The sequence below is a fragment of the Hippocampus zosterae genome, chromosome 2 (genome assembly GCF_025434085.1).
Source record: "Hippocampus zosterae strain Florida chromosome 2, ASM2543408v3, whole genome shotgun sequence".
Classification (NCBI taxonomy): domain Eukaryota; kingdom Metazoa; phylum Chordata; class Actinopteri; order Syngnathiformes; family Syngnathidae; genus Hippocampus; species Hippocampus zosterae.
Window position 1 is genome coordinate 5327077 of NC_067452.1, and position 144179 is coordinate 5471255.

Sequence of the window (144179 nt, forward strand, 5' to 3'; positions counted from 1 at the left end):
GCCTCGGTTTGTGATGACTTCGAGCATGTCCTCTCGTATCCCTGCTTCTCACATGGGAGTTTCGCGTCTGCTGCACAGGTGCCGTCCACGCCTCATTCCCTCGGCTTATCACTCTCTATTTCGTGTCGGGTGACTTTTGGCACGTGTTGGCCGTGCGCCGCGAGTGGGCCCCCTGCCTTTGGCTTTGTGCGTGCTCGCCCTCTGGGCCTTGTTCGCGATTGAGTGTTCCCCCCTTGAGTTGACTGTAGTTCCCTCATTGAGGCCGCGGATGACCAAGTTGACCACTGTTGAAGGTGCCGCAGGTCCGCCCGCGTTGAAGCTTGCCAGTGTGTTGATCTGGATGTTGTCTAAGATGTGCCTCAGGCACTGCAAGTTCTGGGGCAAGGGCTGTCGTTGCTTGTGAGGGTGATGGGCCTCTTACAATCCTGGGCAACAGAAATGCAGGAGTTCTCGTTCTGCTGTCCGCAGTCCCTCCAAAAGGAAGATCTCTGCGGCGCGCCAGCTTGCTTTGGAGGTGTATATCACTTCCATACTGAGTTGGTGGAAGTGCAGTCCCTCTTGCGGGAATATCTCCTTCCTGCCTCTACTGCAGTGTTGGGTGCATCCATCCCACCCGTGCTGGTGCATGCCTGGGTTGTTGAGACTGTTTCTCTGGCTGCCTCTGGGGATTTGTGGGTTGAGTTGATCTCCACACTCCCCCTTTTGCCATTGGGGGTGCGCTGTAATTCTACCAGGGGTGTTCCTATGTCTTAGGCTGCCGTGAAGGATGTACCCTTGGAGAACATTTGTGCTGCTGCCTACGAGGTGATGAATATTGTCCCTGCTCGGTATCGGCACCTATTCAAGGACACGACTCTCAGCCTCGATAAATGTACTATTACTCATAATGATTCAGCAAAAAAATCTCTGCACTATATTTAATTGAACGCTCTCTTTTCAAATGCACATTAAGAGTATAAGTAGAATTGCGTTCTTTTGAACCGATGCAATATCACTCAGACACGTCCCATTTGTTCTCCTGGTGACGCAGAAATCATAATTCATGCGTTTGTTCTGACTCATCTCGATTATTGCAACATATTGCTCTCTGTTCTTCCCACGTCCTATGTTAAAAGCTTGCAGCTTGTACAAAACACTGCAGCTTGACTCCGGATGAGGACAAGGAAGTTTAATCACACGACCCTGATACTCGCCAACTTGCTTTGGTTTCCGGTCCATTTGAGATGATTTCAAGGTTTTGCTACTTACTTATAAAGGACTTGTATTAGGAACTTGGTATCTTCTATGTTCCGCCCGAACTCTTCGTTCACATCATGCTGGTCTTTTAGGCATCCATTGAGCCAAAAGGAGTCCACAGGTTCACAAGCATTTTGTAGTGGGCTCCAGTGTTCTGGAATTGAATTACAGCTGCTTGAAATGTTTGAAACCCACCTTAAGACTCATTGTATACAGTAGTCTTGCATTTTGTTGAACTTGGTGTTGGCCTGTTTGATTGCCGCTTCCTCTGTTTGTCCTTGCCTCCACCCAATTGGATGTTGTTGTAACGGCTTCTGCTCCGATCGATATGGACATGATGCACACTGAGCTGGACAAGAACTTGGTCAACTACTCGGAGACGCTGCTTTGAAGACTTCTTCATTAACTAACTGGGGGCTTTTCTATCATTCTAACATTGTGTGGCAGCCATCTCGTTACCTCTGGGTCACGCGTCCTAGACGCATAATTTTCTCGCGGGACGCACAGTTCCAAATAATGTGCGTTTTTGGGAGCAAGGAAATTTCTCAGTCAAAACTACAACAACAACAAAAAACTACGGCAGGTCGGAGGATTTTACGGTAACGATCGTTACCGGTAGCGTGTCGTTTCCGTGGTGTCATTTTGACGGTACCGTTAAAATGTTTAACCATAAAAGTCACCGCACACGAGTTGACTGCACGCGATCAAGTCTCTGAGAGACTCTCCTATGTGATCAACGCGATTTCACTGTCTGTATGTGTGTTTGTGGTGTGTGAGTGTATTTCTTCTAATTTACTTTCGTTTCGTTTTGTTTTGAGTGTTGGGGGGACGGAACAGATAACGTTATGTGCGCATGCGGGTTTAGTCTTCAAACTGAGGAATCGCGCGGATGAAAGTTTGAGATGGCGGTAACCCCCCCCCCCAAAGGTCTACTAATTACGTCATTTAAGAAATGGGAATGCCAGTCTGATTTTTAGTATCAATTGTCCGAATGGCGTATCACTAAACGCACCTGTGACGTACTGTATGCTCAGAACACGAGAGCGAGATACGAGGAGAGGCACGATTACGAGGCAAGTTGGTCATTAGATTGATAGGCTAATCGCTATGAAAAATATTATCAAACAGTATTGGTTATTCTATAATTTACTCGTTGTAGCATGGTAACTTCAGGAATAAAACATTCGTCACAAGGTGTAGTAATGCTAATGTTAACTGTTGGTAGAACTAATGATGACGTGTGTTAGATTCTTTCCTCAAATTGATTGTCGATTACACATGCATTGTCTTGGGAAGAGGATCTCAAGCCACATCAATACTTACCTGTATTAATGATTACCAGTAAATTAATCTTTGCAGTGTGAGATTGGAAAAAAATACTTAGATTTTGTGGTATGCTGTATTAATGATGCCTTATGTGTAAAACCTATTTTGATCCCTTTATTGTCATGTTTCGGTTTGTGACCAACAGGTGGCACTGTGGGGCTTTTCCCTGCAGCTGCACACCTTTTGGTCATTAGGTAATTATTAGTTGTATAAAAGGACTCCCACCCAAACACTCAGTGTCATTGTTTGCTCTTGGCTACTGTTGTCACGTTCCGTATTTGACAGCAGGGGGCAGGCGTTCGTGCTTGCCGCCTGCACACCTGCCACCCATTTTTCGATGATTGCACCTGCTATATCTAGGCGCTCCGGCAGTCGACTCACTGCCGGAGTATTCCACGCCATGCCATTGCTATTGTCTATTCCTTCTCGGTTAAACGTTGCCTTAAAGACTATTGACTATTGTTGCGTTCCTCGATATTCTCTCGTGTCTTATTATAGTGTTTTGCCTAAACTTTCTCCTTGCCGTTTTTTCGCAAGCGATTTCTGTTGTCACGTTATAATTATTTCCTGGTTCTCTTTTTAACCAGCATTTTCTGTTGTCTGTTTAGACGAGGTTTTTTGTGTTGTGATAAAATTCATTCGTGACAAAGTTCCTTTTCGTGTCTGCTATTGTAGTGATCCCCTTATCTCCAGTTTGTTGCGCACGAAGCGATTACTCTGTCCCTATGGGCACAACGTGACAACTGTCATGTTCGTTTGTTTCTGTTCCTTTGCTGCTGTCATGTTTGTTCTGGTAGTGTTTTGGTTATTGATAGTTTTTGTTTGTTACTTTGGACTTTGTTTTGGATTTAGTTTTCTCTGTTTTAAATACAATTCGTCAAGTACACCCTGCTCCTCCTTCCTGCCTGCTTTTTGGGGTCCACCACCACCATGCAACGTGACATTTATTTTGTTGAATAAACCTGGCGTACACAGCTGCTGGGATGTTCATGGGTAGTTTTCAAACATTTACCCTTGAAACATTATACTTTTGAGTTTTAGAATTCTTGATTCTGAATATCAGTCAAAATATTCCCATTCCCATGACGAACGTTTACGGAACCCAAAACTAGTTACCGTGGTTTCCCATTGGGTAATCCGACGAAACCGAAAAACAGTTACCGTGAATTTCCGAAATACTTAGGCCTGCGACTGAATTATTTAAATTTTTGCAGCATTTGTTTGTAATTGTATGTATATGTTGTTGTTTGTGTTACTGTCATACGCAATTGAATAAGTAGACCATTTCAGAATTCAAAATTTGGGACTTTCTAAATGCATAATGGGACTCATACTTTTCTGATCAGCGAGTCCCTGGGACTCGCTGCGGGTAAACTGTAAAATTATCACTCGTATAGTACAATGTTGGATCAAATGTTGCCCAGTCAGCATCTATTTCAGCCTGGTCATCCTGGAAGGGGGATTCTCCCATCTGCGGCCCCTGCTCAAGGTTTATCATTTTTCCCCCGGATGTTTTTTTTTTTCTCCTTGATTAAGGGCTATATAAAAAAAGTGACTTGACTTGACTTGGTCGTCGCCAAGCAGTTTCTCCAGATTTTATAATGTGGTTTTTGACAGTTCTCTTCCTCTGGGCACTATTTTTGGCTCTTCAGAGGCTTCTCAGTGAGGCTTGTGTCTAGGATTCCTTGTGACTTTGCTGGTATTAGTCATACCGTGCTTTAAGCACCGCCCATGGTGGTTTGGAGGGATGTAACTACAGTTCTTTGAGTCCCGAATGACCGCCAGAGCATTATGTCACTCGGAGTCCTCGTGTTCACGCGAGAAGGTTCTGAGGGACTGTCTTCCGGGTGCCGTGGGCTTTTTTATATGCCCTGGGTTATCTGGGGGTCACTCATGACATTTTTTATTAAGCATTGTTGAGCAGCGCATGTGCGAAGGGATATTCCATGCTTTAAGCATGGCAATCCAGACTCATCGCTGTACCTGTGATTGAGTTTAGTCATGGTCTCATCAAGTGCATTTCCGAGGCGGGGCAAACCTCAGCACAAAGTCACCAAAATAAAACTGTCAGAAAAGAGTGGTCGCAACGTCGAAAACCCCCCAAGTCTTCTTTAGAAATAAATGCTTCCAGTGCTGTCAGCTGTTGAGGTTTTAATGACTCTCTTATTTTTGTCATTATTTGAAACTGATTTAATGCTGACTGATGTGAACAAACTAGCGGTATTGTCTTTTCTGCGTGCCATTTTGATGAGTTGTGGACTTCCAAGAGTGACGTTGTGCACAAAAGATACATCACAGCAAATCAACAAATTTGATTGGACACTTGTTTTGAATTGGGGCCCGGCCACGGGGGAAGGCAGGCTTTCCAGACCCACTCTCTTCGGTTGATGAGAGCAAAAATAGAATGCCTAGACAACATGTACATGAACAATGACTTGAGTAAAGCGAAATAATGCGACATCTTGACGTCGGGTCCACGAGGTCCTCAAATATTTCCAATAATTGTGATGCCAGAAAGGTGCGGAGCAGCAAAACCGGGAATGCCTCTGCCACCTGCTGGACACGGACAGAACATGATCATCATCATCATTTAATTTTTTTCACTTGGGGGAAAAAAATTAAATTGTTCTTTCACTCCTTGAAAAAATGAATTATTGTCTTTCGTTTTACATGGTCTTTTAATCCCCTGGCATTTAATGAAATACATAAATAAATCAATAAAATACTATCCATGATTAGATGTAGCTAGGGTGTTTCTCTTTCAGTGTCCATAGTGTCACACAGTAGCTCCATGGATATAAGCAGAACTGGAGTAAGTATCCCGTGGATGCGTTCGAGAATATTTTTTCGGCCAAGTCAGTCAGCCTCGCGGTTCCATCTCTTGTATACTGAGCTTGCGCTTTGCATACATTTTTTTAGATCGCTCTTTTGAAGCTCCTCAACTTTCTTCTGTAGAATAGTGATTTCTCACTTGTTTATTTTCTTGCGGCCGATGCATTTGCTTCAACAGGTTTATTCAAACTTTTCTACAGTTCAGTCTGGCCATCCACTTTTACCATCAGAGCGTTTTAATATCATCCAGTTTGCCCTTCATTTTTTCTTAAGCGCTGGGCTTTTAATGGGTTTATGACTCTTGATTTAATTTGCTCGCTTTGGAAGTGTTACCATCTACCTCAGGGGTGCCAAAGTCCGGACCTCGAAATCCCCGATCCAGTCTGTTTTAAATGTCTACCGCTTGCTGGTGAGCTAGCTGATCATTTGAAAAAGGTGTGTTGGAAGAGGGAGACATTGACAACAGGCTGGATGGATTAAGGTGACCCAACGTTCCTGAAACCGCAGGTATTTAAAAAATATGCTAAAAGGGGTCCAAGACAAAAGACTTGGGTTGTCAGAAAAGAAAATGAAAATTCAAGGACTAAAACAAAAATATTTTGGATCCCTTGGTTCCTGCCCCTTCAAACATTTTTCCCTTCTCTCCTTCCCCTCATCATGCCGATGGTGCGAATAAAGAAATGAGATTTGGCCCATATCTGCAAAGACAATCAATCACAAATTGTGAGTTTGTGTTTTTTGAACTGTGGGATGAAACTGCACACCGTTCGGGAAAGGAATACAAACCAGTGTGCTACAATGGTGCATAAAGAGTTTTTTTTTTATTTTGGTTGAAAATAAGTGTTGATGAGAGCCACTAAATGATGCAATTCAAGATACACTGTCACGATCATGTTCGGCATACGAGGCATTTGTATCGTCTGTAAGGTGTCAAGTGACTGCGCATTTCAACAATGATTGACTGACATTGTCTCTTTGGGGGAGACTGTACTCGAGATCAGCGTGAGAGTATGACTTCATGCGCACGTCATCCGTATACGTGACATTTGGGATTTTCCGAGTGAATCCCCTCAGAAGGTGCAGCTTTTGACTCCGAGACATTCATTCATCTCATCATTCATTCATAGTTAGGCGGGCCGACGAGTGTCCCGACCTCTGGTGTGACAGCGTCGTGGTGCTGCTTGACATCTGTGTAGAAAGCTGATGTTTGGTCTATGCACCCTCATTAGGAGTGCGAAAGGGAAACCGGAGAAACTGTGTCCATTTGCTGCTGTCTTTTCTTTTTGGCTTCCCAAATTGATTTAGGGCTCCGATCCTCTTTGTCGATGGCTTTTAAGGTGGCTTTGGCACGGCGCCGCCTTTGGGGAAAGCCCCTGAAATTGGCTGTTTAGCAGGAGGGGGGCGATGGATGTGCGAGTTCAAAGGGAAATCCACCCCGTGCTAGAGGGATTAGATTTCATCTCACTTGTCAGCCTCGCTGGGTGCTTTCCTACATTTCCCAGCATGCCTCTCAGCCAAAGTGCATTCCTTACATGGGAAAAAGGAATGGCAACAGCAAGATTCTTCCTTGAGTCCTCTCCAACTTCAATCGATCAACGTGATTTGAATTGCCTTTGTTCGCATCTTCGGATCCATCAGCCCGGAGGCCCCGGCGGCAGGCCGACGGGCTGCTACTGTACACTGCAGGCGGGGCAGCATGCCTCTCGGCGGTCGGGCAGTGGGCAAAAATCCATCTGCCGCACAATCTCAGTGAAAAGCTCGTCCACCATTGTCTTGCTCTTGGCGGAGGTCTCCATGAAGGGGCAGCCCCAGTCTTCCGCCAGTGCCTGGCCCTCGCTGGGCGACACCTCCCTTTCGTCCTCCAGGTCCACCTTGTTTCCCACCAGCACCACCGGCACCTGCTGGTACCTGAAAAGAGAAGACGGAGCCACTTGTCATACCTGCAGTGTACTCTGTTTTGGATTAACACGACGACAGGAACTTCCCGAGGAACACTTGGTGATGCAGTGAGTGTCGGCCTACATATTGTCAGTTGCTGAAACCGCAAGAAGGATGCACATTGGAGCAAGAGGAAAGCGACAAACGCGGCTCCTGCGGCTTCCCAGGAAGCTGCCAGCCCTCCGTGGGTGTCTAATATCTGTAGACGGTCCCATTAGTGAACTGTCACGACAAAAGAAGACTTCTTTGTAACAACGTCTTTGCTTGGCATGCAAGCGGCACATCGATTGCTCGTGTGCAAGACACGAGGAGGAGACCAGGCTGGAGCGAGTAATGGATAAAAGGTTATTGAAAAACGTGAAAACACCTCCTGCGACAGATGCAGTAATCACATCTCGGAATATGAATGAACATTGAAAACGACATGGATGCCAAAACATGTTTCCCAAAACTGAAACCAGTTCTCTGGTTTCTCGACAAAGGCCTCTGACACTTTTCTGTCAAAATGCATAACGAATGAAGAATTACAACACACTTACATCCACTTGAAATCGCTTTTGAGATATAAGGGGGAGGGGCCAGGGGTTCTGTGACTGGTCACCAGTCAATCGCAGGGAAGACAAAGAAGGCAAAGAAACATTCCAGCTAATTTTTCAAGCGTCCCGGATTGTGATGTGAACACACAATGCCTTGCACAGAAGTCACGCGGGTGTTTCACCACATCTCAGTGACTACTTGAAGAAATCAGCGATTACAAATTCTTTATTGCTTTTAGTGTCCACTGTGAGTGCGCTACAGATTGCTGACCTCCTGCCTCTGCTTTTGTGAGATGCCGGAGGGAAGGCGCATCCTTCAGAAAGAAAGGAAGAGTGGCATGGACAAGCTTGTCGTCTGACCTGTGTGTGCAGTCAGGGTGTGAACAAGGAGAGAGCCACGTGGGCAAATGCAAGCTGACAGTCTCTCAGGAGACTCTCTAAATATATCTCCAAAGGCGCAGGGAGTGCCGGCTTCTCCGTGGTCTGGCGGGTGGAGAGCTCGCTTCGTTGTTTGTTGCCATGCCGGGCTGCATGCTGGCACAGTTCTGCCTCGCAGGGGTTAGTTGCATGATTTCCGCAGCCAAGTGGCATTCCTTGGACTGCTTGTGTTGTCCGAGTAGAAATGCAGTGGCGGGTCAGGGATTCGTTGGCCAAATTGTGCCCACTTCCACAAATATACTGCAACAGTTGGTGCCACTTTCAGCTTCTTTTGTGTTTTCTGAGTGAGTGCGAGACATTCATTGAAGGCCATGCGCATCAGGATTCCTTTTCACCATTTACATTTGCATTTCATTGATTGTAAAACCCATAGAAATGCTGCCAAAGATCGGGAGTGTTACGTGGCCTCCCAACAGTTTTTAACACCCCCTAAAATTGCATACATGAGAACAACATGAACACTACTAACCCCGACCTGCAACGGCCAGCATTGTGCCAAAGGCCATCCAGACTGCTGAAAAATATGAAGAAGAAAAGGAAGAGCGGAAGAAGCTGGGCGAACTGTTTGCTTATCTGGTGGTTGCAAACTCTTACTCCTAAGTATTTTTTACTGTGGTGAAAGACTTTTTGAGACATATTACACAAACACTCAACACAACCAGTTTCTTCTCTATTTTGCAATGTTTTGCTTTGGGTCGTTTCCCAATTGTCGATCGTTTCATTTCACGGCATATAAGAATCACAGAGTCTCTCGCTTACTTGAACACAAAAGAAAGTGTGAAAATATAGAAGCTGTTTATTAATTAAAATTGTGTGCCGAACATCGCCGTTTTATTGAACAAGTCGGGAAGGAAACATTCCACTCTCAACACTGCCGACACTGAACGATAACAGATGTGCAAAACAAAAAAGGTGTTTCCTGAATTTGATTCCAAAGCATGTTTTACTGCTTTGAACGTGAATGCAATACCATGTAATTCTGGTAAGGTTGTGACTGTCTCATATTTTTCAAATCTAGTCTATTGATTTTTATAGCGATTAAACGAATAACCTGACATTTTATTTTGCAATAAATTGTATTAGAAAAGTATTTTTCTCCTGGTTAAGGTTTTTTAACCAAGTGATTAAAAAAAAACCCAACTAAAAATAAATTAGGCAATATCACACAAGAGGAAATTGTTATTGTTCTCAACAGCTTTTGGAAACTGTGTAACTGGTTTAGCCATTTTTTCCAAAGTAAAAGCAGATGTGACTGTATCTTACTCAGTACTTTATGTCGGCCGGTACGCAGCGGTACGAAATGCCAGCATTTGTCAATTTCAGCCTCAAGCCTACCGGAACTTTTAAAGGCATACCGGGACCTCACATGAGCGCACAGTACCCTCTCTTATTCCATTTCTCTTTAGCACGTTGTGACAGTGTTACGACTCCATCAGTTATTCGGGTAACTTATAAAAACAAAACAGTTTATTTGGTGAGTGTGTCCAGGAATGTATGTCAAGTAGACTGTAAGCATACTCATAACATAACAGGCTGCCAACGCAAAGTCTAACTTCAAAATAAAAGCTTACCAGAAAATACATTGACGGCAATGGAAAAACCATAATTAGCTTTTATTTTGCAGTTGGCCCGCTTGGGGCCATGACGGCTAGTTTCACTTGATTTTTGACATTACTAACAATTTTTTGTTCTTTTCCATCAACATGACGCCATCCCGAAATCAAATTCAATCACTAATTTGGGACGCTAAGAGACTTCGTTGTATGGTACAGCACAAGTCTTTCCCATTATTTATTTATTTGTTTATCCATTTTCTAGCGCGTTGCGAGCAAAATACGGCCCGCGGGCCGGATACGGCCCGTTGGTCTTTTTAATCCGGCCCGCCGAAGATTGGTGCACAATTAAGGTTTGATTGCATTCATTCCGTTTGGACTTGAATTGACAGGTATTTCAACACCAGGTGGCGCAGTTACTTCAAGTTGCAGAGTACAGGGAGGGTGGGGAAGCTGAAGAAAGAGGGAGAGAGTAATGACCATGGAAGGGAAAGTGATATGTATCTGATTAAACGAACAAAGTACGAAACATTCAGGAGATGCCTGGAGTCGGAAAGACTCAAATCTACAAGACTTTGAAAAACAAGGAAGCGATTCATAATCAGTACGTCCATCCATCCATCCATCCATCCATCCAATATCTACCGCTTATCCGGGGCCGGGTCATGGGGGCAACAGCTTTAGCAGGGAAGCCCAGACTTCCCTCTTCCTAGCTACTTCTTCCAGCTCTCCCCGGGGGATCCAGAGTCGTTCCCAGGCAAGCTGGGTGACATAGTCTCTCCAGCGTGTCCTGGGTCTTCCTCGGGGTCTCCTCCCGGTGGGGCATGACCGGAACACCTCACCGGGGAGGCGCTTAGGAGGCATCCGAATCAGATGCCCAAGTCACCTCAACTGGCTCCTCTCGATGTGGAGGAGAAGCGGCTCGACTCTGAGCCCCTCCCGGATGACCGAGCTTCTCAACTTATATCTAAGGGAGAGCCCGGACACCCTGCGGAGAAAACTCATTTCGGCCGCTTGTAACCGGGATCTCGTTCTTACAAACTAAGGAGAGTGCTATTAAATGTGTAAAGAATAAAGTATTCACATTTCCTTGATAGCGTCTGCTATGTTGGGTCTGTCTCAGTGACAGACTGAGGCTGCCTTTGTCTTCTTCTCTGATAAAAAAGACAGTGTGTCCCCTAGCGGATACTCCCCGAATTGCACCTTACTAAAATTATTAATTCCGTGTCATTTTTGCATTTTTTTTCACTTTTAAATTATCCTGTGGGCCTGATTGAACCTCCTTGCGGGGCGGTTCCGGCCCATGGGCCGTATGTTTGACACCCCTGCTATAAGCGATTACTGTATTATTACGATAATTGTCGCTTCATTTGATATTCTATTGATTATCAATTCATTGATTAGTTTTGACACCTCAAAATTCTGTCAGATAATCTCGCATTCGTGTCTGTTCGTATATATATATATATATATATTGTGTTAATGTACACTGCACCCCAATCATCTTATTAGTCTAATTTTCACCCCAAAAAATATTTTAAAATAAAATAGAGCAGGTAAATCTTGAATTTACGGTGGCGCGTGATTATGTCGCCGGAAGTTGTTAGCTCTCAGCAGTCTGCAATTGCAGCTTGTGATCATAACTGTTGCGCTCTATCTTTTATCGACATTATTCTCATTCAGTTTGCTTCGTGTACAAGCAAAGAATAGGAATCTAGGAGGGCCCAGGGAAGCACTTTAAAACGGTACGTGTGAGCTACGATAGTTAACAGGCTGCAGAAGTGCGTCACATGCCTCAGTTTCAGGCTGTTTCTCATCAGGGTGTGTGTGTGTGTGTGTGTGTGTGTGTGTGTGTGTGTGTGTGTGTGTGCGTGCGCGCGTGCGTGCCAGTAAGGGAAGATTCCAGGAGGTTAGTTGATCGAAAAGTAGATCTTCGATCCAAAAAGTTTGAGCACCCCTGCTTTAGAGTGTTCAATCAGCCTGCCATGCATGTTTTTTTGGGGAATGTGGGAGGAAACCGGAGTACCCAGAGAAAACCCAGGTCGGCCCGGGGAGAACACGCAAACTCCACACAGGGAGGCCGGAGCTGGAATCGAACCTGGTACCTCCACACTGTGAAGTCGACGTGTTAACCACCGGACTACCGGGCCCCCCAGTGTAATTTCAATTGTGCTAATATTTCAGATTTTCAGTGCGTTCAATTTACTGTACAACAAATTTCCACTTGAGATGCAGTTTTCTCTGTGGCTCACATTTGAGGGGGCAGATAGCCTCCCGATGTTCGTGTTTGCTGTTTATGAGGCTATAAGCCTGCAAACATGCTGCATTGTCATTAAAAGACGCATGAGTTAAACTCTAGTCGTATCTAATTACTGCTGAGGGCTGCCTTTCTGGGAACATACACAAAGGGAAACAGTGTTTAGAACTCGCCAAACCGCGCCTCCCCCAAAAAGTTGCTTGTATCCTCAGGGCCCATGTAACCTTATTAAAGCTACCTGCTGTGCGAAATAGCCATTTTACAAGCCCCGCAGCAGCAGCAAGCAAGCAAAAAAGAACGAATGCCTTCAATGCTGCAGTCTACATCTGTTACAAATTTGGACACGCACACACACTGCGACCAATGTGTGCAAAATACACAAACAAATCATACACCTTTCCAAGTTGTATTGTAGTACAACTCAACAGGTCTCCTCGAATTCTGTGCTTCTTGGCAATACTGCGATAAAAAAAGAGCGATTGGGCCAATTTCAATCACGTTCCCATTGTCCTGGACAAAATCGGAGGAGTCTTTTTTTTTATGTCTGAGCTACACAGATAATACAAGGACCATGTTTAGTGAGCCGCAAACACGCCTGGCTGCTTTAATGACTTGCTTTTTTGTTGATGGCCGCCGCTAAAAGCCTGAGATCTAAATGCTGCTTTGAGGCCACACCAGAGGGCCCCCTGAGATGCCTCGTTTTGGTCTCCACCCTGTTCCCGTTTCCATCCTGCTATTTGACACAGCATCAGTGCGGCGTGAAAAGGCGACTTTGAAGCAGCTTTCCCCCCACCGACTCAGCTCACGCACAGCGAGATGATCCGATTGTGTAAAAAAGTATGGAACTGGGCGTCGGCAGGCGGCGCATGCTAGCTCGCACTCTGGCATGGAACAGCATGCAGCCTCGTGTGAGAGCGAGGTCTGCAGCACACATTTTTTCCCACATAAGAGCCCCGCATTCCAGTTTACATGACTCCCTAATGGACGCCTGATGTCTTTTTGGCTTCCAACACAACTCAATTCCATTAGGTTCTGGTGAGCGGGTTCATGCAACTTCACCGCATGTTGTTGGCTGACTCAGCACAAATGTGGATCAGCAAGGAGGATCATCTCCTAAAGGTTCCATAACGTGTTGTCGACGGCCTGCGAGCACAACGTGCACACGGCGTCATAACTGTCAACGATGGGCCGTTTGAGGCCCTTTGTCAGCTGCAAAATTCATCTGGTGCTCGTCAGAACATCTGCGCCAATGGGAAAGCTTTGTTTTTCTGCAACAAAAACAGACTCAAGCTCTCACTCGCGAGTCATGATCATTATTATCATGAGACCTTGTGGGGTCCACGAGCAAGCAAGAAATCGTCAAGTTTGTTCTTACATGTGTTTGAGTTGGTGGTGTAATTCAGATGACAATCACAGCACACAATCATTGAGTCTCTTCCCACAATACAATACACAATACAGTACAGTGCACTCCGCTTAATAGAACACCATTGGGCCGAAGCGCTTCTGTTCTACTAAGCGGAGTTTCTATTAACCGGAGATGGTCATCAGACACGTCGACGACCTAGTTATGCACACAGAAAAACCCCTGCTGACGAGTTAGAAGAGATATTTCGACTGTGGACGTCCATATCTTTAATCAAACAACACTGCTTCAGTCAAACATCTCAAATCACGAGTAAAATTTCGTTACTTTTGTCTGGAAACAGGAGTCCGTAATTTTGCGGTTGACTTCCCTCTCAATGCGCTGGATAAGAGGGAAGTCCTGGAAACCGCGGGTGTACAATCCTTCTGAGAATCCGGCAATGCATCGTATCGTCTGAGTATGTCCTTCTTATCCGCAGGTGATAGCCCTCGTCTCTTGAATGAAGTTGAAACCATTGTGACGTGCGTGTGTCTATGTGTGGAGTGACGCGTGCTACCTGTTATACGGCTAGAACTACACATTGCGCAACATTGTATGGCGTAATCGTAGGCGCAACAGCATAGCAGTGGTATCGCGTTTTCTCGCGATAGTGGTATCGCGATTGCTACACTTCGAAAACCACTAGTTTACAATTTTCATTGCTTACGGCCTGTTCTATTAAGCGGAGATCTGTTCTACTGAGCGGAGTATCTTTATAGGAAATTGCATTAGGCAAATCCGTTCCAGATCCTTTTGCTCTATTAAGCGGGTTACTCTATTAACCAGAGTTCTATTAAGCGGAGTGCACTGTACCTCTTTTAGTACCGTGAAATGGGCCTCCAGCCTGCCCAAAACTAGACAACAATTCGACAAAGTAGTCATAAAAATGGAACTAGAAGAAGCTTGTCATGATTTGGTTTGGGACCAACAGGTGGCACTGTCGGACTTCCCTTGCAGTTGCACACCTTTTGGTCATTATGTAATTATTAGTTGTATAAAAGGACTCCTGCCCGAAGACTCAGTGTCACGTCATTGTTTGCTCTTTGCTACTGTCATGTTAGTTTGTTTGCTCTTCCTTTGCTGCTGTCAGGTTTGTTTCGGTCATGTTTTGATCACAATTCTGTTTTAGCTTCAGTTGCTATTTTTGTTTGCTACTTTGGACTATGATTGTTTTTGGATTTTGTTTTCTCTGTGTTTTAGCAATACACTTCTTCAAGTACACCCTGCTCCTCCCTCCTGCCTGCTTTTGGGGTTCATCACCACGCAACGTGACAAAGCTAGGCTAATTGCTAGTGGTTGCAACACTCTCCCTGTTATTTTTGCATCATGACGCATTCAACACAACCACTTGCTGGCCTATTGCATCTGGCAACAGTGTCAGGTCACTTCCTACTTTGCTCTAGTTCCGTTGCACATCACAATCATGGAGGCCATGTATTGGCTGACCCATGTGTTGACCACACACAAGGATTTGTCACATATATATTTTATATATTTTTTTTCAACATGCATAATTCGGGAGGGGGAAAAATACTCTTAACAGACCCCACATCACAGAATAATTGCTAAGGATAATCTTACAGGGTTCTGTTTTCGTAGCATGACGCAAGCGGAAATGCTAGCGTATCCAGATTTTCGTGCACGCGCAAGGCTTGCTATGCAATTGCGAATTTGTCAGACTGCTCTGCGCCATGCTGGCACATCTTAGGTGCATTTGAAAATTTGGTGGCAGAAAGCCCATCAAATCTTGCGCCTGCTGGGACCATGCCTGAACTGGGCGCAGGAGGCAGACCCCTGGTCTAGTGGGATTTTTGGTGAATTTGTTCGGGCACAGGCAGATCCTCGTGGACATGTGCGTGAATGTCATCATATTTAATTCATAAATATACTAACAGCATCAAGTTATCATAATCGAGTTATCATAATCACGCGGCGGAGACGTTTTACTACTTCTGGGTACCGATTATGTAATAATATGTATGTAATATATGTAATAAGGACTACCGTATTTTCCGCACGGAAAGACACACTGGATTATGAGGCGCACCTTCAAATAATGGCCTATATTTTAATTTTTCTCATATATTGCACGCACTGGACGATAGGGCGCAATCTACAATGCATCCAATAGATGGAGCTACAATCAAGCAAATGCAAACAACGATCATATGTCAACGAAACTTATTTAATAAAGCATTCACTTAACCAACAGCACGTTATAACAGTTAGTGCAACATTTTATCACGTAGTAAGAGCAGTCTGATACCGTGACGGTAAATCAAATGAAAGTGCAAGCACAATATCACTCGAAATGATATTGTTTTATTGTTTTTGTCTGATTGTAAAGTGTCCTTGGGTGTCTTGAAAGGCGCTTAGAAATAAAATGTATTATTATTATTATTATTATGTTCCATATTCGGCAGCAGGTGGCACGCGTTCACTTCTGCCGGCTACACACCTGCTGCCTATTTTCCAGTGATTGCACCTGCTACATCTAGGTGCTCCGGCGTTTGACCCATTGCCGGAGTATTATATGCCGTGCCACTGCTATTGCCCATATTCCAAGACTTATTGTGCGCTACCATTTCGCGGTTGGCTATGTTATCGTCCTCCCACAGGACTCAGTGTCTCAAATGTACACGTAGTATTACATACTTTCCTTGCCGTTGTTTTGCAAGCGTTTTCGTTTGTAGCATTTCCTTATTTCCTGGTGCTCGTTTTTACCAGCACTTTCTGTTGTCGCGTTCCTTATTTCCTGGTGCTTGTTTTGCCCAGCGTTTTCTGTTATTTATTAGGCGGGATTTTTGTTTATAATAAATATTATTGTTTTGACAGAGTCCTTGTTGGTGTCTGCTATTTTCGGGGATCCGCTTACTTTCGTTTTCTCTGTTACGTACGAAGCAGTTCCCTTTCCCTGCTTCGTGCGTAATGTGACAGAAATAGTGCAAAGCAATAACAAGAACTCAACATTGTTCAAATATCAATTTTCACATCACGCCCAGCCTTGTTCAGTTGTGAACACACAAAAGAAGCATGTAAAGCTAACTTTTTTAGTTCATTCATCATCAGGGAATCCCTCAAATCCTTCTGCCTCCGTGTCCAAATTGAACAGCTGAGCGAATTCGGCATCCAACATGGATGCCTCGACAAAGTCTCCATTATCAGAATCGGTGTCGCTCCTGATGTCTGGCAGTTCAGTGAGAATTCCTGCCTTCCTGAAAGCTCGGACCACGGTTGAGATTGGTATATCAGCCCAGGCATTTACAATTCACTGGCAGATAGTGGCGTATGTGGCTCGGCGCTGTCTTCCCGTCTTGGTAAAGGTGTGTTTGCCTTCGGTCATCCACTGCTCCCACGCAGCTCGCAGTCGAGCTTTAAAAGCCCTGTTGACACCAACATCTAGTGGCAGGAGATCTTTTGTCAATCCACCCGGAATTTCGGCCAGCACTGAATTAGTGTCCTTCACTTGTTTTTTGACGCCATCGGTGATATGGGAGAGCAAAGAGTCGCAGATCAATAGAGATGGAGCTACATGAAAAAAGCCGCCCGGCCTCTTGACGTAAATTTCTCTCAGCCACTCATTCGTTTTTTCTTCATTCATCCACCCCTTCGAGTTAGCTTTGATGGCGACGCCGGTTGGAAAGTTTCCTTTTGGCGCGGTCTTCCTCTTGAAAATAACCATGGGTGGAAGTTTCTGGCCATTAGCCTGGCAGGCGAGAACTCAGTGAAGGATGCTTTCTCATTACTTGTGTTGCGAACAATCACCGTGCGCGCTCCCATTTTATCCACAGTGCGGTGAACAGGATTATCAAAGGTGAGTGGAATCTCATCCATGTTGACGATGTGCTCTGGTCGGATAATTTTTTTCAGTGATGTTATTTTTGCAGTATGCACGGAAAGTGGCAAGCTTTTCTTTGTCGTCTTGAGGTAGTTGCTGCGAAACAGTCGTTCGTGTGCCAATAGAGAGATGACGTCTTTTCATGAATCGAAAGCACCAAGAAGGACCGCCACTGAATTCATTTCTTTTAAGTTCCCGTGCCAGCGCTTTTGCTTTTATTCCAATTGTGACTCTAGACAAAATAATACCTTGTGCTCTCTGCACAACAACCCATTGTTCGAGTTGGTTCTCCAACTGTGGCCATCGTGCTTTGTTTCCAAGGAAGCTCTTTTGAGTCTACTTTACCTGGCACAGGGCGTCTTGTTGCTTCCGCCACTTCCGCACCGTTGATTCGTTCACACTGAACTCTGTCGCTGCTTCTCTATTTCCCTTTTCAATAGCGTAACCGATCGCTGTAAGTTTAAAATCGGCATTGTATGCGTGTCTCTTGCAAGCAGCCATTTTGGGACGTCAAATAATCAAGCCGGAAATATTACCGTAATTACCATACAAAAGACGATCTTAAGGCGCCCCGTGAGCTTTGAAGAAAATGGAAGACTTTTCGATGCGACCTATAGTGCGGAAAATACGGTACCAGTTTGTACACTTCTGAAATAACAGATTTGCTCAAAACACCCTTAATTAAATGTTTCTAACTAGAATATTCATGTCACTGAAGACACTGATCACATCAATAATTTCTCACAATAACTACACCAATCAACAGCAAATTTCTATCAAAGATGGCTTTATATATACCTAAACATTGTTGATGGTGATTTCAAAATTAAAAAAAAAAAGTTTTTAAGCCATTTCTAGCACAGCACATTTTTGAGAAATTTTAATATGCACATTCACCGAACCCTTCATTACTGAAAAATAAACAATTTGTGTGTCTCGGTGCATGTCAGTAATATATTTTTTTGTGTTAATGCACACTGCACCCTAATCATCTCATCAGTCTCGCTTTCACAAAAACGAGAACAAAATAAAGCAGGTCATCTTTAATGTACGGTGGCACGTGATCTGCATCACCGGAGGTTGTTGGCGTTCAGCTGTTTGGAATTGCAGCTTGTCAACAGCGCTGTTGCGCTGTATCTTTTATTATAATTATTCTCATTCAGAGCTTATTTCATGGACAGTTCATCGATGGCACGGGCAAAGAATGGGATTCTGGAGGGCCGAGAGAAGCATTTAAAAACAAAACACGTGAGCTACGCCAGTTAAGGTTGTTGCTCATCATGGCATGCGTGTGGATGTGCGTGCATGTGCGGGGTAAAGGGGCACTCGTGGGAAGTTGGACGATCGCAAAGTAGATCTTCGGTCAAAGGTCAAAAATGTTTGGGCACCCCTGGTGTACTTTAATGACATTTTCATAATGGTGAAGGTTTGACCCGCGGCAATGGTAAATATATATATAAAAAAAATCCTCATCTCACCCCTCGGGTGGTGTCCGTCCCTCATTCAGCTCGGGTCCTCTACCAGAGGCCAGGAAGCTTGAGGGTTCTGCGCAGTATCCTTGCTGTTCCCAGCACTGCACATTTCTGGACTGAGATGTCCGACGTTGTTCCCGGGATCTGTTGCAACCACTCATCTAGTTTGGGGGTCACTGCCCCGAGTGCTCCGACCACCACAGCCACGACTGTCACCTTTACCTTCCAGGCTCTCTCCAGCTCCTCTCTGAGCCCTTGGTATTTCTCGAGTTTCTCATGTTCCTTCTTCCTGATGTTTCCATCACTTGGGACCGCTACATCCACTACAACGGCTTTCCTCTGCCCTTTATCTATGATCACGATATCTGGTTGGTTCGCCATTACCATCTTGTCAGTCTGGATCTGGAAGTCCAACAGGATCTTCGCTCTGTCATTCTCCACCACCTTCGGAGGTGTTTCCCATTTTGACCTTGGGGTTTCCAGTCCATACTCCGCACAGATGTTTCGGTAGACTATGCCAGCCACCTGGTTATGGCGTTCCATGTAGGCTTTCCCTGCCAGCATCTTACACCCTGCAGTTATGTGTTGGATAGTCTCAGGTGCCTCTTTGCACAACCTACACCTTGGGTCGTGTCTGGTGTGGTATATCTGGGCCTCGATGGCTCTGGTGCTCAAGGCCTGCTCCTGAGCAGCCAGGATGACTGCCTCTGTGCTGTCCTTCAGGCCAGCCCTCTCTAGCCACTGATAGGATTTCTTGAGATCAGCCACTTCAGTTATGGTCCGGTGGTACATCCCGTGTAGGGGCTTGTCCTCCCATGATGGTCCCTCTTCCAGCGCCTCATCTTCTGTTCCCCATTGTCTGAGACATTCTCTGAGTACGTCATCCGTTGGAGCCTTCTCCTTGATTCCCTATTCATGAAGCTTGGATGTTTCATCCTGGACAGTGGCTCTCACACTCACTAGTCCCCGGCCTCCTTCCTTTCGGCTTGCGTACAGTCTCAGGGTGCTGGATTTGGGATGGAACCCTCCGTGCATGGTTAGGAGCTTTCGGGTCTTAACGTCCGTGGTCTGAATCTCTTCCTTTGGCCACCTTATTATTCCTGCAGGGTATCTGATCACTGGCGGGGCATAGCTGTTTATTGCCCGGGTCTTATTCTTGCCATTGAGCTGGCTTCTTAGGACTTGCCTCACTCGCTGGAGGTATTTGGCCGTAGCCGCTTTCCTTGTTGCCAGTTCGAGGTTGCCATTGGTTTGTGGTATACCAAGGTACTTGTAGCTGTCCTCAATGTCTGCTATTGTTCCTTCAGGGAATGAGACCCCTTCAGTGCGGACTACCTTTCCTCTCTTAGTCACCATCCGACTACATTTCTCAAGCCTGAATGACATCCCGATGTCGCTGCTGTAGATCCTGGTTGTGTGGATCAGGGAATCTATGTCCCTTTCGCTCTTAGCATACAGCTAAAGCTCGGCATACAGCTAAAGACAGGCTATGGATATATAACCCTCCATTCTCACATTCCAAATGGACTTTTGCAGCATGCAGTGCACTTTGGAGGAAAAAAGTGAAGGGTAATCAAGTAATCAGATAGATGTTATGATTATATAAGGATGCGCCTCATACACTGTAAAAAGCCACTTGAGAAGTAGAGCTGTGTGAAATAGAACCATGAACTATTCATGGGCCACATGCACATTTGGTAGGCACACAGCACATGGAGGACAGTGTCCCAATATTCTTTTATTATATTGGGACACTGGGGGTGGGGTCGGGGGGTGGGGTGCACCTCCAAAAAAGATGACGAAATATGATTTTTGATGCATGGAGTACAAAACGATTCGAGGCGAGTTCGACTTGAAAGTGAAATGATTCAATTTGGATCAACTCTTTGGGATTACAATTCGTTTCGATATGGTATGACTCAATTCGAGAGGGTATGATGCAATGACTATTTTTTTTTTTACATACATTTAAATGAACTTGCCAGTGCCGTAAAGGTGTCATTTCATTCTAAAATACAGTATATCGCTCCAAAAAAAACACAAAGAAAACAGTTTGATAAACACCTTGGGGTATTTCAAAGTGGAACGATTCGGTTCAGTTTAATTCAAGGCACTCACATCTTTTAAATCAAAAATCGATTTTCTAGTTGAAATCGTTTTTTATTACACCCCTGAATGCTTTGTTTTGTAAAATATGCCGATCGTAAAGCAATTGTCATGGCACAGCCAGCGACGTGGCTAGAATATTTTCAGTGGGGTGGCCAAGGTGACACAACACCTCGGTGAGGATTGGCCGTGAATGTGTCTGTCATCCTTTATCATCCTAACCACAGTCAGGGTTTCATGAAATAAAATTCACACATCCGGAACAATGCCCATCACACTTGTAATCAAACTGGAATAACTATGTAAAAAAGGACATTTTACTGAGCTTAATTTACTATGTAGCAGAGATGTAACGATATTCATGATATTGTGATATTAATATTGCCACGAATACTGCCGTTGTCATGTTACGACATTAAAAGCACTACATCTTTGCCAAAAACATTATGTTCGCCCGATTCAGCCGAGCACAGCAACACATGACACTAAAATGACAGGGCTAGCCTATTCTTTGTCACTGCTATGATCAGGAAGATAAGATAAGATATCCTTTATTCGTCCCACACTGGGGAAATTTACAGCCTCCAACAGCAAGAATGTATGTAGAAAAAGTATCATGAGCTTTATAGTATTGTGACCTTTTTTACATTGCCGACCTCCTCACAATATTGTGAAAATCATTGTATTGTCAGGTCTGTATCGTGATACTATTGTGTTGTGATATTTGGACATTGTTACATCCCTACTACATAATGCCCTTTTCTTTGAAGTGGCTTTGGTTTTGTGTTCTCTCATCATGGACTGCTATCTCAAAGCACTCATTCGCTCACTGACAGCCAATTGGAGTCATCTCTTGTTACAAACGGCCAACACCATTTTGCATTCTGCAATCAATGGCTCATTCATTAAAATCATATTTAAAAAGCGAAATTACAGGAACGTTTCTTCTTTTTTCACAATTCTCAATGTTGCTTTTTACTTGTTTTTGTCCTCCCCCCCCCCCCCCCCCGTTTATATTACGAGTGTGTGCAAGCTTGGGATACGTGCACATTTTATTTTATGAAACCATGATTGTTGATGGTCTGACAAACAATTAATTCTCGGCCATGTTGTTTGCTTACTATGGTATGAAAGTAATGATTTTGACTGATGTTGACTGTAAGATTTGTATGTTCTTTAGTTAAAACAGAGTTTATTTTTTAAATATGAAGGTAATATTACAAAACATAACTGCGGCAGTGGGTCTGTCGCTCCGCCCCTGGCAGTCAGCCAAACTAGGGGTTGTCTACATATATAAAGGATTGCCATCATAAGTAGGTTGTTGGCTGGACTCTTTTCAGAGTGGGGAGGGGGAAAAAAATCACTCGTAAAACACATTACAACCCAGGACCATCACTTATGAGAATCTTTAAGAGACATCTGATAATCAGGCCTTTCATCTCTTCATCTCAGGGCACATACAGGCCACTGTTAAAAAACAACCGTGAACATGCACAGCCAAGACAAAAGTACCCATGGAAAAAAGTGCACATTCCTGGATCTTGTCCTCAAACTGATATCATGTGATGTCATTGTGCCTCCTCATCTCAAATGTGTAGATCACAGTGAGCTTAGAGCGTTTGAAGGCCTCATCGGTCTCGTCACATGATGTCAAAAAGGGATTTTTTACAGTCTTGTCATCTGATGAAAGCCATCCAAGATAAGGCCCAACTATGCTGTGGGGTGATCTCAGTGGATTTATTGAGTAATGGTCTGAACTAAGTGATCAGAAGCACATCCTGAGTTGGTCATATGTATGTGAGTGTATGGCCGCAAAGTTCATCGGCTGCTTTTCAACACAAAATGTAAAAATAGTGCACCATTCTTAATGAATTTATCTTCTTCCCAGCATTTTTTCCCATTCGGGTTTCCCTTCCAAGTACAGTACTGAGCAGGCCTGATCCTGCTTTGCTTCTGAGGTAGGTTTGTAATACGGTTCTATCTATCTATCTATCTATCTATCTATCTATCTATCTATCTATCTATCTATCTATCTATCTATCTATCTATCTATCTATCTATCTATCTATCTATCTATCTATCTATCTATCTATCTATCTATCTATCTATCTATCCATCCATCCATCCATCCATCCATCCATCCATCCATCCATCCATCCATAAGAACACACCTTTCAGAAGCCTTACCTCTTGACCCTGATAATCTGGTCTCTCATGGGCTTGATGTCCTGAAAGCTCTGCTGGTTGACCAGACTGTAGACCAGGATGAAGCCCTGGCCGTTCCTGATGTAAAGGTCCCGCATGGAGGCAAACTGCTCGGTGCCGGCCGTGTCGAGGATCTCCAGCACCGACGGGGACGAGTCCACCTCGATCTCCTTTCGGTAGAAGTCTTCGATGGTCGGGTCGTACTTCTCGATGAACGTTCCGGTGACGAACTGCACGGTCAGGGCCGACTTGCCCACCCCGCCGCTGCCTAGCACCACCACCTTGTACTCCCGCATCGCGCCCCGCTTTCACATCCGGCACATCCCGACCTCGCGTTGTGCGCTCACGCCGCGGCCACGACGCGACGAATGCGGTGCGGGCGGAGGAGATGTTGCATTCAGCCTCTACGGAGACGTTCCCACGCTATCTGGAAGGAACCCCCTTCCACGGGCATCCATAATGCAATAGGCAGAAATAAGACTGGCTATAATTAGAAGCGAGCCGGCTGCACATCTTGCTAATGTGCTAAAACGACATTTTTCCTGTCTCTGTGCTCAGCGATGATGAGTGGAAGGAAAAACAGATGTTTTTTTTTTTGCTCCCGACAAGACAAAAAAAGTGCAGGGAATCCACGCCTTTTGGATTGCCTGCATCATGCGGACGTTTCCGGCATGTCACGTAAGAAAGAAGGGGAGGTGACTCTCAACGGACACTTCATTAGGTACACCCAAGAGACGGAATAGGCTACTCAATTTTACTTGACACGTTCAGGCAAATACACGTGTTTATAAACGACGTTTTCTCTCCTATTTGGCGGTCAAAGTATTAGAAATATAGTATGATACAGTACAGGGCACAGAGGCCCTCGACGGTCCCGACATACGACCTTTAGTAGTAGTTTATTGATACCCGAGAACAATCTGCCGTTAACATCTTTTCATTTGGCCGTTGCATATTTATGGCCTTGAATTATTATTTTTTTACAATTGCGTTAGAGTAGGCTAGTTCTGATTTACGGATGCATTTTTTAGCGTCGTAAAACGAAGACCATCCCGATATTGTTCAATTACTCTTTGGCACAGTATCACGCTTATTATGAATAGTATTTTGCGTATTATTTCAACTGGCCCATCCGTGCCAAAATATATTCAAAGATCAGTGTATTGAGTGAGAGAAAATACACACACACACACGCACATACTTGTATATGTATGTATCTATATACACAGGTATATGTGCAGGTGTGTGTGAATCGATATTGATAAAAAAGAAACAAAGGAGACATTGATTTTCTTTATTTCTTTCTTTCAATAGATTTGACATTACCTCGTTGAAACCAACGCACATTTGACTATGAGGAACATAATATAAAGACCCCCCCCCCCCAAAAAAAAAAAAATAAAAAAAGGTTGACAGCAAAGTCATGAGACGTGTGTTTGTCCTGTTTGGTTGGGCGCACAGCAGCAAGGATGCCACCCAGTCTCCCGCTCGTCGCCCTCTGTTGGCCAAAACAGCCAATTGCCGCCTCGTCACGCAGGGTCAACAAGTTCCACGCATCCTTGACTCTTTACTCCGTTGTCGTCAGCCCTTTTGGCCTCCATTGAATAAACATGGCTTCATATAGCAGTCATTATTCCTTTATTTGAAATGAAATGAAAGTACGAGGGGGTCAATAAAAGAACGTCTCTTCTAATAGTTTTACCGAAACCCTCCTCACAGAAAACAATCTGCGCAATGGACTTGAGCTAAGGCAATGAGTTTGGATACGCGGAGCCTGTTCAGGGGACCAGCACTTCAGAAAGTTCTCCCGTTGGCCTTTTAACCATCCACCGTCCATGCTTAGGATACATGAGAAGGGCTTTGTGGGTAACAAAACAAGGACATCTCAAGTGCAGGTACTGCCTCCCCCCCTTAACTACATTCAGTTTAAAACACAACGTCTCCATGTAACATCATGATCGATTGTTGCAAGTAAATGTCTCGGGTAGTTGACAGGAAACAGTTTAATCAATGTGAAAAGTGCAATCCTGAACCCTTGCGTTACACTGAATACAACAAGTCAGTGTGGAGCCTGAATGTCCTCTGTCAGGCTAAGTCATCAACATTTCATTGACAGGTGTGTACATATTTCTATATTCATATGGTGATTCAGTCTAGTGAGAGTCACAGCGCTACAGCGGCTGTTGTCTTCTCGTGAAAATATTAGTTCACTGTTACAATCTCAGTGAAGAATAAGAAATGTTAATCTTTTTTTTTTTTTACAATCTACCGTGTGTACAGTGTCCTAGGGAAAAAGTCAACTAAACAAAGTCTTTTACAAAAATACCAAACTTTAGTAACTGCAACATTTGGTTGCCACAGCAACAACTTAATATTGTTATGAAATACTAGCATACCAGAGTGAAAAGTACATCTTTACATTGTTTTCCTTTTTTTGGGGGGGTAAAATCCCATCAACACAAAACACATAATTTTGTTCTCCAACAATACAAGCAAGTCTATTTCTACTTCCTCATTCCTGCAACACCATTCTTTTTTTCTTCTTCCCAACAAGAAGGTCATGTAGGTCCAGTAGCTTTCAGAAGTCAATGGATGCTTCCACTTCCACACCACCAACTATGCATGGCGTGGCACAGCTCAATAAGTTACATTCAATTCATAATGTGTTTACAACATAGTAACTAACAAGAAGTTGAACATAAGTTATACTACAGCAAAATATAACCTTGTAAGCCCCAGTCATAAATGAAACACACACACAAACAACGCAATGCATGAAGACATTCGAGGAGAATGAAACCCAAGGTTGTGGATTGTCGATGGTCATCAAGCACCATGAAATTACATTTGTTTTTGGCTAGAATGAATACAAATGAAATCATGTTTTTAAAAACATCGGACAACAGGATTTTGCCGATTGGTTAAAAAAAAACCACAGGAACATTTCATGATCTTTGACTTGCTTGGAGTGCAGGTGAACTGGGGTCCAAACATACTTTGATAATACACATAGCACTAACTCGAAATACTATTCTATATTCAGAATGTAAACTACGTATATACATTAGACGCAAGTTGTTTCCCCTCCTCACTCATATTTCTCTTGTAAATTACTGGCAAGAAAAGATGGTACGTTGTGAGAGATAGTTGGGACTTCCAGAAAGACACGTGTGATGTCAATGGGCAGTTGGTATTAAAAACAAAACAAAAGACAAATATGACACCAGCTTGTCTGCAACTGGTCATGATTCTGGTGAGCATGTTTAGGCACTTCTACAGTTTTCTAAAATGAAACAGAATTACGGGCGATGGCGCAGTTAGACGGGTGTAGCCCTCCGAGTTCAAGTCTTGAAATCGTTGCTAATTGCACCGTTGTGTTTAGTTCTTGAAAACCCCACCAAAACACGCTGCGGTCGCCAAGTCTGCCGTGTTCTGCCGGCAGACTATCCGTTCTCATGCGCACGCACATACACACAACATGGCTTAGGATGTCTGGGACGAAACCCCATCAAGCCCTTGGCACTGACCCGGAGCCCCGGGCCGACCAGCCCCACCCAGCCGAATGCTGTTTCAGGAGGCAGCACCGTGACAATTTCACATGTTGTCGGTGGTGTTCCGAACAGCTTTTGGAGGGTGAGGGGGCAACAAAAACATCTTCTCCAGGTTGGACTTTGGCAAAGTGCTTCCAGGGTTGATACGATGCAGGTCACACTTAAATAGGGCATCAAGGGCAGATGGATTCCTCCATGTTGATGAGAGCGACACTCGCGCCCCACCGGACTAAAACACTTTGGGCCGTCAACGTCTGTGTGGTTACTCACAAGGTTTCCGTGAGTGCACCATACATCATAGTGCAAATCAAGCATCTATATAGATATATTAATAATATATTTATATATAAATTATTGTTTTTTTACAAAACAAGGACATAATTTGCATGGAATTTTGTCAAATAAATATGAAAGAAAGGGTTTAAATGTGGTGTGCCTATGTTGTGAGTACGGTAATACAATAACAATATCTTTGACTCTTACGGTCACTCTTTCGAAAAATACATACACCCTACATCGTGTGTGCATGTGTGTGTGTGTGTTCAGCCAACACTGCATTAAGTGCAGTTAGTGTTACACTCTCAGCATGCAGGGTCGAGAGCTAAGGTGGTATTTACACATGGGCAGTTTGAGGTTTTCTCATGCAGCTCCTTGACACGCCCGTTTGTGGCGCTTACTTTAGGATGATCTGCAAGGGAGACACACAAAGACATGGAGGAACATTTCATGAGACATTCTACCCAGCACAGGAGCGCATTTTCTTGAGAATCATCCTGATCCATATTTGTATTTTTGCCGATCTCTGTATGGCCTTGGAGCCATATCCAATCACTCAAGGTCACCACAAGGGGGCGGGGAGTATCCCTTATGGAAGGCATTGAACAATTGGCATGCACCACGTATAGCGGAAATGACACTATTTCTCGAGCCACAGGCAGAGGGTGGCTCTTGGTCTCCTATTTGCAAAACGATAAATAAAGATGGTAAACTCTTTTTGAGGTCTTGGATGCCCATCAAGGTTCCTGACGTAAAATATACGCGGCGCACAAACTCAGTCTGCCATTTTACTGCTTGAGGTCATTTTGTCTATCGTCTTCACAAATGCAGAAAGGTTTTGATGTAAAAGAAAACAATATAACTGCCACAAATGAAGTCACCAAAAAAAGAGAAGATAATCTTTGATCGTAAGATAACCGATTCCATGCATGATCATTTATGGGTCATAGCTGAACTGGGGCCACTTGCTGCTGCACCCACCCAACCATCAAATCTCAAAATATTCCATGCATAAAATACAGACATATCCACTTCATGTGTAAAATAGAGTTGTCCCGAGAGAAACTGGAACCCCTCCTTCTTGATGACCAACTCGTTTATCAAAGCTAACAGGAGCAATGTGTTTGGAATCTGCTATTTTGTTCTCTCTTTGTTTCTTTCTTTCTTTAAAGTCAGATTACGTTCAAATCTTGCCAGCGGTTTTAAGACTGTAAATGCCCCGTATGACTGGAAGGGATTTAGTCATTAATATTTGTGAAAGATGTTTTTAGGTGCCTGATCATCTGCAGCAGTGTTGCGCTAGGCACATCAAAAATATTTCGTATGACAAATTAAATATCTCATTTAAAATGTAGGGTGGACGGGCGAGCTAGAGAAATCTAATGATAACATGATGCTCAAGATGATCTTTCAAATATGTTGGTACCTCCAATTCTCAAATAACCGTTCAGGTGCAATGGCGCAGACAAACAAAACAAAAAAGGACCATTGAGTGAAAATCCATCCAAATGGGGGCTGTTGTTGTGAGTGACAGAAGGGGGCGCTGTAGTATAATTTGTCAACTGACCTGTTGTAGTAAAAGTTACACGGTTACAGTAGATGTGGGCCAGCTCAGTCTAGCCTTGACAAGCATTGTTTGGATTCCAATTTCTGTCCAGCCCTTTTTTTCGAGTTAACTCGTTCTTTCTGCTTGTATGTTTTTTTTTCCTGGCTTCCTGTGACAACCCCGAAACATGTATGTTTAGTTTGCTGTGGACTGGTGGATCTGCATGCTACTGTTAAGTGTTGGCTGTCTTATGTGTTGACCGGTGATCAGCTCAGGGTGCACTCCACTCTCACCCTAAAGTGCAGTTTTTCACTCTTCACGTTAAGACTTACAGGTGATTACCGTGCATGCATAATGGTGCTTTTTAACTTGCAACAAGAAGACACATGAAAGGAGTGAAACCAGTATGTCCTGAATGGTACTGTACATATGTGAATGTGCTAACTGCGTGTGTTTGCATAGCGCACAAGCAATGCAGGGGACCCCCAACCCCAACTCCGCTCCCCCACTGCTGCAAGATGGAGGGACGTAAAGTATTTGACATGATGTGGGAACTTCAAAAAAAAAAAAAACCCAACAAACATGCACAACAGAACCAGGAAGTGGTGCAGCGTAACACAACTACTACATTGCAAATATGGGAGCTCTGAAGAAGTACTTGAGGAGAGCGCCTAGAGGGGCCGAGCATTTCTCAGGAAACACGATCGGCCACCCCAGAGGAGGCTCTGCTCCCCGGGAAAGCCCCACACGTTCCTGCGTTCACACCAAACAGGTGGATGAGACAGACGGGGAGGGGCCTCAGCCGCAGGTTACGTATTTGTAGTTGGAAGGAAAGACTTCTTCAGAGCTCCGGGGACTGATGAAAGAAAGCTTTGAAAAGAGCAAACCTGATTGGCTTGGGCTGTTGCTGCGTAGGGGACACTTGTGGCCGCAGTTGTTGCTGCAGAAACAGTAGCAGGCGTAGCACTGTACATCATTGGAACTTTGTTTTGAGGATGAGAAGAGGCAGAGGGAGAGGGAAGGATTTGGTGCAGTATGACAACCATGGAAACAGGCGTGTCACGTGCATGGTGATGCGTAGCGTTTGTTGATGTTGTTGCAGATGGTGGTGGTAAAGGCGACGGATGTGACAGCGAGCCAGCAAGCCATCGTTAGGGTGACACCAGATGATGAGCAACCATTCACAATGCAAAGCAACGAGGGAGGAAGAAAAGAAAAAAAAAAGAAGAGACAAGCAGATTACAAACACAAGTTAGGATCTTCTTTCTTTACACGGAAAATCAATTTGCTGCTTTTCCAAAGACTTCAACTACAACAAACCAGTGACCCTTCTGGCCGCAGAGATTTGAAATCATTTCTTCTATTTACACCCAAAGAAATACGCCCAAACTGCCCCTCTTCACGCTAATGCAGATTCACTGAGCCTTAACTCATATAATGTGATTTGTTAACTGTATAACTTTATATTTATTTGTCCCATCCTGCACCGAAAAAGTTATGCAGAATTGTCCCTGTGGCTAGCTGACTTAAAATTCCCTCTTCAACAAGCTGTGAGAGAAGTTGCGTCTGTGTTTTAAGAAAGAAAAATACATAATGACCATTTGACTTGTGTGGTTTACACTGAGCCTAAATCATCAAACAACGTGCGATGATCTTCTGCAGTTATTCCCCGTGGTGAATCTGTGTGTGTGTGTGTGTGTGTGTGTGTGTGAGAGAGCGGGAGAGAGAGGCACATAAGCGTTAGGGTCAGAACCTACCAAGACTGCTAGCAGGCGTCATGCACAGGACTGACCCTGGTGTGTTCATGCATAGAGAGAAGAGAGGGTGGGGGCAGGTTAATTGACAGGGAGTGGAGTGACAAAAGATTAGACAAGTTACTGTGTTGATGAAAGCGAGCAAAGGGGTTCCCGTTGACCAGTTACATTCGTGACAAAATGGGCAGGACTAACCTCACCATTTAGCAAAGGCACAGGTGTCAAACTCCCGTCCTCGAGGGCCACCATCCTTCACGTTTTAGATGTTTCCCTGCCCTCCTCCAACAAACCTTATTCAAATGATCAGGATCGTTATCAGGCTCCTGCAAAGCTGCCTGATGAGCAGGTCATTTTGACTCAGGCGTGTTGGGAGGACAAAACATGCAGGACAGGGACCCTCGAGGACTGGAGTTTGGCACCTCTCACCAGCGCTTTTTGAATTTATATCGCTGCTGGATTGTTTGACATTGTACTTTTTGTAAAGTCCAGCCATCTGCAGGCATGAGCACACGAACCTGATTGCAGATGGCAGACTAAAGACTAACGTACTAGCCGCAGTTCAGCTGGATCAACAAAGTGGAGGCTAAACAAAGACATTGTCATCTTTGAAGGCCAGAGCAGCCCCGATCGTGACGGAGTGAAGTTTCGCTACACACTTGGGGCTTTCTCGTGTAGTTCCTGCATTGGAGAAGCCCGAATTTATTTACCCAATGCCTCGCAGGGGAAAAAGAGCCAAAGTCTGGGATTGAAAAGACATATGGGGGACCCTCCGGTCCCCCATATGTCTCCATCGTAACTGGTCACGAGAGGATGCCTGTCCGTCTGCACTTACCTGTGGGAAAGAAAGCGGGCTGTTGTAGCTGGGCACTGGCCAGCGCCTGCTGGTAGTGCAAGACACTGGGGTTAAATAGCGAGCTGGCACCGTTGCTCTTCTCCAGTGCCGCTCTCTTTGGTAGTGGCTGAAGGACGCCGTGGGGAAAGGCCTGGCCGCCGGGGAAACACACGAGCACACGCACAAGAGAAGAGCGGTCCATTTACACGTCGAAAGAAATCAACGATGAAAGAGGCAACTCTACAGTTTGACTAGGCTCAGCGCATAAAAGGCAAGAATGCAGGAAAAACTACATCAAAAATATTCAGAACATTTGCACAGTCAGAAATATCTTATCATTAAACTGGATTTGTTTTTTCCTCATTTCATAAATGTATCATCTAAGCTGCACTTGCCACTGGCGTTCTTAAATACAGTACACTATGAAACTTCCAATTGCATTACAGCGTTTCACAACAAGCAAAAGAGGAAAATTCAACTTTGTGAGTGGCTACAAGTACAATTAAAGAAGCTACATGCAAAGCAAAAGGTGAAAGGTCAAAGTACCAGGTCTACAGTTGCCTCGAGGGGTCGCTTCATTGCTTTGGCAGTCGACTGAGTCTTTAATTAGCAGGCAGCGAGCACATGATGGCAGTGGGCCAATGGGATTCAAGCGTATTAACATACAGGTAACAGCAAGCAGAGGTGCATCATGGGGGGACAGCATTGCATTGTGGATAGGTGAGAAGGAAACAAAACAAAAACAAAAAGAATCTGAATGCAAGTATACCACATACAAAACCATAGACATGCGCGTACACCAAAAACCCATTGAGTCTACATTAAACATTTGCTACTTCTTGAATTGGAAATACCGTTGGACAAAACAAGACTATGTTTTATGTAATTTCTGCCGGGCAAAGAACTTAGGAACGAGACTTACTATATAACTTTTGTCAGAAACCAAAAGCATCCGGATAAACAAGATCAACCGAACTAGGAGCTCTTCTCCAAAGTGGATGATGTGAGGTAGTTGTTTGTTTCAAGCCATCCTGCAGCATGTACTCGATGGTGCCATTTGAGCCGAATTCGACAATTCAATGTGGAGCGCTGTTCATTCTCCAAGATGCTGCACATGTTCAGGTGGGAGCATCACAGCTCTATGAAGTAGCCAGACAAAAGTTGTCCATGCAATGATGACGCAGCTCAAAGAGATGGAACGCAAAGGTATGAAAGGGCTCCGCGCGGACGCCTTCCTTTGCGTGTTGTGTGCAAATCACATCACCGTACTGTACTGATGCGCTGTGACATGAATAAACAGCAAAGTTAGTTGAAGATGGAGGATGGCGCTGTGCCGTGAGTTGAGAAGCAAAGGCGGCGGGCAGCACGCCGCTGCGTATGAGACAGCAACAAAAAATGTGGCACACTGAAACAGCACCAGAAACAGAACATCGGCCCTTTCCTTTCCCCGTTTTAGTCTGCTAATGTGATTTATGGGCGGTGATATTTACAACAGCAAAGCGACAATGGTTTTATGGCTCTCTGCTTCGGCGAGGACTGTGGGCTCAAAAGAAAATTGGATGAAAGGTGCTGACGAAACGAAATCAACCAAGGTTAGGCTCCTCACTTCCAGCACCGCATGTAACCGCGGCTGGATAATATCGAATAAACAAAAGATAAGATGGGGCACCATGTTGTAATGTGAGGTGGGCTGAACAGAAATGTGTGTGTGTGTGTGTGTGTGTGTGTGGCAAATGTGGATGTTAATGATGTGAGGGACTGTGCAACGAGTAGAGGATTGCACCAAGGGGTCATCACTTTGCCCCAAGTGGCCTTATGTACTCTACGTTTGGGGTGAGTGGAGCAGCCGCTTGGCACGATCACACAGTTGCCTAGCCGATTATGGCGGACGGACACGGAGAACAAAGCAGCAATGACGCTTGCCAGTGAGCCGACGTGCCGGGCAGGGAAAAACAGACGGGCGTGGCGTGAGGTGTTAGACAAAGTGCAGCGGCTCACAGGAGCGTTAAGGGGAGCCTGGAGGATGGCGAGGCAACGCTAACACTCATAGCCAAGCATGTCCCCTTATTCTGCCAGCATTTCCACCTGTATGTTGGCCAGTTGAGGGATGTGATGTGACTTTCGCATCCATCCTTGATTTCATTAGCACTGATCTGCTGAGAGCTGAATTCATCAAGAGCAGGGAGTGGTGACGAGAAGGTCGGGGGTGTTCTAGTTGCTGACTGAACCAAGGGCGTTGTACAATGAACATGCTCGGGTAAGAACAGATTGTTCATGCGGTATTATTTTGAAAGGACCTCACTTTGGGAGGACCATTGTTAGTTAGCCGAGTGTACACTGGAACCTGCCGGAATGAGCTTGCGGAGGTGGGTGGGTGGGTGGGTGCTTGACAGAGTAATAATAAAACAGGGCTCCACATTTAATGGTACTGTGGGGGTGTCACTACGAGCCACGCGCGCGCACACACACACGCATGTGTGTGCGTGTGTTCAATTTAAAGGAGGTGGTGCCTCTGTTACACTGGGAATGTTATCACATAGAATACCGTGTAAAAGGCTACCAATGTTTAGTTTATTTTAGCAATGCTATAATAAGGCTATGTTAAAAAAATATCAATAAAAGGAACATAAAAGTATGTGTTGATTAGGGCAGCGTCATTATGATTCTTCAGTGGATGATTTCATAGGTCGTGACTTTCTAAAAGTGAACACGAAATCCTCTCACAGCACCTTCATCTAAATCCTCGCCAAAATGTAATGAATTTTTGATCTAGGTGTTTGTATTTTTTGCATGATCCAACTAATTGTATCCCTCCTTATATTTACCGTTTAATCATGTCAATATTGATTGCGATGAGCATTCAACCGTGATCAGCACTCAAACAAGATCGCTAGCCCACAACTTTTGCGCTGTATTCTAGGGTTGCACGAGATTGGGAAAACATGCAATGTGTAATATGGGTGTTGAATTTTGCAATAACAATGGTACTGTGATATTCAACATCTACCTAAAGAAATGAAATTAGTATTACCTCTCCAAAAAAAAAAAAATATTTAGCAAATAGCAAATAGCAGGCTCCATGTATTCTTAGCTAATTGTAATAACTTACAATTAAGCTTATCAAACTAATTCCAATGAAGTTGGGACGTTGTATCAAAAACAAATAAAAATGGAATACAATGATTTTCAAATCATTCAACCTATATTTAATTGAACATGCTACAAAGACAAGATGTTTAATGTTCAAAGTGCTAATTATTTTTTAGCAAATAAGCCTCAGCTTTGAATTTTATGGCTGCAACATGTTTCAAAAAATCTGGGACAGTTGGCAAAAAAGTCCATGCAATTTTTTGAGAAAGTTGAAGTATGCTCATCAAATACCCATTTGGAACATCCCACAGGTGAACACGCTCACTGGGAACAGGTGGGTGATACGATTGGCTAGAAAAGAAGCTTCCCTGAATTACTCAGTCATTCACAAGCAAAGATGGGGAGATGTTCACTTCTGTGTGAACGTACAATTGCAAAAGGAACCTAGGGATTTCATCATCTATAGTCCATAATATCATCTAAAGGTTCAGAGAATCCTTAGAAATCAATGCATATGTAAGTGGCAAGCCTGAAAACCAACATTCTATCCCTCAGGTGGTACTGAATCTAAAATCGACATCAATGTGTCAAAGATAATCACATGGGCTCAGGAACATTTCCAAAAACCAATGTTACTAAATACAGCTCTGTGCTTACATCCATAAGTACGAAATAAAACTCCACTATGCAAAGCAAAAGCCATTTATCAACAACACCCAATAGCCCAAGCTCATCGAAGCTGGACTGATGGAAGTGTTCTATGGTCTGACGAGTCCACATTTCAAATTGTTTTTTGGAGATTGTGCACGTCGTGTGCCCTGGGCCAAAGAGGACTTATGGACGCTATCTGTGATAGTATGGAGCTGTGTTCGTACCAATGGCTTGGGAAACTGACACATCCGGGAAAGCACCATTAATGCTACATACAGTTTTTGGAGAAAGATATTTTGCCATCCAAGCAACATCTTTTTCATGGACACCCCTGCCCGCTTATTATACCAAACCACATTTGGCATGTGTTCCAATGGCAAATGGCTTTGTCGTAAAAGACTGCGGGTATTCGACTGGCCTGTCTCCCATTGAAAATGTGCGGCACATTACGTAAAACAACGGAGACCCGACTGCTGAACAGCTGAAGCTGTACATCCAGCAAGAATGGGAAAGAATTCCACCTACAATGCTTCAACAATTAGTGTTCGCAGTTACTAAACTAAATTGAATTTTGTTAAAAGAAAAGCTGATGCAACGCAGTGACCCTGTCCCACCTTTTTTGGAACGTCTTGCAGCCATAAAGTTCTACGTGAGTGGTTATTCGAAAAAGTTGATCTGCTTGAAGATTAAGTATCTTGTCTCTGTAATCTACTCAATTGAATATATCGGTAGGTTGAACGTGATTTGCAAAACATTGTATTCTGTTTTTAATCGTGGTTAACACATGGTCTCAACTGTAATGGAATTGGGTTTGCAGCAATGCCCTCTGACACTGTTCTCCTATTGGATGGCGATGTGCATTTAAATTTGCATTTGATTGGTCAAAGTCAGATAAAATCATCACCAAAATTCTAGATGAAACTAATCGCACGTCTTTGCAATATGTATCATGAATGTCTCATTATCTCGCTGACGATATTTGGTCGATACACTGTGTAGCCGTACCGTACTCTACAGTAAGTATAGCTTAAAGCTCCCACATTCTATGATATGCTCTATTACAGTGGCCTAAATTTGTCCATCAAGACTGTGGCGCTATGCTCTCACCATGGCTGCTGTCGTAGCGACGGCTTGTGCGGCCACTGCAGACTGGTTGGCCTGGTGTTGGGTGGCCTTGATCTTGGCCTGCAGATGGGCCGGTGGATGGAAGTACTTGCACTTCTCACGGGAACAACGGCTCTTGATGTAGTCCATGCAGACGGTAACTGTGTTGTCACTGGTGTCGATCATGGGGCTGTCACACGGGTGGGCAAAGCGGCAGTCCGTCTCGCCGCGAGCACAGTTGCCCCGCTGGAACTCGCGACAAACCTGACCCCACACACGCACGTACGCACGTACGCGCGCGCGCGCGCACACACACACACACACACACACACACACACACACACACACACACACACACAAGACACAGGAAATGACAGTGAGAAAAACAGGGTTCATACATGCCAAGACTGCAACAATACATCACAGATCATTGATCTCCTCATGGATTTGCAGTTTTCTTTTAAATAGAAGTCCTTTTGAAAAGGAATGCATGCCACGCGGCCGAGGAACCACGAAAGCAACCAGCACTGAGGCCTGAATCACAGGGCGATCCGCTTTTCATTGGCATCTTGGGGGCCCGTGACACACCATGACATGGACACGCACACACGCGGATCATTTGCAAAGATCCATGCACATCATGTTCACAAACGGTCTGTGTGGGAGTGCATACATGTCTCTGAGGGATGCTGTTTCATTAGTGATCTTCATTTATAGTAGTTGCTAAGTGATAGCGCTCGCAAAGATAAACACATCGAGGCATACACCTCCGCATCACCTAGTCGATCTCATGCAGAGATGGCAATTGTTTATCTTTCCAAACGTCGAGGGGGGGGGGAGGGGGACACTTCGCTTCACAATTAATGAAGTTCTAATTCAGTATTGTCTGCCAGTGGGTTGATGTCATCTCATAGCGCACTGCCATTAACTTTATTCAAAACACATCAAGTCGTATGTAAAGAATGACAACATTTAAAAAGATAAGATGACAATCTGGTCTGTGCATGCTCTTTCTTGATTTAAATGTGTAGTGACGTTGTAGTTTACGCACCTGAAAATGGCATGGTCCGACCAGAGCTTGTCTGCCATGGGATAACTTGTTTGAAACTACTTGTAACTTGTCTTCATCTAGCTGTTGCTTTAACAATTATGATGACAATTAGCGGGGCACAGAACTATCAACTGAAATCAGTGTTTGCGCCAATTTCCTCAATTTTGGGGGATTGATGATCGGCCAAAAGGTAAAACCGATCTTCTTCACCAATCTCCTCCCCTTCTGCAGAGGTCTGACAAAGTCAACCGCTGTCCTCTTCTGCTGTTTTAATGATGGAGAATTGGTGATCGGCCACATAATTCTGATTGATGCACCCCGAAAGACAATCACGACTACTGTGCTAAATAGACGAATGAACTCCAGCCAGAAAAATCACGTGATGTTTACATCGCTCTGCATACGTCACACCACTGTAAAACAGCTGTTTTGAAAAAGGTAGCGGCACATGTAAAACGGCATATCGGAATACTGTACATCACGTCACGTGGAAACAGTTGACCAGAGATCTTCAGTCAGAATGATTGAAATTAGAATTCCCAAAAAGTCATGTAATACCGGCTACAGAGAGGAGGTTTTGGTCAAAGCTGAACAGCCGTTTCTAACACACACGCATTTTCGGTTTTCTCTTCTCAAAAAGCCTACCCAATGTGAACCATGCCTACAATAATAACATTTAGAACTGTTGACTCACGCGAAGCTGGAAAGGATCACAAAAGTATCTCAAGGATTTATAATAAAGCACAACAGAGGGCACCTCTACTGTCCCACCAAAAAGTGCTTCAAGTTAGATTTTTACAGAACAGCGCCTGCAGAGTCAACGTCGTGGCAGTCAGAATCCCGACCTCAACCTGATTGAGATGCTGCGACATAACTTCTGAAGAACGAATTACACCAGGCAGTAGACATCCCAGGAATATTGCTCAATATACAACATATACAGTATTGTCTAACAGGCAACAACAGGAAACGTTTGGTTGCGTTTGTTTCTGCTAGAAGGAGGCAGAATCAGATCATAAATTCAAAGGTTCACATACCGTACTACAAAGTGTTACTTTATTTACAAATTTTTACTGACGAGCAAAGCGGGGCTGTGAAAATGCTGCCCATTGCAGGCGCAAAACACAATCGCCCCGAAAGTCAAATGTGTGGTTGGAATGCACACGCGTGAGGGCGGGGCGGCCTGCCGGAAGACAGAAATGGGGAGGTTTGTATGCCAAGTGGTGCGCTGCATACAAACAGAGTTCCTCTGTTTTTTATTGGCCGAATCTCCCACCATCGCCAGTAAGGGATGACAGGACCGCACGTCCAGCTGGCCATGATATCCCATCCCAAGAGTTATAGAGAGTTTATGGGATGCCACTGTGTAGCTAGCTGCATTAGGCCTTGTTTGGAAGGGGAAACAGTGCCTCCTGATTTTTCAGGTTAATCATTTTGAAAGAAAATGATCTGCCGTCTGGTGGCCATGGTAGAATGTGGAGACCCGCAGCTATTAATACGAAGTGGGTAATGAATTTATTTTTATTGGTAAAGTTAGCCATTGCAGCTTTTAACTCATTCAGTACCAGCCAATTCTAGACCGAGTCTGAAAAGACGTTTAAAAACGTCTTTGGGAGTGAATGAGTTAATCAGGTGCATTTTCTAGTCCGGAAAATCCAGTACATTTTCCAACCTGCACTGTGATATTTACATGTTAAGCTCAGTAAAAACATGCAAACATCTACCGGTACTTGTTTGCCTATTGTTGTGACTTAAATGAAGATCATGTCAAATTTCATGATGCAGACATCTCCAAAGGTTTTTCTTTTTTGTCTTTGTTTTCCAAGAATACTGTATATAGGTTGACTCAGACGTGAGCCACTCGGACCCTTCAAGACAGAAGAAATGTCGAGATGGTTACCTCAAGCTTGTCTGTTCGCAACAGTTTTTGATTGGCGGATGAGGCAGTTGCCAACGATGCAGGTGGGCTGCCTGGGACGATCACAGGGGTGCTCGGCAAGATTTCTGTGGGTACCAGGCCCATGCTGTGTGACATGGGGGTCAGGTATGGCGTGTAGCTCAAACCCGCACTGGAGCCGAGACCCTGGCTGACTGGAAAGGTCTGCTGCAGCGGAAGGATAGTTTACAAACACACATTTCTTTAGACACAGCCATAAAGCAGAATTGAAAGAGCAGAGCAGGATGAAGTCAGGATGCGCCATTTCCTGGAAGCAGGACTGACCACAGGTTGCATGGTTGTGCCGGGAATCATAAACTGCATCTGATGGGCCAGCATAGCAGCCGCTGTCTTCTGCTGGATCAGATTATTGCGTCCGTTGATCTCCAGCTGGGTTTTCAGGTGGGCGGGCGGGTGTAGGTACTTGCAGTTCTCCCGCGTGCACCGGCCCTAGCGGAAGGACACCCAAACAAAGCCAGTCAGTTATATTCATTGTATTTATTTTATTTTTTATTTTTGGTGGAAACTTTGTGGGGAAACAACATTTGCTGTGAAGTGCAGCATCCTCTGTTTGCATCCTCTCATCGATCATATTATACGATATATTGGGGGACTTGCATTCATGATGATTTCTATTAATTGGTGCTGCTTACACACAAAAGGGCTGGGCGGTTTATACATGTCTATTTTTCATTTTCATTTCTTGACGCAATATTGCAATCATACATGATTGACATAACAATTGAAACATTCATGCCATTTTATCTGTAATATACCACTCATCATTGTGGGACTGGGTGCATGAGGTGACACAGCAAAAGCACTTTGAGGACCTTTCATGGTAAAAAAGCACCATTCAAGAGAAGCCCATTCAGCATCTTTCAGTTTCTCTAATGGCAAACAGTAACACAATGTGGGACTTTGATTTTGTGAGCAGAACCAAAGAAAGGTTATGAAGGAATGAATGGAGAGTGAAAGTGAGTAGAGGATGACAGAGAGACACAACAACGCTGAGAGAAACATGCCGGCCATGAGATCGCACATCTTGTGGAGGGTGGAGCCAAGTGAAGCGTGATGAGAATCACAAAGGACACAGAGGCCGTTCCTGCTGTGTTTCATGTCAATGCAGGAAGAGCAAGGAGAATCATGTCTTCCTGGCTCCTGAAAATAACTGATAATCATCTGTCACTTTCAGCCAGGTATTTATTCCAACAATATTCAATATTTGGAGTACTTGATTTAGATGTTCTATCGGAGTAAATTCTAATCTGATTCAAACTCATTTTCCAACGTCCATCTGTTTACACACATGCTGTCAGCCAAGCTGGGTACTCCGCTTTAATCAAGCTGGGCTCGAGTGAAAATAAACCAACAAGAGAAACCTAACCTGTGTCTATTGTAACTCAATAACACATCAATCGTTTGGCATTGCTGCAATATATTTATCCCACCCCAAAGTCATTCAAAATGAAAATAGAACGAGAGCTCGAAGGCTGCACAAAGCTGGTGGTGTGCAGAGAGAGCCGCAACGTTTCTGTAATGATGAGCAACTCAGGCTGACTGACCTCTACACCCCACAGTGAGCTGCTCAAACCTCCTTTTATATGAACCAACTCACACCTGCCCACACATATGCATATTAAATGCCTGGATCGCAACAAGCATCACCCACGCACACCAACACTGTCATGCTTGAGGACACACGCACAAACAAAGCGGCCATGTCCAGCCTGGATGAGTACAATGTTTGCACTGAACCTCAAAAGTACACACATGACAGGTACACAGGTACACGTACATAAGGAAGCTAACACATGCGCAGATCTGACTCTGCGGTTTTACGCAACTATAGATCGAGCAAAGAGTCTTGCACATTGATGTGATTGCATATTTAATTCGGCACTTGGATGACTGCTTAGCACCTCCGCCTCACAGTGCAGAGAGTGTGGGTCCGATTCCGATCCCTGGCCTTCCTACATGGCGTTTGCATGTTCTCAACCGTTCCTGCTTCCAGTTTCCTTCCGCATTCCAAAAATATGCATTGTAGGTTGAGTGAATGCTCCAAATTGTCCAAACTGAGTGTGATTGTGAGTGCAGATGGTTGTTTGTCTATGTATGCGCTGTAATTGGCTGGTGACCAGTTCAGGGTATCCCCTGCCTACTGCCTACTGCCCAAAGACGAACTATATGAGGTGACATCTGATGTACCTCAAGGGTCCGTGCTTGGCTCTAAGCTTTTCATATATTACATCAATGATATGGTTTCAGTATGGAAATGTGTTTGTGCTAAGCTTGTGTCAGATGTTGCGAAACATTATGGCAAATTTAGTCATTTTGATTCTGACACTGATTTAATTCAGTTAGACTTGCGATGCAGTTTATCGTTAATCTCTGAACACGCATTTGGAAAAGGCATTGGATTTGTAATTTTTTTTGTAGTGCATTACAGTTTTGCTCACAAGGGATTTTGATACAGGTGGCATTACAGTCGCTGGTAATGAGTGAGGCCTGTTACTTGGGGATAGGTTTTTCTGAAACTTAAAATTTTCCTACCAATGTTCAGCAACTGTGAAAAAAAGGTATTGAGTATGGTCTACATATGGTATGTCAAACATACGGCCCGCGGGCTGGAACCAGCTCCCAAGGAGGTTTGATCAGGCCGCAGGATAATTTAAAAGCGAAAAAATATTTGTAATAACGTGCACTTCATGGAGTATCTGCTAGGGGATCTGATCAGAGTAGAAGACAACATTGTTTTGAGCAGAGAAGAAGACAACAGCAGTCTCAGTCTGTCACTGCAACAGACCCAACACAGCACACGCTGTCAAGGACATGTAAATATTGTATTCTTTACATGTTTAATAGCACTCTCCTTAGTTTGTAAGGTGTCGGCAGGGGTTACATTTAGATTTTATATACACATGTGTAAATGGTTGAAAAAAAATCCTTTCTTTATAAATCTCGTTTAATCTTGAAGAGCATTACTGTATTTTTCAATACTAATTGCTTGTTAAAGTTTGTACAATCAGTGGGATCAGTTGCAATGCATATATGTGAATGATAAAAGTAAATTGCACATTTGTCTAAGGAAATCTAAGTTTTTTCTTGAAATGTTTTGGAAAAGATATGTTCATTACGTTTCAACATTTTCCTCATTCTTTAGACCAAAACAAAGGAAAAGACATATTATTTTGGTTATTTATAGCAGAGTATGGTATAATTATAATGGTCCGGTCCACTTGACATCTACGGAGGCCGTATGTGGCCCACAAAGTGAAATGAGTTTGACACCCCTGCTCTACAAGATCATTTAAGCTTTCGTTATCTTATTTTCACTTTGTTCCTCGAATATGAATTGTTGGATTGCATGAGAGGTCATAACTTCAAGGTTAAATGACACTGTAGCTGAAGATTTATTTATTTTATTTTTTTAAATCATTACATTTTGTACCATTTTGGAAAAAACATAGCACTGTGTAACTTGCCTCTCGCCCAAAGTCAGCTGCAGCATACGCATGACCTCACTAAGGATAAGCAGTACAGATAACGGATGGAGAGAAAAAATTCAGTCAAACCGTAACTATGCCTAGAATGTTTTGTCTAAATGTATGCAATGCTTTGTTTTTGTTTAAGACAAAACAAGTCTGCACCTTTATATCTTCTGTGAGCAGGAGAGTGTGTGGGAAGGTGCAGTAATGTATAACCGTGAGCATGCCGAGATCTGGACAGCATCCATCGCACAATCTGCCGGGGTAGCACGTTGTCAGCATTGTGACCTACAGAGGTCATCAAAACCACACATGCACTCTCGCACTACACCCACACTCCTCATTTTCTACATTGCGTGGAATATAAAGGGATGAGTTAAAACGTGGCCGAGCTCCTCCGGAGAAGATTCATAAGGTACGACTCAGACAAACTCAATGCAATGCCCTTGAACCTCTGCTGAGTTCATCGTGTCAAACTATGAGTGCCATTTTCACTTCCTCAATTAGGTTGATTTATGTGTCTCTATGGAGGGTGTCAATCCATTTTAATTCATATATCATAATGGACTATATATATAATACTATTATTTAATTCATATATCATAATGGATATTTCATTCTAAGATGAGTCAAAAAATGAGGTGGTATTTCTAATTGGTGTGATTCTGGCAGACAAAGAATGGTCATCAAATAACAATACTATGCACCCACTGTTGTAAAATGAGGCATTCATCCAAGTGAGCGAGGTGTAAAGCAGTGTGATGCATTTTAGAAAACACGGCTATTATCCACATCATGCCTATCTGCACAACATTTAAGAGTAAAAACATTGAACACAATTATTGCATCGTGACTGTGTGACATTTGGGTGCCTGGGATTAGCGAATACTAATGCTCATTTATCAGAGGTCTCTCGTATCAGGCAGCCACAGTAGAAGATAAGAGTGTGGTCCATCGGTGGTGTAGGTCCTTTAATAAATGCTTTCAACCAGGTTGGGCAAAAACATCCTTCACAGCAAACACCAGTCATCTCAAAGTTAGATTCCAACTTGGGCAACCTGACAGAAGCCAATGATACAGAGTCAGAAACATTCATTCATTCATCTTCCGAGCCGCTTGATCCTCACTAGGGTCGCGGGGGGTGCTGGAGCCTATCCCAGCTGTCTTCGGGCAGTAGGCGGGGGACACCCTGAATCAGTTGCCAGCCAATCACAGAGCACACAGAGACGAACAACCATCCACGCTCACAACTAGGGACAATTTAGAGTGTTCAATCAGCCTGCCACGCATGTTTTTGGAATGTGGGAGGAAACCGGAGCACCCGGAGAAAACCCACGCAGGCCCGGGGAGAACATGCAAGCTCCACACAGGGAGGTCGGAGCTGGAATCGAACCCGGTACCTCTGCACTATGAAGCCGACGTGCTAACCACTGGACTACCGGGCCGCCCGAGTCAGAAACAGATGACACCCATTTCTCATGTTGCAACCATTTCATATCTTGCAATTCTTGTAATTGCTGCCCATTTGTTGGATTCATATGCTCAAAAGCAGGGATCCTTAGCCGCGGGCGCCACCACGAGGGCTGTGAACATTTTTCAGATTTACACACCCTGAACTGGTTGCCAGCCAATCGCAGGGCACACATAGACGAATAACCATCTGCACTCACATTCACACCGAGGGACAATTTGGAATGCAAACTCCATACAGGTAGGCCGGAGCCGGAATCGAACCCTGCAGCTCTGTGAGGCCAACACGCTAACCAGTTTTTTTGTTAACCATCTTGACTAGACGTTGACATGAAATTTGTTCTTCTGGCAGCGGGCGCCATTAATTGTTCACCATCTTGTTGTAAGTGCAGGCTTGTACAGTGTACAGTACATATGAAAAATGATGTTATTCCTTCCTATCTATCAAACCATCTGTCAATGTGACTATCACATTGTAAAATGTCATCCATTTGACCAGGTTTTAGTTTGTGAGACCTTACTGTGGATTGTGGAGTGGTCACAGTTAGAGTCCCGGAATAGAAACGTCAACTTGCTGTTGGAGTCTGCTTCCTGACTATTGACGAGGTGCAAGAGACTTCCTCCGCTAGTTGCCGAACAGTTTACCCGCCCCTTTCACTCTGATGCACCTTGCATGTGTGACCTCGTTCTCTGCGTGGTGTGCAACGCAAATATACCTGGGCAAAACAATACAACTGTCCTCGTAACCGTTGCCATTGGAAGGAGGGATCACCACTGTTGTGGAGAAGATGTTAAGATGTGTGTCAAATGGAACTGTGTAGATCTGACATCCCCAGTCTGGACTTCACCATGACATCTTCATGAGTGGCACAAACTCTCCCCACCTCCTCCATCGGCCTGTATGAATGGTCGGTGTAATAAGTGCTGCATATCTGTGGGTGGCAGAGACACAAGAGGGCCAGTCTTGATAGCAGAATAGCGCTTCAGTTCGCCACTGTAACAATTTGCATTTTGCCTTCAAAGGTCGCTCTATCCCCTGCTTGATGTGAACACAGAATGCTTGCTTGCCTCCAGATAGCGTAAACCCTCCCTCGTAAATGCAATCGAGGTGAATGTTTTGTTGTGTTTGATTCACCTAAGTCTTCATTTTTGTCACCTTGGGATGTTTATACCATCACTTTCATTTTGAAATAAACCTTGAACAAAACCTAGAGTACTGTGTGGAGTTTAGATTTTTGTGACAAAGTTGTGGATGACGAGGAAATGATTGGCGCGCAGTGCTAAGCCTTCATTAATTACGAACCCAGAATAGTTGTAAAATAAATAATGTCATTTTAAGGAGTGTGCATAACAATGTTTAACATTTTAATTACCTAATTATAATAAAGTTGGGCAAATAGCAGCTCATTGAAATCAACCAATTTGTTGTTTACAATACAATACAATACAATACATGCTGATTTATATAGCGCTTTCACAACAGCGGCAGCTGTAACAAAGCGCTTTACAAAACAGTTAACATAAAGTAAAATATAAACACAACACATAACATAAAACACGGACAGTCGTGCAGTCCTAACCACTTTTCCGTCACACGCTTTGTTGTTTGAAGCAGTTTGAGATGAAAGAGGAGAGGATCAAAGTGTCCTTTAACCAGTGGATCAGAGACGTCATGCTCAAAATGTGCACACGTCAGCTACAAGCTAAGTTTCAAAGTCAACAAGAAGCTGTAGCATCCATTGCGGAAAAAGGGATTGTTTCACTTCCCCTGTCCCATGGAAATCCATTTCAATTCCAAGCGGCGACTCATGGTTCCAAATACGCATCGGCGCTCTTCGCCAACGCTCCTCTCTCCTCATCCTCAACTTCAGCGGCCATCCATCCAGCCGCACCAACGCCGACTGTCCAACAGCGCTGACATAGCCACTGACAAATCGGGGTTGTGAAAAATGCTGCCCATTACTGGCGCAAAAAACACAAGCGCCCCAGGTCTGTCCAGCACCGACAGTCAATGGCGCCGACATTCCTCCCAATCAAAATCTGTGCTGGTACAGGCGTGCTGCCGAGAAGGCGCAACCACCAAGCACAGATGCTTCTCCTTTGACGAATGTCGTGGCCCAAAAACGTTGAAAACAGTCCATATCAGGTACGCACGATGAAACAACAAACAACATGTGACAAAACAAAAGACAAAAACACCAAAAAAGAACAAAAAAGCAAGGCTCTTGAAGAGCACTTGCCGAAGGCTGCCTACTCAGGCGCCATCTTGGAAAAAAAAAAAAAAAAAAAAAAAAAAAATTATACTGTGTACTGTAAAAGCATTCAATTGAATGGGCTGGAGACCAGTTCAGGGTGCACCCCGCCCTTCGCCCAATGACTGCCGGGATTGTCTCCAGCACGCCTGAGACCCTGATGAGGAGAAGCGTTTCAGGAAATGGATGGACGGAAGCATTAAATGAAAATGGAACACTATTGAGGTTAGCATGTTAGTGCGGCCCTTGACAACTGCTCCCATTTCTCACATTTGGAAAATGAATTGCCCACCCCTGGCATAGGTTTTTCATACATTACAGAGATGACAAAAATCATTGGACACAACTCAATTGACGTATCAGTAAGGGATTGGGCAATTCGAAGCTTTTAAGGTTGTGGGAGCAGTTTGGAAAGGTGGACTGTGTGTAAAAGGATGAGTTCAATGTGGAAAAACTTGATTTTACCCCTGACCTCATACACATGCAGTATCGCAAATAAATTGATGGATAAATTTCAATCAATACTTTTGCTCACCTACAATGTCTCATCACAAATAAACTATCTTGTGTATCTGATCCAACATTGTTTTCCAAAGTGAAAGCAGGTGTTTGGAAGCACAAGCCTGTAATTCACTCTGCTCCCATTGAGGGCGACAATAATCTATGAATATTGACAGTAGAGTAGCTGATTTTACAAGGATTTGTACAATTTTAAACCTGCAGACACCCCCCCCCCCCAATAACAACAACAAAGAAAAAACATCAACATGCCAAGCCATGTGCATAACCTATTTTGCACCTTTGCTGTTAAAGAGGCTTGAACCACAGACAAAGACTGATTGAAATCACTATTTCCTTTGGAAATAACACAGTGATACTAGGGAAAGGTCATTGGCCGCCAGTTTTGAAGAGTTGGGCATCTCTAATCCAACTCAAGGATGGAGCCCTGCTTTAGTTAATCTGATCATCTGTGACCTGCTGAGACAGGGAACCCACCATCCGAGCTTCTCTAATCTGCACGCACACAATACGGTCCAGTACACAGACTCATTATCTAGGAATCCCCTTGATGGGCTTGATAAACCAGTCCCAGGTAAAGATCTGCAGACCTCGAGTGTGATGTTTGCTGCTAGAATAAATGTGGCATAATTCCTTTGTCATACAGGAACTGTAACAAGCTAAATCGGTGAGAATTCATCGAAATAGGTTACCAGTACTCACATTTTCCTTTGTCCTACTTTAAAAGGAACTGTGACACAATCCCAAGAGAGAACAGCGGGCCTTCTGCTAATTTTGCAACAGTTTCAGTCACTCCTGACATTCAAGGTAGTGAGTACTGGAGCGCTCTAAAAATAAAACCAAAACCTACTACAAATGCAGATGAGAATAAAAAGAAATAGACAAAGCTAGAACATTTGGATCTTGGTGCCTCATTCAAACGCATGTCAGGGCATGTTGAGAAGTTTTTTCAATCCATAGGACAGATGAAGAAAGATAATGAGATGGAAGGAAGAGCGCAGATCTGTGCATCAAAGCCTCTTTGGAACACACTCAGCAGATAGGGGCCCAGGCATGGATGCTTACTCCCCCACTTTAGAGATTAAAGCTTTGGTTGCTGACAAAAGAAAGTTTAAAGAGGTATCGGTTCATAATTCACAAGAGAGAGAAAGTAAGCAAGAATGCAGGTGAGTCAAACTCATTGCAGTTGTGAGGAGGCTACATACAGCCTCATTTTGAGGTCAAATAGTCTGGGACAAGTAAAATCATCGAGTACGCTCATCATTCACCGACAAATAAGGATATTACATTGGGGGACTATTTATGTTGAATCAACTATCACTTTAAAAGCAAGCTCCCATTTCCCAGAGCAAAAAAATGTGCAATCATCAGCACGTCTTTATTCAAACTATCACAGGCATTGCCTCTAAAGGCACAAAACGAGGTCACATTTAAATATAGTAGTGTGGTTCTTCAATCAACTATCAAAAATCTAGGAATGATTTCAACTGCATATCCTCCACATTACTTATAATTCTCAAAACCTAAATTGCTTTGTGAAAAGTACAAACTAAAGTGTGAACAATTTTAAATGTTTACAAAAAAATAAAATAAACTTGTAGTTCATGTAGCAGAGCACAGTTTTAGCAGACACTGCGACGGAAGAACAATGTCGACGATGGAGAATACAAACACCGGGTAAGTTAAATTACACACATTTATTTTTAGTAATCAATGTTCACTTGGGCGTCACAAACACACTTGTCGGGGGGAGATGCGGACTGGAGAATCAAAGAGGTGTTCAAAGACAATATCAAACACACTGACGATATGTCGAATTTGGCTTGCAGCAGTGAGCTCAGCAATGATCCCCACAACTGCTTCGTAACAAGAGTTTAGTCAAACGGTTCATAAGGAGCCCAAAAGGCATGCTGTACATTCCATCTTTTTTGCTCTTTCCGACAGGACAGACCTCAGACTTGGGGGGTCGGGTGTCACATGAAATGCATGGGGGGAACAAAATTATTGTTACTATTACCCTCCAGACAGACGACTTACTTCGCTTTGCTGCATATTTTTGAATATCCATAATGTATTCATTCAGGGGCTGTGGATGACCCCACTCTGCACGCCACTGGCCAGGAGTGCATGAAGGCGTGACAGAGAATGATAGGAAAGCGCAAGAGGCTGCAAGTGGATAACTTTGACTTGTAGTTTGAATTTTGCCATTCCGGCGAACAGTGATGCAGAACTCCTGGCAATTTGGTGACAAAAACAATCGACTAGATTTTTAGACACGCTGAGAGAAGGTCTAAGTGCGGATGCAGTTAGGGTAATGCAATTTCTGGTGGATTTGATCGAGGCGCAGGAAAACAGATTTGGCGCTTTGTGAATGTCATCCTACTTTATTCATGCATATGACAACTGCGTGGGAGAGTCACTCTGAATCACTGGAGAAATCGATTAAAAGACCAATTATGATCATTATCATCTTTAAAATGTTTTAATAGCAGCCCCCCGATCGCGCGACACCGCTATGGGTGGGTCACATGGAGTACGATCCGGGGTCCAGCCTCCAAATGTCAGGAGTGTGGCCGACGACATCATTTTCAAGAGAAGATCTTGCAGTTTCCCCGAAGAAGCGCACTTTACGTGCTTTTGCAATGTCGAGCACTGCATGCGCTTCAATCGGACTGATTTTAACGGGAGTTAGGGGAGTCGCTTGGACTGGCCGGCAAATAGCTACATTCCGTTTCACAATGCCGCATGATGGCACAAATGCCCTCTTTTACCTGTGCGGAGGAAAATACCAACAGAAAGAAAACTCCACCTATGCGCTTCGCTTGAGATACGAAAATAGTTCCACAAGTTTCATTTCAGGTTCTAACATTGTACCATTTTATGCTTGACACACACATTATTTTAATGAGTACACACAGATAATTCCCTGCGTACTACTGAGGTATACTGAGGTGGACGGGGGCAGTCTAGCTATTGATTTCTGTTGGACCTCAGAATTTTATGTTTCTCTCACTGAATCTCCCAGCCCCCCACCCCCCTTTTTTTTGCAACAAGCATGAAGAGTCTGCCGGGGACTCAAAAAATACAAATGTTCAGATGTTGTTGACTGCCATTCAACCTTTCATGCCCAAAGGGGAATAGAGCCTCGCCTTGATCAGGTTGTTGTTTGACGACTGTGATAGGTCCCCAAGGATGTTGCTCTTGTGGATTGAAGGCACCCCGAGGCGTACGTGCAGTTGAAGAAAACAAACTGCATCAAGTGCAGCTTCAGTAACAGTTGCACTAAAGTAGCTCTTTATCAGCCATATTTGATAACTCAAAATGGAAGGCACACTTAGAAGCAGTGTCGTGGGACTTCTCTTAGCTTCCGATTCGTGAAGACAAACAATGCTAAAAAATTTAAACTGCATGAGGTCAAATACTCCAAAGAATGAATGCTTGGTTGTTTGTGGGCGTTCTGTGACTGACTGACAACCCGAAGTCAGCTGGGATAGGCTATAGTTACCTCATGAGGACAAGCTGGAAAGAAAACTGATGAATGGATCAGTTCTTTTCATAGAAACAAGAAAAAGGGTCTTGCAGTACCGGAATAGGGTTAACACTTTTGCATATTTTGATAAGTCCTGCATTAGGATTGCCCTCAAGTGCCCTTTAGTGGAAGAGACACGATCAATACAGCAGGGTCCAGTGACTCAAACAGCCTTTGAGCTGCAGGCTGGGATTTATTTGAATACCACTGCACGCAAGTAAACATATTGATCCTACTTTTCAGCCATGGCATAACCTTTATGTTCCTGATTCCTCAAAGGAAAGGAAATTCTTAGAGCAACGTTTACATATTCGTATACACAGCATGTCCAGTATAAATGGCAGTGAAATTGACGGAAGCTACATGTTCTGGTAGTTGCATTCAGGTTGGGGCCCATCTTGAGTTTTTTGTGTTGGAGTTGTATGTACAGTATGCGAATCAAGACTTTAGTACACAGTGGAGTGAGTCTCCAATTGAAGGGAACGATCAAGTTACATAATATAATATAGAGTATAAATAGTATTCAAATGAAGTCATTTTAACCATCAGTGCAAACACTGTTGCACTGTCCCTTTAACTTGCAGGTCAAGTGGAGGTACAGGTCCAGTGTTCCTAAAAGTGCTGCATCTATCAAGTGAACCGTCATGTTGAGAGTAATGCATTCTCATCTTTGTGTTTATTTTCTCTACTCTGTAGCACGAGGAATAAAATAATTATTAATGTTACTTCTGACACATTTTCACATGAGACTGTGATGTCATGCTAGGCCGGGCGGGGTTCACTCCAGCCTGTAGGACTACTTAGACCAGAAATGGATTAGAATCTATTTTGGTAGCAGTACCCAAAAGATTGCTTTTGTTGCCTCATTACAAGGAGCCAATTAAGAAGAAATCTGTCTCATTATAAGTGACGGCCCCTGAGGACAGTTGCCTGTCTGTTGAATTGTTTGTAACTACGTAATACCGCGTGTCTGCATGCATGTGGGAATCTTGTGTCTCTGCAAATTTGTCCCTTTTTTACACTGAAAGGAGACACAAAACAAGTATTTGGGGAGCAGTCAACATATTTTCAGAGAAGACACTAATCAAGACGGTCCATGCAACAAAAGCCTTATGCCAGGGTGCATTGAGAGGAACCTACAAACTTGTGTTTGTACGCATCTCTGACCTCTGAAAGATGCGTGGCGAGATCTGCTGATTTTTCCATGCATGATGGTAGGAGTTGCCAGTACCAAATAGTAGAGAGAAAAGCAGACAAATAAACGCCAAACTGAGATGCAGAAATTTGATGAGGACCACCCAAGGTTGTCGACGAAAATGACAAAACTCAACATCAATTACGAATCCAAGGAGCACTTAAGTTGACACATACATTGAGGCTTCTGCCCAGCTCCCCACATACAGTATCTCTACGGCAGTGGCGGGACGTGCATTTCAACCTTAGGTCTTCAGTGACGTCACATACTCTACATTAACACAATATAGGCTCGTCAGGCAGCACTTAATTTCAGGAGCATTTAAAAATATCAAGTATGCATTCACAATTAAGAGCAGAAAACTCAATTTACAGATATTGTCAAAAATAAAAAGATTATTTAATTATGCTGTGTGATCTTAAACAAGTCTGTCCAATAAATTGTGCAATGTCGCAGTTTCATATAAGACACCAACCACACAATAACAAAACAAACTATTCATTGAAAATAAAATTGACAGATCATTAGCATTTTGAGAATAGGCTATACAACAGCAAATAACTGAAAATGTTGAGCAGCTGAGATTGAACTAATTTTAGTGCACGAAGCTGACTACAATGCGCCATTATAAATTGCAGGTGAGCTGGTTTATTTGATACATTTTTGTATCTTTGTCATTTTATTTCATTACCATTAATACTAACGAAATAAAATAACAAGAAGAAATGTAAAATAAAATTCATTTACTCACCAATGTAGTGCCTGTTCACTGAGCTGCAGATCTACGCGAATGTCCCCAAACGTTTTTAAACGCACCGTAGCTTGTAAGTACCCGGCCGTGCTCTGATGTTTCCTTGCTGCCTTGGTAAAACAACTTAAATTGGTCAATCCAGTGGAAGGTCCGTCTTGAAAATCGTGTGGAAAGTAGTCCTGCAACCACATTACCGTCTTCTCCTTCGGCCATTTTGGGTCAAAATGCAGCAACACCTCCCTCTAGCAGGCGCTAATCCAATCACCAAACGCGCATGTCCAGTGTCGACGTAAGCCCTTCTAGCTGGCCCTGGTACGCAGACTCGTGATCTGATTGGCGATTGCAAGCTGACTGTGTCCGTTCATTTACAGCGCACAGGGGCCTGCTCTGTTTCATCTGAAGGCCACGAGCAAGTTTAGTTTACCTGGCATCACAAGCTATCTGAAATATGATTGGTTAAAAACTCTACCATAATAAATAAGTTATTTATCGAGTGGCTTTCAATGTTATTTTAAATAATATTGAAAACCACTTGACTAAGTGGAAATAATATGGCGTAAAGAATACAGAGAATACTTTTGTTTACATATTTATGACAATAAAATAACATCAATTAAATTTATGTTATTGTAAAAAAAAAGTAAATTTATTAAATTTACTTTTCTGAGAATGTTTAGGCCAGCAGAGAAGGCCTTGTTGGCCCTGATGGAACGCCACTGTTCTACGGTGGATGCAGCAGAGACAATACAGCAGTCGAAAGAGTTTCTGTACGGCTGCCTTCAACTCAGCAAGTGTGAGGATAGTCTGCAGTCTGGACAGCGGATTGAAACTAATCATGTTTTGCATCCCCCCAAAAAAAAGAGTTCTTTGTCAGTACCGTGGGTTGCAGAGTGATGGTAAAAGAGGATGACTCAGAGCTAGTGGGTGGACTGAAACCAGGTGAGATACTGGTACAGCAGATGGGAAGATTTCTGTGCTGATTCTCCCCCAACACATTAAACAGCTAAGGAGGCGACCTACACTATATTCCTTCTCATCAAGCCGGCAATGGACACATAGAGGGAGACGATTGGGAGTACAAGAGACTGACAAAGGACTTTGTGGACTGGTGCCAGCAGAATCACCTCCAGATCAACCCTAGGAAAACTAAGGAGTTGTCTGTGGATTTCTTTAGGAAACTGTCCTCACCTGCACTGATGAACATCCAGGGTACGGACAAAGAGAGGGTGACCTCCTACAAGTACCTGGGTGTTCTTCTAAACAATAAACTGGACTGGTCTACTAACACGGACGCCCTGATTAGGAAAGGACAGAGCCGACTCTTCCTACTCAGGAAACGGAGGTCTTTTGGGGTTCAGGGGTCACTCCTTAATACTTTCTATAACTTGGTGGTGGCTTCGGCCATCCATTCTGGCATTTTCTGCTGGTCAGGCAGCATCTCGCCCCGGGACAGGAAGAGACTGGATCAACTGGTCAGGAGGGCCAGTTCTGTCCTGGGCTGCTCTCTAGACACTGTGGAGGAGGTGGGCAACAGGAGGATACTAGCTAAGCTAAAAGCTATGATGGACACAATCTCTCCCACGCCCTCCAGCCCGCCCTGACAGCACTAGGTAGCGCCTTCAGCCAGAGACTGTTACACTCACGCTGCAAGAAGGAGAGATACTGCCGCTCGTTCCTACCGACTGCTGTCAGGCTGCTAAATAAAAAATGAAATGATGTGACAAACATTGAGCACAGCCACCTTATCTTTATCTTTGAATGCAAAAAAAAACGTTTTTTCTTATTTCATCTTCTACCCACAATCTTGCTGCTGTAGACTGTAAATTTCCCCATTGTGGGACAAATAAAAGGATATCTTATATCATTTCTATGTTTGGCCTTAGATTTTTGGCCAGGGAGGCAAGTCATATCACAGGCTGGAATGGTACCAATACTTCACCAAAATCTTGAGATGGCAAAAATGACTGCACCTTCATTTTTAAGGACTGGCAAAATGAATAAATAAATAAAAATGGGGAGGCTTAACTCCTTTCCAAATGGGGCAACGGTGGTCAGCGTTATCAGTGTCGCATCAATTCAGAGACAAAGGCAAACATGGCTGCAAACTGTTTTATGCAGCAACTGATTGATTGATTGACTGATTCATTGATTGAGAGATTGATCTCAACTCTATGGCACCTGTTTATCAGTTGCTGAAATAAAATGTGAATGCAGCAAGACCCACAAACACAAGCGGCAAGTGTAGGTGGCTGCAGTGAACGCCTGGTAAAGCATCTCCAGGGAGGGAACGTCATTTTCAAGCAGTTACAGACTGTGGAGTTATTTTCATCTGAGTAAGAGCAACTTCCAATATCATTATTTAGCTTTGGAAAAAAATGCAGTACTGTTTAGGTCTTGGATAAGGAGGAACTGTAAATTACACGTTTAAAGTTGGACACTTGCCCATGTATGTCTATGCATTTCCATAAATAGTTAACTGTGCGATTGGCTGGCAACCAGTTAAGGGAGGACCCCGCTTACTGCCCGAACACAGCTGGGAGAGGCTCCAGCACGCCCGCAACACTCATGAGGATGTTCAACTTGGTTTTGAAATTGATGGCGTTATGATTTGATGAATCTTTGCCCTATATCTTTAATGCCCACTCTAACAGGGTTACTTGCAGGTGATTTTGCACTGTGGATTAGTCAGTGAAATTGATTTTACTATTTGTTTTTGGATGGGGTCGGAGTTTGCAATTGGTACCAACCTAACTAACTTGGAGTGCTGAGGTGAAAGACTTCTGAAAAAGATGACGATGGCAAGCAACCAATTAGGTTATGGTGTGCTTGATTAATCATTGAAAGTTTCGTGGCTGGTGGTCGAACAAATGTGTTAAACCGTGTATGTTGTCACTTCTAAAGTCTGTTGTAGACTTTAGAAGTGACAACATACAGGGTTATCGCTGAGCACTCACAAGCTTCATCTCATCAGAAAAGAAGAGTGACTAGTAAATAGCTAAGATAGCCACATATTGTAGTGCATCTTAACAATCCTGAGGCGGGAAAGCAGACCAATCGTGTTTTTAAGCAAATAACTGGACAACCCTTGCGATTGGCTGCCAACCGGTTCAGGGTGTCCCCTGCCTACTGCCCAAAGACGGCTGGGATAGGCTCCAGCACCCCCCGCGACCCTAGTGAGGATTAAGCGGTTCAGAAAATTGATGGATGGATGGACAACCCCCCTTTAGTATACATATTTAACTTAACATTTTTTTAATTGTTTAAATAAACAAACATCTTAAAATAATTTTTTTATTGAGTTTATTAAATTTGTGTTGAATTTACCTTTTTTTAAAATCCAGAAAGGTCGATGCATAGTCTACTTTTAAAAAATGTATCTCTGGATCCAGCTAATTTTAATTTGTGTAACCACTTGGCGACATTGTGTAAATTCAAACCACCATGTTTTTTTTCTGTGCATGCTGTGTATTGGATCAGCGTTGAGCCCTGAATGGATCCTTGGAACTCAAATAGTTAAAACATGATCGAGAAAAACAAAGATGGGGAAAAGTTGGGGATTTAGCTTGCCGAAAGGTCAGAAGCTTGCACTTGGGAGTGATGAAGGACTGCAGAGGTCATAGTGGTCAACTTCCTTCTACTCCGCCCATATCTCAGATGTCTCGAAATTTGTTGAAATGAGCCAACGGGGGCTTTTGTCTGCAAATGAGGAGGACCATTCGTGCAATGGACGAGGTAGAATCTCACTCAGCCTTCTGAGTACCGTATTTTCACGACTATAAGGCGCCATTAAAAGTCTTAAATTTTCTCCAAAATGGACAGTACGCCTTATGGTGCGGAGCGTCCTTTATATGCGCTGAGTTCCAAAATCTGACTGACAGCCGACACGCTGTTTATATAGAGAAAAGGCGGAAGTGACTGTGGCCAGGCATGCGGCCAATCAGGGAAGGGTGGGCGTGTATATATACATATATGGAGAGGGAGAGAGAGAAAGCGAGGGAGAGAGAGGACAGGCAAGCTAGTCCGCCAATGGTGAAGGGTGGGCGTGTAAGTGGCGCGGTACGCCTCAAGCCAGTACCAACACTTGTATAGAGTGTGGCAATGTGCATTGTTGCAAAACAACTCCGGTTTTGGTTTCTAAGAACCCCTGAAAATAAATTCGACAAAAAGACACGCCTACGAAGCTCAGTTCAAACTTAAAGCCACCGGTTATGCTTTTGGCATGCGTGACCATCTCACAGCAGCGGTGAAAAAAAAAAGTCAAGCAAATGAACTCTGAGCTTGCCGTTATTCCCGGGGGCTTGACTAAAGAACTCCAACCGCTGGACATTGGCATCAACCGGGCGTTCAAAGTAAAGTTGCAAACGGCATGGGAACAATGGATGATCGGTGGCAAACACAACTTTACAAAGAGTGAGAGGCAGCGCTTGGCGAGTTACGCCACAATACGCAACAACGAGAGGGAACGCGGCGTTTTTGATGGATTACGGTACTTGCACAATTGTTCAATTCTTTCTACACACACACGCGCTGCCACCATGTTTCGCTCTGTTCTTTACTTTCAAATGTGGGAAAGCTTCACACGAGAGAAATGTTGACTTTGCTGTTGCTACTCCTTCTTTCCGCTCGGCAATGCGTAGCAACTCACACTAGCATGTGATGCATTCAATGACAACTGAGATGTGCAGTCCTCTGCTTCTGCTACAGAGGATGAGGACGTTGATGGATTTCTGGGTGATGATTGATCGAAAAACGTGAGAACATTGTACGATGGCTAAATAAAATACACCCGAACTCAGTTCTGCTTTCGTTGCCTTTTTAAAAACGTGTTTTTATCTTATCTGTATGTCTTGGCATGCTACCGAATGCTTCAAGCTAACGTGTTACAGTGCGCGCATGCATGCCGTATGTTTAAGCTGGCATATGTTTTACCACTGTAAAACTGCGGCCATTAGTACGATGCGTCCTGTGTATGTGTAAAATACAGAAATGTCACCCATTAATGAGACTGCGGCCATTAGTACGATGCGTCGAATAGTCGTGAAAATACGGTACCTCATTGTGTCTGTGCAAAAGACCTCAGGGGTCCACTGGCTCATACCGGACTGCACATACACACGTTCCCCACCATGTTTTCTTACGAAGGGTGTGGTCTATTGCAAGAGGATTACATAAAGGAATGCAGCCAAACCCATCTTTTTAAATGTGGAACAGGGGTCTAAGAGCAGAAGCAATAAGTTCATGTACACTAAATGGCCCTTTGGGTAAAATCACGGAAGTAGAATGGCACTAATGAGAGGTGGGAGAAATTATCATTCGTTCTTTCCATTTTCAATTGGCCATCAAAAACCAAAAAACTAAACAGTAACTTCCAGCCTGGAGCCTATCCCAGCTGTGTTCGGGCAGTAGGCGGGGGACACCCTGAACCGGTTGCCAGCCAATTGCAGGGCACACACAGACGAACAAACATCCACGCTCAATTTTGAAATGAATCAGAAAATTGCAATATGAAAATTCAAAATTCTATTTAAATAAATTTAAAAAACAAATACCGTATTTTCACGACTATTCGACGCATCGTACTAATGGCCGCAGTCTCATTAATGCGTGACATTTCTGTATTTTACACATACACAGGACGCATCGTACGAATAGCCGCAGTTTTACAGTGGTAAAACATACGCCAGCTTAAACATACGGCATGCATGCGCGCACTCTAACACGTTAGCTTGAAGCATACGGTAGCATGCCAAAACATACAAATAAGATAAAAACACGTTTTTAAAAAGGCAACGAAAGCAGAACTGAGTTCGGGTGTATTTTATTTAGCCATCGTACAATGTTCTCACGTTTTTCGATCAATCATCACCTAGAAATCCATCAAAGTCCTCATCCTCTGTATCAGAAGCAGAGGACTGCACATCTCAGTTGTCATTGAATGCATCACATGCTAGTGTGAGTTGCTACGCATTGCCGAGCGGAAAGAAGGAGTAGCAACAGCAAAGTCAACATTTCTCTCGTGTGAAGCTTTCCCACATTTGAAAGTAAAGAACAGAGCGAAACATGGTGGCAGCGCGTGTGTGTGTAGAAAGAATTGAACAATTGTGCAAGTACCGTAATCCATCAAAAACGCCGCGTTCCCTCTCGTTGTTGCGTATTGTGGCGTAACTCGCCAAGCGCTGCCTCTCACTCTTTGTAAAGTTGTTTTTGCCACCGATCATCCATTGTTCCCATGCCGTTTGCAACTTTACTTTGAACGCCCGGTTGATGCCAATGTCCAGCGGTTGGAGTTCTTTAGTCAAGCCTCCGGGAATAACGGCAAGCTCAGAGTTCATTTGCTTGACTTTTTTTTTTTTCACCGCTGCTGTGTGATGGGCACGCATGCCAAAAGCATAACCGGTGGCTTTAAGTTTGAACTGAGCTTCGTCGGCGTGCGTGTCTTTTTGTCGAATTTATTTTCAGGGGTTCTTAGAAACCAAAACCGGAGTTGTTTTGCAACAAAGCACATTGCCACACTCTATACAAGTGTTGGTACTGGCTTGAGGCGTCCACTTACACGCCCACCCTTCACCATTGGCGGACTAGCTTGTCTGTCCTCTCTCTCCCTCTCTCTCTCTCTCTCCCTCTCCATATATGTATGTATACACGCCCACCCTTCCCTGATTGGCCGACTTCTTTCACAGTCACTTCCGCCTTTTCTCTATATAAACAGCGTGTCGGCAGTCAGTCAGATTTTGGAACTCAGCGCATATAAAGGACGCTCCGCACCATAAGGCGTACTGTCCATTTTGGAGAAAATTTAAGACTTTTAATGGCGCCTTATAGTCGTGAAAATACGGTATATATATATATATATATATATATATATATATATATATATATATATATATATATATATATATATAGATAGATAGATTTTTTACATTTATAAACAAATGCAAAGAAATGGGGTGGCCCGATGGTCCAGTGGTTAGCGCGTCAACCTCACAGTGTAGAGGTACCGGGCCGTAAAATTCCATCTCCGGCCTCCTTGTGTGGAGTTTGCATGTTCTCCCTAGGCCTGCGTGGCTTTTCTCCGGGTACTCCGATTTCCTTCCACATTCCAAAAACATGCATGGCAGTCTCATTGAACACTCCAAATTGTCCCTAGGTGTGAGGGTGAGCGCAAATGGTTCTTCGTCTGTGTACGCCCTGTGATTGGCTGGCAACTGGTTCACGGTGTCCCCCCCCCCCACTGCCCGAAGATGGCTGGAATAGGCTCCAGCACCCCCCGCGACCCTTGTGAGCATAAGCGGATCGGAGGATGGATGGATGGATGGATGGATGCAAAAAAATGTCCTTGCTTTATTGTTTTCAAATAAAACATTAAGGACGAACAGTTCTACAATCAATAAAAACAAATATCGTGAACCTGGCAGGCAGAATGAAAATACATCCAAAGGCTGTCATCATTCTATAGAATTTGATTTAGCCAATCAAACATTTGTTCTGTCCCTTGCTGAATGTACACGTTTGAAACACTCCACAACCATAAAAAACATAACTGAAAGTGTCCAAGTTAGATTAAGATGTTAGGACAGAGTGAAAGAAATAAGGCACCTCGCCCTCTGTGGAGCGGTAAATAGCCTTCCTTTCAAATAAAACCAGGAGGCGTACAGTTTTTTGTGCTTTCTCTCACTTCAACAATAATGAATATATTTTTGTGACCACCTCAAACACCGTTCAGAACACCCCAATGTACGCCGTGCGTGTCACAACCTCTCTTAATGCCTTTCTTTGAAATACTCATGGTGACAACCATCTGAGGATGTACTTACTCTGCAACGACAACCATTCAAAAACTTAAACAGAGAAACAACACTGGATTTAAATAGTGTCGTACTTCTGGGGGAAGATTTATGAAACAGTATTCATAGTCAGAGCGGCCCGGTAGTCCAGTAGTTAGCACGTCGGCTTCACAGTGCAGAGGTACCGGGTTCGATTCCAGCTCCGGCCTCCCTGTGTGGAGTTTGCATGTTCTCCCCGGGCCTGCGTGGGTTTTCTCCAGGTGCTCCGGTTTCCTCCCACATTCCAAAAACATGCGTGATAGGCTGATTGAACACTCTAAATTGTCCCTAGTTGTGAGCGTGAGCGTGGATGGTTGTTCGTCTGTGTGTGCCCTGCGATTGGCTGGCAACCGATTCAGGGTGTCCCCCGCCTAGTGCCCGAAGACAGCTGGGATAGGCTCCAGCACCCCCCGCGACCCTAGTGAGGATCAAGCGGCTCCGAAGATGAATGAATGAATGAATATTCATAGTCAAGGGTTAGCATCAGAGACTGGGAAAGCAGAGAAATAAATGGATTCTATCAGAAGTGAAGTCAATGTGACATCATCATATGACTTTTGTGATTGCATTTACTCCTTAATAAGTATGCAGCCTAATCCAGCAAACTCCTTGTCCTTCTGCAGTGCATGAAATCATGCCATTCATTCATTTATTTATATTCATTTATCGCGACATATAGCGACATTGCGACATTGCGTTTTTTCTTTTTTTAACTGTATTTTTTTTTAAATGCCGGAATAGCTCTGAGGTTTTGTACATGCCTGTACTATACGATGGAACGGCACTCATTCAAGGTTCATGATTGGTTCCTGGGGCAACGTCGACCCATGACAGCACGAATAGATTTATCCCGTGATCTGATTGGTTGCGCATCTTTGCAGCCCCACCCAACACCTTCCCTTGTGTCTCATCAGGCTGTTGACTATCTGGCATGCTGTCTCTTAGTGTTAGGGTTGCTATGTGCACGCAGAGAGAGAACAAAAGAGAAAGGGGTGGGGGGGTGAATGGGGTCGTCCCACAGCAGCAGCACTTTGCCCTTTCACCTCCTCCTCCGCAATACCGATTAATTGTCTTATAAACTCATCGGCTGCGCGAGGATAGCAGCCCAGGAGCTAGCTGGAGGCTCACGGCAACGACAACGTCAGAGCGTCAAATGAGAGCCGCCTTCTACGCCACCAACACAAGCCTCTTCACCTCTCTCAGGAGGCAATGCTGATGAATATTAATTACTGTATAAGGTTTTATAATTAAAGCTTTAAGTAAATACATGTACTGCTATCGTCTCTGTCGCAAATATGTAAAATATAAATACTGTTTTCATATTTCAAACATGCTGGTATCCACAAAAACTTTCACAAAAATTCCTAGGGGAGTGGCAAACCCTACTTCGTGGTTTATGACTTATCGCGGCCGGTTTCAGTCCCAATTAACCGCAATACGTAAGGGATCACTGTACAGTTACACAATGTATAACATGCCTCCATGCATCTTAACAACAACAACAAAAAACACATCAGTTCAACATCATGTAAAAAGGTACATTATTTTATATCAACATGAACTTAGAATTATGCCAGTTACAGTCAGCTTTTTTGTTACTATTCTCTCCTATAGAATGAAACGAAAGATCAAAACCAGTTCTTGTTGCGAATGGAAATTCGGCAAGCTGTACAGAGATGAGCCATGGAGACTGAAACTGAAGCAGCGAAGCCATGAAGGCTTTTGTGATATCACAAAAACCTGACATTTGTACAGGGGTGTGTACACTTTTGATATCCAGTGTATCTAACAGTCAACCACAGTATAACCGCTCCAATTCTTGGGGTTCTGTCCCAGTTTCTTTGGCTATTTGTCACTGTCAGCCCCCGATCGCCCAGCCCCCTTATATATCTTGATATGAATGGGCTTTTTCCTGATTGTTATCATATTAGCAAAATATTGCAGTACAAAATGGGTAGGTATAGGTCAGTTTGTGTTCATGTGTTTACAAGGAAGCAGGAATAAAAGTGCACCCACATACAGATGATGGACAGGTGTGGCAACATGAGAAGAACTTAGCATATAAAACTTCACATGCATACCTGTAGTGACAGTGAACATGACAACAGACCTCTCTGACCTTCAGCTTCATAGGTCAGGATGATCGGCTAACTGAGGCACGGCATTGAGCTAATTTGAGCATATGACAGCATACACGAGTTGACCATTAGGAGCTTCAACGCTGTAAATTTTAGTTGGATTCAAATTGTTCTTTTTACCCTGCTTACTTTACGATGTTCGGATGTCCTATGAGGTTGTGTGATACAGCTAACTACATTATTGTAAGAGAATATGCTTACCTTTAAAGAGTCAAAACATGCAATCACTCTCCCATTTTCCACCTGGCAGCTTTTTGATGGGTGGGCAAATTTGCACTCTTCGTCACTGCGTGAGCAAGTGCCTCTCTGAAACTGCCGACACACTTCCAGGGTCAGCCATTTTGTGTCGCGTATAGAGGCAATATTGAGAGCCATGTCTGTGTCGCTGGCTGAGTTGGAGCTGCTCAGTACAAGGAGGAGGCTCGTCCTCTAGGAAGCGGTTACAATGTATTCCAGGAAAAACAGTTAAAAAAAACAGTGATGGAAGTTGCAGCTTAAACGTCACCACTTTCACTCAGATAGTATAGGACTGGTCTCTCTGTTGGACAGGAAAGGGAAGGTAAGGGACTGGGTAGTCTTGTGCATTAACAGGGCATGGGATCGCACTGCTGCCGTGGTATTTGCCAGTTAAACTGTGGATCATTCGGCAAGACTCAAGCGCAACCGCAGGCAAAGTGGACGAAGCATGCTCCGAGATGACTTCAGTCTGTTGTCCTAGTGTCGCCAAGATGTCCAAAAACGGATGATGTCTCAGTGTTGGGGAAGAAGTCGACAGGGTTACATCTGAATGTCCTATTGCAACTCCAGGTGGGCTCAGGAACTCTTCGAAACTAGTCAGGGATCACCAAGTAGGGATGTCTCACATGGAACTTTCTATCAGCAATCTAGAGTGGAGAGAGAAAGATACACAGAATGAGAACATTGGTGGGATCTGAGATGTTTTTATCTCTTGCGGCTACTCAAAATAGACAGCAGTCAGTCGGTAATGCAACGCTTACTCAACAGACAAAGCAGGGAATGGCAAGACCTTCAGTGATGTGAGGCGAGGGACAAGACGAGAACCTCTGGATTTGACTCGCCCCAGTATAGCCATGCTGGCTTGATGGTGGAATCAAACAAGAAAAAACACCCAGCACAGAATTAGTCTGGGCAGTTGTCCAGTAGCAAGAGAGTGACTGAGGCAGATGGGGACGCCAGTGTTAGACATGATCACGACACAGGCTTTTGTGCTGCAACGTTCACTGGTTCCCCGCTGTCAAAGCTTGAGATCGGCTCACTGACACGTCCATTTACGTGCAAGAGGCAAGTGTGCACCATTCTACGGGGACCTTGCCCCTTGTGTGCAGTTGTGGGATCACAAAGTGTTTGACAAATTACATGTTGATGCTTTCACAAATTCCACTCAAAGCAACAGATGACTTTCAATGCACAATACATTTGAGTACACGATGTGCGTATTAACGGTTCACATATTTGGTGTTGTGATTCACCATTGTATCATTATTAACAATAATATCATTCCCACCTTGCATGAATTGTACAACTATTTCTGTTGCATAATTCGACTTAGTGTTGAGTACTTGTTTGGCTTGTTGTCTATCAACTTCTCAAACGACAAACAACATCATTGTTTATCTGGGTGATACAGGTACAGATCTTGAAGGAAGTTTTTCCTGAAATAGTCCACCAACAATAAGCTGCTCCAACCCTCTTGAATCCAGGCCATTGCCTAACCGAACCTGTCCCACTTGTCTTATCACGGCTGACGAAACGAGAAGGCAAATGGTTCTGAAGACCAGTTTCCCTCTCCAAGGCATGATTTAATTTCACAACGTCTCCCCGCGGAGGGAGGCAATCGCCGTCGAAGAGACAGTCAGGTGAAAATCACGCCAGAGTTGACCTTTAACAATTAAACCTCAATTATTTTTAGAACTCATAAAAAGTCTGGAGTGAAGCTACCCTACTTTGTCAGAATGAATGTAAGGGAAATGGTGCCATTTCCACCCCTTTTCCTAATTGCGATCATTTGCTCTTCCTCAAATGATTGCTCTGTGGCCTGGGAACACATCCATCACATAGTTTTAGGTTTTGGGAGGCACATTTGAGGGTCACAAAAACTGTCATTCAAGAGGTAAAACTTGAGATTGCGTCAGCCCACTCCAGCAGACAACTTTGGTTTTCTGTTGTTCAGATTCAGGTCTTAAGACATCATAAACTTCTTTTGGCTTAGCCGAGTTTAGCTCTTGCTCGTGTCTGTCTTTGTTTACACAGAGCTGAACCAGTGGTCTTCAGACACCATGCAGCAATCCAGGAAGGGCCAGATGGTCCCACACCCAATGTTTTGATCTCAGAGATTAACACACTCACAATAGGAAATTCAAATCTGTCATTCTTATAGATGACTATTCAATTATATTACAGATTAATATTCATTCAAATTCACTGAATGATGCAAATAATGCTGGACATTGGACAGTGATGACCTGTTTCAAGGCTAAAGACAGTGTTTAGAGTTTGTGTGCGTCGAAAGACGGCATGCCCTGTGAAGCAGGACAGACATACTATATACGAATGCACCACGGTAGTGCACCTTATGGATTACTGATGCTTACTAAGGCCAGCTGGCAAGGGCATTATCTTACTAGTCTGCTTAATTGTATGAGAGTCAGCGCTACTGGGCTCTCTCGTGTGAAAGTCATAGGTGTGACCTCTGAATCCCTCATACAGTATGTAACCTATTAGGCTAGTAGATGGGCACTCTATGACAGTGTGTTGCAATTTATCTAAGATACCTTTGCTCACTGTAAGCTCTGTGACCAAGTTACTATGGCAGCGGTCCTGTGTGGACGTCAGAAAACAAACATCAATTCCAGTGAAGTTGGGATGTTGTTTAAAATATAAATACAAAGAGAATACAATGGTTTGCGGGCGGCGTGGATCAGTGGTAGGGTGGTCGGTCGATTCCCAAACGTGAGGTTAGGGATTTGATCCCCGGACTATATGACCAAGTGTCCTTGAGCAAGATACTGAACCCCCAGTTTCTCCTGATGCTGTCATCTGTAGGTGAATGAGTAAACAGTATGAAGAGCTTTGTGTACCGAAGGAACTGCAAATCCTTTTCAACTTTGATTCAACTGAAAACTAAGTCCATTAAAGAAAATATATTTAATGTTCAAACCGACAACTTTTTTTTTTGCACAAAAAAAATATACTGGGACAGGGGCATATTTTACTTTTAAAAACATTTCAACAAACACTAGAGAACTGAAGACACTAATTGTTGAAGCTTTGAATGGGAATTCCTTCCTTCGTCATATTCTACACTTCATAAGGCGACACACATATTCAATGGGAATGGACTGGTCTGGACTGCTGGCAGGACATTCGAGTACCCTCACACTTTTACTGCAAAGCCACACTGTTGTGTGCAGAATGTGGTTTGGCATTGTCTTGCTGAAATCAGCAGGGGCATCCGTGAAAAAGGCAGCACACGTTTCTCCAAAACCTTAATGAACATTTCGGGAATAATGGCACCTTCAAAGTGCAAGTTGCCCTTGCCATGGGCATCAAAGGCCTGTTGAACTTTGCCCTGTTAGCACAACAAGCATGATTTCCAAAAACTATTTTAAAATGTGGACTCTTCAGACTACATTTTGGTTATAAATACAGAAGGTAAATATTTCTACTTAAAAATGAACGACCAGGTTTTAACATTTAGATAATCAACATGACTTAAATTTAATGTGTGCATAGCAGCACACTATTTCCCTCTCTAAAAAACATTTGTGAGATTTCACACAAATCTCCTCCCATATTTTGATCTTTGCGACAAAGTGACATCACAACTCCAGGAGCGATTTTGTGAAAACAACACACTTTTGAGTTAGCCTGGCTTGTTAAAAAGTGATCAACAGGGACGGTGACTATGTCAGGCTGTCAGCATTAAGCGTTATTTACGTCTATTAAAACTGCCTTTGATCTGACAGCTCTCGCTGTCTTGCTTGCTGAGTGGCTATCTGGCTAGCTGCTAATGCTGGCGCCAGTGATAAATGCTAGCAAAAGGCGCATCCAATCCAGTTTCAGCATAATTAACTCTTTTTTGAGCACCCTATATTAGCGATTGAACATCATTTCAGGATGACATTGTGATGTTGACATCATTACAGTAGGAGATGAGTCATGTCAGCGATTACGCTGCCGGGAACAACTTCTAAATAAAAGTGAACCTTGGCATTGATGTCCAATATTATTTGGTCAAGGAAGATCTACTTGGAAGTTGGCCGGTGCGTTGCTGTCATGCAAAGCATGAACAATTGTTGCTGTGGTTAGCTTGGTTTCTTCTTTCTAACAGTGTTCACGTAAATAAACGGTACTTGAGGCAAAAAGGTACCTCAAAACATTTGTGTGAGAGTGTGTCTATGGGTGGGGGGTTGCGGGCATCCTATTCAAAATGAGGGAATATTAAAAATAAGTAAATAAATAACATTGATCAGATTGAACATTAATACCTTGTTTTTGTATGATATTCAGCTGAATATAGGTTGAAAATGATGTGCAAATCATTGTATTCTGTGGTCATTTACATTTTACGCAATGGTAGGACTTCACTGGAATTGGGATTTACATACGTAGGTACTGGAAACAAATTACTGTGACAACGTTGCTCATAGCCATGCAATCGTGTGGCTGCATTTCCACTTACTGCTATTTTATTGTGGAAAACCACTACTGTGGAGTCATTTGCATGGCCAAGAGGTAAAAAAAGGTCAATGTTTTTCAATGCTGTGACGACTGGACCACATTTTCAAGACGAACTGGTAAAATGTTCCATTTCTGTGTGCAATGGAAAAATGAAGGCGCTTTGACGGCCGCATTTTCTCTGAAAATGACGATATGTTTCTGAAAGCCTTGCCTAACTTTCAAGGTGACGTCAGTGGCTTGTTTGCTTGTAAACTGTTCCTTTACACCTTTCCTCCACGCAGAGAGAAAAAGCGATGGTCCATGTGGCTTTAATACAGTGCTAAATTGCATTTGGCATAAGCCTGGGCTCCTGGAGTTGACTCCCAAGTCCCATAAGGACGAGTGAGTGCGACTTCACAAGGACTAAGCTAACGTTCAGACGCAACGCAAGAAGCATTTTACAGAGTCAGCAGATTGGCATACTGCGCATCATAATAGCCTTAACTCGTGACCCAAATGATATGGGCAGAGCCTCTGTCCTTGTTCGATGAGATGACCTACCATTTTCCATCACGCTTTCATCTTAAAACCCGAAATGGGCTGCATCTGGGGCATGTACCTGTTATTAGGGTGTAGTTACATATACTATTTTCAGGCCTTTGTGGTTGATGAACATGACAATATTAACTTCAAAGCAACACTTCCAGTAAAACATGCAGTGCCTTCATCAATTCATTCACAGACATTTGGCACAGACATTTTGTGATATTTAGCGACTTTTTGTAGGCTTCTAATGACTAGTCCAACACACACACACACACACACACACACACACACACACACACACACACACACACACACACACACAAAGGGACTAGCTCCCAGTAGCATTTTTTGGACAGTTTGTCCTATTCGTTACTTTGCTGATTCAGTCATTTCGACTTTGTCAATGCTCTCTGCTTAGGGGACGGACCAGTTGCAAATCGCCACACAACTCCTGGTTAAGGATGAAATGGCTTGTGGTTTTATTTTATTTTGTTTATTTATTTATCCAGGTAATTCAGTTAAGAAATATTCCATTTTGCAATGCTGATCATGCTGCAGGCAGTGGTGTAAAACAAGGCAAAATGAAACAAATTCAAGACATTCAACAAATTGCACAATGGGATGTAGACAAAGAAAACATATACCGTATTTTCCGCACTAAAAGGCGCACTGGATTATGAGGCGCACCTTCAATGAATGGTCTATTTTGTAATTTCTTTCCACATTATAAGACGCAATCTACAATGCATCCACTAGATGGAGATGTGCTCAAGGAAATACCAACAGAACACTACACTACACTACACCCTGATTTACATAGCGATGATCAGATGACAGTAAAACTTATTGAATAAAGCAGCGACACAGTTCACTTAACCAACAGCAAGTTATAACATTGACTCGTTAATGTTGAACTCTCTTGCCGCTGCTCTATTTCCGCGTTCAACTGCGAAACCGATCACCTTAAGTTTGAACTCTGCGTTGTAAGCATGTCTCTAGCAAGGAGCCATTTTGGGGTTGACATATTACCGTAATGACCGTACACAAGGCACTTCGGTTTTGAAGGTACACTGTGAGCTTTTAAGAAAATGGAAGGCTTTTCGGTGCGCCTTTTAGTGCGGAAAATACAGTACACACACACACAAATAAAAACAATACAATAATAATAACCACACATGATCTTCCTCTCTATTCAAAACATACCGTAGTTCTAATTCTCCCTTTCATTTTTTTGCTGCTGTAAATTGGGAATTTCTCCATTGTGAGACAAATAATCCATCCATCCATCCATCATCTACCGCTTATCCGGGGCCGGGTCGCGGGGGTAACAGCTTTAGCAGGGAAGCCCAGACTTCCCTCTCCGTAGCTACTTCATCCGGCTCTCCCCGAGGGATCCCGAGTCGTTCCCAGGCAAGCTGGGTGACAGTCTCTCCAGCGTGTCCTGGGTCTTCCTCGGGGTCTCCTCCCAGTGGGGCATGACCGGAACACCTCACCAGGGAGGCGTCCAGGAGGCATCCTAATTAGATGCCCCGAGCCACCTCATCTGGCTCCTCTCGATGTGGAGGAGAAGCGGCTCGACTCTGAGCTCCTCCCGGATGACCGAGCTTCTCACCTTATCTCTAAGGGAGAGCCCGGACACCCTGCGGAGAAAACTCATTTCGGCCGCTTGTAACCGGGATCTCGTTCTTTCGGTCACGACCCATAGCTCGTGACCATAGATGAGGGTTGAAACGTAGATCGACCGGTAAATTGAGAGCTTCGCCCTTTGGCTCAGCTCCTTCTTCACCACGACAGACCGATACGACGTCCGATGTGAGACAAATAAAGTTTTCTTAGTTCTCTTCCCCCCCTTCCTTAGCTGTTACTACATGAGAGAGATGAAAGTCCGCAAACGGTCCGCGAGAAGCTGCGAAAGTCAGCAAAACAACAGCGAGTCACATAGAGCAACATATACAGTACTGTACTACATGTAATTGATTTTTTTTTAAGTCCGCAAACGGTCCGCGAGGAGCTGCGAAAGTCAGCAAAACAGCAGCGAGTGACATAGAGCAACATATACAGTACGGTACTACATGTATATGACTTTTTTTTTACGAATATGTTTGAAAAATCCGCAATGCACTGAAGCCGCGATAAACGAACCACGAAATAGCGAGTGATCACTGTACTGATGGCACGACCGTTTCGGTCATTATAATCGTGATTAAAACGTTGTTTCATCGCTCGGTATGTGTGGCAGACATACGATATCACCCTGGCCTTTTAGCATCCACCAAGATGCCCAGATTCTGCGCAGAGTTGACATGTGAATGATGGCCCCTTCTCACTCCAAAGACAAATTACAAAATACAATACAATACAATACAGGCTGATTTTCACAAGACTGCGCATACTAAAAACGGTGAGGATAACTAGCAATGATTTGCCCCCCCCCTACCTCCCACAAAAACACACACGTGAAAAAATATGTAACCCCTGTGGCAAACAAAAAACAACTCCTGACATTTGCACTGTTGGCAGAGTGAATCCACCGCTGTGATAATGCCACGCTCTCGCTCAGGCAGGTGTTGGTTCAGAAAGCCCATTACAACCCCGTGAAACTACAGTAATGGTCCTAACTTGGAGGTTCTCATTTTCAGCCTGACACTCTCACACAGTTACAACACCGCCTCTCACCACTTGAACTGCCACACAGCACACTGCAGCAAACTCTTGAAAAATGCTTTCCCCCACCTCGTTTCAGCAGGTCCCCGAGCTTGGCCTTCTGCTGTCCCCAACACAGGAGGCACCTTGTGTGGCACCGGGCTTCAGTGCGGCTGGCTGGCTGGCTGGCTCAGCAACTGGAGTTAATGACCATGTGAACTGTTGTCATTCCTCGCACGCTGCCCAGTGCTGCAGCCAGAGGTCCATGCCGACATGGGTTCCCTTCTCAGTATCCGTCTCACGCTCAGCCACGCAGCAAGCAAGCGAGCGAGCGAGCGAGGCAGGCAGGCAGGCAAGCGGGCAGGCAGTCGGACATGCAAGCATAAAGCACAAGAGTGCCGACTTCAACTATTCGGCTGGAACATATCCAGCTATCCCACCCACCGCCCCTAACACACACTCACACGCACACACACGCACACACACACACACACACACACACACACACACACACACACACACACGCACACACGCACACACACACACACACACACACACACACACACGCACACACACTCTTCCTAAAGCCTGCCCCTTCCTGCCCACCAGCATGAGACACAGCACCGCCCTTTAAGAGCTCCAGCCAATGGGAGAAGAGCAGCTATGAATCAATGCTGTCTTTGCCTCTTTATTGGAAGACAGTAGGCGAACACTGCGCTTACAGTAACATCCTCTGAATGCTAACTTGTCTAGGTATTTCCCCAATTTCATGCCCCGCCGAGCGAGCCGTTATGTCATTCCTCTCTGTCCAAGCTGTCACATTGAACAACTATGTCGAGGAACTCTGCAAGCACCTCTCAATGCGCCACCCCTTCAGTTCATAAGGATGATCCTCTCTGTCCTTGTCTGTGTTCTATTGATATGTCACACCATCCCCCCCTCCCAGGAAACAAGAGTGCCGCACCTCCTCCCCTCATCATCCAGACAGATACTCCAATTACTCGCATCTCTGTTCATCTGGACCTCTAAGAAGTCTTTCACATAGAATTTTTAATCGTAAATCCAAGTTTACTGGACTGGATAATTGCGGCCCATTGAATGTTGCTGTCGCTGGCGGCGGGTAGGTCCACCCAGTTCACCCCCCGCGCCCCTCCATCCACTTGATGACATACCGGTTGGCATCATGTGAGCGGTGAAGCCGGGGCATCGCAGAACTGCTGAGTCAGAAAACCAGATTCAATCGAACAGCTGTCCCGTCAGTCTGAGTCTCATACAAAGTCTAAAACAAAGGCTGTGAATGACACAGCAGCCTGGGTGATTCGTTGATATTGGTGTGCTGAAAATGCTTTACAATCCTCTGATGTGCAAACCCAATTAACAGTCTGCCAGGAATGTTTCCACTGGAGAGAGATTCATTCAGTTGTTTACTAGAGTAAAGTATCAGGAAGATTGAAAGGACTTATGAAAAGACGCTGCTCATTGCTGTCAGCATTCTGTGAGAAACAGACTGTCACACTCTGCTATGATGTGACATGTGGGTAGGTCCGGTTTTACATATGCTTTCACCTTCTTAGACCTCCAGTATTAGTGCTGTCTTACCTTTCAAGATCATAGTACCACAAAGGATCTTTACATTCTCAGAGACCATCGCATCAATGCTATACCCTCGCTTCTTCCGAGGACCTAATTTACCAAAATCTCGTAACCCACAGAGGACCCAACGTTTGGGTGTATCGGCGAAGGTAGCGAACGTGCGTTCACGTCAACGACCTTGAACGAACCTTCGCGGGCCCTGATGAGACCGCAACATTTGCTAGCATCACAAACGTTTGCCCCTCAGTGGGGTACGGGCCAAAGGTTTGCAAATGCACAACTGGGCGCTAACTTGAATGCACATGTAAACAGATGAGGAAGCTCATCTACTGATGTGTATTCCCAGGTTTGAATTTTGCCAGATGCACCAAAATACTAATAGGATGCTGGTGCTGCTGGACTGTCTGCGATGGGACGGCTGCAAGAACCGCGTGGACCTTTGCGTGGAGCCGTGTCCATCCCAGAGGAGCTGTGACTGAGAGTCAACACTAAAAAGTAGAGTGAAGCGAGAGAGACGACTCGATGGGACCGGAAAATTTTGGTAGCGTGTTTTGCTCGCCAACAGACAAACTATGGTTTGTTGAAGGCCTGAGGTCACTTGTTTACTTTCAAGCGTAGCTTGGTGGTGAGTGACGTCATGTGTGCTGTGATCACATCTATGATGCCAGGGCCTACACTGGTCAAGGGAGACTCTCTCATCTCTTGGATCTACTAAGAGTTAAAGAGAGGTTGGGTAATAAAAGCTCAAGTCAACTTTGATAATATCAAGATTTTGTCTGATTTAAATTTGCACTGTTATTATTATTGTGTGTGTGTGTTCGTGTTTTCTTCTTATATTTTGTGTACAGGTTGTGTACATGGTAAATGGGCCTTCACTTATGTCATGCTTTTCTACCTTTTCGTACTCCAAACCCCTCATTTACCTACTGATGATGCAGCATGAGGAGAAACGGAGGGTTCTTGCTCATGGATACTTCGCCACGGTCACAATGGTCGGCGATTGAACCATCAATCTCTGGTTTCGTAGACAACCACTGATCTATACCACGCCCTACATCACATTGCACAGCATGTTGATTGTGTTTATTTGTATTTACTTTTGCCTCATTTTACTCAAATGTCTACAGTGAGAGATTTGTCTCTAAATTATTCACACAAGTACATCTGCAATTTTCACATGTTTTTCAGATCCCTAAATATGATTTTTTTCACCTGCATTTATTTTATGTTGTGAGTACGGTACTTATCATCTGTAAATATTTTATCATGCGTGTGAAATGTCAAATGGGCACTTGTAGATCAGTGGACATTTATTTTTGGACACAAACACCGTTCCAAAATATTCAGACACACACGGGTCTCAGGTAGAGACAGGTGTGGAAAGGCCATCCCTACCCCGTCCACTGGAAGCCAGTCTCTGCTGCATGGGAACTAGCCATCTCCTGTTTCTAATTTAAAAATTGGAAATGGAAAAAAGGCCAACGAGCCTTTATGTGATCTTTGATTGCGATGTGTTTATTTAACATAAGTCAGGAAACTTTCCATTGAGTTTATTTTTCCTTCAGACAGCAAATTTTCTTCTAATTCTCTTTGTTTGCTGCTGCAATGACAGAAGAAGAAGCGGCAGCAGCAGAAGCTCTCCTTAGCTGTATAACTTTTTTTGTAAACTTGCACTTCTGAGGAGTATTTTTATTTCCCTGTTTTTCAAGTTCCAAATTTTAAACGAGAAATGGGAGATGGCTCATTGCTGTTCAATGGAGACAGCAAACACTGTGACGTTTGTGTGAAAATAAATAAATAAAAAATAAAAACATTTGTGTGAGTCCGCTGATCCACAAATGCAAATTCAACAATTCACACTGAGAAATTGAATATTTACGAATGAAGGATTCGTGTAAATCACACATACATTTGTGACTGAAAAACATGTAAAAATTATGCATATATTTGTGGATCTCAAAAATCACATGTGAACATCATGAATATATTTGTGTGAATCATTTTGAGACAAATCTGTACCCAGGCTGTCTGCAGCCAGGTTGACATTGAAAAGAGAGGTTGTTCACAATCGCCTTACATTGATATACAGTGTGTGTGCGTATATAGTGTGCATTGTGGGTGGAGTACTTATTATATTATATAATAATTATATTATATAATTATATATGTATATATTATTGTCAAATGTGCTGATGAAATTTCCTCCCTCTTAAACAGACAACAAGAGGAACCACTGTGGGTGCCCGCGCCGCCATCAATAGAAAAGTTAACATAAAATGGCAAAATATTACAACACAACACATTAGACAGAAACAATCGTGCAATCTTAACCACTTCCCTGCATACACTTTGTTGTCTGAAGCAGTTATAGACGAAAGAGGAGCGATTCAAAGTGTCCTTTTCACCAGTGGATCAAAGATGTCATGCTGAAATGTGCATACGTCTGCTACAAGCTCAGCTAAGCTAAGCTTGAAAGCAACAAGAAGCTGTAGCATCCATTAACGAAAACGAGATTGGCTCTCATCTCCTCTCTCATGTAAATCCGCTTCAATTCCAAGCAAGCCGCGACTCCCAGTTCCACAGACGCATCGGCGCTCTGCGCTGACGCTCCTTTCTTCTCATCGTCGGCTGTGATGACTCATCCAAGATGGCCGCTTGTGCGCCAGTGTGTTCGGCGACGCTCCTGCCATTTCGGGTTTTTTTACTTTTCGCAATGCTTGTTACCTCCCTAACAGCGTCTCGGTTGGTTTATGATCGCCGATCGTTGTTATTGATTCAACAACACGTCGGAGATTCGGCCGCGTTTTGGCAAGACGGTGGTGGAAAGACGCTACCTCCGTTCTTGGCTAACTGCCGGCTGATCTCTTCCGCGTTCGCTCGCTCCCTTCACGAAAGCGCCGCCGCCGCCGCGGCAAACGCAGTGGTCAGCTCGTGAAATTGAAACGGGATCTGAGACACACTTCGATCGCTCCGGCGTGGTGTGCCCTCGACCCCGTCGCCTCGTGCTTGCTAACAGTCGTTGGCTCTCCCATCGTGCCACGGCATTTCTACCCTGCGCGCCTTTCTCGGGGAGGAATTCAGCGAAACCTTTTGAGGGAATTCCCCCGGGCTCGGCGATTGACAGAGGGAAGCCCTCCCATTGCTACTTCCACAAGGATCGCGTTGTTAAACGCCCGGTCGCTGACGAACAAGACCCATATTCTGAGGGAGTATTTTCTTTCCAATGACTTGGATTTTTTGTGTCTGACGGAGACTTGGGCAGGTACCGGTGACTACAAAGCTTTGATTGAATTGTTACCACCTGACTGTGATTTCCTCGATACCCCGAGGACATCAGGACGTGGTGGAGGTACGGTAAGCATTTTTAAGAACAATTTCAAATGTAAACGGTGCACATTCACCACATCTGCCAACAGCTTTGAAGCAACCTTCTTTGAAGTTGGTCGTGTTTTCCCGGTGCTTTGTGCTGTCATTTACCGTCCTCCTAAATACAACAAAGACTTTTTAAGCGACTTCTCAAGCTTTCTTGCGGAAATCAGGCTGAGATATGATCGTATTCTCCTAATGGGGGGTTTTAATATCCATGTATGTTGTCCGGAAAAAACGCTAGCAAAAGACTTCTTAAGACTTATCGACTCTTTTAATTTTGTGCAGTATGTGACCAGCCCGACACACGAACAAGGACATATTTTAGACCTTGTCCTTGCTCATGGTATAACGGTGTCAAATCTGGAAGTCCTTGAAAATGGAATTTCTGATCACATGGCAGTTTTATTTGACGTAGTATTATCGCATGCTGCTGTGAAATCTGGCGCTCCTAGTTGTAAACGCCGAATTTTTAACCCTCGCACTGCTAGTCGTTTCTCTGATGCCTTTAATAACCTTTGCGTACCCTCGTCTAACACAGAGGAACTCACCTCTTGGTTCGACTCGTCATGCCGGGCCATCCTGGATTTGGTGGCTCCTTCAAAAATTGTGCTGCCAAAGCCTAAACCCGAGCCATGGTTTAACGACATTACCCGCGCAGCTAGGCAGGAGTGTCGCAAAGCTGAACGCAAGTGGAAAAGAGACAAATTGCATGTCTCTTCTCAAATTTGGAAAGACAGCTGGCGTATCTACCAGCTCACAGTAAAAGAGGCCAAAAGAAAATATCTGTCGGACCTTATTCTAGCCAACCGTCACAACCCTCGTGCACTATTTAAAACGATAGATTCTGTACTCAAACCCCCTCTGCCTACTTGCGCGGATTCTTCAGCCGAGATGTGCAACAGATTCCTTCAGTTCTTTATTGATAAGGTCTCTACAGCTAGGATTCCGGTCCCAAATACCGCATCTGACCCCTCTGTCCATGTTCCATGTTCAGCTGTCCTAAATTCTTTTGATACTGTGTCCTTGGCGCTTTTGGAGGATGTAGTTCGCCAGACGAAGCCATCTGGCTCCCCTTGCGACTCTCTTCCCCCACGCTTCTTTCAGGAGGTTCTCCCGAGTGTTGGTGCATCGGTCTTGGATATCATCAACAGCAGCCTTTCTTCTGGTGTAGTTCCCCAACAGTTTAAACATGCTGTGGTCCAACCCTTGATCAAGAAACCTGGTCTTGATCCAGATGAGCTGTCAAGTTACAGACCCATTTCCAAACTGCCTTTCATTTCCAAAATTCTGGAAAAAGTGGTGCACATGCAGTTGAAACTTTTCTTGGATGAACATAACATCTTGGAGGTCTTCCAGTCAGGTTTCAAGACGATGCATAGCACGGAGTCAGCCCTGTTACGCGTTTCTAATGACATCCTCCTGGCAAATGACTCTGGAGACCACGTGTGTCTGGTTTTATTGGACTTAACTGCAGCATTTGATACAGTGGATCACAGTATTCTGCTGACTCGTTTGCAGCACTTGGTGGGCATTGGCGGGAGTGTTCTTGATTGGTTTAGGTCCTATCTAGCTGACAGGACCTTTTGTGTCAGCCTTGGCTGCTCTGAATCACGCACTGCTCCCCTGTCATGTGGTGTTCCACAGGGCTCAATTCTGGGGCCTCTGCTGTTCTCGCTGTATCTGCTCCCATTGGGTTCCATCTTAAGGAAACATGGTATTCCTTTCCACTGCTATGCAGATGACTGCCAGATCTATGTCCCACTGAGCAAGAAAGACACCTTCTCATTAAGGCCACTCCTATCCTGTCTGGAAGAAATCAAAACCTGGATGGCACAAAATTTCTTGAAGTTCAACGAAAAGAAGACAGAGGTGATATTGTTTGGCCCCAGTGGACCTTGTACATTCCATCCTGTAGACTTGGGCCCCCTATCTCCTTATCTGAAATCAACGGTCTCAAACTTGGGACTTAAACTGGACAGTGATTTCAAACTCGATCGGCAAATTGGTGCCGTTGTTAAATCCAGCTTCTTTCACCTTAGACAGCTGGCCAAAATAAAACCTTTCCTCTCACATGAACACTTTGAGACAGTAATTCATGCCTTTGTCACATCCCGGCTCGATTACTGCAACGCCCTGTACTTTGGAGTCAGCCAGTCCTCCATCAAGCGCCTTCAGCTGGTACAGAATGCCGCTGCTCGCCTCTTGACTGGTACTCGTAAGAGGGAGCATATAACTCCTACTTTGGCATCCCTTCACTGGCTCCCCATTCATTTTAGAATTATTTTTAAGATCCTCCTCTTTGTTTTCAAATCTCTGAATAATCTCGCGCCACCTTACCTCTCTGAGCTCATACGCCCCTACACCCCTGCCCGGCGCCTCAGGTCTGTGGACCAGTCTTTGCTAGACGTACCAAGAACTAAACTGAGGCTCAGAGGGGATCGAGCCTTTTCTGTTGCTGGTCCATCTCTCTGGAATGACCTCCCACTGAACATTCGGCAAGCCTCCTCGCTGCCCATCTTTAAATCCCTCCTCAAAACTCACTTGTATTCTTTGGCGTTTGACTCAGCATGACTTAGATTTGCTATTGGTTTTACTGCTTGGTGCTTTCTACCGCCTTATTACTTATTACTTATTACTGATTCGTCTTACTGTTTATTGTATATGTTAAATCGCTCCATGTACAGCACTTTGTATGCAGCGATGGCTGTTTGAAAGTGCTCTATAAATACTGTTGACTTGACTTGACTTGTGAAAATGCTGCCTATTTCAGGTGCAAGACACAAGCGCCACGGAGCTGTCCAGCAACTCCAGTCAAATGGCGCCGAAATGCCTTCCAATCAAAATCAGTGCTGGCACACGCGTGCCCCCGAGAAGGTGCAACCACCAAGCACAGATTCTTCTTCTTTGACGAATATCATGGCCAAAAATGCTGAAAACAGTCCACATCAGGTCCACACGACGTAACAACAACACCATGTGACCAAACAAAAGACAAATACAACAAAAACAACAAAAAACGCAAGGCTCTTGAAGAGCACTTGCCGCCGGCTGCCTACTCGGGCGCCATACTGTGTGTAACATTGACGAGGAGGCGCCTCAGACGGAGAGATCAGACATTTCCCACCCGTGATAACATTTTTGAAATGCCAGGCACAAAAATTATCATGACTTCTCGTCTACTCAGCAATGCTATTTTGGAGCCTCTGAATGATCTCAAGGCTGGATTTGAGCCAGTCACAAGAAGGAGTCATGCCAGATCGCCTATGACAAACTTTTCAACTTCCTTTCATCTGTGTCACTTCAGTGAACTGTGAAAATTAGTGCTGGCCTCTGCAAAGGCAGTTTTTTTTTTTGGGCGCTGCTGTCACAAGTTTTAAATGCAAATTTTCATGAAGCATGGACAGATACAATCCTTCCAATGGCCACATACTCAGGGTGAATTAAATCAAATAAAAAACTGGTTTCATGCAGCTGCTGTCTCTTCCGAAATTATCAGAGTGAGAGATTTCTTCCTTGGTGTTTCTACTATTATTTCCAATTCCATTACTTCATACCTGACTTTGTGCTTGCAATGTTCTTCCAAATGTTAATCAGCAGAGCTATAAAGCTCAAAACCTTATTCCAAACATGACTATCTCCATCAATTTTACACCTTTGTCCAACAGCGTGAACCATCATTGATAGTGAGTGAACCTGTAATCTGGCGGATGCTATTTGGGAGCATCGTAAACGTTTGTAATCTTAGTAGTCAGTATTTCTTCATCTGATTCCTAAATAATGGCATAGAACAATTTCAGCTCATGTCCAATTTCCCCCAGATAACTAACTACAGGCCGCCTACCTCCTAAATAGATTTTCCCAGCAGGAAAACAAACCACACGAAACAAAAGACTTGTGGACAAACATGCTGAGCCACTTCCTTCCCTTGTGGCAACCCCTCCCCTCTTATCATCACAGTCCTCTGTGACCCCAGCTGGCCTGGCTCACTCGAAAGTAATTTCATTTAGAAATTCTGGGAACTGAAGCAGCTTTTTACCAAAATGGAAAAAAGGCAATTCTGAAAGCAATGGCTAATACGACCAGATGAACATGCGTGAGAATGTCGGTCAAAATGTATAGAAACAAACAATTGGTTGGCTAATCATGACAAAGGAAACCAAGCTCCAAATAGGCCGCTAACGCAGATCAATGAAAAGGCAGCTGCCTTTTTCTATTATTAGCTGTAATCGAATATCAAGCAGTTGTGTTTCCTTCTGCTTGAAACCTATTCTGTCACGCACTCAACCCACACTGACTGGTTTATTGTATTTCAATCTGAAGTCAATTTAATTCCGGCATGGGCTGTTTACTGTATTAGTTTCCACTTTTGGTAAACAATCCTACTTTCCCAAAAACGGCAGGGTGCTTTGCACGTTACTGTCAGTGTTGGTGAGAGGAACATCAACAATCTTCTGGTCAATTCCAACTAGAACTGGTGCTTGTTTCACTGTGCCTCATCTCTCACAAGTACAAAGTACAGTCATGCCATTTTCAAGAGGATTTATTGCGCCTAAAAGTAAAACTTATTCACACGATCAATCGTGGTCTGCGTGCCTACACCAGAGTGCCTTCATTTTATTGTGAGTAACTATTAGATATGATAACATGCACTAATGATCATATTCCGTGAGGCGTTGCATCTGCAGTCGTACGTCAGAATAGCCAACAACATGTTGATTACTGTCAACTTAATGCACCAAAGCACCTGCTAGATATGGATGATGGCTTTATATGCTGTCGAAACCAAAGTGAATGAGAGTGCAGAAGGTCCACTGTCCACATGTCTGCTTTCACTTGTTCCGTTCCCTTTTATCAACGCCCGGTGGACGTTGCACTAACGAAGATATTTAGAGCGATGGCAAAACCAGCTAACGGCTAAGCTAACTTGCTTTCCCCCTACCTGATGGCGAAACTGTCACATCCAGCTGCGCGTGGCGGCGCGACTCTGGCGGTCGGAGGTGCGGGAGCCGCGGCCCGACAAACGACAATGATCAAGCAAACGTGACCATCCTCACACCTCCCGCTGCTATGCAACAGGTAACTTTCTGGAAGCGTTCCAAGTATGCTTTACTAGGGTGGCTGGCGGGAAGATCGCTAGCTCGCTCACTACTTTTAAGGCTCAGGAGGAAGCAACAAGCGATTTTGACAGTTCATGGACGCGAGTAAATGCGTTTCGCAAGGGGGTTGCTCCGCGCGTCAAAACAGTACTAACACATTAATAATCAGTACATAAGCACATATTACGATAAATTGTGATTAGTACTGAACAACAGTGTATTTATTTTACATTCTTAGTTCATTTGGGGGGCAATAAAGAAACTTTGAACCAGTAAGAAGAATACTGACACCCTACTGTAAGCATGGATCAGTCCTTGCAGAATCAAGGGTAAAGGGGGGGGGGGTGCCTGTTGCCTAGGAAACAACAGTGAATCTCTGACGGAAAAGATGTGGCCACTGATTTCTGACAGAACAAGTCACTGTCTGTCTGTCAAATAGTATGACGGGGACACTAAACTCAATGAATGTATTCAGCTTTAACGCCCAAAAGGCACATTTACGTCATTCCCTTGGATGATGATAATAACTATAATAATTCAACCAATTATTTATTATTAAAATCATTGTTCACAACTAAATCCACGCAGCACACGACACAATCACATTTTCATCTCACAATAATTATCTCATAATTTTCAGAGATATCTTAATTTAACAACATGTTTGCTGTTAAAATCGGTTCTAGTCTGCAAAGGTGTATAACTACCAAGCAGATGTTTGGAATATTTAGATAATTTGATATCTATATTGTACATGGTCAACTGGTAAACACATCTGCCTCACAGTGCAGAGGTCATGGGTTCGATTCCAGGTCCCGGCCTTCCTGTGTGTTGTTTCCATGTTCTCCCCGTTCCCGCGTGGGTTTTCTCCAGGAACTCCAGTTTCCTCCTACTTTCCAAAAACATGAAGGGTAGGTTAAGTGATCAGTGTAAAGTGTCCTCAGGTGTGATTGTGGCTGTTGTTTGTCTCTGTGTGCCCTACGATTGTCTGGTAACCAGTTCAGGGTGTACCTCCTCCTACTGCCTGAAGTGAGCTGGGGTCGGCTCCAGCACGCTCGCGACCCTCGAGAGGATTAATCAGTTCAGATGATGGATGGATGAATGAATGTAATGTAATGTTGATGATGATTACGTGGTGATGATTGATAATTGTAGTTGTCTTGTATCCAATCCGTACTGATCGGTATGACTGCAACATACTGTGAGACTAAATTACAAAGTTTATATATTTGACTTGTAACACCTTTCCCCTTAGCAAATACCACGTGACATTTTGCAGTGTGTTAAAATATTTCTGGAATGAACACAGACGCAAATTTAGATGCGCTGACTGCTATCCTTGTTGTGCGCTTTCCAACGAGTGCATGAACAATGCACAGTACTAATGCATGCTGCTCTGTCGGGGTCAAAGCGGAATGCCGTTCGAAGGAAACGTCACAGGTTGTCTGGACAGACATTAGGAGATGGATGCCCTGAAGACATTACTGCTTGACATTGTTTGTGCGGATTTGACAAACAAGAATTCAGGTTTAATTTATCAGTGATTTTTGAAATGTAGATGTGGAGAAACATTAAGTACGATTCATACAAACCAAACCACTGTATAGAAAAACAAGGAAGAATTATGGGTAACGGCACACATACTGTAGATTGAGCTCCCTTCCCAAGGCCAACTGTATTGATCTTAATACAGGGAAAGAATGTGTTGGGGCGGGGGCACTATTCCTGGCATACTTCTCAATTTTTTTTGTATACACCCACACACTTGTAAACAACCACAGAAGCAAACCTCAAGGCTTGAGGCACTGTACTTTTCTTGTGCACAGCTTGTAGACATTTTCCTTATTTACTTCAATGTAGAGCAAAAGCCAGTTGCCAAGTTGATATACAGAAGCAAACATTTGTGTCATCCCTTTTGACTTTTCCCTTCCAACTCCGATTTCAGATTGCATATTTAACAACATTATTTTCATCAACGACTGGTTAGCATGTCCGTCTCACAGTGCAGAGGCGCAGGGTTTGATTCCAGGCTCTGGCCTTCCTGTGTGGAGTTTGCATATTCTCCCTGTGCCTGTGTGGGTTTTCTTCGGGTACTCCGGTTTCCTCCCACATTCCAAAAAAATGCATGACAGGCTAATGGAACACTCCAAATTGTCCCTAGGTGTGAGTGTGAGTGCTGATGGTTGTTCGCCGATGTGTGCCCTGCGATTGGCCGTAGACAGCTGGGATAGGCTTCACCACACTGCAACCCTCGTGAGGATAAAGCGGTTCAGACAATAGATGGATGGATGGATGGATGGATATTTTGATTAACTGCACGTAGGGTCTGTTTTTGGCATTACTGTCTGTATATGGAGGAAAATATCATTGTTGGTGCACCTTTGAGGCCAGCGTAACGACGAGTCTTGAACGCAAACAACAAGACAATGGCTTCTTTGTATTTTCCGTTTATTAAAAAATGAGGTGTACAAAAAAGGGTTCTCTTTAGTTTGTCTAATTCGTTTGTTTGATTATTTCGTTTGTTTGTTTAATCAAAAAACTGTATCGCTTCTTGGCTTGACCTAGCCTCATCTGTTTCTGTCTTGCTCACTTCTTCTCCACACTGTCCTTATTTGCCAGTCACGTGACGTCACAACAAATAGTTCAGTCAAAGAAATATTATAACATGCATAATATAACCCCCTCCAGCCCGCCCTGACAGCACTTGGTAGCTCCTTCAGCCAGATTGTTGTTTTTTTCTCTTTCTTCTTTCTTCTTTCTACATACATTCTGGCTGCTGGAGTCTGTAAATTTCCCCAGTGTGGGACGAATAAAGGATATCTTATCTTATCTTATCTTATCTTATCTTATCTTATAATAATGACAATTATTTCTACTAAGTTATGAAATATGCCAATTGAACATATCAATACTACACACAAAATCTGACCAATATCAATTTGGCACCTACAATAATTACAAAGGAAACATCCCCAAACAAGTGGTTACATGTCCGACATTGGAAACAAGAAATAGAGCACTTTCATTTTGTTGTCAGTAGCATGAGCAAGAGAATGACTTAAATCAAATGTGAACATAAAATGGTTAATTTTACCATGGATTTGCTCCTCATCTGTGACTGGAGCATTGTGCTGATTTGACCTTGTGGTCAACGAGCAAGAAAATATTCACCACAATTAGTTTGTGATCCCAATTCGACATCATTTGCCCCAGCAGGCAAGAAACAGACACTCACACAAGCAGATATATATTAACATACTCACACAAAAAGAGCCCATACTACAGCTGCACACTCATATTGTGGGCAAAGCTTTTCCATCAAGGATAATATTGATCGTGGACATCACCAATTGAGAGCGTATACCTGATTATGAAAGCTTTTAACCCAAATGCTTATTGCAGCAAATGTTTAATGGGAAGAGCTTACCGCAGACTCAAAGCTCAATCGACTGTGTGTGTGTGTGTGTGTGTGTGTGTGTGTGTGAGAGAGAGAGAGAGAGAGAGAGAGAGAGAGAAATGGTGTGCTTATTCTCACAGTCAATTTGATGGATTGTCAGGCGATCACCTGAGCCAGGCGATCACAGTTTGCCGACTGTGCCTTTGATGTGCAGACTGTATAACGGAAAGAAGTTCCGGATTGAAAAGCACGCTGTGGCAGGGCCAGTGTATTCAGAACACCTCACAGCAATTTTGAGGCAGACTCCACTTCATCATAAATCAACTGTGGCAGCTTTACTTGTTTAACCACACCCAGGGACCTTCCTCACTTGGCCTGCTGATTTTTAAAAATAGGACTCTTTCAAACGTGTCATCGGCACTTGTAAGATTACATATGGCTGGATTCTTTGCCACGCGTATTAGCTGAAATAATTTCGGGAACGTAAGATCATCATTGACTTTCATCATTTGTAAACAAAATTGTGATTACTTTCTGTCATTCTTTGATCTTCAGACAGTAAAGGCAAAGGCAAGAGAAAGCATGCATTATCACCATGACAACGTCATACGTAGCTTCTGGCACATCAAGGTTGCTGAGGGGTGTTCAATTGCAGTAAGAACCAAACAGTGATGATTGCTCTCAGCTGGGAATCTTGGCTATAAATATCCCATTTTGTTTTGTGACTGAACTTCAGTTGACTTCTTCCCTGAAATTGCTTGACAGAAGAAAAAAAATCAATGTGCCTTCATAAGCTCTCCCACCACAGTGCAAAGTGCTTCCAAATACAGTCTAGAAATGTGTATTATGCATGAGCTTCATGCTGATGCAAGGCCAACGGCTCAGCCTCGACTACTTGATGTCTGAACTGGCCGTCATCACCATCGAAAACTTCCCTGTGGTCCCAACTTGGCAGTCACTTAGCTCAAAGGATTGATACTTCTCTGTAATGTTCAATAATGCACTCAGGATCAGAAGTCAACTTTGTCACACTCACGTGCATGCAAACACTCATAAAGACATCACGTTGGTGGTAGTAATTAAGAATTTCATATTTTGCCAAGTTGTTGGTGCTTTGAGGGATGGGAAGACTGCATTTGATCGGTGAGGCTGTGATTATACACACAGTGCTCTCATACATTTCTGTCAGTACAGAAACAATAATAAGCTGTCGCTCGGCCACCCGTTAGCTTGAAATATTGATGCCTCTGCCGCAAGGCCGCTTGGTGCTGCCGCAAGTTGGAAGGACAATATAGTGAGTTCTTCTCAGACCCCAAGTCTGACCAAAGTGCTGCCTGCCTCTTTCAGAATTATGATGATGACACTGCACTTGCACTTGCAGATCTCGAAAGAATTTTTCCAAGCTTCAAACTAGAATGACACATCACTAAATCAGACCCTACTCGATGTTCCCTGTCAGCAAAAGGTATTTGATGTAATACTGCCCACAGAGGGAAATCTCAATGATCGTACTGAATGTGATTTCTGATTGATGCACAAAAACTTCATGGTTTGAACCACTGCCGCGCTAAACATGAGACCTCAACAAATCTCACCAGACCCCAGTCAAAAGCATGAAGCATTACTCTTGATGTCTTTTGACATTTACTCCAAAAGGAGAAAAACAAAACAAAACATGAAGCCTGATAAAGCATTGTTCAGTGAGGAGTGTGAGAAGAAAAACATACAGTACTGCAAGTTAGTTGTCATTTTATTTAACGTTTTAAAGAAAATTGTAATGATGGTTGTGTTGTTGGGGATTTATTTGATTGCATCTCAACAACAGTAATTAACTTTTTTTTTAGTTTTGTTTTAACTGCAAAACTTAATTGTATAGTTCTTTTTTTCCCTCCTGTTCTTTCCAGGCTTTGAAATATAAACACATTAGGTTAATAGCACAGTATAGTGCAGTGATCCCAACCACTGTACCACAGCACATTAATGTGCACCATGAGATTTATCAGGGGTGCCGTGATAAATGATCAAACTTCACTTAATTAGTTTGAAAACGTAGTTTGTCTACAGTCGCCCGAAGCACCACATGGCACAGTGTCCATTGCCATTTATACAACCGAGCTTTGTGAGCAACGAAACAGGGCCAGGTTTCACACTAAACAGTACATTTGCAAGTACATGAAACCAATTTATTTCACAAGATTGATTTTTTAAGATATTTTTGTTTGATGAAGTGCAATGAGATTTTTCGAACGTCAGATATGTGTCATGCCACAATAGGTTGGGAAACACCGGGTAGCGATCCGTGTTCCTCGCATGCCTGGTTACTCTCCTTTGTCAGGTTTTCCATCTGTTTGAAAATGAATTGCGCATTGCACACGTTCACCGTCATCATCGATTTCTAAGTGGCCACTCTAGCATGTCACTCAGTGCCCCCCTCCAAGAGCTGTGATTATTATATTACAGTAACCATGGTGATTTATATGATGCATGATTTCCAGTGGAAATGTATTTATGGAGGAGAGTGTGGGTGGAAGCTCACTGAGTGTGTGTGCCTTTGTACAGGAAAGAGTAGTGGATATTAAATTTATTATATTTAGCACAAGTGTACCGCAAATAATCACACATTAGCTAGCTGTAGAAAAGTCAGTGAATTATGTTTAGAATCTCTCTCTCTCTCTCTCTTAAACACACACACACACACACACACACGCACACACACACACACACACACACACACACACACGTTTGCTTGAGTTTTGAGTCTAATTTCTTCGTTCATAAACTGTACAAACGTCATGTAGTGTTGCGCGTCAAGGCCCCTAATATCAATGATGAGTTTATGTCTCCATCTAGTGGTCAGATATTTAAATTGAACATGTTTAAAAAAACGTTCTTCCGAAGTACAGTAATCTTTACGTTTTCTATTTTTGTAGCCTACAATACTGCGAATGTTTTACACAAGTAGAAAAAATAAATAAGGTATCTATATTTACTGTAGTGTCCAGACGAACTGATCAAATAATGGTATTTATGTAAACTGAAATAAAAAACAAAATAACTTCGGTTGAATGTCTTTATTATTATATTATACGTTTGACTTTAAATGTGTAAGATTTACGAAAGGGAAGGTAGGAAAGTAGTGGCTTCAATGGGCGGTAATGATCATTGATCATTCTCTAAAATGCATTTATTCGTTTTAGCTGCAGGGGGCAACATTGCCCTGCCGGAATGAACAGTTTTTTCTTTTTGTCTGTTTTCTTTTGTTTTTAAAGCTCGTGGGGCCAGTCTGTCAAATAGAGACTTTATGAAGAGACCAAATAAATCTCATTAAAGTTATGAATTGGTATTTTTTTATTTGCAGAGAGTCGCTATTTGTGTCAATCTGACCAAATGTAATACATCTTAAATTTCCAAGCTTTTTTTCATCAATGTGAATGTAGTTCATATTCTCCATTTAGTCACATTTTAAAATCCCTTAAGCAGTCAATCAACGTAGTGACTGAGTGGTTCGTACTGAACAGGGGTGTGGTGGCCAGGGGCATTGCTAGGCATAAAGCTCTATTAGGGCACAACCCTCCCTCCTGCAGTGGTCCTTAAGCACAGTGTCCACAGCCCAGTACCGATTTGCAGACCACACAGATTTTGAAACCATAAATAAAATCTTGGAACAATGCCTTGCTATATCTTCTTCATCCCACACACACGCCTAGACACACTGCCAAAGGCTCACTGTTGCACTTATGAAAACTATTACTTGAGATGTTAATGAATGTACCAATATCTTTATCCTTCTAAAATTATTTATTTAGTTTAAACCTCAAAGTGCATTGTGTGCTCAGTGTTCTGCACCCCCAGGATGCTCTGACAGTGCGAGCATGGATGGCCCCATGTATGTGTACAAACTTCAGAAAGTCCAACTTTGATTTGAAGAGGGATTCTGCTGTTGTTCCAAAATATTTCGAGCATCTTGAAGAAAAGAGAAAAGAATGTGCTTGCTACATTTGGGCAGTTGCTTTAATACCGTATTGGCCCAAATATAAGACGGTGTTTTTTGCTTTGAAATAAGACTGAAAAAGTGGGGTTCGTCTTATATTCGGGGTCCAGACATTATACCCATTCACGACGCTAGATGGCGCCAGATATTATTGAAGCGAATGCTGAACTTGACTCCCCAGGCCAAAGTGAACTCCTGCCACGAAGAATAACAATAAAAATAGCGGTAACACAAAGAAGAAAAAGAAAAAATAGCGGTAAGAAAGAAAAGAGAAGAAAATAGTAGAAGAGATAACAGAAAATGGAGAAACGTAGCGACAATCTGGAGAAAAGTGGGTCGAAGATCGGCCAGGTTAACCGGCAGCTGAGGAGAAGTTAAGATGTAAACCTCAAGATGATGGTGATAAATGAGGCAGAATTTTCAAACAATTGCAAAGCGGTTGTGAAAAATTGTGTCGCAGAGTGTAATGTACGGAGATGGAGGGCTCAAAAAGATCACCGAAAAAATGCTCACAGTCAGAGAAATGCTTTCCGTGGTCCTCTGTGCGGCCGCTTCCAAGAACTTGACAGGAGGGTGTGCGCATACGTGGACGAGAAACGAAAGTACGGGAAGCCCATCAGCAGAGCTGTACTTCAGCTCAAGGCCGTGGATATAGCCAAAGAACTAAACATAATGTGATTGAACTTTAGTTTACCTGTAGATATTTAAATGTTCAGATTTTAAAATTTGAATGAGGCAAAATAATATGCTTTTTCTCTCAAATATTTTGTTGTAATCGTTTGTTTCAGATGTACTGTAATTATTTTCTGTATAAAAATTAATTTGGTGTTCAAAAAGTATTTTTGAGTCTTGAAAAAGAGGGTCTCTTCTTATAATCAGGGCCGTCTCATATTCGGGCCAATACACTATTTCCATAAAAATGAACAACTGTGTTTGCCAATGAAAACACTGAGCTGTGTATGAAATAAGTGACGAACAGCCATTTGCAGGGACAATTCCAATGCTTTACGTGAACACTTACTTTAATGTAAAATTTAGCGATCAAGCAGAAAATTCAAGAGGATATATTATATCTTTTTATGATCATTTTTCCTTTTCTTAAGACAATACGGTTTGTTCACCTTTACGAGCTTCGACAATCACCGCTGCCTTCTTCAGACGTTGTCAGCTGAGTGCTGTGACTTGTTTTTTATCAGCTGATGTTCCCGGACTGAAGAAAGCAGTGGTGAACGTTGAAAGTAGTAGAGGTAAATACAAACCTTATTTTCTGAAGACTAGACGTATACAAGAAAGCAAGATGAATGTCGTTAATCAACATATTTCTATCTCAAGCTCAAATGACCTGTTGTGACAGTCAGAGCAGACAGAAAAATGAAGATTGGTATCAATTTTAGCATTTGACAGCAAATACATTGTTTGGCTAATCGAAAGGATCATTGTCAGAACAGGACTAATGTCTTGCAGCATGGCTAATAATGGAACATAATTGTTCTGTGTAAACAAATTCAAACAGAAACTGTATCGATTTGGCTCCTCTGCAGTCCACTTAGTGATGTTTGGTGAGGCCGGGATGAACCAGCAGCCCTATTTTTCTCAAGTTACAAATAGAAAGGATTTCCACCTCATCTTTGTTTTTGTTTGACTGGCCCGGTAGTCCAGTGGTTAGCACGTCGGCTTCACAGTGCAGCTCTGGCCTCCCTGTGTGGAGTTTGCATGTTCTCCCCGGGCCTGCGTGGGTTTTCCTCGGGTGCTACGGTTTCCTCCCACATTCCAAAGACATGCGTTGCAGGCTGATTGAACGCTCTAAATTGTCCCTTGGTGTTAGTGTGAGCGTGGATGGTTGTTTGTCTCTGTGTGCCCTGTGATTGGCTGGCAACCGATTCAGGGTGTCCCCCGCCTACTGCCCGGAGACAGCTGGGATAGGCTCCAGCAAACCCCGCGACCCTAGTGAGGATCAAGCGGTTCGGAAGATGAATGAATGAATGATATTTAGAACAGAACAGACACATTTAAAAATAAGGGTATTCAAACGGAGTAAAGTTCGCCTACCCATCATTCACTAAACTAAGGGCAATGTTGTGTAGCATATACACCAACAGTAGTTTACGGGAATAATAACATAATCAATCTTTACATCTTTTTCAGAGATTTCATCAATGAAAACTGAAAAGCAGGTTGCTACATGCATCTTTCATTTATGGTTCTACATATAACATTAAAATGAAACACAATTTAACTCGGATGCAAGTTGCCACTTTTTTCATTCATGGTCGTACAGTTAATATTAATAATAAAGTGACTCCAACCGAGAAACAGATTGCTCCACGCTTGTCCGTTTATGGTCAAAGAAATAACATTAAAACAAAATAAAACTGTCAAGCAGGTAGCATCATGCTTATTTTGTTTGTGGTTGTACAAATAATAATATGAATATTAAGACAAAAAGCGGAAAGTAGGTTGCTTCATGCTGCTGTGTTGAGCAAGAGCATTGTTTCTTACCTTGAGTTTTTTTTCATTTCTTCCGTTGCATATGTATGCAGAGAGTGATGTTCATGAAACTTTTTGAATTTAGTGGTTTTGATTTCTCCATCAAGACTGTTCCCGTTTTCATCTTTTTCTTTTTCTACGTGTCATGATCAACAAGTTAGCTTCATTTTTATGTGCTATCGGCTCCCCGATGCCCAACATGTCATTGCAATGACCTTTTAGAGTGATATATCAGCCTTACGTCGAAGATGGAGCCCACCTGCCAGCTCTGTTTGACGCACAACAAGCAGAGGAGGGGAAAGGAGGAAGGAGGGGAAGGTAGCATCCGTGGCATTCATAAATGTAGGGAAACAATGCAGGAGTCTGTGACTTATTAGCAATTGCGTAGCATTGTTTTTTTCTCGTATGCAAGTATCAGTCCAATGACACCTGATATTGGTGCACAGCTCATTAATACTGGGATGATGCCTCTGGTGGTGGCGAATTTCGGGAAAATCCCAGATGGCCGATTCATTTTCAGTTATTTTTGTTTTTTTTTCGACCGCTTGCTATTTTCATAGTTGTTCTCTTTTTTCATAGACTCTTGTTTTTTGTTATCCTGGTATTGCTCTTTGTTTTTTTGTGTTCTTGGACTTTTGACTATTTTGTGTGAGTATTCGCGGTGTTCTTTTCAAGCTTGCCTTTTGCAAGCGCTTTTGGTTTCGTGCGTTGTTTTTTTCTGGCACTTTGTGGTCAGCGATTTCAGTTCATACTTTGTCGGTGCAATTTTCTTTAATCTTTTTGGAGTCACACTTTGTCTGAGCCTCCATATTTGGAATCCTGTAACATTATTTGGCTTGGTCAGAACCGAACAATATGTTTTATTAATACACACAGCCATTTATGAACAAAAACGAATGTATAGCCTACTATTCAACAAATACAGGCAAATACCAGTGCATACACTAAAGGTCAATGTCAATAATATCAACAAAGCCACAAGCGCAATTGCCGCGCACATAGCACTTGCGTGTCCACATGGCTGGCACAGGCGAGTGACTCATCTGAGTTCAGCGTCTGACACAAGCATGACGTGTTTATGCTTCGTAGGAGCGTTGTGATTGCTTGGCAAATAGTTTAAGGGAAGCAGCAGACAACAAACCGTGAGTGCGTCACATCTGAGCCCCTACCTCCAATTTTGGGGTCGTGCTCACTTTTGATTTACACTGGTTTTTCTGCCAAAAATAAAAAATAAAATATCATAGATCAGCATGGGGCGGCCCGGTAGTCCAGTGGTTAGCACATCGACTTCACAGTGCAGAGGTACCGGGTTCAATTCCAGCTCCGGCCTCCCTCATGCGTATTAAGAATGTCTTCAGTAATAAGTTATGGTTGTTATTAGTCTTAGAAGCAACATCAGTGGTGAAGTCATGAGCAGAGGGGTTATTGGCAGTGCCGGTGAGGAGGTCGTGCTGGTCTTGAAGTCTTATTAGAGGGAATGAAACAAGAATTAGACGGGCAAAGATGTGTATCAGGACGCGGCGCTGTTGACAATGGTATTTAATTGGATTGGATTAACTTTATTGTCAAATGTAAAACATACAGCACAGATGAAATTTCTTCCCTCTCACCACAAAACAAGATGCTTTGTATCATACAAAATGGATGAGACGTAATAAAATGACAATTTGCATTTTGTGATTAAGTTACATAAATTAGGGCTAGGTTTTTATGCCAGAAATGTGTCCAGATGACACGTGAAAATAAAATGAAAAGTGTTATGAAGTGTATAGTATGTCCCGGGGTAGTCCCTCTGGGACTCTCGCCGACTTCCCTCTCATGAAAGTATTTGATGAGCATTTTTTTCACAGACTTCACAGAAAAAAATGATTGCTGTATGCAATTTGCACACGGTCATGGTTTGATTTTCTTTTTTACTTATTTTTCTTTTTTCCAAACAGACATGAATGCTTGATATCCAGTTGGCCCAAGTACAAATCTGTTAGACCGGTGGTCGACTAGTTAGTGCGTCCATCTGCCAATGCAGAGGTGCAGAGTTCGATTCCGGCACCTGTGTCACTTACTCCCAACTTTGGAAAATAGCCGTTGACAGATGCACAAGTCTTAAAAAGAGATTAAGTGACGAATTGCAATAATTGCCTGCTAAAATGTGCAATCTGATATTATGTTCAGGGAATCATCCTTTCTGTCCATGCCAGGTTTCATTACTGTGTGTGTGTGTGTTTTGAATAATTCCATTGGCCCAACATCAAAGCATTGCCTGATTTTCATCAGTAAATTTTCCGTACATTTTTTTTTCCTTGTGAGTTATTCGAAATTATTCTTTTTTTTCTTCGCATTTCAGCAACTCAATGATGAAGAGGTTAAGTGGTTCATAAAATGGGTGGCTGGCTGCCTCGTCTCGATATCAGTATACAGTAATACAAGTTCTTTAAAAGAAGGGTTTAACAAGAGATGATTGTTCAAAACCTTATTTTCCTTCTTCCTAACCGGCCCATTTGTGCAAAATGTCATAGCAGGTAAGTGTGACAGGAGGGAAGGTCGTGTATACAGGATGATGCTGTGGCTGGACACAAAATATGGGTCTCACACACATGGAGGGAAGGACTCGTAAGGGACTGAAAGCAAGAGGATGGATTGTTGAGAAAAAAACAGGATTTTGTCTCTGTATGAGGCAAATGCAAACCAAAATAGATGCGGTGACAGCTTCCTTTATCAAGATCCAGTGGGAGGGCTTATTCAGTTTTGTGCCGTGAGATAAGGGGGAGATTTATTTATTCAATGCTGATAGTGCTGACACACTTTGAATGATAAAGGGGTATATTTGTGTCGGGCATGCGCATCCACTTTCAAAATGCCAGTCAAGATTGAAGGTCACGACCTGGAGGTTAAAAATGTGGGATCCATATAGGAGAATTCTCTGAAGTTGTGTCTGTGAACTTCTTCCTCTTTCAAGCAGACTCGTGCACCTGGGTGTTAAGATCAAACGTTATTTCGCACGTTCCCATTCTAGCATGTGGAAAAACAAAATCTGGATCAAACGGAAAGATCCGATTATTTTCATCCATTGTTTGCAGAAAAAAAACATCTAAGGCAGAAATAAACGGAAGAGGTGCCTTTTGTTGTGGTTTATCTTCCTGGTGGTTTAAAGGAAGGTGGTGGGTTCATTTTGGGAGGGAGTGATTCAGAGTGTGTGTTATTTCTGGCCAACAAGACATCTGTTCTGTAGTATATCACATCCGTGTAAACTGGCTGGTTCAGATCCTCCCCAGTTTGTTGATTTGTTTGTTATTTTGTTATTATTGTCTGTAATTATTGTCTGGCATGTTTGGTGTTTGGGTCAGTGAGGCACCGCACAGTGCTGTTGGCATAGCTGTGCTGACGCCAAGGGGAGTGAAGGCCTCCAAAGAAGCACTTTATTACCTATTATGGAGCACAAGTCGAAAACTCAACAATCAGTGGACATACTGGCCGCGTGCCGTCCTATTGAAACGTCTCCATTGGTTGTTACTACCGCCCCAGCATGAAAACCAAGTCCAACAATAGAGTCAAGTAGAAAACTTTGAAGATCAGAGGGGGCGTGGTGGTCCACAACAGGGATGTGTGAAAAGGCGGTAAGGGGTGGGGGTTCCTGAGGTGCAGCAGCCCTGTAGGTCCAGCCACCGCTTTCCTCTTCCCTCTTCTGGGAGGGACCGCAGTGTCAGTTGCAACAGGAAAAGACTGAAGGTCAAAGCACAGGCCTTTTGTTTTCCTGCATGTGACGGACGCCTGTCTACTTTAACTTCCTCTGTGTGAGGAAAACACACACCTGAGCACAGAGTAACACAGTGCGACTGCGCTGGAGTCATTTTATCACCTCAGCCCATAAAGCCCATTGCAGTTCAGCGTCCTCCCAGGCAGAGACACATGGGCACCATGATAACAGAGCTGCTGCCTTAAAAACAAGGCAAAGTCTTCTAGCATCTTCAGCCAAACTATTTCAACATCGTTTACAGCAGATAAAACGAGAAAGCTCAGAAACCCTGGAGACTGTCGAATGCATATAATCAGCATAATATTGATAGTCTTAATGAGAAAAGGCTCTGAGTCACTGCAGCCATTAGCCACAGTAAGAGAGGCTTAATTGTTTTGTGTGCACGTGTTGGTGCGGCTGGGATGTTGTGCAGCGTGCACGGCTGCCGGTGTGAGGACTGGGCTAATTAAATCCACTCCCTTCGTTAGCAAAATTCCCCTCTCTTAATTAAGAGGGTTAATTATGATCAGAGTAGAGGTCATGTGCGTGTCTGCGTGCACATGCATGCTCCACACTTGAGTAGAACACGATAGCTTCTAAAAAGCCTTGAATTACACGGTTTTAATTTGACACCTTTCGATATTTGTCAGTGCAGTTCAAGAAAGGGGGCGGCATACTGGAAGTCTAGTTGTGTGTGAAACATGTGAATGTGTGTTCAGTGGAGCAATGCGGACAGCACCACACCCACGTAATCTCTCCACGAGTGGCCCACTCCGATCAGGAAGTTGTCAGGCTCTCTAACTTGCTGTCCATTTCACATCACGATTACATTCAGTGGCCCGGCTGAACTCTGTGTTGGCTGCCCACTTAAAGATTTGTATTCATTAATGTTGAACAGGTTCACCTTTTACGATTGACAACCTGGACCTTTTGATGGCATCTGAGGTTTCTTTTTTGTTAGACAATGGTTGGTCTTTTTTTTTTTTTTGTGAGGGAAGAAACTTACCTCAGTGGCAGTTTCGGCTGTCACTTTAGCCCTCATCCGAGCTGTCACTACTTCCTTGTGACGTGTCTGAAAAACAGCTAATCGGATTGGGGAACTTTCAAAGTAAGGCTCCCCGACCCGGTAGAGGCTGCGAACCAACCCCCCCCCCCCCCCCCCCCACCCACCCCGCACTGCCGTTGTTGAAGCAATATGTCCCTGTTGACGGTGCTATCTCCAGGGATGCCATGCTTCGACGACGGCAAGGGGTTGGCGCGCACCTTAGCTAAATTTTAAAAAGTTCTCGCTAAAACTTTCACATGCTTAGCTCATTCCTTAGTCCACATGTGAAAAAATAGACACAGGAAACATTTTGGGAAATTTCTTTTTTGGAGGTGAGGAAGTAGTTTTTTTGGAGAGAGCTCAAATTATCTTGGTGATTACACAGCCTTCTTTATCATTGGACTCAATGAACGTACATCATGTTGATTGTGTGTCTGTTAAGCAATATTACGTTGAGATTGTTTTTCTTAATGTTTTATCAGTTAGATGTTAGCCAAGCTCGCTCATTGTAATGCACTCAGGGACAATTGCAGTTAAGTTGTAACATTTATACAATTATACAATATTATACAAAGTTGACTTGAATGCATCAGTACAAATGTGTTTTTAATGGATAAACAAACAATGCAGCCAGAGTTGAAAAACATCAGTCTGAATCTTCACAATTAAATGATTATTCAGATACCAACTCGACCAACGAAGCAAGCTTGCGCTTCAAGCCTCTCCCCCAAGTTTCGAGCAAGCTTCGACTCTGACTACCTACCGAACTGCTGCTACAGCTATGAACCAAGTCACTCAAAAAAGCCGCAATCTACACTGAAGAAACACTGACTTGGTCTTCCTTTAGCGCAAAAGTTTTTCGGCAATCAACAGAAAGTCCCTTCAGAAAAAAGGAATTGTGAACAGAGGCATTCTATGGTAGCTAAGTCTTCCTTGGCAACAGCAAGCTTGTTTGTGTCAAGGCGCAGAGCATGAGCATAGACCGCCTGCCCTGCAGTGGTGATGTGGTGCTTCACGCCGTGCTTCGACACAGCTGCCGAGAACGTGGGTGTGTTTAGGTCAGGCAACTTCGAGAGCAGGCCATACGGATCGCTGGTAGCGAGCTTGTTTGGCAAGCATAGCGCCCTGTGCAGGGGTATGTAGCAAAAGAGACAGGCCAAGAGTTTGTATCATCCACACACAGCCTAAAGGCACAAAGCAAATCCATGCCCATTAGTGGCGTAGAAACAGCAGCCATAACAAAGGGAGTTGAGCAGAAGAGGTGAAATGGATAATAGGCTTTTCCAAAAAAACTTTGCTGTAGCTAGTGCAAAGTGTCACTTTTTGTACAATGTTATCCTCCTGTTAGTATATTATACAATAAGTCCTATACGCTGCAAACCCGCAGCTATTTTAAGTGTTTTGAACAGAAAGAGTTCAATAGGTCATTATCATGGTATTACATTGCACACTGAAGTCAGAATCAGAATCAGAATCATCTTTATTGGCCAAGTATGTAGAACACACAAGGAATTTGTCTCCGGTATGACACGCTGCATTAGTATCATCATAAACAAGGACATGACAAATAGGTATGGAAGGACATTTCGTAATGTAAGTGAACCGTAGTGCGGTGGTTCCACCCAGTGACAACTGTGAGACAATGTGCAAATGTTACAGCTGGAGTCAATAATGTCGGCACTTCACTTCCGGGTTTGGATTTGGGGATTTGGAGTCCTTTTGCTCGATTCCAGTTATGTTTGCTGAATGCTTTCTCATGTTTGGAATAATGAATATTGATAATACATAGTTTAAAATCATGGTTGATTTAATTAATTATTATTATTATTATTATTATGGCGGCCCGGTAGTCCAGTGGTTAGCACGGCGGCTTCACAGTGCAGAGGTACCGGGTTCGATTCCAGCTCCGGCCTCCCTGTGTGGAGTTTGCATGTTCTCCCCGGGCCTGCGTGGGTTTTCTCCGGGTGCTCCGGTTTCCTCCCACATCCCAAAAATATGCATGGCAGGCTGATTGAACACTCTATAATTGTCCCCAGGTGTGAGTGTGAGCGTGGATGGTTGTTCGTCTATGTGTGCCCTGCGATTGGCTGGCAACCGATTCAGGGTGTCCCCCGCCTACTGCCCGGAGACGGCTGGGATGGGCTCCAGCACCCCTCGCGACCCTAGTGAGGATCAAGCGGTACGGAAGATGAATGAATGAATGAATATTATTATTATTATTATTGTGAAGTATTAATTAACGTAGTATTAGTGGTAGTAGTAATAATAGTAGTACTCTGAGAATGGTTCGAGATTCAGCCATCTCATTACCTCTGCGTCCCGCGTCCTAGACGCATAATTTTCCCACGGGACGCACAGTTCCAAACAATGTGGTTTTGGGACGCAAGGAAATTTCTTCCGAACCGCTTGATCCTCACTAGGGTCGCGGGGGGTGCTGGAGCCTATCCCAGCTGTCTCCGGGCAGTAGGCGGGGGACACCCTGAATCGGTTGCCAGCCAATCGCAGGGCACACAGAGACGAACAGCCATCCACGCTCACACTCACACCTAGGGACAATTTAGAGTGCTCAATCAGCCTGCCATGCATGTTTTTGGAATGTGGGAGGAAACCGGAGTACCCGGAGAAAACCCACGCAGACCCGGGGAGAACATGCAAACTCCACACAGGGAGGCCGGAGCTGGAATCGAACCCGGCACCTCCGCACTGTGAAGCCGACGTGCTAACCACTGGACTACCGGGCAGGAAATTTCTTAGTCTTACAAAAAAACAAACAAACAAAAAAGCTACGGCAAGCCTGAGAATTTCACAGTAACAATCGTTACCGGTAGCGTGTCGTTTCCGTGGCGTCATTTTCACGGTACCGAAAAATAGTTTAATTATAAAAGTCACCACACTTGAATTGACTGTGTGATCCACGCAATTTCACTGCGCCTGTATGTGTGTTTGTGATGTGGTGTGGTGTGTGAGTGTGTTTCTTCTAATTTACTTTCGTTTTGTTTTCAGTTTGGGGGGGGGCGCAACAGATGACGTTATGTGCGCATGCGGGTTGTTATTTTAATCCGCAAACTGAGGAATCGCGCGGATGAAAGTTTGAGATGCCGGCGAAAAAAAACTCACCAAGGTCTACTAATTATGATATTTAAGAAATGGGAATGCTTGTCTGATTTTTCGTATGAATCGTCCAAAGGGCGTATCACGAAACTCACTTGTGACGTATGCACAGAACGCGAGAGCGAGATACGATGCGAGGCACGATTACGAGGCAAGTCGGTCATTAGATCTACAGGCTAATCGCTGTGAAAAATATTATGAAACAGTATTGGTTATTGTATCATTTACTGGTTGTAGCATGGTAACTTTATAAATAAAACATTCGTCACAAGGTGTAGTAATGCTAATGTTAACTGTTGGTAGAACCCATGATGACGTGTGTTAAATTCTTTCGTCAAATTGATCGTAGATTAAAACATGCATCGTCTTGGGAAGAGGATGTCAAGCCACATCAACACTTACCTGTATTAATGATTACGAGTCAATTAATATTTGCAGTGTGAGATTGGAAAAAATACTCTGATGATGCCACATGAGTACACCAGTTTTTGATCCATTTATTTTTTGGAATAAACCTGGAGTACACAGCTGCTGATGTAATTGTTCAATTCATTTTTAATGCATAGTTTTCAAACATTGACCCTTGAAACATTATACTTTTGAGTTTCGGAATTCTTGATGATCAATATCAGTCAAAATAGAAAAATGGGTTCCCATGATGAACGTTTACGGAACCCAACATTTGTTATTGTGGTTTCCCATTGGGTAATCCGACGGAACCGAAAAACGGTTACCATGAATTTCCGAAATCCTCAGGCCTGCTGCTGAATTATTTAAATTTTTGCATCATTTGTCTATCATTGTATGTATATGTTGTTGTTTGTGTTATTATCATATGCAATTGAATAAGTAGACCCTTTCAGAATTCGAAATTTGGGACTCTCTCAATCCATAATGGCACTCATACTTTTCTGATCAGCGAGTGCCTAGGTCTCGCTGCCGGTAAACTAAAATTATCACTGAGAGATTACCGCTTTTTCTGCAGTCAGTCAGTCAGTGATTGACTTCTATGCAAAGTCATTTCTCAACTTGTGTTCCGTGCCATGTCATGCCTGTTGAGTGTTGATTTTCTTCATATTAAGAAACTACTGCACTAAAACATTACGTAATTCATAAATGTATACCATATGATTGTATTTTTTTTCTCAGTATAAATAACACATACCCTGACTGTTCTACTCTTTAAATAAAACCACTTCATTCAAGCATTAGGGAGTGCAAAGGGTTATGATGGAGGGGTGTTGCAAATCATGAAGACCTGCCAAGTGGTATGATAGCATTGTTTAATACATGTCTTCGGCTCGGCCTCAGTTTCAAAATCAGTCCTTGGTCCTTGGCTTTGGCCTCGGAGGCAAGTCCTTGGTCCTTGGCCTTGGCCTCGGGTTGCCGGTCCTTGGACACAACACTGATTCCTGCATACGCCTTGTTTGAAGTGGCTATTGTTTAAGGTTCCCTGTTTCTTTCTTTTCCCCAAGATGGCGCCAAGTGCAGCAAGTGCTCTTCAAGAGCTTTGCTTTTTTTGTTGTTTTTGTGTTTTATTTTGGTGTTTGTTGTTACATCATATGGACCGGATGTGGATTGTTTTCAGCATTTTTTGGCCATGGCATTCATCAAAGGAGAAGAATCGGTGCTAATTGGTTGCGCCTTCTCGACAGCACGCGATTACCAGCACTGATTTTGATTGGGAGGAATGTCGGCACCATTTAACTGTCAGTGCTGGACAGCCCCGGGGCGCTTGTGTTTTTTGCGCCTGTAATGTGCAGGATTTTTCACAGCCTCGTTTTGTTCAGCGGAAATGTCGGTGCTTGTGGACAGTCTGCGGCTGGATGGATGGCTTATGGAGCCGACGATGAGAAGAACGGAGCGTCGGCGGAGAGCGCAGATGCGCATGTGAAACTGGGAGTCGCAGCTTGGAATTGAAGTGGATTTACATGGGACAGGAGATGTGAGCCAATCTCGTTTTCGTTTATGGACGCTACAGCTTCTTGTTGCTTTCAAACTTAGCTGTAGCAGACGTGTGCACATTTTTAGCATGACGTCTTTGATCCACTAGTGAATAGAACACTTTGATTCGCTTTCATCTATAATGGCTTCGGACAACAAAGTGTCTGCAGAAAAGTGGTGAAAAGTGTATGACTGTCTGTGTGTTGTGTTGTATTAGTTTGTCATTTTACGTTAACTGTTCTGTTGGTGGCGGTGCGGGTACCCGCAGCGGCTCCTCTCCCTCTCCTGTGGTTGAAAGGAAAGAAATTTCATCTGTGCTGTATGTTGCACATAGAGCACATTTGACAATAAGGTTGACTTGAGGTCATGATCAGAGCATGCATGACGTCACACACATCTGCTATAAGGTAAGTTTAAAGTAAACAAGAAGCTCTCTAGTCCATTAATTAATACAGATTTTGGTTCAGTTCTCCTGTCCCACCGAGATTTGCTGACCACCAATACAAAATTCTCCATCGGGCTCACACTCACCATGACTGGTGATAGCGTGCGCAAAAGCGTACAAATGCATGAACAAGCATCACGTATGTTAGGGCCTTTCAGTATCCTATCAGTGGGTAGAGCAAAGGGGGCAGGAGTTCAGTAACCTCTGCCACTTTATCAACTTGGGTCCTGACACTGTTCACACGCATCTCCAGCACGAAAAATAAGACACCAGTTTATGCTTGGCTGATTCCTCTGAAAACTGTTCCTCTGAAAACTGCCATAACCAAATACATAGTGCGATGGAGGAAAAATTGAACATTACAGGAGGCCCATTTCGTGAACATTGTGCGAAGATTACAGCTAAAGTATTTTCTTATATTGCCTCATTAACGAGACATCACATATTAAAAAATAAATAAAGTCCACCTCATTGATTCTTTTCAGGGAAAGGCCTACGGGTTTTCTTCCCTGTGTCTTGGAGTCTGTCATGCCTCCTTGCCGGTGCATCATTAGATATTGCTTTTTACGAGCCTCTGGTGTGTAGGCAATGGGTGGGCGGGTCAGTGTTACCCGGGCAGTAAAGCAACGCATCCGTCGGCTGTGCACATAGGAGCAAACACCCCATTAAATCAGGCCTCCACATATTACTGTAATAAAAGCCTCCGCTTCGCTTTTATGGTCTTTTTAATTATGTCGATTCATCTTCCCGGGCTCATGAGGAACAGCTCATGATGAGCCCCATTTTGTGAGGACTCATCCACTGGCAGAATGCTAGAGGGAGCTGCTGGGCCAGTGGAAGGGGGGGGGGGGGGGGAATTACAGGGAGAAGCTAAAATATGACCGTTGTTACAGGCATAACATTGAGTTGCTGTTTTTTTTTCTCTTTCTTTCTTCGCAGCGTGGAACTAGTGGTGCTACATTTCCATTTTGCCCATGGGGTTGTTTTCCTGGTTGAGGTCTGAAGTGAACACACGGTGCACACTTGATCTCTTATCTTTCATTAGTCTGGAACTTTAAGTCCTACGTTTATCCATATGCAGCGCCGACCCGCTGCAGATAGATGAAGCAATAACCTTCCTTGGGAAAGGCTGCACAGATTTTTATAGCCAAGCCATTTTCCGCAAGGTTGGACAAAACCCCTTTTAAACCCAATCTGCTCATAACACTGCAAAAGGAACCGAGCATTCACCTTTGTACTCCATATGTTGAGTAGATTTATTATTTACAATTGCAGACTTCAGTTGCAGGATTAAAAAGAAGCTGAGGCTTTGGCACAATCCTTTATTTTCCTCAGATACAAACCTTTACAGTGGGTTTGTGCATTCCGCTGCAGATGGCAGCGCCAATGACAGCAAGCAGCAGCCCGGCCAGCACTGTACATATAGTGGCTAAAGATCGGGAGGAAGCTGAGGAGGGAGGATGAAGAGCAACATGGCTAAGAATGAAGTCAATGTAAATAATGTCTTTGCTGTGGCTTTCTACCAGCTCGTGCGACTTCTGGTATCTGACGAGAAGAACAAGTTTCTGGCTGCGTCACATTCTCCGCCTCCACTTGGATAAGGCCAAGATGCGCTGTCCCCTCCCACTGCACATGGGGAAGTAGACCTGCCGCTCCAAAACAGAAGGGTAACAAGCACATCAGCGCATTCAACCATAAGTGGAAATTCCTCATGCTGCGTTTCCGTCAACATACCAGCATCCTCTCCAAGGTCCCTTCTCCGTCTCTGCTCACTGCAGCTGCTTTCACAGCAGCTACACACCTTGTTGTCCCCACCTGAGGCCACCCACCTGGCCCCAGGTGAATATTTATAAAACATTAAAAAAAAAATCTCACAACATAAGCTTGCTCAAGACATTGCCTTTGTTCCCACTCACCTTTTGGCTTCGGCTAAAAATGAACAGGCTTTGTGCTGCGAGTTGACTGGAGCAGATACTGTCGTTGCTTTCAGCAGACATGTGATGTAAAGCTACAAGGGAGCGGAATAAACGTGAGATGTTGCACATGACGGATGCTTTATGAATACTGCAGAGAAAGTGTATTCCTTTTGTAATACACTCATGACATAAAGTTTGGGATATTTGGGTGGAATTTTAAGAGGAGCCTAAAAATGCACTGTATAAACTGAACTGCATCTGCCCTGAGCTATTTCAATGCTCATCCTGACCGTTTCCGTTACCCCACCACCCACCTGCCTTGTGGTTCTCCAACAAGAAAAACAACAGAATTCACAACAGATGTTTGGTCCATGAATAACTCCTAGGGCATCCACTCCTATGCCTTTGTGCGATTCCTGCCTCCGACAAGCTGCCGTTGCCGCTCTGGGACCACTTCCCTCTGCAAATCTCCTTTTTGTGTTGTCACAGTGGTGCGGCAGGGTTTATCAACTGACAGGTGTCATCTTGCTCTCATGGTGCCAAAATGTGAACAGTATGGGAAAGTGGTAACGCGGTAGCCGTATTCCTACTTTGTCTCTTCAAACTTAGACACCACATAACTGCTACGTCTTGTGTGACAGGCTACATTTAAGTTAAATGTGTGGCAAGACTGTTGGGGTGGGGTGGGGGGGTGGGGGGGGGAAAGCAGCTGGATGTTAGTAACGAATAGTCGTTACTCGACAATGTGCCATTTGTGTTAAAAATGCTCAGGAAGGTTGTTTTGGACCAATATTTGATTAAAAATAAAACACCTTTTAGAATTGCAAGATGTAATTTCATTATCAAGTAGCGGAACTCTAATAAAAGTACTTCTGAGGGGGAAAAAAAGCATTGGTGGAGCCCAATCCACCCCCCATAAATATTTTTAAATGAATCCTGTACCTCCACGTCAGTGTCAATCAAAATTTAACAGTTTTGAAAAGATTTGATAGCGCCCTGTATTGTAACTCAATGTACTGGCAGACAATGGCTGCATTTATTTATTCCAATTCTCACTCTACATAGTATTTCAAGCAAAGTAATCCCCCTCAGGGTATTGAGGGCTCCAGCCAAAACATTGTGCGCCTCATGAAAGCCAAAAAGATAATAGGCCGCTTCCAAAATATCAAGTTTCTCTCATCACCTGAAGGGAAAATGGGCTTAAATATCTGGTTTGGGTTGTCTCTGGTTTCAAACAACAAAGCTCACGCAACCAGCACTCACCGAATTCTTGTCATCTTGGTGGAAAGTGAAGGCTTTCAGCTGGAAAGCAAGTTTATTCTCACTGCTTCTCTGCATGAAGTATGACTTGTCGCCCGTCAGCTTCGCATCCATTAGACACCTTAGAAGGCAACGAGCAGTTGCGGGATCCATAAAAACAGACGGTCACACTTCAGTTATTCACTGGCAATCGACTAAATGCTGGACGCTTTTAGAGACAAACCAACGTTGGCACTTCTCACCCATGATTGTCGACAAAGACATACGATGGCTGAGAATTTGGGGAGGCGCTCATCGTGGCCACGCAGCTGTCAACATAGACCCTCAGCGGAACATGATGGCCCTGGGGGGCTGAGGCTTCAATTTGCATCATCTCGCCCACGACGTAGACACCGGTGGTCCTCTGCAACTGCCACTCCTCTAATCAGTCAATCCGAATACAGAAGAGATGTCATCTTGAGGGCACTTGCACAATCTAATAAGATCAAGATGCATCAGATACACCCGTGATCAGACATTCACAATCAGCCACCATCAACAATTATGACACCGTGTATACATGGCACAAAATTCATCACCACTGTGCGTGGAAATGAATGAATCCAAATGACGAATGATTGAAAAACATGCTTACATAGCGGCATTTGTTTAGAAATCAATGTGGGTGTAGTTTGTACTGCATCATACAAACAGCTGTGACTGATATTTTCTAAATACATGACAGGAATATTCATACATAGTCCAGTTGCAGAAGTTTAATAAGAGTTGATACTCAATGAATTTGAACTGGGTTTGCTGCTGCCACAACGAATGATCACAAATGAAAAGAAACATGTAAAGTTTGATGCTTAATGATTAACGTACACCTTTTTTTCCCCAACCAAGTATGGCGTTCATAGCAATGAAAATGCGTTCCATGAGTTGGAATGTTGGAGGAACACAGTCAACAGTGTACTGTTTGCATTGACAAAAATATGGAGTACACTAAATATACACCAAAGGGAAAGTAGATTGGGACACTGAACAGAGAGGAAGGTAGAAAAGAAAAGGCACACCATGTCACAGGTTGATGATGTGCATATTGAACATTGGTAAAGCTTTGTTGAATCAGTTTAAAACTTTTGTTTAAATAAATTGTTGACATTTGAGCAGCCTGGTGGACCCAGTGGTTAGCGCGTCGACCTCACAGTGCAGAGGTTCAATTCCAGTCCGGCCTCCCTGCGTGGATTTTGCATGTTCTCCCCGGGCTCCAAGTGTGTTTTCTCCGGGTACTCCGGTTTCCTCCCACATTCCAAAAACAAAACAAAAAAAAACCATGCATGGCAGGCTGATTAAACACTCGAATTAGGTGCGAGTGTGAGCGCGGATGGTTGTTCGTCTCTGTGTGCCCTGTGATTGGCTGGCTACAAGTTCAGGGTGTCCCCCGCCTACTGCCCGAAGACAGCTGGGATAGGCTCCAGCACCCCCCGCGGCCCTTGTGAGCATAAGCGGATTGGAAAATGGATGGATATTGACATTTTAATAAACAGTTTATTTTTCAACATAAAAGCATATCTAATTTTGTTTGCCTAGGACAGGTAGTTACCCAGAAAATACAAATTTCTATTTTATTTATTTATTTCATACACCCTGTGCAGTATGCAGTATGATGCTTTGCAGCCGTACACCAATGCAAACTAGAACCACAATGAGCAACATTGTTAAAGTGTCAATCAAAACTGAAACTGATGATAGCTTTAAAAAGGTTCTTAACATCAATATTTGGTCTGGACTGGGCCTCGAGTGGCAGCCCACCCTATTGAATAGCTAGCTAGCCACCTGACTGCAATTTAAAACCATTTTCCTTTTCAGGGTTTGTTTTTTCACTCACCTGTCATGAGCCTCAGGGAGAAGTGGAGCTGTTGCTCTGTTAACAGGCTGGATGCAAACTCCTGCCAATGAGGCGCAATGGAATCGCTGCTGACCTGGTGCCTCCTTTGACAGTAAGGGCAAAGCGTGAGCTCATGCAGGCAGCATGTTGGGTTTGTTCTTTGAATGTTTGTATGATGAGAAGGGATGGTGCCAAATAAAAAGCTTCACCTTGGATAGTGGCATTCAATTAGCACCTCTGAAGGGTTCGTCTTAAAAATTGAGGTGCTGCCAACTGGTGTTGGAACGTAGGTGAGCAAAAAGGTGTAGATGAGGGCTTCTTCTGTCATCTAATGAAGAAGAGGTACAGGAGCTTTGAACAGACAGGAAATAAAGCGTCCCCCAAAAAACTAAAAAACTGCCTTCTTTGTGCTGCCACAGCTGTGAAGCTCTGTCTGGAAGCGTAGCATGTCATCGGCTACGTCTAGCAGGCTGCAGCCTCCTAAGGTCAGATCACTCGGATGAATCAGCTGACCGTTTCCTTGAAGGAAATAAAAAAGAATAACAAGGTTCAAGTCAGGCACCATTTACCTGAGTCTATTTCTTGTCCTGCTCCAGTCAATAACACTCAAAGCAAGCGCAGCTTTCTTCATGGGTGGCTATAAAGACAGGTCCATTTCTCAGAGTAAAGGGGGAAAAAAAGGACAACCTATTGATCGCCAGGCTTGATGTCTGGGCCATTTGCCACAATCGGTACAGAATCTTGTCATCACTGTCTCTTCAATGTTGCAATTCGAGCCCGCTCAGGGGAGATTATGCGGCGAGGTTGCCTCCTCTACTCATATTCAAGCATAATTGTCGTTAATTTGAGCTGGATCACCCCTTCCAATTAAAAATCAGCAAGATAGCCTTTTGAAATTCCCCTGTCGTGCAGGGGCGTTACAAGTGACAATTTCTCCCAGTTGTGTTTATAAAATACTCAAACCCAAGAAAAATTGTCACATAAACCTAAATTAATATTTCTAATCCAAGTGCAACAATCTGTGCAGTTAGTACAGGTCGATTGATCCACATCCTCTTCGATTTTGACTTGAAATGGAACATGAGCCCAGGAGGAAGCTTGCCAAATTTCACATTGTTGCCAGACACAAATAGAAGAGCAAAAGCCATCTCAACATTCACTGTCAAAACAAGAGTTTCCCGCCACCTTCTCACAGATATGTTAACAGTTGGCCTAACTTTTTGTTCTTCTACTAATCCAGTGGTTCTTAACCTGGGTTCGATTGAACCCCAGGGTTTTGGCTAAGCGGTCTCAGGGGTTCGACAGAGCCTTTGCCACTGAGGGTAAGACACGTGACCCAACACGTCTGTTATAACACGCCCACTTGACCATCGCTGGCTGCAGATGATCACATGACATTGCTTGTCCAATCAGTGCTGTGGGAAATGTAGTTCGCTTAGTAGTGAACGTGTGACTGTCGTGAGAGTACGTCGTACAACAACAACAAAAAAGTATACTTGCCTATTAAAATTTTATTTTTTTTAACGTTCGGAATAAATGTGTTTTTTTTAATATATTGAATTTGTAATATGCATTATATATATTTTCACTAATGAAGGGTTTGGTGAATGTGCATATTAATTCGTTGGGTTCGGTACCTCTAAGAAGGTTAAGAACCACTGTACTAATCTTTGTATTTTTCAGCATTCTGGATGCCCTGTGGCACCACATTGCCTCTCACAGGTCAAGTCTTGCTACTATGGCATAAATCTGGCTTGGAGGGGGAGAGTTGTTAATGCAATGTGGAGCGGCCGTGTTGTGTTTTTTTGTCCCCCCCCACAATAAAAAAAAAAAAAAAATGTTCCAAACCAAAATTATGTGTGTACCCAGATTAAATAAGCAGTTACCTAAGAAGTTCCGCTTGACCTCGATGATGACCTCTCCCTCACCACATTGCACCGCCAGGCTGTCGGCTGGCACAGGAATCCACTCCCTTAAGTCAACCACCATCTAAAACACAATTCAAAGACCTTCAAACTGCACTTTGACAAGCTATTGTGCATGGAAAAAATACCTTGGGATCCACCTCAGTGGGCGGCTCAAGATCCGGGCCTTGAATTAGGGTCTTTACAACGTGATCCTGGAAAGAGGGCTGCGGCTCACTGGCTTGCTGTATTTGCAGAATCTTTGCACGCTCTTCAACGGCGGGCCTCTTCAACTGATGGATCCAGAGCCGCCGGCTGGCAGGGAATGGATCTTGTTTGCTGGGCTCCGTCCTGTTTGACTGATGATCTGTTGACATTGGCTGCGTTGGCAGTGGTGTCCATGTCCACACTCTTGCATTTGGGGTGCTAGTGGTGTTGAAGTTTTTTAAAGCAGTACAAAGACTTGCACCTGACAAAAAAAACCCAAACAAAACCCCCCATAAGCCCATTACAGCGACCAAACCAAAATAGGGTTCGGAGGTGCTTGAATGGAGCAGCGCTGCTTTTCTTTTTTTTTCTTTTTTTTTGGACCAAATAAAAGATATGACAGCTTGGCTCAGACTCCACCCACACCTGATGACTTGATTGTATTCCAGCCTGCAGGACTCATCCTTGGAGGCATCCAGCATTCCTTTTAAAAAAAATAGATTTGTAAATCAGATGGTTGGCTGTGCACTTGAAAGGTCACATGAATAGACAGTCTTGATAATTTCTTGCTTTCTGTTTGGGGAACCTGCATAAAAGAAGCATATTCAATGATGTAAATTGAATAAATGGAGACCACTCAAAACAGAAATCATGCCCAGCCAATAAGCTTGTTCACAAATCAGTGAGGATCTTTGGCTTCGGCCCCAAAGAAAAAAAGAATATAGAATACAGTATGTCACAATCAATGATTTTACCTTGGCTGACAGAAAGCAACGGGTGGGCCTTGAACCTATGTCACAATCACACACTTAGGAAGGGGAAAAGAATCCCCGTTATCAATTATGCATTGCTGGGGGGTAAGGTGTGACAATACTGAAATATTTTTCCTTTAGTTATTTGTAAAATGTCACATGATGAGGTCAATTTTCCTCTTGTTTAATGCCCGCAGGAATGACAAACCTGATGTCATAAACACATCCCCCAAAAATAAAACAATATTGGGTTGAACCTTTTATTAAGGCATTCATGAGTACCGAAAACAATAAAACATACCATCAAAGATAGACTATGCAAATTCCATACGAGAAGGACTGAGCTGAGATTTGAACGTTTTAATTGGAAGCGAGCGGTACATTGGAGTGCCTGCCCATCCATCAAGTGTGAAATTAAACAACTAATTACATCTTTTGCTGTTTTAACATTTTTGAAAACGTATGTAAGCAGGCCCCTCTGAATTTTGCCGAATTGTGACATCATGGGAAAAGTCCCTGTGAAAAACAAATAAAAGTAAGAAAGTGAAAAAAAAAACCTTTGACACACCACAGAGAAGAATATTGTCCACGAACATGCCAAAATTTGATTAAATAAAAAATTGCCACGTCCCGGTGGTCGACTGGTCAGCACTTCGGCCACACAGTGCCAAGGTGCAGGGTTCGATTCCGGCTCCGGCCTTCCTGTGTGGAATTTGCATGTTCTCCTCGTGCCTGTATGGGTTTTCTCCGGGTACTCCGGTTCCCTCCCACATTCTAAAAACATGCGTGGCAGGTTAATGGAACACTCTAAATTGTCCCTATGTTTGATAGTGAGTGTTAATGGTTGTTGTTCGTCTATGTGTGACCTGCAATTGGCTGGCAAATGGTTCAGGTTGTCCCCTGCCAACTGCCCAAAGACTGCTGGCATAGGTTCCAGCACGCCCCGCAACCTTCGTTAGAAAATGGATGGATGGATAGATGGAAAAAATGGCCAGATCTGTAAAATGAGGCTTCTTACTTGTGAAAAACTGCTTCTCTTAGCTTTCGCATGTTGGGGGCATGTTCACCAAATGGGCTGCCTGATCAACTTTCAAAAATCAATCAAATTTGTCTGTCCGTGTAGCATGTGCCCACACCCATCCTATGCGAATGAGTTACAAAAGTATTTGCGCTTAAAGACTCCGATAGCGTGGAATATATCCCACTGAGTCATCACAAGGCATTTCTACGCCACAATGAGTGGCGCTCTCCACAACAGCTTGGGTGCTAACAGGCTAGTGGAAACTCGTTAAATGTCACCTCGCTTGGTGCTGCATTGGTTGTGTCAAACAAAAGAGACACTTTTGGGAAATGTATCTATTTATTAAACACAGTTATTCAGTCTGCGGCTCACATGACAGGCATTTCCCTTGTGCAAGGAATATATATTGCTCTCAATATGAACTGATGATATATTGTACGTGGAATCATATAGTGTTAAAAGTATGTTTTCATATATTATATCAACATATCATATAATATGTAGGCGGCACGGTAGGCTCGCGGGGCAGAGGTTTGATTCTGACTCCGGCCTTATTATGTGGAGTTTGCCTGTTCTCTACGTGCCTGAGTGGGTTTTCTTCGGGTACTCTGGTTTCCTTCCACATTCTCAAAACATGCATGGCAGGCTAATGGAAGAGTCTACATTGTCCCTCGGTGTGAGTGTGAGCGTGGATGTTTTTTTTTTCCTCTGTGTGTCCTGCAATTGGCCGGCAACCGGTTTACGGTGTCCCCCACCTACTGCCCGAAGACAGCTGGGATAGACTCCAGCACTTCCCAAGACCCTTGTGAGGATAAAGTGTTTAAGAAAATGGATGGATGGACATAACACATGTTTTGTTAACTCATGACACCAAGCTGTTGTGTAAATTGCGGCATCCTGGGAAGACGTATATGCTAGTGCATGGAAAGAGCTAGCTAGCTAACTGCATCCTGTAATTGTAGAAATGGGCAAAATAATTCTAATTAATTTACTCGCAATTGGGCCAAATAGCTGCTGATACAAAGTTACCCAGTACTTATATCCTCCTACCAGGAAAAAAAAAATGTTGTCCAATTACATTTATTTTGAAATTCCCCAATCTATGTGAAGTAATTGGACTACTCCAAAAGAAATTTTTGAAATCCCACTACATTTTTTAAACATGCTCAAATACACTTAAAACAACTCAAACAACACTTTAGCGTGTTCATCAGAGTCTTATAATTAAAATGCCAACAGGGAAGCCATTTTCTTACTTTTTCCAACCCCTCCAAATTTGGTATCATTGGAAAGCACTGAATGTCCTCTTTAGAGTAACAAGGGGAGTTAATGTGATTGGAGGCACTGGGTGGGAGATATTTAGGTTCACAAATTAACTACTGGTCGTCAGGAGGATATAATGGGGAGGAATGACTGAACTGAACTTTCTATGATTGGACGATCATGCTGCTTACTTGCCGTAAGGAGAAGTGAAGCCACTGGTGGCCAATCTTAAGTTGGCACTCGCGAAGTCCACCGAACATGAATTGATTTCTCAACACCGCCCTTTACCTTATTTTCTGTCTCTCCGGTGGAAAAAAAATTGCCACAGTGTATTGTATACGGTTCTCCCAATAAGTCTGTGAGAAGCTCAAAATGCACATTTACTCAGTGAGAATGTGATTTTCAATTTTCTCTTCTAAGGTACAGTATGTGCGTGAGTGCTCCTCAAAGATTCGTCAACAACATGTCGTCAGAGTCATCAACAATGAAATGAAAGCAAATCCCATCAGGAGCCAAAATCACTGAAATGTAAACCTAATCTCTTGGTGTCACCAGAGTGAGATAGATATAATATACTGTGAATTGTCGATGCAAACAGTAGAATTCATTCTTTGAGAGTCTCACATTACGCCATCCACGGATCCTTGCGTAAAACACGCACTGATAACAGTGTTTTGAGGTGAATAAGGTAACAGAGGGTAGTAGTAACAGTGGCAACGTAAGATGACTAGGCTCTGGCTTCCCCTGTGACGGGGCTTTTTATAATCCATTTTAGCCATGTGCTCTGCCCAAAAAAATAAAATAAAAAAATCAGGAAACTGAAATGTCAAAAACCGTTGCACTAATGCACAAACTCTGCAACTGCGTACAACTCACTTCTCAGGCCTTGCGCATGTTTTCAGTAATTATCTTCAACATGTAATATGTATTTAGAATGACATTTCTGATTTCACTTTACAGGGTCTTGAGCCAGTTATTGCATTCATTTGCAGTACTGGAATGTTCGCAGAGGGGTACACATCCCCAGTTTAGGTCAATCAATCAATTAAACTTTATTTATGTAGTACTTTTCATACATAAAAATGCAACCCAAAGTGCTGTATAATGCTTTAAAACATTTCATACTTACAAAAAAAACCCCAAAATGTGGGAGTCTCAGAGTCTCAAGAAATGTGCCTTAATACCACTAGCAAAAAAAAGGTGTTAATTTTTATTTGATCTGATCTGACCAACATAAATACAAGATCTTTCACTGTCAATTGCCATAACAGAGGCTGCTGCTTTTGGAGAGTAGCTTTTATCCAATACCGATCATTGGCAAGACAAAGAAAGGAGGTGTGTCAATGCGGATGCGTTTGTGTGTGTGTGCGTGTGTGTGTGTGTGTGTGTGTGTGTGTGTGTGTGTGTGTGTGTGTGCGTGTGTGTGCATGTGCCAGGCCTCTCCTGCACATCTCGAACTCGTTTCAGCTACCACTAATTTATTCCCTGGAGGAGGAGCCACCAATTCCATACACACAAAGTAACATCCCACCATCCTCTGCTTCCGGTAATCTTAACACATGTACAGGATAGAATGACCAGAATAAAGCAGCACAATCATGTGGACTCCTGTTATGGAACCACATTAATAACATGTTGTGGGTGAAGGATTATTTATGTCCGTTTGTCAGCTCGGGTGGGGCATTGCGCGGGCACCATTTTAGTAATGTCTGGGTATTTTAGCAAATCGCCTGCCTTCGGTCAAAGATAGACTATGTGCACTGAACAAAAACAGTGTGAGGGTGTGAAAAGAAAGTGAAAAGGCCTGAAACAAGAACAAAAATGATGGGGGGATGGAGTGTAGGGAGGAAAATGTGAAAACAAAGGAGGGGAAGAAGAAAAATATGACTGAGGTCAGTGAACCTCAGGGTTAGGCATAACAGACGGGAGCTCGGTCCTGCGGGAGCGGTGTTGAATAACAGCGTCCACGACTCTGATTCACGGCCCATCGGCAGCCATTTCCACACAAGGTCGCAAAAGTTGTTTCCGCACATTCGCAAAGACATGGACACACACGCCTACCCACAAACATGTGCTCACGCAGGCGCTGTCCATTACACATGGACGCACAGGCTAATTTACTGTTATTAAAGACATGCATCACACTACGTCGCCCACGACTACACAGAGACGAGCAGCACATAGCCTCCAGACACACACTCATGGAATTTCTGTGCACAGCTATATCGTTGAGCAAAGAGTCCTCGGTGACAGCAAGGCTATCACACTTCATATCCGGCTGTGGCTGCAGCCCCCAAAACTTTCCAGACAGTTTTATCACATCATCCATGACATTTCTCTTGAAAGGATAGTTGGGGAAAAGCGTTATTTCACACCGTGGCCTTTGTCACCATGCAAAGGTCTCTAGCGACGGATGATTGACAGGTGACACCGCTATATACGATGGAACACGTGGAGACTATGCGGCAGAGGAATAAATCTTTCACCTTCGCTGAGCATCACGGCCTTCGAACTTTCTCTCAAGAGAACGGTTCTGCTGTTGATTCAAATTTTCATTATTTAGCACCTATGGAAGACAGAGGGCGGCCCGGTGCTCGAGTGGTTAGCACGTTGACTTCACAGAGCAGAGGTACCGGTCTACTTCGGTTCCATTGGAGTTTGCATGTTCTCCCTGTGCCTGCGTGGGTTTTCTCTGGGTACTCGGATTTCCTCCCACATTCCAAAAACATGCATGACAGGCTGATTGAACACTCCAAATTGTGGCTTGGTGTCCCCCGCCTATTGCCCGAGGACAGCCGGGATAGGCTCCAGCACGCCCCTTACAAACCTTGTGAGGATAAGCGGATCAGAAAGTGGATGGATGGAAGACAGAGTACCATTAGATTTATTGAGCATTGATGCCTTTTTGTTTTTCATTCGGTGCTAGACCATTTCAAATAATTTTGGTACTAATAATGGGGCCTAATAAATGCAATAAATGAAAACTGCTCCCCCCAGTTTCCTCAGCAGTTTATTTATTTCAGTTTTCCAGTGGACATGCAGAACAAGTAGACACACAGCCAAATTAAGTTATTTGGGGTTTTTTTTTCAACACATACACACCTGCACAATCACAGCATGGTGAAGTAAAAACCATGTGGGAAAATATCTATGCGGTCTGTGGGACTAAAAGCTACACAACACAGTGAGCTTCCTCCACCGAATGGAACCGAGACAAAAAAGCAGCAGGCTTGTAGGATTGGGAGCAAGGACGTTTGATTATTTTGTGAGTGGGCTGAATTGTTTACAACTCTTGAACTGTATACCAAGACAGCATTTTGCAGCCAACACAACCATCAGACACCAGACTGACAAGCGATGAGCACATTTCAATTTTTTTCTGTTGGGGTAGGAGGGGCCCTCCTTTTGTCAGCTCAAAGCAACCCTGGTGTAGTCACCCCTGCGAACAATCAAAGTCGAGCGCCGCGTCGCAATATTTTACGTAAGGTCAGAAAATCATCAGTGCAGATCATATTCATGGTTGATTTGTTGATTGGACTAGTGGGATACTGTATCTTGTCCAATCAGCCCTGAGTAAGATCCCACACGACGACCCATGTTGCTGTTGTGTTTTGCTATGTAGTTTTTTGTTCAGTTTAGTAGTTTTTGTGTGTGGGTGATTTTTTTATTTGCTATCGTCTTTAGTTTTTTGTTGTATTGTTGAGCTATTAAGTTTTGTGTTTTTTCATTTGCTATGTTTAGATATTTATTTTAGTCGTATGATTTTTTTGCTGTTGTCTTCATGGTTTCATTTATCTTCTGTTCTTGTGTTTGTTTGTTTTTTAATATGTTCTCGTGTTTAGTTTTGTTGTTGTTGTGTTTTGTACCTGAGGACTACCATAATAATCAGTCCAATTAGTGTGCACATTTTGAATTCGTCTCAGTTTCAAGGCTTTTGTCTGATAAACAATTTGTCAGTGATGCATTGAACGGCAGATTTAATTTGATTGTCTGCGAAATGTATCTCAGTTAGTGTGCGAGCTGTGCTGCCTTCTCTTACTACTGCAGGTGGGTGCATATGTGCATCTGGTCGTGTCGGCAGTGATGAGTGGAATCCTGTCGGCTTAGCAATTATAACCAAATGGCACAATCGGCCATGATGGATGACTGTTGCCTTTCGTCGATTGTCTAGACAAGGTTACAACAGAGTGGGAGGTGATGAAATATTTATGTTCTACCCTCTGCTCCAACCTGGTGCCACAGCAAGATCTCAAACTCATGTTTGGTCTGGTTGTGGCTGTGGGTACACTTCCAATAGTTGATGTTATTGGACTTGCACTTTTGCAATTTCGATATAATCGTATATACAAAGTAAATAAAAAGATTTGTCAGGCTACTACAGGCTTCAATAAAAATGGCAAATTTCAAGTTTTTACAACGGCAGCGACGTTAAGACGTTGCCCTCCATGACAAACAGGGTGTGGAAAGCGTTTAAAATGTTGATTTTATTTCATCAATAGGTGGCACTGTGGGACCAAAAGTTTCTTTCTTCTGGCTTGCGACTGTGGGGCGGAAGCAAATCGTTTTTCCAGTCCACAATATTGCAATATTGTAAAAATGATATGTGCTGTCTGCTATTGTTATTACTCAGACTAGCTTATTTCTTTATTTATTTCTTTATTTCTTCTTGTTTGTTTTTTACTTGTCCAATTCAGAGGACACCAGCTAGAAAGGCCCTGCTCTTAGAATGAGTCCATAATTGATCACTTTGGTCAAATGTCAAATTAATGGAACAAGGAGCATGATTGCATGAAATCACATTGAAGCAGCTGCCATTAAAAAAGTTCAGTTTTACTTTGTCATTACCCAGAAGCCTGAGTGCTTGCCAAAAAGTGAGAGTCTTCACAGGGGTAAACCTCCGGTGAATGCGAGGTGAATGTCAGATGTGCAAAACAGACATCTTTGCCTGAAGAGGTAACAAAGAATGAGGTCAGTCAGGAGCCGTCAGTACTTTCATCACTGGTAAAAAGAAGTTGCAGCCGCAACAAAAGCGAGTAGAGAGGTATTTTGCAATGCAGCACTCATGCTCCCTGGCATCCCGTCAGAGGAGTCTTTGAATGTCCATGTTCTTCCTGATTCGTGACATCACCAAACTCCATTTTCCCATGAGAGCCTCGTTACCCACGATCCCAGAGGTTGACAACATTGTTGTCATCACTCGAAACATTTCTTCTTTTGCTGCTCTTTCTGCTTTGCCAGTCACTGCAGGCGGGGCTGTCAGTCGGCAGCATCAGACAGATGTTCGGCGACAGAAAAAAGCAACACAAAAATAGACGTGATCCCGGAGACAACACGCAATTCACGTCAAATGAGGTCTTCAGCATCGCTTCTAACACGGCCGGCTGTGAATGCTCACTGCTGCACGTGGACCATATTAATCATACTCTTTTGATCACACTCATATTTTCACAGACACAGCTCACATGCGCTTGATTTGGCAGGCGTGGAGATGAGAAAATCTCACGAGCGGCAGCATGTCAAGAGGGACTGTGCGTCCTCGTCTCATTGTTGACTCGTTTCTGCTATCCAAGGAAATCTCCTCGGGCATTGTGCAAAGCGACCTCCATAATACATTTCTTAAGTCCTTGCCCCTGCGTATGCGCCAGTTCGTCTCTTAGATTTTTCCCCTCAGAGATCCATTTAGCATCATAACAAGCCAGTAGCACTCCAGTATGTTCACATCGAAATATGCATTCGTTTTAGTATGGTGCTTGTTCTCTTTGTGCAAAAAGTAGTCATTTGCATAGGAACAATTAAGTCTGAATTAGTGGGGAAATGACAACGTTTGGTGAAATTTATGTGCCTGCAGCGAAAAAGAACTTTTCAATGTAAGTGCGATGAAATATTTTGTCATTTGTATATGTGTACTTCAATTGATGTTTTAAAAATGAACTCCAGTAATCCCTCACTTATCACGGTGAATAGGGACCAGGACCCGATATCAGACATTAGTGTAGTTCACTGGTTTGGTCTGTGTCAGCACTAGGTGGATATTCAGCCACACCAGTTATGCACTTTCCCGTACCAGCTGCACAGAAACGCTCACTAGTCACTCATTTTCGGCAACTGATGTCATTTGTGTCCAACTAGTGCTGACAGAAGTCTAACTAGTGACACCTGGAAGCATACTAGCAGTGGCAAATTCCCAGCGAGCCAGCTTTTTGATGGCCACCATGCCACTCTATCAAACAAGTGAGGTTCGAGGTCTTACCAGTTAACTAGTACGATTTAAAAAGCGTGAACATGTTATCTAGTGAAACAGGGATTTTTCTAACACGTTAACTAGTGGCCTATGATTTCCTGCACTAGTTAACTAGTGGGATCTGAGATACTCACTAGTCAACTACTGTAGTGGCAGATAAAACAGTGACTAGTTAACTCGTTTCAGCCCCTTAAAGCCTTGAAAAAGACCGAACTAGTGTAACACACTAATGTCTGATATCAGGGATGTGGAACAATGGGTGATATGGCTTGCCATTACAACACATTTTCTCCAGAAGTGACATAAACTTTGCAGTGAGACCCGCTATGAAGAGGAAAACATTTTAAAATCCCTAATAGTTGGGCAATCATTATAGTATTTAGAGAGGTTGATTTGAGCATAAGTGAAGTTATCTGTATAAATTCTGGTGACCAGTGATCTCAATTTTGGCACATTAGGCGACGTTTAGGTTCCTACATTACGGGTTTAGACTGTCATGTTGCGTCACTGTACAGCAACTGAGGAAGGACATAATACATTGGCTACGAAAGCGGCTTTTGAACTGTTTAAAACAACATTCTAACCATCCATCCATTTTCCAATCCGCTTATCCTCACAAGGGTCGCAGGGGGTGCTGGAGCCTATCCCAGCCGTCTTGAGGAAGTAGGCGGGGGACACCCTGAACCTGTAGCCAGCCCATCACAGGGCGTACACAGACGAAGAACCATTTGCGCTCACCCTCACACCTAGGGACAATTTGGAGTGTTCAATGAGACTGCCATGCATGTTTTTGGAATGTGGAAGGAAATCGGAGTACCCGGAGAAAAGCCACGCAGGCCTAGGGAGAACATGCAAACTCCACACAAGGAGGCCGGAGATGGAATTTTACGGCCCGGTACCTCTACACTGTGAGGTCGACGCGCTAACCACTGGACCATCGGGCCACCCCATTTCTTTGCATTTGTTTATAAATGTAAAAAATCTATCTCTCTCTCTCTCTCTCTCTCTCTCTATATATATATATATATATATATATACAGTATATATATATATATATATATATATATATATATATATATATATATATTTGTTTTTTTAATTTATTTAAATAGAATTTTGAATTTTCATATTGCAATTTTCTGATTCATTTCAAAATTGAGCGTGGAAGTTTGTTCGTCTGTGTGTGCCCTGCAATTGGCTGGCAACCGGTTCAGGGTGTCCCCCGCCTACTGCCCGAACACAGCTGGGATAGGCTCCAGGCTGGAAGTTACTGTTTAGTTTTTTGGTTTTTGATGGCCAATTGAAAATGGAAAGAACGAATGATAATTTCTCCCACCTCTCATTAGTGCCATTCTACTTCCGTGATTTTACCCAAAGGGCCATTTAGTGTACATGAACTTATTGCTTCTGCTCTTAGACCCCTGTTCCACATTTAAAAAGATGGGTTTGGCTGCAATCCTTTATGTAATCCTCTTGCAATAGACCACACCCTTCGTAAGAAAACATGGTGGGGAACGTGTGTATGTGCAGTCCGGTATGAGCCAGTGGACCCCTGAGGTCTTTTGCACAGACACAATGAGGTACTCAGAAGGCTGAGTGAGATTCTACCTCGTCCATTGCACGAATGGTCCTCCTCATTTGCAGACAAAAGCCCCCGTTGGCTCATTTCAACAAATTTCGAGACATCTGAGATATGGGCGGAGTAGAAGGAAGTTGACCACTATGACCTCTGCAGTCCTTCATCACTCCCAAGTGCAAGCTTCTGACCTTTCGGCAAGCTAAATCCCCAACTTTTCCCCATCTTTGTTTTTCTCGATCATGTTTTAACTATTTGAGTTCCAAGGATCCATTCAGGGCTCAACGCTGATCCAATACACAGCATGCACAGAAAAAAAACATGGTGGTTTGAATTTACACAATGTCGCCAAGTGGTTACACAAATTAAAATTAGCTGGATCCAGAGATACATTTTTATACCCGGTACCTCTGCAATATGAGGTTGATGCGCTAACCACTGGGGTGGGGCCGCACAAAATTCCATAGGAGCCATACATTTTTGGAAATGTAAAATGAGACAGGAGTGGATAATTGAACCAGGTCGAAGCAGCCCCTCTGCCGTACTGTACGTGGCTTTAATGTTAGCCATAAATTTGGCAAATAACGTGGTAAAACTGAGCTAGGATAACATACAATCAAAGGAATAATTCCATATTAATCCAGTGTGTTCCTATTTGATGATACATCTCAAAGGAGGAAGCATCTTCACCATTTGCTTCACTTTGACACATCCAACATGGCGGCGACGCCGACGTACACAAGAAGGTCTTTGTATATTTAATTTAAATGTTGCCTCTGATAACGCTTGCTTGCGGTTGTCGCAATTCACGATGGGATCGGTCGGCAGTGCGTCGCGAATATATGGAGCAAAGGAAGCGCTGTCTCGTCTGTAGGGTATTAATTGTGCCCCTCCCCTCATGCATTTCATCTACCCCGCTTCAGGCTGGGCTCTGATGACCGCTCTGCCTCTGCCATTAGCCTTTCTCCTACATCGTTATGCAGGGAGGCTTTTTTTAAATGTGTTTATGTGTGTGTGGTGGGTGACGGGGGGGGGGGGGGGGGTCTGGAGACGGACGCGGACAGAGGACGATTATTCTATGAAAAAGCTCTGTGGGATGATGACGGAAGGGTACCCAGGTCGCGGATGCAGGATGGACCGACAAAATAGGGTAAAGCGCCCATTGCTGCTGACCACTTCATCCCACATGCTGCAGTGTTCCCATCGCGACAATCATTGGACACATAGCAGAGACAAATGACGTGGTGAAATCGCCATAGGCAGAGAAATAATTTTGGCCCAAATGTCAGTCGCGCTCTGACAGTGAATAACAGAGCAATGAAGTAAAATGGTTTCACCCTGCTTGTCTTCTGCCATGACATTCAGGGAGATATTTACCTTGTAAAGATCTTGACATTTAACTGTGCGCTCTAATAATGTCCTGAAATATGAATGAGGAGTGGAGTGAGTGGAAAGGAGCCCCTCGGAGCTTTTGTTCATAGTTATTGATTGATACCGTGGCAGGAGGGCAAGCTGCAGGCTACCGGAGGGACTCAGGGAGCGACTCTTTACTGATCATCTGTTAACCCTGTCAAGATGTTTTGGTGGTGTCGCGGTTCGCATGGTCTGCCCTACAGTTGAGCCACCCTGGGGTTTGATTCTCGGCTCCAGCCCTCTTGTGTGGAGTTAGTCCATGTGCTTGTGGGATTTTTCTCTCACTTTCCTCCCACATTCTAAAAACACGAATGCCTGGCGCCCAAAGTAAACTCAGATGGTCTCCAAACACCTGTGAGCCGAATGAGGACAAAGACTTCAGAAAATGGATTGTGCAGTACACATTTTTCCATTTTGAAGTAATCCCCTGGAGTCTTTTAAGTTGTAAATGTCGGTCTGTGTTTCAGTGAGTGTTTGTGCTTAAAATGAACTTTTTCACATATTTTCTTTCCACTTTTTAATGACAGTAATTCATTTTCTTCTTTTGTTTGAACCTCATCTATGAACAACCTAGTCCATTTGTCCCGTTCATCAACGTGACCCTTGAACACTGAGGTTTGAAAAAGTTGCATTTGATGGTGCCAGTTCATCCATCCATCCATCCATCCATCCATCCATCCATCCATCCATTTTCTGATCCGCTTCATGCTCACAAGGATCGCAGGGGGTGCTGGAGCCTATCCCAGCCGTCTTCGGGCAGTAGACTCCAGGGTGTCTCCCGCTCACACTCACACCTAAAGGCAAATTACAATGATCCATTCATGTTTTTGGAATGTGGGAGGAAACCGGAGTACCCGGAGAAAACCCACGCGGGCACGAGGAGAACATGCAAACCCCACACAGGAAGCCGGGATCGAACACTATGAGGTTGACGTGCTAATCACTAGACCACCGGGCCACGATGTACGTAGCATACGTAACGACTTTTTTTTTGCGGAATAGAGGGATCATTTATGACTGTTGCATCTTGCTGGGCTAATTTTTCACTATGCTGTGCTTTGTGTGTGCGTGCGTGTGTGTGTGTGTGTGTGTGTCGTTGTTTCTGTGACAGCCTGATTTGGAGGCCAGCAGTGTGTTTAATGGAGCCAATGAAGCAATGATCGTTCATCCAATCCCTTTTGCCCGTCCTTCCTCTCTAGCTAGGGATGATGCCTCCATGCACACCAAATCTATATGAGATGCAGGACACACATGAATGTGCGAGCACGCGCGCACTCACACGCACACACACGCACGCACGCACGCACACACTCACGCACACACGCACTCACACACACACGCACGTGCGCCAGTAACATACACGAATAGACATTTCTGGTATTACTGAGGGTAATCCAACAGCAAATTTGCTCGAAGGGAATACTTTTTTCTGTATTTATCCATTTTCTCAACCTTTTACATGCCAATTTGTTTGGTAGTCGGCTGGAAGTAAGACCTAACAATTCCATCTTCCTACCCCACTCGAGAAACAAAATCTAGCATACATGCACACGCACACGCACACACACACACACACACACACACACACGCACGCACGCACGCACGCACGCACGCACGCACGCACGCACGCACGCACACACGCACACACGCACACGCACACACACACACACACACACACACACACAATTCTGCTCCATCCACTCACCAGATCATCCTTTTAAGATTAAGCTGTTTCCTCCCAAAAGAGGTGCAATGTAATCATGAAAGTGTCACATTTCAGCTGAGAAAAGAGGAAATGTTGCCTTCAGGGTCACTCTAAAATTTGTTCCCCTTCTCTCTTGCCTCGCCTACCATCTGGCACCTGTTTCACCTTATTATGAGCCCCCCGTCTCTTTATTCTCCTCACCCAATTCCTGTTCTCTTTAATTGCACCCCTGCATTGGTCCTCGTGTTTCTCATTCCTTGTCTTTCTTTTTTGATGTTGTCTTTCTCGTCCATTCCTCTTTGGTCTTATTACGCCCGCCACTGGTTTCCTTTCACCATTTTCGCTCCTTGTGACAGAGGTTCAATAAGCAGCGCCTCCAGAGTTGTCTTGCACAGTCAGTGGCCAATTACCCACTCAGTCTCCCTGTCCTCAGGGATGGAGCGGATTTGCTGGATCTGTCGTCTGAGCTGACACACACACACACACACATACACACACACACACACACACACACACACACACACACACACGCACACACACACACACACACACAATTTTCAGTCTTGGACACCTGTCGTTTGGGCTCATGCACACCGACCGACATAGTGGTGATGGGATGGGAAAGAAGGAAAGTGCCCTGATGCACATGTGAAACCAGCAGACATCGGTACAAGAGAGTACTGATGAAACCTCTGGAATAAATGTAAATGGTGAAGTCAGTGATATGGTCCATTCTGAGTTTGTGGAGTAGCAGGGACCAAAACCACTGGCTGAATTCCATCTGCCCAATTGCAATTTAGTGCCTCTGACTGTTTTTCTTTTCTTAATTCTCTTACCAAAAATAAAAAATCTATTCAATTCTATTTAATCCTTTCAGGCTACGACAGTGGACATCTTATCATGTTATCAGGTTACAGGGTGCATGAAAGTTTCATGTACAGTATATCGTAAATATTTTTAAATTTTCTTTATTAAACAAAATGGCCTTGAAAGGGTTAACGCTCACATGTAATTAAGAGTTGAATATGTGAAAACCTTTTAAAATAGGAACACTCCTCTTGTTGTCTGTTAACTGTTTAAGAGGGAAGACATTTCATCTATACAGCCCATTTGACAATAAAGTTGTACTTGATACATGACTTGATACTTGCTACTTGAAAACTACAGTTACTGAGTTGACTTTTAAATGTGGGCAAATGAAAGGGTTAACCGTTAAGTACAGAACATGTTTTACGTTTTTTTTTTTTCCTGACGGCCTCAGGACATTGTTTGTAACGACGGGCAATTTTTGCAAAATGCTTCACATAAATAAGAAAACCTTTCACCAAATTGGTAAAACATTGTCGTACTCTTGCAAAAGTAAATGAGTCTTGCTTTACTCTTCAACCTTTGTAAAAATTCTCTTAATTAGGAACCTTATTATGCGCCAACAACATACTGATGGGAAGAATAAAAACACGTCCTGCTTTTGCTTTCTCTGTGCACAAGGTGATAGGCTCCGTATGTTTGAGGCCTTCTGTCCTTCTGTCACTGTTCTGAAAACACATCGTGAATCAAGTATTTGTATTCATGGGGGGGAAAAAATACAGTTTTTTTTTCTCCTCCTCTTCTGCACCACCATGTCTTATTCCTCTGCCTCCTCTATTCGTCACTCTTCCTGTGCCCTCTAGTGTACTCCATACCGACAGCTTACCCCTGGGTTATTTACCATGCTCAAGCCCATTGCAAAATTAACTAAAAAGTTAGAAAACGGTTTCCTTCTGTGACAGTCAGCTAGACAGGTGGCAGAAAAGTGTAAATAGCTAGCCACAATCGTGTGGCGTTTTGAAAGGAGTCTGTTGATCACTTGGAGTTTGAGTGTAAATCATGCAGCGACTTGTCCATTCATCCATCTTTGTGTGCTGGAGCATATGCCAGCCATCTTAGGGTAGTAGGCAGGGGACACCCTGAACTGGTTGCCAGCCAATTACATGGCACACATCGACCAGACGCGCTCGCACTCACACGTAGTGGACAACAACAATACACTCTGAAGTTGTTGCCAGCCAATGGCAGTACTCAGTCTTCCGTCCATCCATTTTCCAATCCGCTTTATCCTCACAAGGGTTGCGGGAGGTGCTGGAGCCTATCCCAGCCGTCTTCGGGCAGTAGGCGTAGTACACCCTGAACCAGTTGCCAGGCAATTGCACACAGAGAGGAACAACTATCCACGCTCACACTCACATCTAGAAACAATTTAGTGCAGGGGTGCTCATTACGTCAATCCTGATCTACCGGTAGATCTAAAACAGGTCCCAAGTAGATCCAAGGAGTGTCAAGGAGAAAAAAAAAACAAACAACCATTTCTGTGTCTTTGTACATGTTAGTAATATATTTTTCTGTGTTAATGTACTGTACGCTGCACCCTAATCATCCTATCAGTCTCATTTTCACAAAACAAATTATAAAAAAATAAAAATAAAGCAGGTAAATTTGGAATTTACGGTGGCGCGGGATTACCGAAAGTTGTTGGGCGCTCAGCAGTCTGCAATTGCATCTTGTGATCTTTTGTCGTCTTTATTCTCATTCAGAGTTTGCTTCGTGTCCAATTCATCATCATTCATTGGAGGGCCCAGGGAGGCACTTTAAAACGCTACGTGTGAGCTACGGTAGTTAACAGGCTGCAAAAGTGCATCGCATGCCTCAATTTCAGGCTGTTTCTCATCATGGCGTGCGTGTGTGCGCGTGTGCGTTTGTGTGTGTGCGTTCGTGCGAGCGTGACGGTAAGGGTAGATCCTGGGAGGTTAGTTGATCGAAAAGTAGATCTTAGGTCCAAAAAGTTTGGGCACCCCTGATTTAGAGTGTTTAATCAGCCTGCCATGCATGTCTTTGGAATGTGGGAGGAAACTGGAATGCCCAGAGAAAACCCACGCAGACCCGGGGAGGATCCACACAGGAAGTCCAGAGCTGATATTGAACCCAGTACCACTGCACTGTGAAGTGCATATATATATATATATATATATATATATATATATATATATATATATATGGCGGCCCGGTAGTCCAGTGGTTAGCACGTCGGCTTCACAGTGCAGAGGTACCGGGTTCGATTCCAGCTCCGGCCTCCCTGTATGGAGTTTGCATGTTCTCCCCGGGCCTGCGTGGGTTTTCTCCGGGTGCTCCGGTTTCCTCCCACATTCCAAAAATATGCATGGCAGGCTGATTGAACACTCTAAATTGTCCCTAGGTGTGAGTGTGAGTGTGGATGGTTGTTGGTCTCTGTGTGCCCTGTGATTGGCTGGCAACCGATTCAGGGTGTCCCCCGCCTACTGCCCGGAGACAGCTGGGATAGGCTCCAGCACCCCCCGCGGCCCTAGTGAGGATCAAGCGGTTAGGAAGATGAATGAATGAATGTATATATATAACTATATAGGGGCGGCCCGGTAGTCCAGTGCTTAGCACGTCGGCTTCACAGTGCAGAGGTACCGCCGGGTTCGATTCCAGCTCCGGCCTCCCTGTGTGGAGTTTGCATGTTCTCCCCGGGCCTGCGTGGGTTTTCTCCGGGTGCTCCGGTTTCCTCCCACATTCCAAAAACATGCATGGCAGGCTGATTGAACACTAAATTGTCCCTAGGTGTGAGTGTGAGTGCGAAAGGTTGTTCGTTTCTGTGTGCCCTGCGATTGGCTGGCAACCGATTCAGGGTGTCCCCCGCCTACTGCCCGAAGTCAGCTGGGATAGGCTCCAGCACCCCCCGCGACCCTAGTGAGGATCAAGCGGCTTGGAAGATGAATGAATTTATTATACAGCTAGGATAGGCTCCAGTAAGCCCCACGACCCTTGTCAGGTTAAGCGGATCAGAAAATGGATGGATGCATGCATTTCTCACATTATTTTGATCCAATATTCCTAATAATAAATGTATGAACTTTGAAATAGTCATGTTTTACTTTCACTGGGGCTGTACTTGTGAAAATCTCATGAAAAGAAACTCACTCGAGTTTACAGTCCCACTGACGGTCTAACCTGGTGTGTAGACAGACAAAAGCAGAGCAATTTGGTAAACCGCTTCACATTAGCCGCAGGTGCAGTGTGTGTTAACAATATGCCTGTTGTGTCAATACACCGTCATGTCTATTCTGTACTGCAGCTAAGAACACACATTCGTTTACTATTGAAAATGCTGCACATAAGCTGGTTATTTGTTTTTGAGTTGACCCACCGTTTAGTTGTTCGTTGTTGCGTCAGTGTTGATGATAAATATGTTCTATTGTTTAACTCGATCGCCCAATGATGACACAGATGTTCAGCCCAATAGCATTGCGCTTTAGTTCCGAGGCTTGCAGTGGGAGGAAGCACAAAGCTCCACAGACATGGCACTCCTTGAACTTAGACACGTCATGCCACATACTGTGTGCTTCGTTGGACTCGGCAACTTCTTCTTCCGCTCGACGTTCTAGGCACTGTAACAGGGAACCTGAAATTTGAAATACGAACAATAGTCCTGGTTCCAATCAATTGTCGAGAATTAATGCTGAATCTCAAGTGAATCTGATGGACACAATTTCTTCATGTGTGTAAAATTGGCCGTTTTTATAAACATCTGCCAAAATGAATTTTGAACCATATTTGGCGGGATGGCAGTGTTAATTTAGAACTCTGTTTGTCTATGAGAGAGAGTTTGTCATGGCTGAATCCCTCCTTACTGTGACTGAAGGAAACAAATTCATGGTGGCGGATATGCAGCAAACGTGTGCGTGAACAAGACTTCCGCAGGGCAACTTGAATTTGGACCTTAACTTGTCAGGCGTTACCTTTAGTCCTTGTGAAACTGCCGCTGCTCGCCTCTTGACTGGTACTCGTAAGAGGGAGCACATAACTCCTACTCTGGCATCCCTTCACTGGATCCCGATACATTTTGGAGTTATTTTGAAGATCCTATTATTTGTCTTCAAATCTCTGAATAATCTCGCGCCACCTTACCTCTCTGAGCTCATCCGCCCCTACACACCTGCCCGGCGCCTCAGGTCTTTGGACCAATCTTTGTTAGAAGTACCAAGAACTAAACTGAGGCTCAGAGGGGATCGAGCCTTTTCTGTTGCTGGTCCCTCTCTCTGGAATTGATCTCTCACTGAACATTCGTCAAGCATCCTCGCTGCCCATCTTGAAAACCCAATATCAGTTGAAGAATAGGTTTGCTGTCTACGACTTGAAATTTGGAAGTGAATTTGGGTCACAAAAAGACATGAAAACAAGTTAGTTTCAATGTCGTAAAGCAGACAGCGCCCCTAGAAGTGACCAATTAACATGCGGAATGACTTGGTTTGAAGCTATCGACAAACGTCATGATGGCATTATGTTTCGACGTGACAAGTTAAGGCTAAGATGATTTGGACTTGTTGGTGACTGCAAAATGTACTGTTCACTGTCATCATTTTGGTTCGTCATGTGTAAAAGATTACAACCTTAGGGCTTTCCTTGCTAATGCAAATGAATCGTAAATTAGAGTGATTCTTTCAATCGGCCTATTTTTGGAAAGCTAATCAGCAATAGCACATCCTCATTTTTCATCACAATGATAATCGCCATCCTGTCTTTGGTGGAAAGTACACCTTATTCATTCCGTAGCCATATCAAAGCTTCCTGAGAATATACATGTGTGTGTTTCGGAGTGCAATATGGGAGAGGAGTGACCAGGGCTGTGCCACAGGCCCCCAACTGCAGTGGTTCACAACAATGGATCTGTGGCCCAGTACTGGTTTGCAGCCGCTAAGTACTGCTCCGCAAAAAAACAAAATAAATAAACATGCCTTTAATGAATGGACAGTTGCAATACCAATCGGCCCATGTACCGGTCGTTAGTGGAAATAAGTTTGGGGAGCACAGCACTACGGTATCCCCTTCCTGAGAACACACATAGCCCAAACCCGACTGCTCTACTCTAACTAAAACTACGACTTAAGATATTAATGAATGCACAACTATATATTTATGGTTACATATTTCAATAGCTCCAACCAATTTGAACACTATAACAAAAGCTATTTTTTTTTGTCCCATTAGCGGCCCTCTGACTGCATTGTGCTCTCAGTGTTCCGCACCCCAGGTAAAACTGCGCGTGGAAGCAGCGGCGGTACTCGTTTGATGGCACGTTTGACGTGTACAAAATAAAGTCCTACTTTGATTTGAAGAAGGTTGCTGGTAGTGTTCTCCGAAAGAACCTCATAGCTCCTTGAAGAACTGCTATATTTGGTCAGCTTGCTTTCATATGTTCATGCACGTTTTGGCCAATTAAAGCACTGTGTGGAATAATGAGCAGCCATTTTCAGCAACAACTCCAATGATTCACGTGAACGTTTTGTTTCATGTAACATTTTGCCTTTATGAGAAAATTCGAGGAGATATACATATCTTTCTTTCCCAAACACAAATTAGTACCTGTTTGGACAAACCAAGCTGACAGAAAAATTGAGGTTAGTATCAATTTTCGCGTTTGACAGCAATTGCGTTACTCTGCTAACATAGGAGGAATGATTGACTCCTAGCGACATGGTTAGCAATAGAACAAACCTGTGCCGCGTAAACTAATTCAAGCAAATACAGTATTGTACGGACAGGCCTATTAGTATTTTGTCTCATCTGCGGATCTGACGTTTAATGTGAGCTCAAGATAAACAGATTGAGGTCATTTAATAGGTGCTGATATCTTACAAACTTTGTTGGAAATAGTCTTGTACTATAATCTATGGAACATTGTCCATGTTTGCAGACATATTTGTGGCCTTGAATTGAAGAGATTTGTCTCTATTGTGACTGCGTCTGTCCCTCCAGATAAGAATGAAGCAAGGTATGTCTGAATCAGTGTCACCTGGAAACCTTCCATGAATTTTTCTCCTATTTTTCCCCCTCAATGTTAACTGACAGAGGCTGGAAATGATCTGTGGGAGAATTGGATCCTTTCCTCATCTGTAGGTCCTTTTGAACTCTACCACGTCAAGGCTGGCTTAGATCGTCACTTCAAAGAAGTTGGAGATGGTGCATTACATGAGGACCGTGGTGACCACTGACGAGCTCATCACACGATTAGAAACAGAGAGGAATGTCCTCTAATCTCCAGGCTGCAGAGAGAGGCTTTACATGAGGCATGGCACATTGGAAAGCAGGAAAGTTGAAGAAGCATGACCTGCACTCTCTCTGGTATGATGGGTGAAATTCATGTGTTCAAATGTTCACATTTCTAAAATCATTTGTCATCAAATAGAATTTGGGTGTGTGGAATAATCCATCCATTTTCGATTGCACTTGTTTTCAATTGGATTGTGGATAAACTGGAGCCTGTCCAAGTACACTTTGGCCTGGGTGACAGCCAATTGCAGGTCACATAAAGACCAACAACCCCTCATACTTATGGATAACATAGAAGGCCCTAGTTTCATTTCGGGTGCATGTCTATCGAAAAGTGCAATCTAATTGTGCGCATGGGTGGAGTTTTCTTTTGGTATTTTGCCAGACGGTAGTATTGGACGTAACGGGGCGTTTGCGTCTTTGGGCGCTGTTGCGTGATGGAACTAGACTTTTCCCAACCAATCCGTGCTCCCTCTATCATGGCCAAATGCAATTTCTTTATTTTTTAAATCATAATGATTTTAATTTGTTCAGTTCATTGATTTCTAGAATTGATTTAAAGGGAATGTCCCACAGCGGTGTCATATTTATGAATTTAATCCAATGACGTGCACCACACACCTCCGTGGATGTCATCCTGTGCCTTGATTAAATATGCTTAAATCACGTTAACCCACCTGTGCTGCAAAATACACCTGCTTTTAAGTCTAAAACTTAGTGTACTTTTTGTGACCAAATTTGCAGATGCGCTGAGGAGCCCAGGCAGAAATGTCCACTGAGGCATAGTGCGTCTACCAAAATTACATGCTAGTGACAAGCAGCTAGTCCATTGCCCCGGCACGAAAACGACAAAGCACCCATTTTTACGCTGAGCGCAGGCTACTTTCTGTGACTAAATTCTGAGATGCCTTGGGGGCGAGGGAGCTCTGTGCGACGAAATGCCCAAAACATTGCCACAAAGACTCTAGACCAGGGGTCGGGAACCGATGGCTTACGAGCCATATGTTGCTCTTTTGATGATTGCAGCTGGCTCGCAGATAAAACAAAATATTCTCGCTTGTTTAATCCATGCATCGTTTTTTTTACTGCTCATTTCCTGTTCTGGGCTGAAAGAATGATGACAAGAAGTATAGCACACTTTAGGATGAACGGACCGAAGGATTCGCCTTTGTGGAGGGAACAGGTTCTACGGTGTGTCAAATTTGCAATGACAAAATACCACCGATGAAACAGCTGAATGTAAAGCAGCACTTTGACTAGCGCCATGCTATGTTCGCATCAAAATACTCTGCGGGAGACTCCAGAAAGGAAGCATGCAAGGTACTGAGCAGGGTGTAAGCTAGCCAGCAGCAACTCCGCGAAAGAGACCCGGCAAGCTGACGATAATTCCGTTAGTTTTGCTGGATTTTTAGCAATCGTGAAGAATGGAAAAAAAATCCATTCACATTAATGGTGAGTATTATCACAAAATTATTTAAAAGAATACAGTTTTACATACATGGCTCTCACTGAAATATTTTGCTTTTATGGCTCTCTCAGTCAAAAAGGTTCTCGATCCCTGCTCTAGATTGATTTGCGCTGTCAGGAAAATTAAGTAACGGCCATTTTCATGAAGAGTGCACAGGCATAAGCCTACCAAATGAGGGCCCAGAGTCTTCATTGAACCTAACTTGCACTGTTTGAGGAAGTCATAGTACCCATGCAAGAACAGTCAGCTGGAATAGGTTCCAGCTCACCCATGACCCGAATGAGGACAAGCACGATACTGTAGATATAGTGGATAGATTATTGAGGGTACACTCATCCTTCTAGTACCCAATTCCTTTGGCAGCGAGTGAAAAGGGCACAGTTATTTTGGACACTTAAGTAAAATCATTTTCTTTCCTCCTACTAGAAAAGCAGAGTCATTTGCAACAGTGAAACGGTACCAAGCAGCCACAAAATTACTATCATTATCCTCCTTTCCCTTCTTTCTAAGCTCTTTTTGATATTGACTGAATCAAAGAGGCGTCTCCAAGTAATTAGGTAAATTATGGCTGGGCAGAATTGTAGACTTGCTCAAGAATCAGCGCTGTATAGATTCTTCTCCAATTACAAAGGAGAGCTCGACAGAAATAGTTTCATCTTTTATCCTCCGCCGTCAACGAGGCTGCTGTAAGTATGGACTTAGCACAGTCATCGACCTCCGAGCCAAGACTATATTACCAACCACCGACTATGTTCTTCCATCCACGTTTCTTTTGTTCTACTCCATGGGAAAGCTCCAGTTTGAGTTTCATCAGGATGAGAAATGGCTCAATGTATGTTGTGTGGGTTTGTTTTTTTAAAACTATAAAAATATTGTTTCAGAGACTGCTACATTTTGTTAGATCTGACATCGCAATAAGTAATAGATTAAACTGCTACGATGTCAAATAAGTTATTATAAAACCAAAAAAACAAAAACAAATCATGAATTACAAATAATGAAAAAGATAAGACATTGACAACAAGTGGCTGCCATATTTAAACAGCTGGTGAGTAAATAACATATAGAATCAAATCGTGTATTAAACAAACCACAAATTATGAGTTGTATGTGTCACTGAATGCTGTTTGGTCAGTAAGTATAATCACAAAACAATACAAAAACAAAATGGATTTTAATTAAATGGCATTAAGTGTAGACTTTCAGCATGAATGTAATAGATTTCACTAAAATATAGAATTCGCCATTCTAGAATGTCAACCATTTTACATAGCATTAGCCACAAAACATAATTGCATATTTTTACACATAGGCTACCTACTGTATGTCCTTGGCCAATCACAACAATTCGAATCCAAAAACACAGTCGTCTTATTTCATCTCTTTGACTTAGACTTTCATGCATGGGAAAAAGGGCTCGTCTGTCCACAAAAGAAGCATTACCTCTTCTTTTTTATTGGTTTTCATCTGGTAAGAGTTCATGTTTCTTAAATTTTCCAGACACTAGTTATAATTTCAGTCAAATTAATTATGTCTTATATATTTAAACTTTGAATCACATCTGATTTGCTAGCATAGAGCTAGCAAGAACTACCAAACACTGCTCATATTTCTTTAATGGATCTTCCATCCGGGATGGCCGATTTCAATCAAAAACCCGTGCATTTTTTGATCAGGAAAATTAGATCTGGCAATTTCAATGTCATCAATTTGTTTTGGAGAAATTGGTAAGTACCTAACTACTCTCAAAACGCCACTTTCTAGTCAGCTGTATAGCCACACACACCCTCCCTCGTCCCATGTCTTCAGTCAGAGGAGGAACAATTTGTCTATTCAAAACAATTCTGGGCAGCAAGTTGGGAGACTGGTTGGCACACAATGTGTATATGAGTTTTTGTGCATGTTAAGACCCACAAAATTAGCATTGTTTTCTTGGAAAAGGCAGATTCGTTTACATAGCACATTTCATACACAAGGCAAGTCAATGTGGTTCACGCAAGCTGGAAACAACACATACAAGCTTTTACAAACACATTCAAAAGCACATTAGAGAAAAACTAAACTAGCTTTTTTCCCCCTAAAAATTACTAAAGAACTTATAATGACAACGTTTAACCACATTATCAGAAAACGTAAAAACATTTGAAAGTAAGGAAAGGAGAGTAGGTCTGTAAAAATAAAGAAATAAAGAAATAAAGAGCCAATTCTTGCTCAGATGACCGAAACTTTTGAAATGTGTCAAAGATAATAAAGCTTAATATTAATTTATCATTCAGAATCAAATATGCAAGAAACACACGAGAAATTTACTTCCCAGTTAAAACACATTCAGAGGAACATAGACAAGACAACAATCATCAACAATGGGAAGACAGATTGAGAAGCCTGGCGCGTCGCTGTTAATCAAGCGCCCCGATATCTTACATGCGAAAGGAGAACAGTCGGGAAGAGGAGGAAAAAAAAGGACAGACCCCAACCATTCCCCTCAATGGGAGGATGGTTAGAGCCACAGAAAAAAACCTCAGCACATCGAGCGTACATTTAAAAACACAGTACAACCATTCTCAAATCTTAAAATGTAGTCAACAGGGTGGAGGAGGGAGGACAGGAAGGTGGAGGGAGCATCACAATCTCTGAAACGAGTTGCACACAATAGGTGTCTCCAGTTGTGATGTGGGAGAGAGCAGCGAATACGTTAACATTGTACACTGTACACTGTAGCTGCAAGGCCAAGCCCTTATCACTCACACGCTGGAGGTGGGGGGGGGGGGGGGTGAAGAGGAAGATAGGACTCGCGTCCGTGTGTTTTCTTCCAGTGGAAAGTCCAAATAATTGTTTAGGGAACAGGCCGTCCACAATTTCAAATAGCCTTCAATGTCTTTTAGCATGTGACTCTCCATGGTGTCAATCTGCCGAATTCTTGATCAATCAGTCAATTTTCCAGGTCAGTACAACTATTCCTAGTCTTTTCCATTTTGCGACGTGACTCCAACACTACATCCCCCCAGCGGTTGAGTTCGGTCAGTGCATTAATCTGAGTGTTGATCATCCGCCCCCACACATTTTGTCAGTGTGAAAAATAAGCAATTTTAACAATTGTGACAAGAGACCGGTGCGCCACTGGTGGGAACACTCTCCACACCAGCCGGAACTGAACCCCCCCGCAACCCCCAAAAAACTAAACCAGGCCAGACCATGACAAGATATTCATATTTCAGACCCTGGATTATTTAGAAGAATGTTACACCCATGTTGTATGTGGATTTTGTGTCTGTATCTGTTGTCAAAAACCCAACCAAATGTCATGGTTCTCCATCTCCTTTGCTATTTTGCTCTGCCTACTCCTGCTCCTCCCTCTTCCTCCTCCTCTGCTCTCCTCTTCCTCTCTTCAGGGCTGTAGCACGGCAGGAGGCGGGGCCGAACTCAGAGGCGGAGACTCACCTCCTCACCTGAGCCACATCGTTTTGGTGCCAACGTGTTTAGCCAGCTTCTTCGATTGTTGTGTGCTGGAAGATTCCTTGACTTTCACACTGACTTGCTGTCTTTTCCTGCAGCCACGCGGTCCAGCACCAAGAGTTGCATGACAATCTCGTTTATCTTTGTTGTCATGAGTAGTTCCTTGAAGAAGATCATTTTTTATTCCTGCTTTGTTTCCTTGAGTACATGATAGTATTGTTTTTTGAGTATTGAATTGTCTCTGCTTCCTGGGTCCTGGCACTTTTATTTTCCTCATGGTACACATGAAAAAGTCAAACAAACTTGTATTGATTCTTTAGATCAGTGGTGGGCAATTTCTTTAAAAACAAAAAACAAAACTGAGTATCTGAGATGTTTTATGTCTACCTCCTCCAACACACGTAATTCAAATGGTCCAGATTGTTCTCAAGCTCCTGCAGCGGTTGCTGATGAGCTGATCATTTGGATCAGGTGTGTTGGAGCAGGGAGACATAGAAAATATTCATGATACTGGCCCTCGAGGACTCGAACTGGCCACTCTTGCTTTAGATATTCAGTAAGTATTATGTAGCATCACAGATGATTATGATTTCAACTTTGAGGCATATTTTTCCGTTCTCGGGTAACTTCTTGTTGCGGCACTTACATTCGTCAAATTCATAAATCAGTCGAATAGCCACTGCTAGGTCGTGACTTTTCAAACCACAGTCAAGGCTACAAAGACACTCTCAAACAAACACCCAGGCACACACGCACGCACACACGCACCGAGTAATTCATTCATCCATCTATCATCCTAACCGCTAATCCTCACGAAGGTCGCGAGTGTGCTGGAGCCTATCTGGCCAGTAGGCGGGGTACACCCTGAATTGGCCACACACAGACAAACAACCATTCCTCACTCACAATCCCACCTAGTGTCTATTTAGTATGGTCCATTAGCTTGCCATGCATGATTTTAGGACAGAACCGGAATATACCCGTAGAAAAGCACAAAGAGAACATGCAAACTCCATATGGGAAAACCTGGATTCAAAACCCTGGACCTCTGTACTGTGAGGCGGACATGCTAAACAGTCACCACCCCCACTGTGCTTTATTTAACAAGTAATCAGCAGCTATTCACATTTGAAGAAAGTGGGGTGCCTTTTCAGCGAAAGAAAGAGTGATTGAACCAAGACTTAGAAACCCAGCGTGATGCCTTCCTTCTGACAAGCTGTGCTCACTTTTGTCTCCTCTCAACACATTCTTGTCATTGATCGGGTGTCTCCTCACTGCAGCCAGCAACTTCCCTGCAACAAAATCAGTTGTAAACTGGTCGAGTGGATCACACCCTCTGTCTCGCAATCATGTACAACACAGATGGTCTCCCTCATCACTTACTCTTCTAGATGACTCTACCGGTGACCGTTAAAATGGAGCTATGTTAGTACCCCAATAAACTTGTGCACGTAAACGTAGTCACTGGCTCTACACCAGATTGACCTGAATCAATTCAACTTTTAGTTTACAAGCTGTACAGCCTTTCCCTGGTCAAATATAAAATAATTGTCTTGAAATCAGAAGATTACTTTGTGTATGTCTGTGTGAGGAGGTACCTCTTGTCTTTTTTTTGGTTTACCTTTTCTTAGGTAAAGGCAGGCTGTCGCTCATGTACAGTATAGGTGAATCCTCTTGCGAGACGATTATGAGCAGCAGACAGAGAAAAGGGTGCCATTTGAGAGCCATTAAACTATTTAGATATGTAGCCTGCCCCTTCTAGGCCCTGCTCTCTTTTACTTCCTCTGAAAGCACTTAATCCTTGATCCAAAACCCTCTCCCCCTCCCCACCTTTATGCCTTTCAAATGTAGCCCCATAATTGTCTGAATCGATGCTCAGCTGGCCTCTCTTGCCGTGATTAGGCAAGAATGGAGGCTATGCTGCTAGTTGTCATGGTTTCCAGGCAAATGCACTTTCGGACCAAAAAAAAAAAAAAGCCAAGTTCAGGATTGAAAGGGAATAATGAACCTAAATGAAAGCTTTCTTTCCCTGCATTTAAATGTTTAATTACTGTACCCTGTGGGTGTACCTAATGAAGGTGCAAGTGAAATGGATGGTGCAGCGTTTACTGTACGTGCCATAATACACACCCACTAGGGGGCTGTGTATATCTCAGTATCTATGCAACCTAAGTAGTTAAATATGACGTTTTCACACCCATCAGGGAGCGGGGTGAAAAGAGGCTAAGTCTTGTTAAACTTGAGAAAACCCACATTCGTTTAATTAGGTGCGTGTGAGAGTCGAAGATCCCCTATATGCAGCTTTCACCCTGATGGATGTGAGAAAATGGGTTTTTAGTTTGACCGGGGAATTAAGTGCAACTCTGATAATAACTCACGCTGGCAGTTGGATTTCGTTCTCCCAAACCTGCTAAATGATGTTCTCTGTATAGCTGACGAGCTCATAATTCACTCAGGTTTCTCTGCCGCAAGAGAGCACAATAATCACCAACAGCTTCTGTCGAATATTCATCAACAGAAAGTGACATTTCAGATATCATTTGGCATTTACCGAAGAGGTTGAACACAATCTGTTCTGGGCCATTGAAATTGAAAGGAAACAACAGAAATAGGAATAACCCCATACAGGGTCAAAAATCACTGCACCATAAAACCTTTTATTAACTGTACATGCAAATCTCAAGTTACACTTTAACATTATTCTTCACTGATAGCAGAGTGATTCCCTTGCCTTACTTCTGTGCACTTCCCTTGGGTTCAGTTTCCACTCAGTGATTGTGTAACTATGAGGAATAAGAATCATCTTTATGGGCAAATTACGTGAAATATACTCAAATTATTTGTCTCCAGTAATCGGAGTCACTCTAGTACACAAATGTCAAACTCCAGCCCACCACATCATTTTATGTGGCCAGCAGAGGCCAATCGTGTGTTGACTTCCTGCTTCCTCGAAAAAAAAAAACAAAGTAGCAAATTGTCTTCACTTTTAATAAAATTGGGTTTTGCAAGCCTTCAAAAAAAATAAAATCAATCCCTCTTTTAAATTGAAAATAAGTTACTGGATTCTGATTAGCTATCCATCAATTTTTAGCGTGTATGTAAGAATATGAGGGGATCATACATTTACATGGGCTCACAGACATGATGGCCCTGCCTGCAGAGGAAACTACAATGCATACCCTCCAATGATTTTGAAACACCTGCTCTCGTATCCATCCATTCATCCATTTTCTGCTGCTTATCCAGGGTCAGGTCACGAGGGCAGCGGCTTTAGTAGGGAAGCCCAGACTTCCCTCCCCTTGGCCACTTTTTCTAGCTCTTCCCTGCTCTAGTACTTTGACAAAAAACATGTGAGAACAAAATATACATTAAGTACATATACAGTACACAACAATGCTAAATGAATCTCTCTCTCCCCATCTGACTGAGTGAGAACCAGGTCTTTTGATGGGTGTCAACCGGAACAGGCTCCAATACCCAGTGACACTGAACTGGGCATGCAGTACAGAAGGAGGGGTGGCTTTACAATACAATACAATACAATACAATACATGCTGATTTATATAGCGCTTTCACAACAGCGGCAGCTGTAACAAAGCGCTTAACAAAACAGTTAACATAAAGTCAAATAATAAACACAACACATAACATAAAACACGGACAGCCGTGCAGTCCTAACCACTTTTCCATCACACGCTTTGTTGTTTGAAGCAGTTTGAGATGAAAGAGGAGAGAATCAAACTGTCCTTTAACCAGTGGATCAGAGACGTCATGCTCAAAATGTGCACACGTCGGCTACAAGCTAAGTTTCAAAGTCAACAAGAAGCTGTAGCATCCATTGACAAAAAAATTGGATTAATTGGTTCACCTCTCCTGTCCCATGGAAATCCATTTCAATTCCAAGCGGCGACTCACGGTTCCAAATACGCATCGGCGCGCTGCGCCAACGCTCCTCTCTCCTCATCCTCAACGTCAGCAGCCATCCATCCAGCCACACCAGCGCCGACATTTCCACTGAACAAAACGGGGTTGTGAAAAATGCTGCCCATTACAGGTGCAAAAAACACAAGCGCCCCAGGTCTGTCCAGCACCGACAGTCAATGGCGCCGACATTCCTCCCAATCAAAATCTGTGCTGGTACAGGCGTGCTGCCAAGAAGGCGCAGCCACCAAAGCATAGATACTTGTCCTTTGACGAATGTCGTGGCCAAAAAACACTGAAAACAGTCCATATCAGGTCCACACGATGAAACAACAAATAACATGTGACAAAACAAAAGACAAAAATACCAAAAAAAACAACAAACAATAAGCTCTTGAAGAGCACTTGCCGAAGGGCGGCAGCCTGGATAAATAAATAAATAAATAAATGAATAAATAAATAAATGAATAAATAAATAAATAAATAACATTTTAACTAACATGGACAATAGACAAGTAAAAATAAGAAGCAAACTGTTAAATGGAATCACGACTAAATCATTGTACAGGAATTTCCTGTGGCCTTGTGACAGTTTTTCTCCTTTCGTTTGGCTAATTTCTTCAAACAGAAATTACATTCAGAAACTAAAAGCTAATTCGGCCAAACAATCTTGCAATTCTGCACAATAAAACAGCTCCTCAACAAAAACTCAAATCTCTCCCCTAACTGTGGATATAATCGTCAAACTAGATCCCTCTCTCATACAAAGAGTCAGAAAAAGTTCTCCTCTATTGCTTTGGTTTATTTACAATCGCTTTATGCTTTTTCCAAAAATAACCTGGATGGTTCAGCACAACACTGTGGATCGCCTGCAACAGCTCATATTTTTCCCAAAACAGATGACCCACATGTCAAAACAAAATTCCTTTCTCATGTAAATAGTCAGGGCCCCCAAAATGTGCCATCCTTCTGGCGTTGTGTAGGCACTTCAAGTAAAAATGCTTTGATGTTTTGTCACAATTGCAAGAGGTTGAGCTAGCAGAGTACAATGACGTATAAAACAGAATGAGTTAGAGAAATCCTTTTTTTCCCCCAAAAAGCAAGACCCGTATGGTTTTGTTGTGTTTTTGTGCTGGTCTTGCTGGTGTCTAACCCTGTAACCTGGCAAAAGCCAGATTGAAACATGAATCACTCACAGGAGTTCTGCATAGTCTGGGACTGCTCCAATGTGGGACATTCAGTACAATACTTATTGGGCGATGCGGCAATTTGGGCAGACCTACAATAGTTTTGTTTTGTCCAATCACAGCAAGAGATGAAGATATCATCACCGTGCATGTGCTGGTCAAAAGAACAGCTGAGTCCTTCTATCTTGATGATTGACACAGATGCATGCATTCGTCTGCACTTAGACAAACAACCATCCGTGCTCACACTCACACCGAGGGACAATTTGGAGTGTTCAATCAGCCTGCCATGCATGTTTTTGGAATGTGGGAGGAAACCCAGCAGGCACGCGGAGCACCTGCAAACTCCACACAGGAAGGTCGTACTGCCCTCTGAATTCGCTCAAATGATCTTTAAAAAAAATCCACAAAAGTGTGACAAAAAGTGTAGTCACTTTTGTGAGCTACTGTCTGAATTTTTAGCTGTGTGCTCTTACAAATCCAATTCAAATTAAGTTGGGACGTGTTAAAAATCAATAAAAACTGAATACAATAATTTGCGAATCATGTTCAATCTTGATTTAATTGAATACACTGCAAATACAATGATCAAACTGATCAATTTTATTGATAATAATTGATAATCATTAATTTTAAATTCTATGGCTGCAGCATGTTCTAAAAGAGCTGACACAGTCATTTTTAGGGGTCAACCACTGTGTTACATCGCCTTTTCTTTTAAAACATTCATTCGGCCAACTGAGAGTACTCGTTGTCCTAGGTAAGATAGGGCCTAAAAAATCCAGCCCGACCCAACCGAGCCCGCGGGTATTAAAGCCCGACCCGGCCCGAGCCCGACCAATTAACTTTATTTAAAGGCCCGAGCACGAGGCAAACCCGAAATTTCATATTTTATTTGTGAGGACTCGGGGGGGAGGACGGGTGATTTCTAAGTAAATCTAAGTTAAACAAGACTGGACAAATATTTACATCTTTTATATTTCTGTTTCTGCCGAGGGTAAATTAACAGACAATTTTCCTTCATTGACAGATTTTTTTCAAGAGTTGACGAGAAGATTTAAGGCCATACGTCATTTTTACGGATTGAAAATTGGGCCATAAACTACAGCAGCAGTACATCCTTAAGAATCTAGAGAGAGAAGCAGAGAAACAAAGAAGAACAATGACTGGTGGATAATAGACAAAGACAGGAAGTTGTTCTTTGAATTGTCATTGCAAGAGTTTAGTCCAGTACGTGTTGTGATGAGGTGACTTCTGTTTTTTTTAAATTTTGTATTTTTTATTTTTTTGCGAACCACGATCTATCGTAAACATATATTTATTTTTTTTAAAAAACAGCGAGAGAGGAGGCCGGCCCCACCGGACCCGAAGCAATGATTGACATTTTAGGCTCGACCCGACACGGAGCTCGGGCTTGGGTTTAAGATCTTATCTCTACTAGTTGTTGACGTTTTCGTATGTGAAATTCTTTCCCCTTCTTGCTTGCTATACAGCTTCACTAGTTTAGTGTCTCTGTTGAAATATTTTATACTTAATAATGCGCCACAGATTATCATGGGCAACAGGTCTGGACTGCAGTCAGGCCAGTCTAGTACCCGCACTCTTTTACACCAAAGCCACACCATTGTAACGTATAGAATGGGCATATATATATATATATATATATATATATATATATATATATATATATATATATATATATATATATATATATATATATATATATATATATATATATATATATATATATATATATATATATATATATATATATATATAGTCTTGTGGAAATAAGCAGGGGTGTCCATGAAAAAATGTTGCTTGGATGGCACAATATCTTTCTCCCAAATCTGTATGTACCTTTTAATTCATTAATCTGATATCTTAGACGCCTGATCACTTTATAGCACACATTTTTCCACTTGCAATCCTGGATGCTGACTTGACTTGCCTGATAAATCAGCGCAGCAGGAAGTGAAGCAAGTCTCAGCTATTGAACAGCCTCAGTCTCAAACGGAACAAAAATGCGAGGGCAGTGGTGCTGCCGCTGGGAACATCAATTTTGCTCTTTCGAAAAGGGGCACTGCTCGGTGAGTGAAAGCAAATCAACAAGATTATCGACCCAGACAACCCAACCCTGTAAATTGCACTCAGAGAGACTAACAAAACAACAAAAACCATCACTGGGCTTTTATTGACAATGAGCACTTTGGCTGGCTCACTTCACTTCCTGATTGAAAAGACCCAAAAGACACACTTGATAATGTTTGCGATGCATTTCTTTCTTTGTTTCATTCTTTCTTTCTTTTTAATTTTTAGACCCATTGTTTGCATCTCATGTACAATAACTGCACATAATTGTGGGTGACTGTGTAACAGTGTGGCATCAAAGTCAGCAATATACAGGTACTCTTATGCAGACACTGCAAACATTGGGCCCCAACACCTTTCTTTTTCATCTTTGTAATTAATCAGGTCTGTGGACATTCTAACATGCCTCATACTTGGAATGGAGAAAATCTGCTTTGCCCTTTCCTTTTTGGATCTCTTATGGCTGGTGTTGGGCAGAATCATTAGGGCTGTTCACACTGCACACATTTGCTCTGGCGCTGCACCGATGTATTTTGTTGCGATATATTTTGCACCACAGCAAATTGTGTGGACGTTCACACGTACAAAGCCGATGAGCGTGACAGCATCGGCACGGCGTCGGCGCAGCCCCACTTGCGTTCACACGGCAGTTTCTGCAGCGGAGCAAAACGACAGAAAACAAACGAGCTGTCGTGTTGGTTCTTTTTAAAACATACTGTATATACACAACTCAAGCGACTACTGGACCGGCACGTCCTTCTCCTTCTCGGTCTCCGACTCTCCGTGCCTTCTGCTCGAGAGTGACCGCCCAAGAAAATGTTAATCAACGATGACTTCAATGACACTCAGAAAAGCAAACACTAATGCGCCAAACAGAAAATCAAGAGAGGAAATCACAAAATAAATTATATGGGGGCGGGGCGTTGTGAACAAACAACAAAGGAACTAACAACTCCGAGACAGTCCAGTCTCCTACAAAAGGAAAGATGTTACCAGTCAAGTCTTGTGTCGTTATTAAACGAACACATTACGGAAGTCCGACAGAACCCGAAAGCAACACATTCTCGCCATACGTACTCTTCACAAGCATTTGCTCTGGAGCAAATTTAACCCAGTTGCGTTCACATGTGCAAATTTACATCGGCGTTGTTTCGCAAACGAGCATTTGCTCTGGAGCAAATTTTTAAACCACCTCTCTGAGGTGGATCAAATTTGGTCCGGTGTAAGCCATTTTACGGGGCTACGCCGGAGCTAATTTGCACGTGTGAACGCTCTACTGGGGCAGCCCCGGCGTAGCACCGGACCAAATCTTCCCGTGTGAACAGCCCTATTGTCCCCACAAAACCATCACTTTTGAGACCCCCCCGCCCCCGCCACCTCCAAATGTGGGAAATGCATGGCTTGTGTGTGTGTGTGTGTGTGTGTGTGTGTGTGTGTGTGTGTGTGTGCGCGTGCGTGCTTATGTGATTTGTTAGACTTGAGGAGCAGTGTGAAATGGAAGCAAGATGAAGGTGACACTGTGTATGATTTTTGTGTAATGAAGTCAGACCAGCGTTGTGTCATTGTCACATCCGGTGGCAGAAGCAGAACATTGCCAAGTGAAACTATGACGAAGAATGGGAGGAGACAGTTGATTAGTATTGTGCTATCCAGTTTGCTCAGGGGGTGTGACGGAGAACGGTGTTGGTTCAGCTATCTCACATTATTCCCATCTCAAACTGATTTTAGACGATCGTTAGTAACAAGTCAGACTGCGTAAATCAGCAGCGACAGGCAAGCAGGGGGTATTCTCAGCATCGCGTAGTTGCTCTGCAAAGACAGCGTTAAACCTTCAGATCAGAGTGAGTGAGGACTTCAAATTTTGGGAAGGATTAAAATATGGATTTCTCTATTCTGTCTCTCTTCAAACAACCTCTCAGGCCCCATCCTTTTCACATACTCCTAATCGGGTTGAATTTGAGCACCCTTCTGATCAAAGTCGGTTGCTTTATCTCCTGTTCAAACTATCATGTGTCAATGGTTCAAACCATTATATCATCAACTCTTCATAATGCTACTTTTTGCAACACACACTGAGTCTGCTAAGCTGTTTTCCAAGTTTGGTCATGTGACATTCAGCATAGAGCTGATGCAGCATGCAAGAATAGTTGTGATGTTACAGCTCCGAGGGATAATGTCCAACTTGGTGGCTCCCTGAGATTGATGAAATTAGATCGATTCACTGCGATTGACTGACAGCCAGTTCAGTGTGGACCCCACCTACGGCTCCAGCACACCCGCAACCCTCATGAAGATTAGAAAATGGATGGTGGATAAATTCATCTGTTTTCATTCCTGTTACACGAAAACAATATTAATCACAATAGCCTGCCATGTTTAGAGTAGTGTGAGCACATTCAATGTATTCAAGACCCCCCAAAATTGGCTTTCGTTACCCCTTAACCGCATTTCATGGTGGCGTGGTCTTAACATTGCTTTTCAGTAATAAAGCTACTTTGGTCATTACATCTGGTAACGAACAGGAAGTTCTGAACCAAGAATGCATCTCTTTCATTTGATTTCACATGTTGATCCTCGTGGAAATGCCTGCCCTCGATGGTCTAGATTGTCCAAGAATGCAGCAAAGCTGGAGACAATGGCATGGACATACCTCTCCTCCGTGAGCCGTCACCTTAACGTGATGGAGGGGTTTGTGTGGAGGTGGGGCTCATTGCTGAGAGTCTGGTGGCCGGGCCTACACCCATGGGGCCCGACTGGGCTCAGCCCGAAGAGGCAACATGGGTCCCCCTTCTCATGGGCTCACCAACAATGGGAGGGGCCAAAGGGGTCAGGTGCAGTGTGAGCCAAAGGCGGGGACCCTGGCTGTCTGATCCTCGACTACAGAAGCTTGCTCTAGGGACGTGAAATGTCACCTCTCTTGCAGGGAAGGAGCCCGAGCTGGTCGGATTAAGTTCCGATTGGATATAGTCGGACTTGCCTCAACACACAGCCTAGGCTCTGGTACCAGTTCTCTTGAGACCCCTCTTAAGAGAACTCTTTTTCACTCTGGAGTTGCCCACGGTGAGAGATGCAGAGCAGGTATGGGCATACTACTGTAATTTCCCCCCAGCTGCTGGTACATTGGAATTCACATCATCGGATGAGAGGGTAGCCCCCCTCTGCCTTCGGGTAGTAGGATGAGTCCGGACTGTTTGTGCCTATGCACCAAATACCGGTAGCAGCTCAGACTACCAACCGTTTTTGGAGTCCTTGGAGGGTGTGCTAGAGAGCACTCCATCTGGGGACTCCCTCATTCAGCTTGGGGACTTCAATACTCACGTGGGCAATGACGGTGAGACTTCTATTATTGGACTTCTGTGTTAGTCATGAATTGTCCATACGGAACACCATTTTCAAACATAAGGGTGTCCATATATGCACTTGGCACCACACACACACACGTTACCGCAGTTTGATAATTGATTTTGTGGTCGTATCATCGGATTTGCCTGACAACTGATCACTGCTTGGTGCTGAGTTGGCTCCGATGGTGTGGGAAGATGCCAGTCCGACCTGGCAGACCCAAAACGTATCGTAAGGGTCTGCTGGGACAGTCCCCTGTCAGAAGTTTGAACCCGCACCTCCTGCAGAGCTTTGCCCACGTCCC

General features: G+C 43.5%; 3 protein-coding genes across 15 annotated transcripts; all 3 read right to left on the minus strand.

Moving 5' to 3' along the window:
* Positions 1–6720: 6720 nt before the first annotated feature.
* Positions 6721–23833, minus strand: LOC127596414 (ras-related protein Rap-2a-like). The gene is made up of 2 exons (XM_052058941.1): positions 23125–23833; positions 6721–7302 (listed from the first exon to the last, which is right to left on the minus strand). The coding sequence occupies exons 1-2, from the start codon at positions 23436–23438 to the stop codon at positions 7065–7067; spliced, it is 552 nt and encodes a 183-aa protein (XP_051914901.1). The 5' UTR covers positions 23439–23833; the 3' UTR covers positions 6721–7064.
* Positions 23834–24422: 589 nt separating this feature from the next.
* On the minus strand, positions 24423–80104 carry mbnl2 (muscleblind-like splicing regulator 2). Of its 12 annotated transcripts, none has more exons than XM_052058818.1 (10): positions 79869–80103; positions 62300–62982; positions 39219–39383; positions 38898–39098; positions 35950–36210; positions 31648–31701; positions 31102–31252; positions 30273–30308; positions 29403–29497; positions 24423–27381 (listed from the first exon to the last, which is right to left on the minus strand). In XM_052058818.1, the coding sequence occupies exons 2-10, from the start codon at positions 62471–62473 to the stop codon at positions 27367–27369; spliced, it is 1152 nt and encodes a 383-aa protein (XP_051914778.1). In that variant the 5' UTR covers positions 62474–62982; positions 79869–80103; the 3' UTR covers positions 24423–27366. The 12 variants fall into 12 exon arrangements, with proteins under 12 accessions (XP_051914778.1, XP_051914781.1, XP_051914775.1 ...); XM_052058821.1 differs by having other exon boundaries at positions 29403–29455; positions 38898–39101; XM_052058815.1 differs by having other exon boundaries at positions 38898–39101.
* Positions 80105–101486: 21382 nt separating this feature from the next.
* LOC127596373 (zona pellucida sperm-binding protein 3-like) lies at positions 101487–107743 on the minus strand. Of its 2 annotated transcripts, none has more exons than XM_052058785.1 (11): positions 107278–107743; positions 107111–107213; positions 105625–105743; positions 105434–105552; positions 105225–105328; positions 103597–103774; positions 103358–103475; positions 102095–102186; positions 101913–102007; positions 101702–101830; positions 101487–101625 (listed from the first exon to the last, which is right to left on the minus strand). In XM_052058785.1, the coding sequence occupies exons 1-11, from the start codon at positions 107635–107637 to the stop codon at positions 101510–101512; spliced, it is 1533 nt and encodes a 510-aa protein (XP_051914745.1). In that variant the 5' UTR covers positions 107638–107743; the 3' UTR covers positions 101487–101509. The 2 variants fall into 2 exon arrangements, with proteins under 2 accessions (XP_051914745.1, XP_051914746.1); XM_052058786.1 differs by having other exon boundaries at positions 101702–101824; positions 107278–107740.
* Positions 107744–144179: the final 36436 nt, after the last annotated feature.

What these genes read in the sequence shown, in the direction of transcription:
- LOC127596414 (XM_052058941.1), bottom strand. Translation starts at nt 23,438, where the DNA reads ATGCGGGAGTACAAGGTGGTGGTGCTAGGCAGCGGCGGGGTGGGCAAG. An exon ending in CAGATTATCAGGGTCAAGAG is followed by an intron (nt 7,303 to 23,124) that starts GTAAGGCTTCTG and finishes TTCTCTTTTCAG; the next exon opens with GTACCAGCAGGTGCCGGTGG.
- LOC127596373 (XM_052058785.1), bottom strand. Translation starts at nt 107,637, where the DNA reads ATGGGCTTATGGGGGGTTTTGTTTGGGTTTTTTTTGTCAGGTGCAAGT. An exon ending in CCACTGAGGTGGATCCCAAG is followed by an intron (nt 107,214 to 107,277) that starts GTATTTTTTCCA and finishes ATTGTGTTTTAG; the next exon opens with ATGGTGGTTGACTTAAGGGA. An exon ending in CTCCCTGAGGCTCATGACAG is followed by an intron (nt 103,775 to 105,224) that starts GTGAGTGAAAAA and finishes TTGACTGATTAG; the next exon opens with AGGAGTGGCAGTTGCAGAGG.
- mbnl2 (XM_052058815.1), bottom strand. Translation starts at nt 62,473, where the DNA reads ATGGCTCTCAATATTGCCTCTATACGCGACACAAAATGGCTGACCCTG. An exon ending in CATGTTTTGACTCTTTAAAG is followed by an intron (nt 39,384 to 62,299) that starts GTAAGCATATTC and finishes TCCTTCCGCTAG; the next exon opens with GGCCGGTGCACGCGGGAGAA. An exon ending in GCACAACCATGCAACCTGTG is followed by an intron (nt 39,102 to 39,218) that starts GTCAGTCCTGCT and finishes CTTCCGCTGCAG; the next exon opens with CAGACCTTTCCAGTCAGCCA.